Genomic DNA, 121896 nt, shown 5'->3' on the forward strand with positions numbered 1-121896 from the left:
CATTCATTAGAAAAGCCATATCAACGAAAGTGAGAAACAGAAGCTTAAGTAACGGTGAAATTACCAAAGTAATACAGGCACAAAATCATTAGTACTTACTAAAATTACATCATGCAATGGAGAATAATAAAACAATTATGCCAAAGGCGTCGTCAGTAATTAAAACATCATCTCCATTTGTACAACATGTGTAATGGGCACAGGGTCAAAGCGAACAGTTTAGCACCATTACTTCGCCTATGAACTATTGGGACACGAGTGTGAAAGCACTAGGGCAGATGGTTTCGCCGAGAGAGGGCACTTGCATGTGCCAGACTCGCGCATATTAAAATCCATGAATACATACATAAGCGCATCAAAAATTATTAAAGGTTGTGTTAATACAAACAGGGCAAAAAAGTATGAGAGTAATAACTTTATTTCTATTCCATTTTTAGGGAACGTTTCATATAAGATAAGAAGACTTTTACAGAAACAATACGGTTATAGAGTTGCTTTTTCCGTAAATAATAGCCTGAAACGTAGAGTAATTCATAATATTGGAGCACGAGAAGAACTCAGCACTAAGTCCGGGGTATACAAAATTACTTGTAACGACTGCCCAAACTATTACATAGGGCAGACAGGTAGACCCATTAAAGTTAGGTATAAAGAACACATGTTAGGTAAAAATGGGGAAAACGTATATAATTCCACCTTTGCTGAACATCTATGGCTCTTACGGCACACGCCAAGTGAATTGGACGACGTAGAGCTGCTTCATGCAGCTAATAAAGGTTACAAACTAGACTTGCTCGAAGAATTAGAGATTTTCAAGCATCTGTCTCTAAAAGATGGTTTTGTTCTTAATGAACAGGTGCAGCTTCGAAACAAAAATTTTTTAGACAGTTTCAAACCCCTCATTGCCTTAATGTAATATAGTCTGGCTGACTAGTAGTTATTTTCTTGCTTGTTGATGCCGGTGAAATGCGCTTTTCCTGTCTTGTTGGGATTCTATGTATTGTGATGTTTGTTAGTTATGAATTTCAATGTGTATGTGTGGTTAAATGACTACTATGTTTTATTCATAATGACAGATGGTTTCGTTTTATTATAACATTTCGGTTGTTTCGCTAGTATGTATTTCACTGCCTACGTTACGCGAGACTCTCGCGCATTACACTAGTGCCCTCTCTCGTTAGATGTTCCAAGCGCAAGCTTTATCCGTTTGACACTAGGACACAGGTAAATTGATTCTACACTCCTGGAAATTGAAATAAGAACACCGTGAATTCATTGTTCCAGGAAGGGGAAACTTTATTGACACATTCCTGGGGTCAGATACATCACATGATCACACTGACAGAACCACAGGCACATAGACACAGGCAACAGAGCATGCACAATGTCGGCACTAGTACAGTGTATATCCACCTTTCGCAGCAATGCAGGCTGCTATTCTCCCATGGAGACGATCGTAGAGATGCCGGATGTAGTCCTGTGGAACGGCTTGCCATGCCATTTCCACCTGGCGCCTCAGTTGGACCAGCGTTCGTGCTGAACGTGCAGACCGCGTGAGACGACGCTTCATCCAGTCCCAAACATGCTCAATGGGGGACAGATCCGGACATCTTGCTGGCCAGGGTAGTTGACTTACACCTTCTAGAGCACGTTGGGTGGCACGGGATACATGCGGACGTGCATTGTCCTGTTGGAACAGCAAGTTCCCTTGCCGGTCTAGGAACGGTAGAACGATGGGTTCGATGACGGTTTGGATGTACCGTGCACTATTCAGTGTCCCCTCGACGATCACCAGTGGTGTACGGCCAGTGTAGGAGATCGCTCCCCACACCATGATGCCGGGTGTTGGCCCTGTGTGCCTCGGTCGTATGCAGTCCTGATTGTGGCGCTCACCTGCACGGCGCCAAACACGCATACGACCATCATTGGCACCAAGGCAGAAGCGACTCTCATCGCTGAAGACGACACGTCTCCATTCGTCCCTCCATTCACGCCTGTCGCGACACCACTGGAGGCGGGCTGCACGATGTTGGGGCGTGAGCGGAAGACGGCCTAACGGTGTGCGGGACCGTAGCCCAGCTTCATGGAGACGGTTGCGAATGGTCCTCGCCGATACCCCAGGAGCAACAGTGTCCCTAATTTGCTGGGAAGTGGCGGTGCGGTCCCCTACGGCACTGCGTAGGATCCTACGGTCTTGTCGTGCATCCGTGCGTCGCTGCGGTCCAGTCCCAGGTCGACGGGCACGTGCACCTTCCGCCGACCACTGGCGACAACATCGATGTACTGTGGAGACCTCACGCCCCACGTGTTGAGCAATTCGGCGGTACGTCCACCCGGCCTCCCGCATGCCCACTATACGCCCTCGCTCAAAGTCCGTCAACTGCACATACGGTTCACGTCCACGCTGTCGCGGCATGCTACCAGTGTTAAAGACTGCGATGGAGCTCCGTATGCCACGGCAAACTGGCTGACACTGACGGCGGCGGTGCACAAATGCTGCGCAGCTAGCGCCATTCGACGGCCAACACCGCGGTTCCTGGTGTGTCCGCTGTGCCGTGCGTGTGATCATTGCTTGTACAGCCCTCTCGCAGTGTCCGGAGCAAGTATGGTGGGTCTGACACACCGGTGTCAATGTGTTCTTTTTTCAATTTCCAGGAGTGTATGTTTCTATTTTACATAAATGTCTTTAATTGGCCTGATACGTTTTATTTATTAAGACAGAGTTGAATTAACACAACCTTTAATAATTTTTGATGCACTTATGTATGTATTCATGGATTTTAATATGCGCGAGTCTGGCACATGCAAGTGCCCTCTCTCGGCGAAACCATCTGCCCTAGTGCTTTCACACTCGTGTCTCAATAGTTCATAGGCGAAGTAATGGTGCTAAACTGTTCGCTTTGACCCTGTGCCCATTACACATGTTGTACAAATGGAGATGATGTTTTAATTACTGACGACGCCTTTGGCATAGTTGTTTTATTATTCTCCATTGCATGATGTAATTTTAGTAAGTACTAAAGATTTTGTGCCTGTATTACTTTGGTAATTTCACCGTTACTTAAGCTTCTGTTTCTCACTTTCGTTGATATGGCTTTTCTAATGAATGTGTCTTTCTGTTCAGGAAGTTTTATTTCCGATGAAGGTATATTTATATGTACCGAAACCTTGGTCAAGAATTTTAATAAAAAATTTTATCCTGCAACTGTTTTTGGCTGTCATCCTTTATTGTGAAGTTCCTTGCTTACTGTGTAGGAATCAGCTTTCATGTGCAGGGTCAACATGGACTCTGTTGAATCTGTTTTAAGTGCTAATATAAAAGAAAATACCCAGGAAAAGTTAGCCACACAGGAACTAGGGCCTCTGAGGCCGGATCTATTGACTGACAAAGTGATGAAATCAAATAAATGTGACCATAAGCGAACATATAAAAAAGAAGTGTATGATAAAAATATGTTGTTGTGTGGGTGTAACTTAAGAATGTCTGATTGTCATTCTTACGACCCACACAACAAGTTATGCTTATCATACAATTCTTTGTTAAATGTTCTTCCCGGAAGGCAATTTGTTAACTAATACAAGTGTTAGAGATATTTCCCATTTGTCTCAAAAAATTAAAAATCATGAAAGCTCCCATTATGCAAAAATACAAGACAGAAAGTAGTGAAAGTTTAAACACTATTTTATTCTTGCCATAAACTGTATTTAATTATGCACAAAACAACAAAATTCCACAAAACAATTCTTTCTTTTTTCAGACAAGTTACGCATATAATAATAATAATAATAATTATTATTATTACTGTTATTATTATTGTTGCCAGTGACTGTAGTTGTATAAATATATTGGTAAGCATAACTGTTATACAGCAGATGCTATTAATTTCACACTGTCATATTTATTTGAATCTCAAAGTTTGTGAACACCTAGAATCTGCACTCATGAGCCACCACTGATTCTAACAAGTTCCATCCCCAAGCTGAGACACTGCTGGAGATTTCAATAATGAATAATGTATCTCTGCTTATTCCCCAGCATTGTCATCAGTTTTGGAGTGGAGCCTCCTCGTGGAACTAAAGTTCGTGCCATGTAAGAAGTTGGCCCAATTTGCAGCCGTTCTGCGCATCCCCCTCTACTAGTCACTGGCGGCCAATAATTGTCCGAGTGGCTAGCAGAGAGTTACAGCTACAGAGCGAGAATCTCGATCCTACATGCTGAACTGTTGCTGTACTTTGTGACAACCAAATTACTCAACTATCAGTTCCTTTGTTTCCTTTTCTTTGCACCAGTATAGCTGTGAATGTGTATCTTGTAAATGTTTAAGTGCGATTAAAAGAAAACTCAGATGGCAGCAGTAAATTAGAAGTGCTTCACAAGCAGGCGAGACCGATTATTTACCGCATTTATAACTTTTTCAATGGTGAATTTAAAAGCAGGTCTCCTACTGTTGATATTGGAAAACACAAGAACGGACTCCAGAACCATGTGATATCGGCACCAGAACTGTAAAAAGAATTGTAAACGAAAGTGTCAGAGCTGTAGGAATTGTAGAAACAGCTGGTGTCGTGTAGCCTGGAATGTATTGAAATCGCAAGGAACCTGTAACACAATGATATTTTTAGCATGCTTCATATGAATGAAGAATACCCGACATCACAAGAACGTGTTACAGTTATGCAGCATTGTCAATGTAAAGAATTTCAAAAGACTTTGGTTCCAGATGCGTTAAGAAGAAAGCTTTCAGTTCAAAGAAGTGATGTAGATGCAGCACGAACTATATGCCATATAAAGATTCACGATACAAAAGAAGGAGGTAGTTCAGCAGTGTATTACCTTGATGAAACGTGGGTCAATTAGAATCATTCGAAGAAGATCTGCTGGAAAATGAGTGATGGTACTGGCAATTTTAAAGTTCTCATAGGAATAGGTTCTCGGATAATTATTCTGCATGCTGACTCTTCTTCTGGTTTTGTTTTTGAGAGAACATGAACGCTATCATTTTCGTGGTATGATTCACAGTTCTTGTCATACCTTGCTTTGAAGTCAGTCATTGCAATTATAACTCAACTGTTATAGAGAAAACACCAAGTACAAACACAAGAAAAGCGCATATTTTTCCCCAGCTTAAATATAAAAATATTAAGAACTTTATAAACCAGACACGTGCCGATCTCCTGCATCTCGTTAATTTATACAAGTCACGTGCCAGAACATACAAAAATGACTTTGTTGCACGTGAATGGCGTTACATAGTTTTGCATTTACCCCTGTGTCACTGTCATTGTAATACCTCAGAATTAATTGGAGCAAAAGGTTTTAAGGCTATGTGGGAGAAAAAAGAAGATTCAAGATAACATACAGTGAATCACTTGTGCATATGGCAATAAACAATGAGGTAACAGACAACATCCCACCTGTAGCGTGGGCACAGTCTGTGTGGCATGCTGAAAAGCTTCAGAAAGAAGAATTTGACAGGGAAATGATGATGGATATAAGCCTTGAACCTATCATCACAAATTTACAATCAGATTGTTCAGAAACAGACTCAAATAGAAGTGACGATAGTATTACAGTGTAGACTTTGGAACAAAGTAATAATATTTCTTAGTTTTAAAGACTCATGGTTTAAAAAATGTGTTTGTCAACATATCAGTTGTATAAATAATAATGAGAAATTCCTAGCTTTTTGATTAGGACCTAGTATCATTTTAATTATGCAAACTATGATGTTCATCATATTGCTCAAGGAGAAGTTAAGCTTCTTCTCCCACCACGTTGTAAACCTCTGTCATTTTCAAGGCACGAACTGGATAAAGCCCTAAAATGACAGTAATTGTTACTTATCAAGATATCGGGTTTCGATGTTATCGTTTAGAATCCCAGGAGTTATTGGCAGATGATGGTTAATTGTTTGCTTGTTCAATGGATTATAAATGCAGTCTCTCACTGTAATTTCGAACGTGTTAGTTTAGACTCATAATGCCGGTTAACAACGAAGAATATGACAACTTATTGACCATTTTTACGATAGTCTTTTACATTAATCTTACCTATCACTAATTCTTTTTTACATGCATTGATTACACTTAACTACAGTCAAACACACACACACACACACACACACACACACACACACACACTGACAAGCCTTACACATTTTTAAAAATTCTATTGAGCAGAAGCAGTTGTCAAACAAATATGATGATTTCGGTTTGTGCTTGAGGTTAATTTTGTTGTGTATTAAATTTTTACTCATAATACAGTTCAAATCGCAATAAATAGTAATTTTGCAATCAGTTTCAATTACCATGTCGTTATTAATTGTCGTTTTGCTTTACATCTTCACAAAGCTGTGTCAGCTGTTCTCGCCTCCCAATGTCACACAGAGTAAATCTGTGGAGCAGTGGTTGCAACGTCGTAAAGGCGTGAATTATTATTATTATTATTATCGTTAATTCCCCATTTAGGAGAGTGTTAAAACACAATCAATTTGCACAGCTTTTTTTTGTCTCTTTCTTTTCTCTTCCCAAAAACCTCTCATATATTCACTGTGTTTCTTCTTCCTCTCTTCTGTCCACTTGCTTCCTGGTTTCTTCTCTTTTGGTGTTTCCTCGAATTTCTGTTTCCTGATTTTTTCTCTGTATTTTTCTCTGTTTGTTATTTCTTCTGTGGAGATATTGGATCAGTGAACACAGCTATTGGTTAAAAATTTACGGATCAGAAGAAATTTTATTTCCACCCGATTTCATCTCGGTAAATGTAAAATGCCAACTATCTGTAGTGCATCAAAATATTCGAGGGCTTACAAGTAAAATTAATGAGCTACTTATGTGCATTGATGAATTAGAGTCATCGAACCCAGTTGATATAATCTGCCACTCTGAACATCATGTGACCACTTGTATAGATATGTTGAACCTTAAAGAATTAAAGTTAGCCTCTTACTTCTCTAGACAAAATATGGAGAAAGGAGGAGTTGCCACATTTGTTAAAAACAGTTTTAAATTTAAGAATATTGACATTTATAAATTTTGCTTAGAGCACCACTTAGAACCATGTGCAACAGAGATAGAATTTCATAATAGGTCCTTTATAATAGTAGCCATATACAGAGCACCTTCAGAAAATTTCAACCTGTTTATAAACGGTCTTGAAGATTTATTATCTCATCTAAAATTAAAAAAACAAAGAACTAGTGGCTGCTGGTGATTTTAATACAGATGTCCTGAAAAACACTGTCAGTGAACAGTTATTCAAATCAGTTACATTGTCATTCAATTTAATGTCTACTGTAAATTTCCCAACTATGGTATACAAATGTTCTAAGACTGCCATTGATAATATCTTTATAGACAATTGTAGGCAACCAAGCCACATTACAAAACCAGTAGTAAATGGGCTATCTGACCACGACATGCAATATCTAACAATAAATTTTGAAAATTGTCAAAGTAAAACATCTATCAGAACTGAGTACAGAAGGCGAATAAAACAGTCAAAAACTGAGAAATTTAGGAGATTGCTCAAAGAAATTAATTGGATGGATGTTTACAGCATCCAAGACACAAACGGAAAATAAAAAACATTCATTAATAAAGTTAGCACCGTATTTGAAAATTGTTTTCCCCTCATGGTAACTCAAATTAAGCAGAAGTCTAATAAGAAACCATGGATCACACAAGAGATAAAGATTTAATGTGAGACAAAAAGGAAAATCTATCTGATATCTAGGGACACCTTTGATGCTAGCATTATAGCTCATTACAAAAATTACTGCGAAATATTGAAGAGTGTTATCCAGAAATCTAAACACTTGCATTATGAGAAGAAGATAAGTACATCCAGCAATAAAATGAAAACAATATGGGATATAGTTAAGTCAGAGACAGGTATGACCAGAAATGAGGAGGAACAAGTACCTCTAAAAATAATTTAAAACCTGGTAACAAATGCATGTTGTGTTGCAAACCATTTAAACAAGTATTTTGTCTCTGTTACTGATAGCATGGGGTTGTCAGGTTCAGTAAATAATGCAATGGAATATCTGGGACCAGTGCACACAAACAATCTCAGTAAAATGGAATTGACACTTACTTCATCCAAAGAAACAGAATCCATCATAAAGTCCTTGAAATCAAAGCATTCTAGTGGTTATGACAACACATCAACAAAGTTAATAAAAGAGTGATCATGTGAGCTTAGTCATATCTTAAGTTATTTGTGTAATCAATCACTTATCACAGGGACATTGCTGGACTGGCTTAAATGTGCTGAAGTTACATCTCTCCACAAGAAAGGTGACGAAGAAATACCATGAAATTACTGACCGATCTCACTTTTGCAAGCTTTTTCAAAAATCTTTGAAAAGAATATGTTGAAGTGTCTACTTAAGCACCTTAGTGAAAATAACACATTGTCAAAGTCAGAGTTTGGGTTTCTTAAGGGTTCTGATATTGAGAAGGCTATTTACACTTACAGTGAAAAAGTCCTTCATTCATTAGACAACATATTAGGGGCAACTGGCATATTCTGTAACCTATCAAAGGCTTTTGACTGTGTGAATCACAGCATTCTTTTAAGTAAATTATAATATTATGGCATCACTGGTAGCGCTGCGAAGTGGTTTGTCATATCTTACTAATAGAAAACAAAAGGTGTCATTATGTAACACTTCAGCAGTCAACAATCAGACATCATCTGACTGGGAAGAAATTACATGTGGTGTTCCCCAAGGTTCCATACTAGGTCCACTCCTGTTTCTTGTGTATACAAATGACCTGTCATCTATTACATTACCAGATGCCACATTTGTCTTATTTGCAGATGATACAAACATTGCAATAAATAGCAAATCAAATGTAAATTTAGAAATGGCAGCTAATCAAATTTTTACTGATAATAATAAGTGGTTTATAGCCAATTCACTGCCATTAAACTTTGAAAACACCTACTATATGCAGTTCAGAACTTCCAAGAGATTTCCTTCTAGTGTGTGTATAAAATATGATGACATGGAAGTAGGAGAATTTGAGAGTGTAAAATTCTTGGGATTACAACTTGATAATAAATTCAGTTGGTAGCGATATACTAACGAACTGCTAAAGCGCCTAAACAAGTCTGTGTTTACAATGTGAATGATGTCAGACATAGGAGATATAAATATAAAAAACTGACATATTTTGCTTATTTTCACTCCATTATGTCATATGGTATCATATTCTGAGGCAACTCCACAAACTGGGAAAAACATTTTAGAGTACAGGCAGCATATAATAAGAGTAGTGTATAGTGTAAATCCAAGAACATCATGTCGAAACCTATTCAAAGAATTGGATGTACTAACCACAGCTTCTCAGTATATTTATTCCTTAATGAAGTTTGTTGTAAATAATACTTCTCTTTCTCCAACTAACTGCTTAGTACACAGTATCAATACTAGGAATAAGAACAATATACATAAAGATTTAAAATCACTTACTCTCGCCCAGAAAGGAGTCCAGTATTCAACAATGCATATTTTCAATACGTTACCAGCAATCATTAAGAGTTTAGTTACAGACAAGGCACAATTTGAAAGAATTTTTGGTGGCCAACTCCTTCTATTCCATCCATGAGTTTCTCAACAAGTGCAGTAGACCATTTTAATATTTATTATACTTTAATTTTTGACAATACTTGGTTGTAACAGACAAGTAACTACCTACTGCGTGAATGATGGATGTATGGAAAGCAGATGTAAGTCTTATGTCTGTAATCAGTGGAAGTTTAATTTTAAATCTTGTACGTAATTTGACTGTTCTTAACTGAGGATCATTAAAATGAATAATTTATTTCAATTTTTGACAACACTTGGTTGTAATAGCCAAGTAACTGGCTACTGTGCGATTGATGGATTTAATGAAAGCAGATGTAAGTTTTAAACCTGTAAATATTAGAAGTTTAATTTTAATTCATGAACGTAATTTTACTGTTTATTTACTGAGGATCATAAAAAATTATGAAATTCGAGTTTTTCTAATTACATTTTTGTGATGTGTTTATCTGACATGTTCCACACCCAAGAGGATCCCCTATGGAATGAATAATGAATCTAATCTAATCTAATCTCTGAACTGGCCCATAGATCTTTCTCAGAATTTTCCTCTCTTGCTTTTCCATTTCCTTTATTTTCGTTCTTTCCCTGATTACTGTCGTTTCTGAGGCTTACAAGGCTTCTGGTAAGACTACTGTTTTGTAATGTCTTAATTTGGCATTATCGCAAATACTTCTTTTGTTGTAATGGTTCCATGTAAGTCTGTAAGCATTTTGTAGCATTGCAACTCTTTCTTCATTGGCTTTCGAGTTTAGTCCAGTTTTCTGTATAATATCACCCAGGTATTTGAAACTTTCTACTTGCGCTTTCTTTCCATACTTTGTTACCAGTGGGTTTCTGTCTTTGGATTTTGTTTCCATGTACTGGGTTTTTTCGTACGAAATTTGTAGTCCTGTTCTGGCTGCGACTTCATATAGTGTCTCTAGGGCTTCTTTGGCTTCTTTTCTGTTATTTGTTATGATGGCTATATCATTGGCAAAGGCCAGACATTTTATGTTGACAATTCTAGTTTTGTGTCTCCCCATCTTTACCCCATTGACTCCTTTGTCCTATGTCCTGATTATTTTTATCTAGAACTGCGTTAAATAAATTGGGTGACAGGCCACCTCCCTGTCTCACTCCTGCCTTGATTTCCAACGGTTCCGAGATCTCTGCAATGAACTTCGCTTTGGATTTAGTATTTGTTAATGTTTTCTGGATTAGTTCTCTGGTCTTGTTGTCTACCTTCATTTCTTCCAGTGTACTGAAAAGTGTTTCTCTGTCTATGGAATCGTAGGCCTTCTTGAAATCAACAAATGTTATTGTAGTGTTCGCGGACTTTCGCGTTGTTAATATTGTTCTCAGACACCAGATCTGTTCACTGCAAGATCTTCCCTTCCTGAACCCTGCCTGGTACTATCTGATCTGTGGATCTATCCCACGTTCTAGGCGATTTAACAGAGCTTCGGATAGAAGTTTGTATGTCACAGGCAGTAACGAAATTCCTAAATAGTTATTAGGGTCTGTTTTGTCTCCTTTCTCGCAGAGTGGGTGAATTAGGGCTGACTTATGTTCTTCTGGCACCTTTTCCGTTTCTCAGGTGGTTTTGATTGTTCTGTGTATTTTCGGTGTAGTGTTTTCATGGTCTAATTTCCATATTTCTGCAATCAGTCCATCTTCTCCTGGTGCTCTGTTATATATCAATGATTTTATTATTTTCAAAATTTCTTCATATGTTGGGGGTTCAGAGTCCTGGCTAGGTTCCGGTTTTGTAAACTGTAACCTCTGTTTTGGTTCATCACAGCTGAGTAATGTGTCAGCGTATCGAGCTAATATTTCACAGCTTTTCTTCGGTTTTGCCTCCAGTGTTCCGTCTTGTCTTTTGAACCATAAGCTTCGAGGTTGATATCCTGTCACATTTTCTCGGAATATTCTGTAAAAATTCCGTGTGTTGTTTCTGGTGAAGTCCTATTCTATCTCCTTCAACCTGCTGTTTTCGTAACCTCTTTTTTCTCTGCGGATTATTTTTGAAGTGTTTTTCTGTATCCTGTTGAATTCTCCCCATTTTTCTTGTGTTCTATGGCCTTTAAATTTTTTCGAGGACTGTATTCTGTCTTCTATGGCTCTGTCGCATGTCATGTTCCACCATCGCTGTTCCCTTTTTCTCGGTGGTTGCCCCAATTTTATCAGTTCTCTGATTTTTTCTGACAGTTCTGTCCAGTTGTTGCTGTTGATTTTCGTAATTTCTTCTATTATTTCTTTCTTGTTTAGTTGCAGGTACTCTGGATCTGTTCTGAAAGGTCTGTTGGTTCTCTTGATTTGTATGTTGGGTATAAATTTTGCTTTGATTTGGAGAAGGTGATGATCAGACTCAAAGACGTGAAATAATATTCTCTCATGACAACTGATCGAAATTGGTTTTAATACTTGTTATTTCCCTCATAGATTTGAATGTATAATATAACATACTGTAGGCAAATGAGCCTGGCTGTTGTCCGCAGCTATGCAGTTCGGCAACGTGGACTTTGTCTGCCTGCTCCCTGCTGCTGTGCATGCGCAGTTCTCATCTCCCCACACTTCCTTTCTGCTACACCTCTATGCGCGGAAGTGCCGTGCTATGTGATGTGGGATGTAGTTGCTCTGGACACAGCAGTAAATCAGCATACACATCATGCAAACTAACAGGGTATGTGAGTTCTACCTCCACCACCGTTATGGCATCCAGGTATATGATATATCTCGAATCAAGGGATGCATTGAGCCTGTCACCGACCTGTGGGCTATTTGTCTTGGCCTCTCCATGGACATCCCCCGCCCAAATTGGTCAATAATTCAACGCTGCATTTCGTTTTCTTGAGCATTGTGTCCCAAGGCAACCCAGGTGCTGTTTAATAAAAGGAGGAATCCAGAGAATATGTAGTCATCCATAGATTCTGGAATTTCTCGAAAACATCCACAAGCAAGCACACGTCTGTGTCCGTTTAGAGCTGTGCGTACTCTTCTAAATAAGCAGGCACACGTCTGTGTCTGTATTGAGCTGTGCGTACTCTTCTAAATGGGAGATGCTGAATTCCCGCCACACATTAATGGCTTGCTCATACTCGCAACTGTTATGGCATCGCCTGTAAGATTACTGGAGAATGCATCTATCTCGGATAGCCTGGTTTCGTTGAGTTCTGCCACAGTATCCAAACACTCGTATGGGGAAAGAAACTTTTGCCCATCGGGAAATGCAACTCTAGTGATATGTGTATCATACCAAGATAGAGTTTCAACGAGTTTCTGGAGTGATGCCTGCATGAAATGAAGCATGTCAAGGAAGCGGAGCATAAGTCTTTGCATCATTCGTTTGCAGGATGAAATACGAGTATATTTCTCAACGCTCTCAGGCAGAATGCTGATCTGATCTTTCTCCATGCAAAAATCATCCAAGTGCTCAACAAGAAAGTAAGCGTCATACCCACTTAAATTATAAAAGGAAACGGATATGTGCCACGGTAACTAGTCCTTCAAATTGGACATATTGCGAGCTGCACCATGGAACTTCTCTGTAATATGATAGTAGTCCCATGAGGACTTTCCGCTGTTCTATCGGCCGCCCATAAATATGACAGTCAACCGAGTTATTATACAAATATTCAGTCTCCTCCGATTTGGTCATGGGTATGTTGTTGCTGTAAAGTTTATCAACCTCCCATGAAAGTTTTTGGAGCTCAATGAGCAGCCAAACCACGGGACTATCCCTGGCATAAGATTTGTGGCAGTTCAAACTTGAATCATACGACGTTACAATTTGGTACACTGCCACATATAGTATGTGTTTTTCTGCGAAGATGGTGTGTCAGACTTTAGGGTCACCGTCACAGTGGTTCAGAGGAATCGGTGTTCACTACAAATGGGCATCGCTCCTGATGGTGAGCATTTTTAAGCATTGTGAATTTGTCTTCCTCAGTAGGCATAATAACACGTATTGGATCCTTGGAAGTGCCACCTACTAGATGTGCTGCTAATAACTTGTCTCAGGAAAAATATTCAGACTTCTTAAGCAAATATACTCTACATGACAATCTGTTGACAGTTGGGAGGAAAGGAGTTGGGATATGTCTTTGATCCGAACATAATGATAATTACCTTTTCCTTATGTTTCCCGTTTGAGATTCAGAGGGTGTTTACTTGCATATTACACTCACTAGAAAACTTTGAGAAATGGAGGGGGCTGATGATTGTATGTTTATTCTGCTCATCTGACTTGCTTTTCTTATCCAGGCTATAAACATGAACTGATGTTCCGGTATTCTGCACCTCAAATTTAGGTATGTCCTGGTCCTTGACAGGGAACTCAATATCATCAAAGCTCTAACATTTCTGAACGTCAAGGCATCTACTGTATCGAGATGTGCACTCTGGATGTACCTTATAATTTCTCTCGCAAGCCAGGATTGACCATGCAAAACAAGCCTGAAAGTTTTGATTTTGGACATTAATACATCTTTACTTATCACATGTATGTTTAGGAAGCACCTGTGATGTAGGGGGAGTGTCTTTGGTTGGTAATCAAAACGTCCTCGGTCCCGGGTTCGAAGCCCAACATCGCTTAAATTTTGATAAATAGTCAACATTGATGGCCAAAGACTTCAGGCATAAGAAATCACCCTCATTCTACCAACGGCCTTGTCAAAGACACCAGAGGAGGGGACAGAGGTTCAGGGCACTCTCTTGTGCTTGGGTTGGGAAACAGACCCTAAAAGCGGAAGAATCAGCAACTGTCAGCGGTATGAGGACGCAGAAGGTAATGGAAACCACTGCATAAAAGACACGTAACGTGTATCTACAGGACATGTGGCCAGTAACTGAAAAAGTGTCATGATGGTCTCTCCACTGGCAAAAGATTCTTGAGTAGTCCCCCATTCGGACCTCAGGGAGGGGACTGCCAAAGGGGAGGTGACCATGAGAAAAGGATTGAATAACAAACTAAAGGAAGGTTAACTATATATGAGTCAGGGCGTGGAAAGTCAGAAGGTTGAACGTGGTAGGGAAGCTAGAAAATCTGAAGGGGGAATGCAAAGGCTCAATCTAGATACAGGAGAGGTCAGTGTTGTGAAATGAAAAGAAGACAAGGATTTCTTTTGGTGAGTATAGGGTAATATCAACAGCGGCAGAAAATGGTATAATGGGAGAAGTATTCGTTATGAATTGGAGGGTAGGGCAGAGAGTGTGTTGTTGTGTGTCCACAGCTCGTGGTCGTGCGGTAGCGTTCTCGCTTCCCACGCCCGGGTTCCCGGGTTCAATTCCCGGCGGGGTCAGGGATTTTCTCTGCCTCGTGATGACTGGGTGTTGTGTGCAGTCCTTGGGTTAGTTAGGTTTAAGTAGTTCTAGGGGACTGATGACCATAGATGTTTAGTCCCATAGTGCTCAGAGCCATTTTTGTCGTTGTGAACAGTTCACTGAGAGTGTTGTTCTTATCAGAATCGACAGCAAACCAACACCAACAACGATATTACATGCCGATGTCGCAAGCTGAAGCCAAAGAGATAGAGAAAATATATGAGAATCTTGAAAGGGTAATACAGTACATAAAGGGAGGTGCAAATCTTATTGTCATGGGGGAATGGAATGCAACAGTAGGGGAAGGATTAGAGGAAAATGTTACATGAGATTATGGTCTTGGTATAAGGAATAAGAGAGGAGAAAGACTAATTGAGTTGGAAAAGGCTGGGTGATATGGGAAGATTTCAGTTATATTACATCATGGTCAGACAGAGGTTCCGGAACCAGATTCTGGATAGCAAGGCATATCCAGGAGCATATACAGATTCAGATTACAATGTAGTAGTGATGAAGCGTAGGCTGCCATTTAAGAGATTAGTCAGGAAGAATCAATATGCAAATAAGTAGGATATGGCAGGTACTAACGAATAACGAGATACACTTAAATTTTCTAAGGTTGTAGATACAGCAATAAAGAATAGCTTGGTAGGCAGTACGGCATAAGAGGAATGGACATCTCTAAAAAGAAGTCAAAGAAGTTGGAAAGAAAAATGTAGGTACAAAGAAGGCAACTGTAAAGAAACCATGGGTAACAGAAGCAGTATTTCAGTTGATAGATGAAAGAAGGAAGTGAAAAATGTCCAGGGAAATACAGGAGTAAAGAAATACAATTCACTGAGGAACGAAATAAATATGAAGTGCAGGGAAGCTAATGCATGAAAAATGTTGCATGAAAAATGTGAACGAATCGAAAAAGAAATTATGAGCATATAGGAAAGTCAAATAACTTTCGGTGAAATTAAAAGCAAGGGTGGTAACATTAAGAGTACAATGGGAATTCCAATTTTCAATACACAGGAAAGAGCAGATAAATGGAAAGCATACATTGAAGGGGTAAGGTTTGTCTGACGTGATAGAGGAAGAAACTGGAGTTAGTTTAGAAGAGATGGATGATCCAGTATTAGAATCAGATTTTAAGAGAGCTTTGGAGGACCTAAGAACAAACAAGGCAATAGGGAGAGATAACATTCCATCAGAATTTCTAAAGTCATTGGGGGAAGTGACAACAAAACGGCTATTCACGTTGGTGTGCAGGATGTATGAGTTTGGCGACATACGGTTTGACTTTCGGGAAGATATCATCCACACAGTTCCGAAACTACAAGAGCTAAGAAATGCGAAAATTAATGCACAATCAGCTTAAGGGCTCATGCATCCAAGTTGTTGACAAGAATAATTTATAGAAGAATGGAAAATAAAATTGAGGATGTGTTAGAATACGATCAGTTTGGCTTTAGAAAAGGTAAAGGTGCCAGAGAGGCAATTCTGACGTTTCGATTGATAATGGAAACAAGACTAAAGGAAAATCAAGACAAGTTCATAGCATCTATCGACCTGGAAAAAGCGTTCGATAATGTAAAATGCTGCAAGATGTTCAAAATTCTGAGAAAAATGGGGTTAAGCTATAGGGAGGGACGAGTAATATACATTATGTGCAATGCCAAGAGGAAATAATAAGAGTGGGTGACAAAGAACGAAGTACTCGGATTAAAACGGGTGTAAGATGGGTATGTAGTCTTTCACCCCTTCTGTTCAGTCTGTATATCGAAAAAGCAATGATGGAAATAAAAGAAAGGTTCAGAAGTGGAATTATAATTCAAGGTGAGAAAATATCAATGATACGAATCGTTGATGACCTTGCTATCCTGAGTGAAAGTGAAGAAGAATTACGTGATATACTGAATGGAATGAATAGTCTAATGAGTACACGATATGGACTGAGAGTAAATCAAAGAAAGACAAAATTATGAGAAGTAGCAGGAATGACAACAGTGAGAAACTTGACATCAGGATTGATGGTCATGAAGTAGATGAAATTATGGAATTCTACTACCTACGCACCAGAATAACCAATGATGGATGGAGCATGGAGATTAAAAGCAGACTAACACTGGCAAAAAAGGAATTCCTGGCCAAGAGATGTCTACTAGTATCAAACATAGGCCTTAATTTGAGGAATAAATTTCTGAAAATTTATGTTTGGAGCACAGCATTGTATGGTCTTGAAACATGGACTATAGAAAAACTGGGATAGAAGAGAACGAGATTGTCACTCTGCAGTGGAATGTGTGCTGATATGAAACTTCCTGGCAGATTAAAACTGTGTGCCGGACCGAGACTCGAACTCGGGACCTTTGCCCTTCGTGGGCAAGTGTTCTACCATCAAGCACGACTCACGCCCCATTCTCACAACTTTACTTCCGCCAGTACCTCGTCTCCTACTTTCCAAACTTCACAGAAGCTCTCCTGCAAACCTTGCAGAACTAGCACTCCTGGAAGAAAGGATATTGTAGAGACATGGCTTAGCCACAGCCTGGGGGATGCTTCCAGAGTGAGATTTTCACTCTGCAGCGGATAAAAGAGAATTGAAGCATCTGAGATGTGGTGCTACAGATAAATGTTAAAAATTTGGTGGACTGATAAGGTAAGGAAAGAGGAGGTTCTGCACAGAATCAAAGAGGAAAGTAATATGTTAAAATGCTGACAAGGAGAAGGGGCAGGATGATAGAACATCTGTTAAAACATCAGGGAATGACTTCCATGGTACTAGAGGGAGCTGTAGAGGGTTAAACCCATAGAGGAAGACAGAGATTGGAATACATCTAGAAAATAATTGAGGACATAGGTTGCAAGTGCTACTCTAAGATGAAGATGTTGGCATAGGAGAGGAATTTGTGGTGAGCCACATTAAAAAAATTAGGAAGCTCTATATAGCTAGACCCACCATTTACTGGATCATAGACATGTGCATGGATGTCCTTGTGTAGTATTCTGCTGAGTGATTTAGCTGACCCTATAACTTCCATCTTGAAAAACTGGTACAGTATAGCTCTCAAGGTGGATACACGAAACCACTCGGTGATTGATGTGGTTTGCATTATCAAGCTATTATCCCCCCCAAAGATAATGAAGACTCATCTCTTCAATACCAGAAGCAACTTTTTGTGGGTGGGTGGGGAGGGGGGGCAGGGAAGAGTGACAGTTCGATGCACAGCACAGCACCACATTTAATGGTGGGTTACCGTGGATCATTAACGACATTCAGGACAGGTAGTCACACTCTTAGAAACTCAACAGTGTCGGAGTGCCCTCCTACCAGATTCTCGATTCTCGTGAATGAGATTCGCTCCTCATAGATGTCTGCAATCACCGAGTATTCTAACTGTGGTATGGTGATGCTGACCTGATGTCCTTTACTAAAAGGACGGCAGAGTGATATGCCGTTAGGCTCATTAACATTAACCTATCAGTAAAACTGTGTCTAGGAATCGAAGCCGACGACTGCATCCACCTGGTGAATGATGGCTTGGGGAGGAGGTGCCTGCTGGAGGAGGAGTGGTATGTGCTGAGCTCACATACCATTTGTTGCTGGTGAGGACAATCAGTCTGAGCTGGAGTAAGAGGATACTGCAGCAGTGAGGTCCAATGGGAGCACCCAAGTTGATGCTGATGCTGCTGGATGCTGGAGCCTTCATTTCTGTCCACCTGAGGGTTGGGAGATCTTTGCTGTTCCTCTCCCTCTTACTGAACCATCCATGGATGCCAGAAGATATGCAATGGTGCGCAACAGCGCCATCTGGGGCGGTGTTGTGAACTAGGTCAGTTGGTTTCTGGACTTCGAAGTGAACATGCAGAATTTGCTATTCCTGCCAATAAATTTGAATTTCCCACCATTTTGAATTTCCTGTCAGAAATTTAATTTCTTGGCATTTCCAGCGGTGGGGTGGGGGTTGGAGGGGGAAGGGAGGGGCGGGCAGGGAGAAGGGACCCACATGCCAGTTGGGGAAAACCCATGATGTTATTAGAGTGTGGGCATGCCCCTTAATGTATGCAACCCACAGTAACAAATTATCTCAGAACGTAGTTAATTCTACTACTTAGATCGTCAAAATTCCGATAATGACTGGAGGGCCCTGCCAAACGATCTCGATTGGGGAGGGATCTGGTGGCCTGGGGTAGCTTTTGGCAAAAACGAAATCAGACAAAAGAAACTCTTGCCTTGTGTGAGTGAGCATTATATTGCTGAAATGAAAACTCGCGATCGTATGAAGGGCGACAAAACATGACGTAGAATAAAGTCGATGTACATCTGTGCTGTAAGGGTGCCGCAAATGACAAGGGTCCTGTTATGAAAAGAAATGGCATCCCAGACCATCACCTCTCGCTGTCGCGCTGTATAGCAGCCGACAGTCAGGTTTGTATCGCACCGCTGTACATGGAATACCCAGACATGTCTTCAGTCTGAATTCTAAAGGACTGGAGTGGAACTGTCTTCAGGATAAGTCTCGCTTCGGAATGAGCCCTGATTACCAGAATTTCCGACCCATTCATATAATTCCTTCGTGGTGCGTCTTTTCTGACTTAAGCATGTATATTCAATCATGTCATCTTTGGCTATATTTCATAAAACCGATTTTAGGAATTGGTCAGATTTTATGCAACAATTTAAGAACAAATCCTAGTCAGAATGTGAACAGCAGAAGTTTACATTCGAGTTACGAGATCCAAGCCCTTACAATGGGCGATGGAGCAAGAGTAGAGAATACTTCGAATGGCATTTAAATAAGAGTAAATTGATAACGAATACTCTGAGGGGCGTTAACTTCTGCTCACAGAAATATTCTTTGAGAGGGAAGTAACTAACCTTCGAAACATGTTGCAAAAAACTGTAATAGAGAGAAACAGAGTTTAACATAGTCCATAGTTGCTATACAGATACTGTTCAAAGCGTAACAAGCAATCAAAAGACTATTTTGCTCAATTAAAAGTGACCAAAGGAGGTAGTGAAACAACCCTACCGAAAGGCAGTTCGATGAAAGGGTTTGGAGATGGACAAAATGAAAGGTCTATGTTGTGTGGATCGCTTCTCATGTTCTGTGTATTCCATACCAGGAAAGAGAGAGAACTGACACAGAGCATAAACGAGAGTATCATGTGTTTCATGTGCGGAAGTAAGATCAAATACAATGGGTTAATAATTTAGTCACTTATTTAAATGATGAGTGGACCTGGGTTTCGGATCATTTGGGAAATCTAATACTGGTGGGATACGTGATTACCAGAGAATTAAGACTGAATGAACTCACACATTTAAGTACAAGTGGGATTGTGGATCATTTGGGAAATGGAATACTAGAATGATAGGTGATTATTAGTGTATTAAGTCTGAATGAACTCCCACATCTTAGTAAAGGTTCATCCCCTTTAGATATAACGCGTAATAAGAGAACCGTTATTATGGACATCTTCATGGCCTCTGGAGGAAGGAGCGAATTGGCAGGTACAGCCTGAAGTAGTACATAATAACTTAATACAGAATGCTGAGAAGAGACTTGAAGATACAAACAGGAAGCTAGGAAACCAGTCTACCAAGAAGGAGACTTAGTCTTAGCCAAATCACATCCCAGAAACTATAAAAGTGAGAAGGAATGCAAGAAGTTTTTTTACTCTTATGAAGGAATGCTGGTAGTGGAATGAATGTCTCATCCAAAACTCTTGTTGCCAAAAGAGCCAGTATCAGAAGTTATTAAACGTCTATATGGTGTAGAGCAGATTTAACCATTTCTCAACAAGTAAGTGTACAAAGCATACCCCTTGCAGAAGGTGCAATAAAATTATTCATAGATTTATGTCAGCTGACTACTAATAGTTACAAGCAGCCTGCCCAGCTAGCCAAACAGTCTATTGCGCCGCTTCCTGAGCGGGAAGGCGTGCCAGTCCTCAGCATGAATCCACCTGGTGGATTAGTGTCGAGGTCCAGTGTAATGGCCATCCTGAGGATGGTTTTTAAGGCAGTTTTCCATCTGCCTTGGCGAATGTGGGCTGGGACCCCTTATTCCACCTCAGTTTGACTATGTTGGCGATTGCTGCGCAAATGCTGTCTCCTTGTACGCGATGACAAACAACTATGAAATGAAAGAAGAATGATCTGCAAGCCATTAATCACAAATAAGCATTAAGTGATAAACTGAAAAGGTAATAGAATGGAGTAGTGTGATTACAAAGCATACAAAGGTGCGAATTTGTAAGGTAAGGAATGCCTGAGGGGTCTGTTCTAAAAAGTACCTCAATGTGGAATTAGTTATTTTAGCAAAACGAAAAGGTCATCGTTCGACGTCCCCTCATCTGTGCTCCCTCATCGGCTTTGAGAAAATGCGACGTTCATCTCACCATGTCCTCTGCTCGATGCTAACGGCGTCCCGTCTGAATTTGTTTCATGTTCTGTTGCGTTCGCGCTTGGCTCGTCCTTGCAATCCTATGAGTTTACTCGCTTTCGATTCTTCAGCAGCTAATCGTCTTGCAAAACTTGCAACTGTCTTAGCGCTCTCTGCCGTCTTCTTAGCATCATGTGCAATCTTTAAACCTTTCATTGCTTTGGCGTTTACTTTCCGTAGGTTTTCCTGGAGTTTATTTGCCCATGACTTGTGTTCCTCTCGCTTCTGATTTACCTGAGCCCCGATATTTTTTATGTCCATCCTCGTCTCGTTAATTTTCTCCTCCATTCCTTTTACTTCATTAATCTTTTCCTCCATTCCTTTTAGTCCAGCCTCCATTCCCTTTAGTCTATCAAGTTTCTTCTCCATTCCCATTAAAAATGCCACTAGATTGATGTCCTTTTCGTTTGCCTCAGTATCGTAATCGTCCGAACTCATACATGATTTCTGGGGTGTGTCGCTTCATTGCGTTCTGATACCGCCCTGTCTTCTCTGTCCGGATTTCTAATAAGCACCTCTGCATCGATATGTTGTGGTACGCTCACATCTTATGTCACACTCGATCTGACACTGTTTGTCCCCTCAAGAAAAGCCATATCGCTTTCGTCTCCCTGATTTCCTTGTTGTATGACCTCGTTGTTGCTAATACCGTTCAAAGGCAACGCCTCCATACGTTCAAACTGTGCCTCAACCGTTTCATTGCGCTCTTCCTCCATGACGTATGCTTTATTTTCCCGCTCCCGGTCTAATTGTCTAGCCCTATTTCTCGTTATCATTCAAATTATCTATCAACAACAAACTTTAATTATCCGTGCAATACGTGGCAACCGTATTATCTAACTCACAAAATTTACGAAGTACAATACAGTGACAATAGTACATGATATTCAGAATCAAAAACAACCAAATACAAAGAAAATACAATAGTAAACACCACAAAAATAATACAACGCCTTTAGCAACGACGGGCGAACGGTCGACAAATGACACAGAAGTCGATGACACAAATGCACTTTAAATAAAAAAAAATAAACACATAAACAACACAATCAGAGCATTAATTATCTACAGCATACTAATGAACCACATTTTTCTTTTTCTTATGTTTTAATTTCCTCATAATGTGGACCTGTAAGGGAAGTAGTCAAACTAACAGCATCACAGAAGTGCCAAGGACTTGGATCCTGGCAGCAGTTCGCCAACTGAAGGCCTTCAACTTACGTTTCAAATCTAGACTTTAATAGTAAAATGGGATAGTACTGTTAATGAGAACTCAGGAAGAAGTTGTGATCTAAATGACAAAAGATTTATTCATCCTTAACATCACTAGTCAACACAAATGACTAAAGAAACGTCGCACAAACATTTTTATTTGACGAACGATTTCACTAACATGGGGTCTATGGTGGACAAAGTGATCAGCTGGGGATCGACACACGACACTAACCGGAACGCTAATCGCTTTATCTGACTTCATACACGAGAATCCGGGATATGGCACAAAACTACACCACCATCAAGCGCCTATATTCTATCATTCCAAAAATGAAAATATGGTTCGAAAGAACAGGGTGCTGAGGAACATATATTGGAGCCATACACCGTAGCAGCGAATACTTTAGCCTCCTGGTGGTCAGGGCGGCACACCACGATGCGTTCGGCAACTGAAGTCATGGACGGCCGCAATCTGTTATTAATGGCGTGCGCCCGAAAAATACAAATACGCGGTCTCGCATTCGCTTAAATCGGAACACAGGTACTTTCCTATGAGCCTTCTCGGAGCTAATTAGTCTACTTGAACGCGGCTGCCTCCCGACCGGCACCAACTAACTTGCCTGCACAATGAGACTGCGAAACTCGGCCATCCAGAAATGTCTCCCCCACGTTCCACAGAAAAAACGCACTTCCCTCGGCCTACCATCACCGTGCTCTTTTACTGCAGTCGTTCAAGTCGGCACTCTATTCCTTTGAATGCAGGTAAAACTTACCGTTATTCCTTCCATAGAGCACGCAACCAAGAGCATTAACTACTGCCCATCATCATCATGATGTATGAAGTCAAAATTGCAATAAAGATCATATTCCCTAAGAACATGAAGCAGCATAACACTGAATCAGATGAGAGTGCCTTGCAATCTCTCAATCTTTTCATATGAATCACCTGACTACAAATAACAGTTCCACCAACGCACTGCCCTTTTATATCTTGTGTACACGATGCTATCACCATCTGCCTATGTGTGTATCGCTAGAACTAAACTTTGTCACCTCAATGAAATCACTATAGATAAACAAGAGACTGTCATAAGTCTTTTAAAAAAAGCAAAATGGGATAGTATGAGCCTTATTACCTGCCAAACTGGGCCAGCGAGTGGGGAATCTAGTGTAACCAAATACCAAGGTAATTACTCCAAGTCTCCTAACAATTAATCATATGTTGTATGCATTCCACGAACATAACGTCAGATCTTTAATGAGATTATTGTTGACGTCATTTGTGTGTTTATAAAATTGGAACTGTATTTAAATGGTTTGTTTTGTATCTGTTTCCATGGAAGAGCGCAGTAACACAACGATGGCATCGTCTTCAGTGCAGTCGCCAAGCAGAGAGCTTACCGATATTGTTCACCAAGTGAACACTGTTGCACAGTACAAGATCCTGTCAGCGTGTGTTATCACCCTCTGATTTAAATCAAATAAATACATTTCATTTTATGTAACAAACAAAAATTGGACGATCATTGTTGTAAAGGAAAATGTAATGGTAGCTGTTTCAGTTCTTGTTTCGACTGCTTATTTATTTTATTTATCGTATCCAAGGCATCACCATTTCACAAAAAAAATATATTACAATGCAAGAGAAGCAGTTATAATACAATAATACATGGTTATGAGGTAAATTAACTACAATAATATAGAAAAGTATGTAACATATAATGATAAGCGCTAAGGATGCGAAACAGAGCGATTTTCATATCCCACGTGAAGCCCAATACACTGCAGCTTGAATAGCCTTGTCATTTGCTTCAAATAGGTCTTGAGTCAAACACGGGTTGTTTAGTTTCCTGCAGACCAGTAGGTGTTGTGGGTCTTGCTGTTCTCCACACTCGCAGGGCTCGTCTGCACTGATGCAGCTCCATTTTTCCAGGTTTGCTCTGCATCTTGATATGCCTGTTCGTAGTCTATTCAGGGCTTTCCAGGTCGTATATGGGAGTTCAGAGCCAGCTGTGGCTTCTACCCTGGGGCTATTCCCTGGTCTTCCTGGGTCCACATTGTACCACAGCTCTTCGCGTCGTGCTCTAGGCGATAAAAGAGTTGCTTCAGTTGTTCGTAGGAAACTCTTTCTTGATTTAAGTCGGTGAGGTTGAAGATTGTATCCGAACATTGGATGCCTGGGGTCTGTATCCTGTTTATGTTTCTCGATTTCTGCGGCAGTCCTTCTCCTGATGTCTGGCGGGGCTGTGCCCATGAGGTGGTACAGCTGCTTTGTGGGAGTTGGGCGGAGGCATCCTGTCATGATGCGTCCAGTCTCATTCAATGCTATATTTACTTGTTCAGCGTGGGTGGAATTTTGCCAAACGGGTGCCGAGTACTCCGCAGTGGAGAAACATAAAGCTAAAGCTGACGTGCGGAGAACTGTAGGTTGCGCTCCACATCTGCTATTTGTTAGCTTGCGGATGATGTTGTTCCTGGCACTCACTTTCATCTTTGTGGCCAAACAGTGTTCCTTGTAGGTGAGAGCACGGTCAAGTTTAATCCCAAGATATTTTGGTGTGTTGCAGTGAGATAGATGTTGTCCCTTCCAGCTTATGTTGAGTTTCCTCCTTGCTTCCTTATTACATAGGTGAAAAGCACAGACCTGGGTTTTTGCTGTGTTTGGCTTGAGGTGGTTATTATCATAATAGTCACCCAGCTTTTCAATCGCTAAAGTTAATTTACATTCTACCTCTTCAAAGGTTTTTCCCTGGGTGGCAACGACTGTATCGTCTGCATAGATGAAGCAGCGAGCGTCCATGCTGATCGGTTGGTCATTGATATAAATATTATGCAGCAATGGGGCGAGGACGCCACCTTGAGGTAGGCCGTTTTTCTGGGTCCGCAATCGGCTCTTCTTCGACTGCAGCGTGACAAAATACCGTCTATTCTGCAACAGGCACTGGATGTATTGCACCAGTCGGTAGTCTTTTGTGGTGTTATATATTTTTGATATTAACTTACTGTGGTTTATGGTGTCGTAAGCTGCTGTAAGGTCGATAAAGGCTATCCTGTAATTTGTTTCCGCTCGTATCCATCTTCTATGTACTGTGTAAGGTTGAGGATTTGTCCACAGCATGACCTTCCTGGGCGGAATCCTGCTTGCTCTTTAATTATATTCTTGTCTACATGTTCTGAGATGCGGTTAAGGAACATTCTTTCTAAGACTTTATAGAGCTGACAAAGCAGGGAGATAGGCCGAAAATTTTTAGGGTCTGTGGGTTTTTTTCCAGGTTTTGGTATAGCTACTATATTTGCCTTCCGCCAAGTCTTGGGGATTTTCATTTCAAGAACACATTTGTTCATCATATCTAGTAACCACCGTCTGGTAACAGGTCCGAACATTTTTATTTGTTCTGGGCGTAGATCATCTAGGCAAGCGGCTGTATTAATTTTCATTATGGACATGGAATCTTCTAATTCTTTCAGAGTAAAGGGGGTGCCTAGGTGGTCTTTTTCTTGAGTGCCTCTCTGTAGTTTCTTTCTTGTTTTGACTGCTTATGATTAACATCGATGTTATTGTGAAGACTGTGTTCATAAAAATATCTCTGTGGAAGTGAAAAATTGTTTAATTGTCTACCAAGATTTCTAAAGTGAATGTTTATGTGGTAGTGGTAGATGGAATTTACATCTGACTTCCTCAGAATTGAGTTTTGTTGAGAACACTAGAATAATTGATGTTTGAAGTGACTCAGTTATCGATATTTAAAGACAAAAACAGAGATAGTACCTCAACTGTCAACTTTTGAAAAACCATGGAATTTTCATGAAAATGATGTTATGCAAATGATTGAATTTTTGCCTCTCTCTACTTTCAAGCTTGCGGAAGGTTAATCTAACTAATTTTACATAATTAAATTCATAGTGGTGCCTGCTCTGGAAAAGAAGTCAGGAAACATTCAAGCTAAATTCTTATATTATCTGATTTAAAGTTCATCAACTGTTTGTTAGATATGACATTTACTGATGTTATCTGTTTAAATAACAATATCCTAAAAGGGGGTGTGTGGCTCTGTAGAATCTGGGCAGGCTCTCCCATTACAGGAATTTTATTGTTCACAAATCATTGTCTCACAGATGCTGCTTTATATATGGGTCTACAAACTATCCCTTTACTGTACACTGTACACAATGCTGTAAATGTGTTTACTTTCTACCAAATTTGAATTTTGTTAAGCGTCTTAAGGGCATCACTTTCCAATCACGAAAAACTTCCCTATTCTGAAACGCCACCTCTTCTGTACTTCACTGTTGGTACTACACATGATGGCAGGTAATGTGCTCCAGGCATTTACCAAACACAAACACTTCCATCGGGTTACCACAGATTATAGCATGATTCATCACTCCTGATTACTTGCTTCCAGTTATCCACTGTCCAATGGCATCGTTCTTTATGCCAACTCAATCGTGACGTACCACTGACTACCAAAATGCTTATGAGGAGCTGCTTGACCAGTCTATCCCAGTCTTTTTAACTCACAATGAACAGTCACTGTGGTAGCTGGACTTCTTTGGAATTTTAAGTGATTCCTTCTCCTAATTTTATTCGATTTTTCTCACTCACGCTCCATAATTACTGATGCAGCTGTTCATCAGTAAACGAGGTCTGCCTGGTCTTAGTTCATTTGCGTATGTTTTTTCGCGTTTTCACTTCACAATAACATCCCCAACAGTCGACATGAGCAGCTTTGATGAACCTGAATTTATTACACACGTCACATCTGATGACGAGTCCTCATTCGAAGTTTCTGAACTGTCCTGACTGACTAATTCTGCTGTTACTAATTCTCTATTGACAACACTACATTCTGTGCCTCCTTTTAATACTGGCAGGACCATTACATCTAGTCGTCAGTTCCCCATTGACAATAGTGTCTGCATACTTTTCATCAAAGAGCGTAAATGTCGATGTTTGGAATGTTTGGACAATAAATTTACAATTTTTAACAGTTTCCAATGCAAATTTCTTCAAAACCAACTGTTATAAACTTTCCTTTACACATTAAGGATTTTTTATAATTATTAATTCCCTAACTACTATACTATTGTGTAACTTTTTGTATTGATTTATTTCTTCATCATAGGGTCACTGTTTACAGCGATACTGGATATGTCAGTCTGTATTTACAATTCCAGCTACAGTGCAAATAAAAATTTGAGCACATAAATTATTACTTTAAATAGACTTAGACACACACACACACACATACATACATACATAAAATAATTGAAGACATTCATAGAAAAACAGGCTAACCCTCAAATGTAAAACTAAATGATATTTAGGCGTGAGACCAATGTCAATTATGACAGTTCCTGCACCCAGTAACAGATGACAACACTTATCTCTAAGATTTTATATTAGGCAGTCAGCCCATTTTTCAGCACATGTCTTCAATTAATGGAAAAAAGGCAAAACAAAGATTTTTCTGTTAATTTAATTTACTACATATAGCAAACCAGTTTCAGTTTTTGCTGCAATGGATGAGACATAAGAATAATTTTCATGTTCATTTTTCATTTACACAGTGTACATAGCACAGTTCTCAAGTTATTGCATCAGTACTGCAAAATCTTTCTAATTCTTTTGGACTGGTCTCAAAATATTCTTTAACACTGTACCAACATGCTGTTTGTAAGTGCTCTTTCAATTTTGTTGCAAAAACTGTTCGTGCTTTTATATTTTTTTTAAACTGCTTGATAATCTGTTGCACAATAAGTGCTCTGCTTTAATAGGGTGTTTATCAGTCAGTTGTAGTTGGCTACTGTTAATGTGATAGTCATATTTTACTCTTGTGCAGTAATTGTGTAGGTCTCAAACTAGTATCAGTGTACAATTTAATTTGAGATACATGATAGTTTAGTATGTAAACATAGAGGGTAGGGTCATAACTTTATATTCTTTGAATTTGGTTTTATGTGACTCTCTTGATGATTGCCTTCCAATAGATCTGACTGCTTCTTCTTTTGCAGTTTCAGCAGTCTGTTCATATGTATGTTTGCTACCCACCCCATATTATTATACAGTATGATAAATATGGATGAGCTAGTCCATAGTACAATGTATCTACATCAAGTGTGTGGGACATTAACTTTCTTAAAAATACACTGCTACTTATTTTTGAGCTCGTCTTTCCTATACGATTTTTGCAGATCATAAGTCTGTCTATTATAAATCCCATGAACACGCAACTGTCAACTTCTATTAGCAATGTACCTCTATGTGTTATATTTAGTTTTCTTCATTTGTTGTTCTCTTTGCAGGTATTTCTGTTGGGTTGTTTTCTTTTCATTTACAATAGATTTTTTTCTCTTAAATATTCATTTGCCCTTTCTATGCCAATGATAGTTTTTGTTTCTACATCATTTACTGAGCCATTACTTACAATTAGTGATGTATCAGTTATTTTTACTGAAGCTGCCATGTCATTTACATACAATATAAACATTGGTGGACCAAGTATTTAGCCTTGTGCTACCCCATACTTTACCACTTGAAAATCAAAGTAAAAGGTCTCCATCATATTGTTCACATCGTATCGTAATTCTACACTTTGTTCTCTGTTTTTTATAAATGATTTATCATAGCTATGTGGTTTAAATAACAGAGTAGTTTGTCATATGCAGTCAAAGCTTTTGAGAGATCAAAAAATTTGTTACTAAATTTCTTTTGCTCTTTCAAAGCTCTGATTAAATCTACCATGAAACTTGCTACAGCTGTTTTTCTAGACTTTCCTTTCCTAAATCCATGCTGTGCTTCATTCAGGATATTTTTGTTTTTCTTTTTTGAAATTTATAACTCTGTATTTAATAGCTATTTCTAAAATTTTTGTGAAGGTGTATATAATTGTTATAGGTCTGTAGTTTCCAGGCTTACCCTTGTGACTGCCTTTGTAAATTGGCACTACTTTACTCTTTTTTAGACATGTGGGGAACAGTCCCGCCTCCATTACCAAATTTAATAGGAATATCAGAGCCTTAACTAGATACTGTGAGAAGTGTTTGATTAATTTTGCAGATATTCTACACTATGTGATCAAAAGTATCCGGTCACTCCCAAAAACATACGTTTTTCATATTAAATGCAGTGTGCTGCCACCTACTGCCAGGTACTCCATATTAGTGACCTCACTAGTCATTAGACACTGTGATAGAACAGGATGGGGCGCTCCGCAGAATTCACGGACTTCAAATGTGGTCAGGTGATTGGGTGTCACTTGTGTCATACGTCTGTACGCGAGATTTCCACACTCCTAAACATCCCTAGGTCCACTGTTTCCCATGTGATAGTGAAGTGGAAACGTGAAGGGACACATACAGCACAAAAGTGTACATGCCAACCTCGTCTGTTGACTGACAGAGACCGCCGACAGTTGAAGAGGGTCGTTGCTCATCAGTATGGGACCCTTACCAGGTTGGATTAATAGAAGAGATAGACATGATCCAGCGAAAAGCAGCGCGATTCGTCATGGGGACATTTAGTCAGCGCGAGAGCGTTACGGAGATGCTGAACAAGCTCCAGTGGCGGACACTTCAAGAAAGGCGTTACGCAATACGGAGAGGTTTATTATCGAAATTACGAGAGAGCACATTCCGGGAAGAGATGGGCAACATATTACTACCGCCCACATATATCTCGCGTAATGATCACAACGAAAAGATCCGAGAAATTAGAGCAAATACGGAGACTTACAAGCAGTCGTTCTTCCCACGCACAATTCGTGAATGGAACAGGGAAGGGGGGATCAGATAGTGGTACAATAAGTACCCTCCGCCACACACCGTAAGGTGGCTCGCGGAGTATAGATGTAGATGTAGATGTAGATGTAATGTGTAATAGGGAGACGTCTATCCAGACCATCACACAGGAATTCCAAACTGCATCAGGATCCACTGCAAGAACTATGACAGTTAGGCGGGAGGTGAGAAGACTTGGATTCCATAGTCGAGCGGCTACTCATAAGTCACACATCATGCTGATAAATGCCAATCGACGCCTTGCTCGGTGTAAGGAGAGTAAACATTGGACGATTGAACAGTAGCAAAACATTGTGTAGAGTAACGAATCACTGTACACAATGTGGTGATCCGACGGCAGGATGTGGGTACGGCGAATGCCCGGTGAACGTCATCTGCCAGCGTGTGTAGTGCCTACAGTAAACCTCAGAGGTTGTGGTGTTATCGTGTGGTCGTGTTTTTGTTGGAGGAGGCATGCAGACCTTGTTGTTTTGCATGGCACTATCACAGCACAGGCCTACATTGCTGTTTTAAGCACCTTCTTGCTTCCCACTGCTGAAGAGCAATTCGGGGATGGCGATTGCATCTTTCAAGACAATCGAGCACCTGTTCATAATGCACGGCCTATGGAGGAGTGGTTACACGTCAATAACATCCCAGTAATGGACTGGCCTGCACAGAGTCCTGACCTGAATCGTATAGAAGACTATAGAAGACCTTTGGAATGTTTTGGAACGCCAACTTTGTGCCAGGCCTCCTCAGTGCAGCACTCCATTAAGAATGAACTACCATTCAACAAGAAACTTTCAAGCACCAGATTGAATGTATATCTGCGAGAGAGGAAGCTGTCATCAAGGCAAAGGCTGGGCCAACACCACATTGACTTCCAGCATTACCGATGAAGGGCGGCACGAACTTGAAAGTCATTTTCAGCCAGGTGTCCGGATACTTTTGATCACATAGTGTATCTGTCCTCTGTGTCTTTGTTTATTAGTGATCTGATTATAGCCGGCCAGGGTGGCCGAGCGGTTGTTGGCGCTACAGTCTGGAACCGCGCGACTGCTACAGTCGCAGGTTCGAATCCTGCCTCGGGCATGGATGTGTGTGATGTCCTTAGGTTAGTTAGGTTTAAGTAGTTCCAAGTTCTAGGGGACTGATGACTTCAGAGGTTAAGTCCCATAGTGCTCAGAGCCATTTGAACCATTTTTGATCTGATTATATTTGTAATTTCCATTTCATGTGTTCGAAATTGGAACAGACACTCTGTTATTTCTCGTAAAGCTACACTATTTTTAGTCAGTGCTTCATTTTGTTTCATTAGCTTCTGCACTGTATTTACATGATACTGATTTAAAGTGGAACACACTTCATATTGGTCAGTCAGTCCTTTCCCTTGTGCTGTAAGTACTATTTTACCACTTTCTGTTCATATTTGTTTCGTTCCTATTTGTAATTATGTGTGACCAGATTGTCTTAGAAATATTTGATGAAGTTCCTATTTTACATTTATAATAACTCAATTTTGCTTGCCTTACCGTCTTGCTGTATTCTCTCTTCTTTTATCTGTACATTTCGGAGTCCACTTGATTATTAGATTTCCTATATCGTTCATTTGAATGCTTTAAATCATCTCTCCCGCTCTTGATATCTCTGGTGGTCCATTTCTTCGTATGTCTAACATTTATCCTTCTTTTCCCTTTTGGATGAGCTATGTTTACGTGACGGCTTAAAGTTGAAATGAAAGTTTTGCAGCTTTCTTCCACATCACTGCTAATTACAGTCTTCTAGTTTTCTAATCTGAGTACATTTCTAATGTGTTCAGATTCCCAGCATTTGTCATACTACATTCTACAACTATATTTCCAGTTTCAGTTTTCTTATTCTGTAGCTCAATTAACTGACCGTGGTGATCTGAAATGACAGTGTTAATTATGTGTACTTTCAGTTTATTTAAAGGTATATCTGTATATGATCTATTATTGTTTCTGATGATTCAGTGCTGCTTGTTGGATTACAACATCATGCAAACGTTTTATGTAACTATTCTGTACCAATGTATTTGTATTTAGGCCACCAGTTGCTAATAGTATGGAAATTTATTAGTAGCTTTGCTGAGTAGTACTTTTAGTTCTGTTAGGAAATCATTTATGCTGGGATTTCAAGACAGATATATACTTAACACTAGATCTGAAAATTTGTTTGAAATGCTGCTGCAAAACACATTTCTCTACAGTCTGTAACTGGCCATGGAACACATGCTAACCCACCACCTATACGTTGTGTTCTGAAAAAATATGATACTCTACTATAACCCTGTAAATTACACATTTTTATTTCATTTTCAGTTAGTCCATGTTCAGTCATTATGTAGATATTTGGTATCTCTGCAGCACGTAAAATGTCTCTCTCCTCTACTTATTTTGAAGCACACTGAATATTAGTATGTTTCTTTCTATATTCTGCTTTTTCTTTGCCTTTTTTACCTGTGGATATCAGGATTCTTAGTCTTTCAGTTATACAGCTTACTCCCTTTGAACTTAAATACTCTTGGTACCTATTTGTGACAGAAGAGCCTATTTCTCAGAAATGTTTGTCATTCTCCAGAATAAAAAACGCTTTATCAAAATATTTTTTTACCATATAATGTTTCCATTACTTTATCTCTAAGCTCGAAGTCAATAATAACTCTGAAACTGTTATTTAGTCGCTTTGTTTCAAGTTTTTCAGCTGTTAAGCTGTTATGGTAAGAAAAAGTCTTTGCAGGGAGCTAGTGGCATTTTCAGGAATTGTGCCACTTTTGACTCTGCTAAGACGTTGCCACTGTACAGCATTCCTTGTTTGTCTGTTGTGCCAACTAGTGTTTTGATCTTACTTTTAGGTTTGATATTTCCAAATGCAGCAGAATTCCCTTCTCGTAGGCTTCACAATGAAACTCAATTCTCTGTTTTGAGCACGTCACAACACAAGCTCCAATGTTACTAAGGCCTGCACACTCATTGTGGAAGGATTTTCTGCACCACAGTCCTCACACCAAAACATTTTCCATAGTTTTAATGTGTTTTTGCACTTTACTTTTTTAATCACCATCGTCGCTGGCTGTCATCTTACCACTTGTTGCCAGAGAATCAAGGATTGTATCGCATAGCCTTATTTTCAGATGTGCGTCTCGTGGGTCCCAACGAATCGCTTCATGACGTTATCAGAAAGGCCGAAAATATGACAGTGGTGCCTGGTGGCTATACCTTTAAGCAGCTCTATTGACATAAGTGACGTCAGTCGCCTGGTGGACACAGGCTTTATACGGACCTGCCCTCAGCTGTGATTTTGGAATGTCAAGTTAATACAGATTGGTTGAATGAAGCTTCAGTTATGAGAATTAAATGTAGAAATAAGGTTCGAATGCGAATAATCTCGATTACGGTGACATACTGACCTGTAGCGTAGTCAGAGTTACAGATTAGAGTCTTACATGATTGATTGAAGCCGATTGATTACGAATTATTAGTTGAATGGTAGAGAGATTTATAGCATAACACATATTACGCCTTCAGAGCAATGTCTCTAAGTGTTTTTTCTAACATATTAAGTGCAGCTTACTAATGTAACTACCACTCAGACGGATGCAATACTTAACTACGAATTTGTCTTTGCATCCATACCAGCAGAAGCAAATGCGGAGAGATGGATCAAATATGGTAAAAGATACATAGAGGAACGCCCCTTGCCTTTTTGCGGTTTGTATGCGGTATATGTACGTAATACGTATCAAAACGCACATCAGATTCTTGTTCATTGTCTAATATACGTTTTTGGGCATGGCCTAGTAGTTTTTATTATGAAAAATGCGTTAAATATGGGAAAGTGCATTCAAATATGGCGCAAATAAAATATTAGGCAATAGCACACTTATGTCTGTTACCAAACATTTATTTCTCGTACATTGAGTTCCACAACTGTCAACGAAGTTATCACTTTTCGACCTATGGAGGACTCAAACTATGCTACAGATAAACTTGATACTTCATCCAAGGGAAAGGGGGGGGGGCGAAATCCAATACAGTACTCCAGGCCACATGTGCTCTTGCCCAATCTGTGTTACCTTCCCCTAAATTAACCAACCTACCAACCGATATGCATAAATTTTTTATCGTTGTTGTTCTGTAAACAAGCAGCTATCTGCCAATCACTTCTTCCTATATGTAGTTTCTCATAATCTAGTTTATTTTTATGTGATATTTTGATAAAAAGAGCTGAATGAGGGATTATTAATAGATCTAATCAGTAATGAGATCTCCCAATCTGTTACAGATGCAAGTCACTGATTATCAGAGTGTGTCAGTTACAGTTAAATGTGGAACAAAATATCTTAAATAAATCGCGAAGCTTTAGGTTAGTTTCAACTAATATTTTTTAATGTACACTCATGCTCATAAATTAAGGATAATGCTGATACATGGTGAAACAACGCTCTGGTGGGCGGTTTGCAGGTTTAAATCACCTTGGGGTATGACCATGTGATGCATTTGACCTGCGGTCGTCGCATGGTGGCGCCGGCAGCAGTCCACATTCGCAGAGGTGTGTTGGTGCATGTCAGAGGAAGGATCTTCCCAGAGGAAGGATCTAATGGTCCTGAAAGCTATCAACAGTTTTTATTCACATGCTATTTTTCTCTCATACTTCATACAAAGCATTTCGTAATTTTACAGTATAACAGTAACGTTAAAATTCTGCTCAATATTAATCTTAGTGTTAACCAGCAGATGCATCTTTGAGTCGAAGCATTATGCTTAATTATATTTAATTATAGAAGGAGAGGCTAATAAAATACTTTTTTACTTTGTATTCTTTTAATATCTGAAGATTTCCAGTTTTCTGTCTGATATCTAGCAGCAACCTGTTAAAGACTTTTGATCAGAATGTAAAATTCCACTCTGAATCGTAGGCAGGCATGCATAGTCTACATGGACATTATTTTTACTTCCAGTATTTTGCTGGTTCATTTCACTGAACATAGTAAAATTACACTTTTTATTAACAACAAATACTATCAGGAAGTAAATATATTGAAATGTAAGTGTAAGACTCCCAAGGACCCTGAAGAGATTTCTTTAAGATGCAGAGCTCTCGGTTTTAGACAATAATGTTACTCATATGGGTAAAAAGATCTGTTAACTTGCCACATCAAATTTGTTTAATATCCCAAGCTTTTCACATAGCCTCCATCACCAACGGCAGGGATTAGGTCTGACTGTCATAAAACTGCCGAGGCTCACACTTATATGCCCAATGGACAGCACGTGATTGACTTAATTACATCACGATGACATCATCAAGATGGCATATGCTAAGGTAACGTTCTCTGCATTCATAGGCTACATTTGCTTTGCTGTCCAGCATAGCTTGCAGCACCATCACTCATATTGGATGATGAATATCATACAGAAGAGGTACCCAGATTTATGGGCAGTTCGAAGACTTCTTAACTAACAGAACCCAGTATATTGTCCATGAAGGCAAGTATTCATCAGAGTCAGGTGTATCATCGAGAGGGACCAAGGGAAATATGATAGGACTGCTATTTGTCTCTGTATATGCAAATGAACTGGCAAACAGGTTGAACAGCAATCTGCAGCAGTATGGGAAGGTGTCTCCAATGAATGACCTTAGGAGGATACAAGATGACATAGACAAAGTTTCTAGTTGATGGGATGAATGGGAGCTAGCTCTAATGTAGAAAACTGTATGTAATGCAGATGAGCTGGAAAAACCATTGTGTAATGTTCGAAATACAGCATTACAGTTATGTTGTTTAAATACCTGGACATAATACAGCAAAGCGATATGAAGTGGAACAGGAATGTAAGGGTTCTAGTGCATAAGGTATTAGTGGACGTTTATTGGGTGAGTTTTGGAAAAGTGTGGTTCATCTGTAAAAGACTCTGCACATAGGACAATAGTGTGGAACATACTCGAGTACTGTTAGAGTGCTTGGGATCCACATCACGAATAAAGAAAAACATCGAAACAGTTCAGAGGTGGGCTGTTAGATTTGTTACTGATACTTTCGAACAACATGCAAGTATTATGGAGATGCTTTTGGAACTCAAATGGGAATCCCTGAAGGGAAAGTGAGGTTCTTTTTGAGGAACACTGTTGAGAAAAATTAAAGAACCGGCATTTGAAGCTGACTGCAAAACGATTTTACCGCCACTAAAGTACATTTCACGTAAGGACTACAAAGATAAGATGAGAGAAATTAGGGCTCGTATCGAGGCATGTATCTGTAGACGACATTGAAATTCGTGCAAGACATCGTGTAACATATTGACAGATCTACTGAAATTGATTTTTCTTGAGGAAACTGCTTGGACTGTATAGTCTCTGCCTTATATTATATTTGTTAGCTTAGTGTCATATGCTGAACTGTTTACTTCACATAATTTTTTGTGTTCTGAAGTGAAAATGACTTCAACACCAGCAGAATGCACTTTCACTTGAGAGCTATTGGAAGTATATAGTGGTTTGCCAGCCTTATGTAGTCTATAAATGAAACAAGTATAGTAATCAGCAGAAGAAAACACAGTAATATGATCAGTTTTTGTCGAAATATGGATAATATACCCAGAAGCTCGTAAGCAATTGTAAAGAAATTACAGTCATTGCAGACACGTTACTGGAAAGAATTTAAAAGAATTATGAGTGTATTAAAAAGCAGGGGTAGCGGAGATGCTCTAGTGGAGCCAACAGTTCAGTACTATGATGCTATGGCTTTTTGTAAAGCCAAGAAATTCATCTAGGCTTCTCCTTTTCCTTACATGAGTGCAAAGCCAGTCCAAGAGCTGCTGTCGATGTCTGCCATTGTTTGCTTGTCCCAAATTTAACACTAATATTGCACAATAGTAAGTCACTGTCGAGAGACCACCAGTAAAATATTGCACAATATTATGGTCCAATATTATTGATAGTCTAGAGGCCACGTTATGTGAGTACTGTTGAGGCATTCATGTGTAAATTATTCATGCCTGTGGAAACCCCTGCTTAAAGGCGTTTTACACTTGACAAAAATGTCATGTCACATCAAAAAATTCAAAAAGGTTTATCAAATGTTGGCACTTACACAGGTCAACAATGGCACAAAATGTCAAATCATGTTATGGCATGTCACCATAAAGATTTCGCAAGAAGAACGTTTTCATGATGATATTTGTAGGGGTTCTTCAGCCAAAGTTTCTTTGATAATTTTTCTGACATTTCACTAGAAGTGGCTGGCATTGTAGAAGCTTCACCCTCCATTGCTGGTGGTGGACTGAAGTCGAGCTCGCGACCGCGGATTATATGTATATGGCGCGCCAACGTCCAAGGACTTTCCTGTGGTCATATCCGGTGCGGTTCTATTGCTACTTGCAATGGTCGTTTACTGCAGCATGGGAATGCAGGATATGTTCACCTTGAGGCTTTCTTCATTGTAACAGGATAATTGGAGTGGGTGATGTGGTCGGGGTTGTAGGGCTTGGCTGGGTAGAAGAAGGTGGGTGTTTTTAGCAATCTTTCTCTTTATTGTTGGTTCTTCCGATACATTTTCCAGTAGTTCAGCCCCATCGCTCGTATTGTGGTGGAGACGTGCTGATGCACACAGCCCGGGGAACGCGACGCCGCTCTCGGTAAGCGGCTGCGCAGGCGATAGGAGGTTAGTAGCACGAGGCCCGGCCTAGCCCACCTGCTGCAGACGCGACGGCTCGTGACGACGCCGGGAGTCGCCAGTGAAACAGCGGGCAACGCCCTCCACCGGCCGGTCCTCAGGGACTGCGTCACTGATGACGACGACGTAACAGCGACCGAACGCCCAAAGGCCGAACCGAATGCCGACGCCCACCTCTGATGCTCTTAAATAGTGCAGACCGCTGCTGAATCCGCCGGTTACGCGGCGCCGTGTTTATTAGAACGTTCTCGATGAGTTGGCTAACGCAACCGCGCCACACGCGGCCCGCGCCTGCGTAAGTCTGCTAATGCTGCGTTCTGGCTGTTGATCGCTGCCGTGCACGTACACACATACCGACGCTCGTAGCAAAACTCTGTCACCTGCATAACGCGCCAGCCAGCCTTCTTCCGCCGTCTGCCGTGTGGCTGGAGCATCGCGCACTGAAACACACTAAATCACAATTTCGCACCATATTTCCTAAAAATAAACCCTTGTCCTCTACATCTTTCTTATTGACGCTATTCTCATGTTTGTGTATTTCTATAATTTGATAGCTCTTCTCTGCAGACAGAACTTCCAAGTTTGTGAAGTTTACTATGTGATCAGCCTCACATCATGAGTTCTCTGCCACAGTCGATTTCTCCACCTGCCGCATATATTTTGTGATGCTGGTGGTGATTGATTGTTCAGTCATTCCAACATAAAGTTTCCCGTATGTGCATAGTATGCGATATATTCCCAACATTGCAAGTATGTCCCTTTTCTCCTTTTCCTATCTGACACACTCTTTGATCTTCTTTGTCGGATTATAAATAGTCTTTACACTATGTCTGCACAATATATGGCCATTTCTGTCCATCAGTCTGGGAAAGTATGGTAGAAAGGCCGTATGCGAAATTTCTTTTTCCGATATGTCACTTCGCCGAGTGTTTGACTCTGTTACACCCCTTATAAAGCTGGTGGAGTACCCATTGCTCCTCAAAACGGTTTCCAGGTGTTGCATCTTGCGCCTGAGGAGCTGTGGCTCACAAATTAGTCTTGTTTGCATTATGAGTGTATGCCCCTTCTCTGGCTCTGTTACAGGGCATAACAGACCAATCTTGTGCAGACTATTAATACTTCATGCATATACTTCTAGCGAGTATCGCTGATGTTTTATGTTCCAAGAGGAGGTGCTATATCAATACCTATCTTCAATTGGCGTCAGCACCTAGGGGCTGATTACAAATAACAGTGTTCATTATAATAACTCTGATCTGGACTTTTATTTACATGATACTGAAGCACTTTAGCAGAATTTCAACTTCAACGTTTTCCTTTCAACGATTTCTCATCACACATATGTTTACAAGCAGTTTGGATCATAAAAACATAACACATGGTTTTAATACCAAAGAAAACCACTTGTGTGCAATTTCTCATAACAAAACATATACTTCATGCGATGTGACATATACAATTCCTAACTAGGACCTCAGACAAGAGCGATGCAACTCGCATGCAAGTAGATGTATACATAAATTAACACTATTTTCCAAAATGTTCTAGAAGCTATTCCTGCAAACTGGAGTTATCATTAGCGCCTGTTTTATAAGCAGTAAACATCTAGGTAAAAAATGCATCACTTTATGGATACAAAAATCTGAGAAATAAAAAATAACAAATGTTATTTTATTTAGTTAAAAAAAAGAAGTTAAATCATTTCAAAGTATACCATGTCTAAAGGTTTGTATATACTTAGCTTTTACTTCAAGACAAGTTGTTTCTGAAGAATTTAAGAATGTTTTTGAAGTATAAGGATGGTTCTTGATTTGGTGGAGAGATAGGTTTCATTTATCATTATGTAAACTAAATTTTGAAAATAAGTGGCATTATTTGTGAGTTATATAAAACAAATAACAAATGACATTTTTAATAGACACAAATTTTTTCTGCAATGAAATCCAGTGGATCACCAAGTTTTGTACTGTAATTGTTTCATATAATAGTTTGCATAAATGTGTAATAATATCATAGACAAATTTGAAAAAGATGTAACTTCATAAATACTTCAGAGTATTGCATACTTATATGAACAGCATGAATTATGTACTGTATGTCTGAAATAAGAGTAAATCATACCAAAAAACGAGACAGAATCACAACTTTTGGTAAATGCAGTATTGTACTGAAAACTTTGGCTGATATAGAAACCCCATGGCATGAGCGTCTGGACGAAAATTTGGAAACACCAAAAATAAAACACATTACCACGCCTAACAAAGTGGAGGAAACACATTCGTGTTAAAAACAGCTTCCATTCGTCCAAGATGTATAAATACAGAACCTGTATGGTTTTCAAGGGAATACAAAATTGTTAAGGCTTTCGTGGCCACTTGTTGACAAACTGCCTATTGGCTTCTGTCTCGGGTTCTTCGGCCGACGTTCATCTAATGATTTTTCTGACGTTTCGCCAGCACGAGTGGCTGGCATTGTCAAAGCTTCACCCTCCATTGCCGGTGGTGAACTGGAGGCGAGCTCGCGGCCGCAGACTATATGTACCTGGCGCGCCAACGTCCGAGGGCTTCTCCGCGGTCATTTCCGGTGCGGTTCTCCTCTTGCTACCTGCGACGGTCGTTCGCTGCAGTACGGGAAGCCAGGATCCGTTTACCTTAAGGCTTTCCTCTTTCTTGTTGAAACTGTTCGCGTGTTTTTGGATTTCTACAGCTTCTCTGAACAAGCGCGTGTGATAGTGCTTCTCTACAGCCAGAACTTCCGTGTCGGCGAATTCATCATTAGATGAACGTCGGCCGAAGAACCCGAGACAGAAGCCAATAGGCAGTTTTTCAAGGGAATCTTACACCATTCTTCCTGCAAAATGGTGTCAGTTCCAGGTAATGATGAAGCAGGTGGACAGCAATCACGCACTCTCCTCTCTAAAGTAGACCGCAAAATCTCAATAATATTTATAGATCTCGTGACTTTTGTGACTAGGAGAGATGCGACAATTCATCTTCATGCTCAAGAAAATAAAGGAACTAACCTGTGTGAATGGGAGCCCTGTCGTCTTGGAACACAGCATCACCAATGAGAAACAAACATTGTACGATGGGATAGACCTGATTAGCTAAAACTGTTACATAATTATCGACAGCAAGGTGATCTTGCAGAGTAACCATGGGGCCATGGAATACTACGATCAAAGAAACTCTTGGAGCATAAACTACAGCATAAGTTCGATACAGTGTCAAACAAGAATCTTCTGGCCAACTGACTCCCTTAGATTGTTTCATAGTCTAAGTTTTATGGCTATGGCACCAAATTTTGCTACAGCCATTTGAATCACTGATGTGTGGGTTTGGAATTCCAGTTCGCCATTCAGTTCTCAGTTTATGGATCTACCCTTGTGTTGTTTTGGTACTGATGAGATTCGCATGAGCGACATTTAGTTCAGCAGTGACTTTTGCAGCCATTGTCCCATTGTTATTTTTTTGTCAAAATCCTCTTCAGTGACCATTTGTCACGGTCATTAAACACAAACTTTCATCCACGTTGCCACCTAACGTACGACGTTTTACTGCTTTCCCTGTTTGTGGCATAAATCTTCGCTACAGTGCTTCTTGAAACACCCAACACGTCGGCTACCTTTGTTATGGCACCAGCAATTTGCCTGCATTAGAATTCAGCTTACACGAAGACCTCCAGATGTCAGACACTCAGATCGGAACCAAAAGTTGTGTATCGATAGAGTATAAATCATAGTTCGTACTATGTGCTGTTGTCCAGCAAAACGGGCGTAAACGTTAATTAAAAGTAACACTAGAACTAAAGAGTACATCAAAAGCATAACTGTGACTGCTTCCCTGGCCAAATTTGTTGTACTTTAGATTGCCGTGCCAAAGATCTCGAGCTCAAATCCCAAGTCGCCAATTTATTATACTGTATTACACATGGAAATGTTATATGGGACAATGTGTTTATAACATATGAGAGGGCTGTTGGAGTTTGCAGTAATGTTCTATTGGCAGTCTGTTGTCGCTTTGTTTCTTTGAAAGCAGTAAATCTGTAGAGTACAGAGTACATTAGTAGTTACACAGAATACATGGTGATGACAGGAAAATAAAGAAATGCATCACATATCAGGAAATAATAATAATAGTTAATAATAAACAAAATAATTAAATCTATAGTAAATACATAACGTTCAACTAACGAAGCGAACTGCCAATAAAACACTGTTACAAACTCCGAAAAGTTCTTCCACATGTCGGGAAAATGCTCTCCCATATAACAGTTTCACATGTAAACCGTTAAAGTTATTGTTTACGATGGGATTTGAATGTGGGACCTTTAGCAGACGACACACTCGAGTTCCGCAGTTTATTTATTCACAATAAGCTTTTCCTGTGATCTGTAGCTCTGGTCATACTTCTAATTACCGTTTACATATGTTCTACTGGACGACAGCACACAGCACAAACTAAATCGGTGCTTTGGTTCATTCTATATCGACAAACACCGTTTTGTACCGATCTGAGTGTCTGACATCTGGAGGTTTGGGTGTGAGCACAAATATAACACACTCATAAATACACAGAACCATGTTATGACCACGACTGATACTTGCTAAATAGTGGTATATTGCACAGTTGCTGTTTATGATAAAATACATCAGGACAACAAGAATGCTTGACTAGAATCTGCATTTATTCAGTATCTCTTGTGGCGTTTCCATATTTTTGTCCAGTCCCTTAATTCTTTCACATTAGAGAATATATATTTTATTCTGAAAAACTCATTGAGAGTTTTAAGGTGAGATTATTGCATAAAACATAGAAGAAAACAGTGAAAGTGTTTCATCTCCCTCCCAGACTAAATATAGCTGCTAGAGATGATTGCACAAACCAAAATTAATAGGTACATTTCTAGTTCAGTAGTGTAAAAAGTATTATGTCTGGCTATTGTAAATGTTGTCAACTTATATATGCCCCAGATACAATTATTAATAACTATTACACCATAGAAACAGGATTTGTGTGTGCACAAGGACTGCAAAAGTAGATTCACAAATAACTTTCAATAATACAGCAAATCACTTTTTTCGGGGCATCCATTGCTGGTGTAATGAAGTAATCATTGTAAAACACAAATACAAGAAAGATATCCAACTGATCAAGGAGAATTTGCAATTTGCCACTAAAACAAAGCAAACCAGTAAAAGAAAGCTTGAGAAATCACTCAAAACACTAAAACCATTATTATAAAATGAATGAGCTCAGTTATTGGGTGTTGCTACCTAACATAAAACAGAATTCAGAATAATTAAAAAACACAGAATCACCAAACCACATGAGTGTTTGTTTACACAACTACTGGCCACACTTACTAAGGATAAGATGGAGGAAAGGTTTCTGAAATATGTACACAAACTTTAAGGGGACCACATCCTGCCTATCTAACCCATGTTAATTTAGGCAATTATTTGACCCATTTCTGAATAAACTACTTGATGCAGGTCCTTAATATTTTTACTATATGTTACATGATGCTAATAGAGTCAACTGTACTAAAATCTACTTTATCCATTTTATACTTTTAAGAAATACTTTTTTAAATTTATTAACAAAATATATTAAGTTTTTTCTGCAGAAAATATTTTTTGTGAACTTTCTAATGAGGCAATATTAATGAATGTAGTACCAGACATGGCTTTTTATGTTATGGAGAGTCTCTGAAAATTTCATTCAATTATCGTTGATAGTTTCTGATATAATGGGGCATAAGTAATGAAAATTTTAAGTTTGTGGGAAATTGACTTTAAAGAAAAAACTTTTGAAATTTGTTACTCACAATTAATTAAAATTCTCCTGCTGCATATGTTGGCCCTTCTTTGGCCTCTAGCAGGTCTTCAAGCTTCTTTTTCACCTTCCTGGATGTTTGTCTTGCTTTCTTGGCCATATTAGATGCTGACCTGTCTGCATTGGCTATCCTCATTTCATCGCAGTGTTGCAGCCCAGTGATCATATTTTCACCAGGATTAATTCCCAGCTTTTTCAGTACCCAACACTTTCCAATATTACCACAGTTGAATGTAACAACAGCATCATGAACTCCTAGTTTCACTGTATGCTTACCTACAAATACAATTTTGGGAAGGCGGTTCCAAATTATGCTGTTGAAACATTCATTTGGGTACTGTGTCTGCCCATGTAGACATTTCCTTAGAAGGTCAGGATGAGCCAAGTCTCTGAAAATAGTTTTAATTGGTGCAATAATAGCAGCAGGAAGAGAATGCTGGTGAGAATAAGATTCTCCAGTTGCCTGAGCCCTATTGTATTTGCACCACGAATTTTCTCCTGATGGACTCAATCCATGACATGGCTTATTATCAGGAGAGGACTTATGGAAGAATGTTGGCCAAACAACTCTTTTCATTGCCTCCAGATTTTCTTTATTTCTCCTAATTGCCTGCCCATAGTATACCTGTAAGTTTTCTGTTTCAGTTTTAATTAACTGACCCTGTCCGATCAACAATTTTGCATCTTCTAATTTTTTTTCCTCCCATATCAACAATTAGTTTTCTCAGCCATGTTCCCAAACGTTTTTGAACAGGGCCTACACGTTCTATTTTGCTAATAATGGTATCTCCATATGGCTTAGAGTTGACAGTGGGTGGGTTGACAGTGGGTGACAAAAGTGGGCATGGCACATAAACACACATGGTAGGAAAATGCTCTTTAAATGCTGGAAAAATTTTTTTTTCATCAAAATCCTTTTCAGAGTACTTAAATAAAACCTTAATCAATCGAAATATGATGAAAACCGAAAATCGATTTTTTTCGACCTGAACCATGGTGTGGTCCCCTTAAACAACACTTAATTATTATTCAGTAAAAAATCCAGCAATTGCAGTATGTAACAAGTTTGGTAATCTAAGAATCTAGAAGTCTGATAATCGGAATATCTGAGTCTCTGAATATCTGATAACATGAATACCTGATAATAATACGATTGAATCTCCAAATCTCTAAGTGACTGAAACTTGGAGGATAGACTAACATAAAATAAGCAAAATGAATATGGCGACTCTGCCTTAAATAGTCTTTCAAGCAGGTTCTATACCTCACTAACACAAACAATCATTCACCGCTGGTCTGAAAATTTCATGTACTGCGTGAAAGTATTAGTCTTACTATTGTAAAAAAAGGAGATGTCGCACAGCCCCCCACAAGGCTGAAGGCATGTGTTGAAAAACCTTGCCTTCGGGATTCCATATCTAAAACGTTTAGTAAGGTTTTATTTCTGAAAATTAAATAAAGTTTGTTAACTGGTTCAATTTTTTAAAAAATCACATTCAGTTAATACATCATGCTGCCATTTGACAGTCCAAATTTATCTGAATATCAAAATTTATGTTTACCATTACATTTTCACTTAAGTATGTTAAAATTTCAGGTTAAAATCTCTCCCTAAAGCAACACAAGCTAATTATCTTCAGTCACTTTCACTTATGTTCACAATTACTGACAAACTACTTGTGTGACAACTTGTCTACTGTCTTGAGGGAATATGTCAAAAACATCTTAACTTGCAGTCAGGACAACAACATTTAGCCCTTCCATTTGGACAAGGTGTAGGAAAAGTTGAGCTTAAAACCAGGACAGAGCTACAACGTGTTCCCTCACATTTGACGACAATGTTAATTTATATAACATTTATACAAAATTATATTCAGCTGCAGTATTACCTTAATTTTTCATTCAGAAATTAGATTATTAACTATGCAATAATAATTTAGCACAAACGTTAATTTTGATTAACTTTTCAAATATTTGAGTTCAAATTATCAAGTTACTCCTATTCAGTTGGTTACGCAACACTGAAAATTCATGACATTTTAGCTGTATTATAATATGCAATATTCTGGTTGAGGAATGTCTTTCAATGTTCAATCAAAACTTCAAGCATTACAGGAAAATTGGTTTCATATTCATGACTTTATACAAATAAAAGTACATTATCTTCTCCAATGGATAGACATAGAGGTTGTTGACCTAGCAGCTGAGATGGCGATGGGATACACAATGACCTCACTCTGAGATCAGCTGACTTGACAGTCAGCTGGCGCCCCTACAGTTGTTGCCATGTCGTAAGCTGCAAGTTGCTGGTTCCATGAAATCTCTGTGTCTGGCAGCTCACCACCTCTCCCTTTTTTTGACATGAAACCTAAACAGGCGTTGAGCATCCACTTCCTGTACCCATCATTTACACAAGCATTTATGAACTCAAACGACTTTACATAGGAATGATTACTATTTGTCAGTTCAAACAGAGTTTGAAAGACTTTTTGACAGTCACCTCCTTCTACTCTATAAATGGAATATGTTAACTGGGAGTGTTGGACCAACTTAAGTAAAAATGTCTGTTAGATTAGGTATTTTATGTATGATAAATTTATTAAATGTATGTAACTCTGTTTCATGCTAACAGAGAATTAAGTCTGTAAATATTAGCAGTTCCAGTTTATTGTAATGTATTCGCCTATTTTGACAATCACCTGACAAGTGATCAGGAGAGTGAGTATTATATTCAGATGTTTTATGTTTTTTATATTATACTTTCTGTCTTGTTCCACGCCTACGAGAATCATCTCAGTTTTGAGTCTATGGAACGAAAACTGAATCTAACCTAACTTAAAAGTGTAAACTTTTCAGTCAGTATCCCTGTGTGGGGTGTTGATTATTCCAATAATGTAGAGTTACTTTACAGAAGAAAAAAATGATCATTACAATTATGTGTTTGGTGTAGTAAAGTCCATAATACGTAAGCCAAGTTGGTATGTTGCTCAGATTGTGTTACACATGTTTAATTGTGTCCTTGTCACATCAAATCCTTTCTGAATAGTTTATCTTCTTAAGAATTGCAATTGGCTGTGGCATGAAGCACATTGAACAAATTACTGATTGTAGTTTTCATTATTGTGCTGCTACTGCTGAACCCGTTTCGCTCATTGCGCTGATAACTTAACACTCTCAAGTCACTGCCGTTACATGTGGAGTCCACCTGGTTACCTCCAAAGTCATTTATCTCTGTGGAATTCACCATGTGTGCAATGTTTCCGCACTTTTACACAGACAGTGGATTTACACACATTACACTTATATTTGTAATACATTGTCTTTCTGATCCACACAATAGAGTGTCTTTGTATTGATCACTCAATGACTATCTTTAAAACTTCATGCAATCTGAAGCAATAACGTTGATATAACTTTTTATCTATTAGATACTTCGTTTTCCAGTAGAACACACTGTAGTAAGTATACTGTCCTGATTCCAGTACTACTTGTATGAGACATTTTGTCATGAATTTGTATGATTTACACATTTTCAGTGACTGATAAGCATAGCTTGACCCCACACGGATCTACATACAGCTGTTACTTGCAATTGCACCTTTCATGTTTACAAAGTCTGTTAGAAAATACCATAAAGAGATTAACATTAGCTTGACCTCACAGACTAACATAGACAGACTGTTAATTAACTTAGAATGTTAGTGTTGCATTTTTTTATTCATGCTTTGAGGGATTGGAGTTGAGATCTCAGCTATTTAAAAAATATCTTCTGTGACAACCTGTTTATATCGGTATTTAACAAGGCTGAGAAACATTAAGCAGATTCAGGCATTAGCTCTTGTGTAAATCTAGAATTAGCGTTATGCATGCTCGCACAAACTACATCCACATCTACATCTACATCCATACTCCGCAAGCCACCTGACGGTGTGTGGCGGAGGGTACCTTGAGTACCTCTATCGGTTCTCCCCTCTATTCCAGTCTCGTATTGTTCGTGGAAAGAAGGATTGTCGGTATGCTTCTGTGTGGGCTCTAATCTCTCTGATCTTATCCTCATGGTCTCTTCATGAGATATTCATAGGAGGGAGTAATATACTGGTTGACTCTTCGGTCAAGGTATGTTCTCGAAACTTCAACAAAAGCCTGTACCGAGCTACTGAGCGTCTCTCCTGCAGAGTCTTCCACTGGAGTTTATCTATCATCTCCATGACACTTTCGTGATTACTACATGATCCTGTAACGAAGCGCGCTGCTCTCTGTTGGATCTTCTCTATCTCTTCTATCAACCCTATCTGGTACGGATCCCACACTGCTGAGTAGTATTCAAGCAGTGGGAGAACAAGCGTACTGTAACCTACTTCCTTTGTTTCCTCTCTTCAGTAAGGATTTGCTGTGGTATATGATATGTGATTGTAATTAATGTTTAAATTTCATTTGCCTCATGGCAAGTTGTTTAGTCTGACCTATAGTCTACATAAATAATCACACATGAGAAAGCTCTTCCTGCTAGAGCTCATGGTGAACATTACAACATTATAACCACTTATTCATCCCTGGGCACTCTTGACCACAATGTCATATGGCGCTGCACTAAGAAGTAGCCTGTAGGCTACAGTCCATCTATTTGTATCACGTATTCCACACTAACTCTTTGGTTACACTGTCTAGCATGTTATAAACTAATGACTGTAAATTAAAAAGAAGTTTTCCCAATGGTACTTTATTTAGAGACTACAAAGTATTAAAGACATTTAAATATTTTCCTTTACTCTTTCACTATACTTATCCGATATAAAACATACTCTACAAAAGGAACCTGCATTCCATACTATAGTGGCTTTAGGTTTACTTCTGCATGTATTTCTTAATGCCTTTATGGAGATATAAGCCTTTGGCTGCTGCATTCTGGGGTAGACTAGTAAACAGCTCCCCTTATATGGAATACTCATTATTGTACATGGGCCATTACAAATGTTGTCATTTCTTATTCTTTTTCTTGACCAGGAAAGATTTTGGAAATACCCCTAGTAGAATCTTTTCCTCAATTCGGAACTTTCGCACACACTTCACGTATTTATCGTACATTCTTTTCGTAGCCTGAGCTTCACTTCATAGGCATGACAAAGTATCTTATAGCTTTTCGCTGTAACTTACATCTACCGCTGGGACTTTAGGGATGAGTCTCACCCATTCATTGTCTTCTTTCATTTTTAATTACGGCTCAGTGTGTGTGTTGTTTTCAGATAGATGTGGCAAATTGTTGATTATTTCTTCAAATAGCTGTATTAATGTGGTCCACAGAGTCGGTCTTGCAGTAGCATATGTTTGTACGAATCAGTTACACTCTCAGAACACCATGTCTGCACAATTGTGTCGTGGATGCCATCTAGAAATCAGAACCTAGTTGGTCTGCTGATCCTTTAAGGAATCTCGCCACTTGTAGCTGGTAAAATTACTCATGTTATCTTACAATATGCTCTCTGGTTTAGCCACGCCCGGGTTCCCGGGTTCGATTCCCGGCGGGGTCAGGGATTTTCTCTGCCTCGTGATGGCTGGGTGTTGTGTGATGTCCTTAGGTTAGTTAGGTTTAAGTAGTTCTAAGTTCTAGGGGACTGATGACCATAGATGTTAAGTCCCATAGTGCTCAGAGCCATTTAGCAAACTTTGATATATTGTCAGTAGCAATTCTATCAATTATGAGTCCATCCGAGGTCGCTTTTGCTGCATACAATTTTACATATTTAGAAAGTACATCATAGATTGCAGTCATATACTTCATATCCCCTCTGCCATGGGTGGAAGTTGTGATACGCCGATGCAAGTTAATTGAAGAGGTTCGGTAGGCACTGTTGGCTGTAATTCAAGTTTACTGCTGCCATTGATCTGTTAATTCTCTTGACACAACACACAAGATCTTGTAATTTTTAATACCTTTCTTTTCAAATTTGGGAATCTACAATGCTTTCCTATCTCCCTCGTGCATTTTGAGGAGCCGAAGTTCTCCCAAATATTATGGGTAGAAGTTATAAAATTTTTGACTGGTGTACCCAGAATACATACTTTCCACTGTTCAGATGTGAGAGTACTTTGAAAGAATAACATAACTTTATACAGTTTATAATGTTCTGACAGTTTACTTAATTGATTTGGAACTATTTCATGCTTAATCTTAGACATGTTGGGTCGTTCTCTTGTAATATCTTCGCATTTTTGCACATCCAAAGAAGTGTTCATCTACACAATTGGTCTTTCATAAGCAAAATTTTAAATTGGGCAGTCTTTTCTACGAACTTATTATACTCAGTTAACCTCACTGGTAATCCTGACAAGCCATTGGCAGTGACATTGTCCTTGCCTTGAATGTTCACGATAATCATAATGCAGGTTTGTGAAGTAATTTGCGTGTATTCAGAAAACAATTCCTTATGATCACAGAAAATATTAATATGCTTGCCCTAGATATAACAATGAAATTTTTTCAGCACCCACACTACAGTTCAGGGCTCTAACTCTGTTGTGTAGTATGCACGATCGTATTGTGACAAGACATGACTCATAAAGCTAATCACTCTAATTCTCAAAACATCATCCACATGTTTCATCTGGAAGAGACAAAAACCTAATCCATATGAAGAAGAGTCTGTCGCCAGACAGAAATCCTTAGACATGTCAGGATGATGCAAGATATTAGCATCAACCAATGCTTGTTTGATTTTATCAAACGCTTTCTCACATTCTGGTGTCCAAATACATAGAACATTTTTCCTCAATACATTTAACAGTGGTTCACTGTTTAATATCTGGTTCATCACTAACATACAGAAAAAAGATACTAGGCTTAAAAAAGCTTTTAGTTGTTTCTTTGTTCTAGGGTAAGGACGGGTCCTGATGGCTTGTATGTTGTCTGGTTCAGGCACAATGTCCTGTTCAGGTATAATATTCACAAGGAATTTAATAGATTTGAAATCCAATCTTCGACTTCGTTAGATTGGCAGTGACTCCTTCTTCAGCGAATCTTTTTGAAACTCTTGATGACTGGGTGTTGTGTGATGTCCTTAGGTTAGTTAGGTTTAAGTAGTTCTAAGTTCTAGGTGACTGATGACCGTAGATGTTAACTCCCATAGTGCTCAGAGCCATTTGAACCATTTTCTTTTTGAAACTCCTTCCATAAACTCTAAATATTCATCCCAAGTCAGGGTAGCAATCAGCAAGTTGTCAACATGCACAATTACTTTTTCTCTCAGATCAACCCCAATGCAGTTATAAATACTCCCGTGCTAACATTTAATCCAAATGGCAAAATGTGGAAGTGACAGCTCTTGCCCGCAAAAATAAACGCAGTATATATTCTTGATTCAACATTGATCACAACTTGCCAGTATGACATCTCAAGTCCAGGCTTGTTAAATATTTAACATCATGGAATCTGAATCTGCTCATCAAGATTCTCCAGACAAGTAATCAGTGGTACAATTATTTGATTTATTTCTCATGGATCTATTACTAGTCGCACGCTACCATCTTCCTTCTCAACAGCAAGCAAAGGACTGCTGTATGGAGGTAAAAATGACTCAGTTATCAAACAATCTAACATCCTTTGTACTTTTTTTGCCAACTACTGTCCTCCATCACCATGCAACAACATAGGTTGCGTGGCAGTATGCTTTGTGAGAAACCACATCCATTTCGTATACATAGCTGCTTACCTTACCTGATTTCTTTGAAAATAATGGAACATATCGTGCGAAAAGATGATATAACCTACCAGTTGATCGCGTTCAAACATTCTGTCTGTCTTAATAGCTCTTGAATGTCATTGACATTCGTCTCTGAGTTAGCATTCGATACATAATCCCCAACAGCCACTACTTCTGCATGCAATCCTTCATGTGCAAAACCTTACACTTTACAGGTTTAATCCTTATTTCATTACAATATTTACCATGAACAGTTTTTGTTTTAATTAAGTCACCAACAATTTTTTCCATTTTCCCTCAATAGACATTTACCATCTCTAAAGCCAAGTTTGGCACCTTTTTCTCTTAGGAATTCCAGCCTGAGCATGCAGATAACAGAGAGATTATTTACTAGCTGTCCGCAGCTCGTGGTCTTGCGGTAGCGTTCTCGCTTCCCGCGCATGGAGTACTGGGTTCGATTCCCGGTGGGGTCGGGCATTTTCTCTGCCTCGAGATGACTGGGTGTTGTGTGTCTTTCATCTTCATTTCATCATCATTGTCTCGCAAAAGTGGCATCAGCTCAAAAGGACTTGCAATTTCGGCGGCCGAACTCCCCGCATGGGGTCTCCTGGCCAACAATGCCATACGATTATTTCATTTACTAGCTGGAACGTGCAACTGTAGGCTCCATTTCCTAGATCAACAACGACCGGTATCTGCTACTTTACAGTTCCTGCTTTTGCACCAATCACTCCTGCTACTTTACAGTTGTGTATTGACAGGGTAGGAATGCAGTATGTGGCTTTCATCTTCATAACAAATGCTTCATTAATAACATTTGTACTAGCTCGATCCAAAATGGCTGTTATTTGAAAATTGCAAATGCTCTCCTTTACGGCAGCTTGCACTATCTCTCTAATTGCAGTTTTACATGTCTCTGATTCAACACAGAGTTCGTCTTTCATTTCTCTATCATCGTTTTATCTTATACATAGTTTCAAGTCTTCTTCATAAGAACCTGATCCTGTTCTGTAATTATTTCTATATCCCAACTATAAGTGTAGAGACTGTTAGTGTTCTTTTGCGAACTTGTAACGTGGTTCTGCAGGTTATATTCATGGTTGTGGCCCCCTTTTAGTTCTGTAACCCACACTCGAGCATGCAGTGTGGTCGCTCTTAGTTTGTCAGATTTGAGGTAGATGGAAGTGGCTCAGGTTGTACGTCCACTACCCTTATTTCATGAGATTGTTGTTGTTGCCACTGATTTGGTGTATTCTGGGATACACAGTTATTCCATATGCAGTTTCAGTTATACATTCCACCAGGAGATGATCCATTATTTGTTGGCCATCTGCCTGGTTGCTGGTTCAGACTCCAGGTATTCCCCTGGAAATATCTTTGTCATTTTGACCTTGATTATAATTCTTGCTATAATTACATAGACGATTTTCTTTCCTATACCTCTTGTTGTTCTGGTAGGAATGTTTCAGGTTATTACTATTTGCAAGTGGAAAGTATCCATTTCCATTTCCTCTATTATTTGGAGACAGATACTGATTAATGTAAGGGTATTGTCTATCTTGTGTCTGTCCACCACCATTGAAAGTACCACAGTTCCACTTACCATTCTCATTATGGGAGTTACCAATGGCACAATTCGGACCATGTGTGTTCTGATTACATTGAGTCACCTTCATTCCTTCCTGCATAAGGTCTATGGAATTGATGATGGACAGGAACTTTTCATGTCATTGTCCAGTGTAGTTAACAGTTTCTCTTGATCAGATGTCGGTAACCTGGACTTAAATATCTAGATTACATTTTTCGGTAACATAGGAACATCCGAGTACTTTGTCTGATTAATATATCTCTCCAAAGTATTTTCACAAAGAACCTTTATTTTGTGAGTGCATCTCTGAGTTGTATAGTTTCTTGAATAAATGTTCCTGCATCACAGTGGTCGAAAATTTGTCAAAAAATGCACATTTGAATTGTTTGAATGTATCACACCACTCTGCTGTCTCCGTAGCCCACAATGCGGCACCGTCATGTATAAAGGGCATTACGAATGGTATCTTTTGACCTTCACTCCACAATCTAGAGATGACATCGGTAACGACGTAATGAAAACCACTAAATGTATTGATTTCATATTTTGAATAAATACTGAGAATTACCTATGCTTTATGAGGCTTTCCTCATCAAAGAGGTTCGCCTGTTGACCTGCTCTATAATTTGCTGCTAGCGAATAACCATTTGATGCATTGGATTGTGACACATATTCCTGGGTCAGTAAAATAATTTGATTATTCCGAAAACACTCTTCTCTATCATAATCCACTGATGGCTGATCCATGTTAACATGTCTCATGCTAAGCATTTCTTTTTTAAGTTTCTTAGTTTGTTAAGTAATCTGTTGAAACACTAAAGCTAGAGTTTCAACCCTTCCTGTTGTATCTGATGTGATTTGTGCACCAGTGTGCTGCACTGCCACTGGTAATTCCTGATTAAATTTGGCTACAATTTGCTCATCTTTTTGTGTCAGCCACTGGTTAAATTGAGAGATGACTTTTTGTTTGCAATTCTCAAATTCTGATTCAATCTGCCATCTAGGTTGCAGTGATAAATTTTGTACTTTCTCTGAAGTATTTCTTAGAGCTAACTTAAGACTCGATTGTGTCATCTGCACTCAACACAAATCTTCACTGATCTTGTTAATGTTCTGTGGTACCTTATCATAATCGCGTTTCTATCAAGTCAATACATTATATAGCTTAGTTTCGAACTGTGCTGCAAACTGACTTAGCGTCTGCTGTGTTCTCTCAGCTTGCTGTTCCATGAACAACTTCAATGTATCATCTATTCGCAAAGCTTGCGCAACTGAAAGGGTGGCTAATGCATGGTTAATTTTCTCATGCTTTTGTTGCAACTAAGACTGTAAGGTTTTTTCTATCTTTTCTACTTGCTGCTTTGCAGAAGAGTGTAATGTAGATTTCATGTCATTGTCCTGAATTTTCGCATGTTCTCGAATTCTCCAGAACAACTTTCGAAAGGATCTGTAGACAAGGTAGTCTCTTGCTTAGCCTGTACCTGCATTTCGGAATCAGGTGGAGGCGTATTTGGTACAAATCCAACCTGATCTAAACTTTCTTGTTCAGAATCACTTAAATTCTGATCATCACTAACATTCTCTTGGCTGGTTTGTGCATCTGGATCCATCTTCGGATGTGTGCCGACTTTTTTCATAACCCAAGCAAAGTAATATCTCTTAATATCTTCATGTGCACTCTTTCTCAAATTTAACACTCGACAAAACTCTTAAAGCTAAGAGATAAAAATTATGATAATACTTCATGCAGTCAGATTCTTTATTCTTCCCTAACCATTTCCGAAAACAAACTACAGTTGCATAGTGCCATCTTGCAACACATCGTATTTCACTGCTAAAACCCTGTACTTTACACACTCTTTCAGCAAAACCCCTATGAAAAAAGGATCGTGAGTCACTATAGTTTCTGGAATACGATATCTTGTGCTAGAACTTAAGGACAATCTCCTTGCCTTAAGTCGAATTCTGCAAGTTCGGTCGTTTTTGTGTTCGATCTTACTCTGGGCTACACTTTATATTCTCTCATTCCAGAAGTTTGTACGAAAAGAATCAAACAATCATTAACAATTTCCATAAATATAGATTTTCCATACAAACATATATACAAACCCTAATTTCTTCACTCCTGTCACGCTCGCCACTTATAATGCATTGGATGTTCGATTATACACTGGGACTGAGAAAGATGTAAATGAGTGACCTGAAGTCTAATAATGTTCATCAAAACCAGCATTTTAGCTTCATAAAATCCAACTATTACTATGCAAATGCAATTGATACCTTATTTACAATAATGTAAAAGTGCTCCAATTATTTTGACCGTAAAGAGCAAAGATACGTTTCAAACTTCACAACACTGAAAACTGAATGCTTCCTATTTCGTGCTGAAATTAATTTCAGATATATCATGATGTGAATTTAGATTAAAAATTTATGACTTTACATTCAGGGTTGCTCAAGCCAATGTTAACCCGAGCTGCAGCTAATGTGATCCGAATTTAATTTGTAAAACAATGATAAAATTTGAACGTGAATTACTTTTACTCCTCGCAAGCTCAGTGATTAGGGGTTGTCATTCAACCTAAAATGGAATTATGAATAAGCAATCACCCACAAACTACTGGCCACATTTACTAAGGATAAGGTAGCGGAAAGGTTCCTGAAATACGTACCGGTACACAGACTTTAAATAACAATTATGATTTAATAAAAAACGTGAACACTTACACTACATTGTCTTACAATTTGCTGCTGGCCGCGGTGGCCGTGCGGTTCTAGGCGCTCTAGTCCGGAGCCACGCTGCTGCTACGGTTGCAGGTTCGAATCCTGCCTCGGGCATGGGTGTGTGTGTTGTCCTTAGGTTAGTTAGGTTTAAGTAGTTCTAAGTTCTAGGGGACTGATGACCACAGCAGTTGAGTCCCATAGTGCTCAGAGCCATTTGAACCATTTTCTTACAATTTGCAGTACGTAACAAATCTGATAATCCAATAATCTAGAAGTCTGATAATTGGCATATCTGAGTTTCTGAATATCTGATAACATGAATACCTGATAATACAAATCAATCTCGAAATATCTAAGTGACTGAAACTCGGAGAACAGACTAGAATAGAACAGACACCATGAATAAGACTACTGGGCCTTAAACAGTCTGTTGAGGAGGTTCAATTCCTCACTGATAATAGACAATCACTCATCACTGGGCCATAGTTTTCACATATGCTACGTGAAAGAGTTTGCCTTATTATTGAGTATTACTAAAAAAAAGAGGTGTCACTGACGCTATTAGTTACGTAAGGAAAAAAAATTATCGTTAAGTAAAACAGACTGTCTGTTCCCTCGTAAATATTGTTTGATATGTCAGTCAGTAGGGCCTATATATTTTCGCCAGCAGGCAGATATCGATGTTTTAACGTGCTGTTTCACCCTCAGCACTGTGCCACACAAAACTGATTAAGAGCGTGCGTTATTATGTTTACTTTGTCCATTAAAGAACTTTATCATTGGTATTCCCTCAGTTCCGATAATATACTCCAACTCTTTATATCATAGATGATATTTCGTAACCTCATTTTAACCGTTCGAAGCTAGGCTTCAGCGAACTGACGTGATGTGAGGCGACGTCCAATGTAAATGCTCACTGGCGTGGTGGTGACGTGATGGTGGTGGTTGTTAGTGATTAACGTACCGTCGACAACGAGGTCATTAGAGACGGAGCGCAAGCTCGGGTTAGGGAAGGATTGGCAAGGAAATCGGCCGTGCCCTTTCAAAGGAACCATCCCGGCATTTGCCTGAAACGATTTAGGGAAATCACGGGAAACCTAAATCAGGATGGCCGGAGACGGGAGTGAACCGTCGTCCTCCCGAATGCGAGTCCAGTGTGCTAACCACTGCGCCACCTCGCTCGGTGGTGGTGACGTGATGTGAGGTGCCGTGACAGTACGTTGACGTCTCGTGTGACTCCCCCTTTACCAATTTTTAGTATCAATTACTACAGTTCTTTTGTTTAACTTTCCTTCTTATGTATTTTAATGGCAGGATGCACTTATTTTTCATTTTGGCTGTGCAGTTCATTTTTAATTCATTTTTTCGTAGCAGTGTCTAACGCTTGAATTAAAGATCACTTTATTTTCTCCTGTTGTTGATTAATAGGTTGCAATTTTTAACTATTGATGAATAATCTTTTAAGAGACTATGTCTTTTATCTTGAAATTACTCTCTTGTAGGATGATAGCCGTTGGATTTGCTACCATATATTGTTTTCGTTTCGCTCAGATGCTAAACAGTTGATGTGTCACATTTGTATTAGAATCTGAGGCAAAGAACAATCGATTCATATATTATAGATATAGCTATTCGCGAAACACACTGACGTCTGTAGCCATGCGATGCAAATCGCACGCTTTAAATGTGATGATGCAAATTTTTTAATTACTGTCATCCCTTAATTAACCTAGAGAACTGTCGATCACTTTGTACAATAATATCTCCATCTCTTCAGGCTATAAGTCCTTGGTAACAACGAGGCAGATCTCCGCGTCGATAACATGTGGCGCTAGGATGACATGTGACTATAGTTCCGTTCAAGATTTTTCAGTGTTCTTTGCTTTGTTTATGTTATATTCGTGCAGCCCAAGTAGTGACACCTGTTGACGTAGTATTGATTCAAAATGAACAATTATAGACGTGTGTTATTTAAATTAGTTATCACTGTCATATTTGTTTTGGTTTTCTTCGGTTTACCTTTGGGTTGTTCGGCACATGATGGCCATAGCCATGACTTATCGCAAGAATACTTCGAAGAAAGGCCATCTTACAAATATTCGAGAGAGGCCAACTTGCAAGCAGAAGAATTTGATCCCGAGGAACGTTTCCATAGAACAAAGTTATTGCAGGACATGTATACACTATGGGTGCAAGCTCTATGTTCAACGTTACTGATAAGTGCTGCACCATTTCTGATACTATTATTTGTCCCGTTAGACAACAGTAAGGAAAGGGAACCTATGCTTAAGATACTGCTGAGCTTCGCGTCCGGTAGTTTGTTAGGTGATGCATTCCTGCATCTCATCCCCCATGCCCTTTCGCCTCACTCTCACGGCGAAAGCGATGGTGACGATCACGAGCCACACAGTCATTCTCATGATCATTCCCATAGCCATAGTCATGCGGAGGGGGGAGGAGAATCTCACGTACATGACACCAGTGTCGGTTTGTGGGTTTTGCTAGGCATAATTACTTTCTTAATTGTCGAAAAATTTGTACGTTTAGTTAAAGGCGGGCATGGGCACACGCACCACGTAGCACACAAAGAAAAACCAAAAATCCAGAAAAAGACAGAGTCAGATAATCAGAAGGTAGCCAAGAATGAAGGCGCTGGAGACAGAAGTAAAGAGAATGATAAGAAAATAAAAAAGGACAAACATGATGTCAACGAGAAACGAGTAATAGATCAACATTCATCAGACGGTAAGTTTAATTGTTCCTTCCTGTATAAGTGCCGTCCGCTGTGGTCGAGCGGTTGTAGGCGCTTCAGTCCGGAATCGCGCTGCTGCTAAGGTCGCAGGTTCGACTCGGGCATGTGTGTGATTAGGTTTAAGTAGTTCTAAGTCTAGGGGACTGATGATCTCAGATGTTAAATCCCATAGTGCTTAGAGCCATTTGAATCATTTTTGCTGGTACAAGTGAAACGCGCCCCCCTGACGCATGCTATCCTTCCATTAATTTACCTGGTTAAACTGGGTAGCAGTATTTGTAAATGGTAAATAATGGTGACGACATGAGTTGCACATTGATGATAAAGTAGAATTTCTAATCTTAAGTAACGTCACCAATATGGGTGCTGCTGTCATTGAGTTATTTTCATGGATTCCTGTTAGCTATATATGCATTCCATTCAGTTTGCTGACACATTAGACATTTACACACACAGGTTGTTGTTATTTTGCAATTGGGTTTTGCTGTAGGTGTTAGCAGTTACTTGTACCCAGTACTGCTACTGAAATCATATGCTGCTGATTTCAGTATGTATATCATTAAAATGAGCAGCTATTTGAGTTTTTTGATTAAGTAACAGACTTGGAAACATGTAAAATGATAGTTTACAGACCTCCAGCAGGAAGTACATCAGATATACTTCATTAGGCAGTTAGAAAGAGTACTGGTAAGGCTTAGTCAAGGTCATTGTGTATGGAGATTTCAATGTTGATTTCATCTCGGATAACACAGATATTACAGATAGCCTAGTTTGCTTTGATTTGTTTTCCATAGTAACATTCTCAACAAGAATAGGAGGCTGTATTGCAACACTGCTTATAATTTAGTTCTAAATTCAGCTGTCTTTGATGAAAAAGATGTGAACCCCATAGCAGTTACATTGCTAATTCACAGTCAAATATGTGAATGAGAAAAGCTTGATTTCACAGAATTATAAATGATGTAACTATTCAGAGAGTGTGAAAGATGAAAGTAGGGAATAAGAAGGAATGACATGTGGTACATGAGAATTCTGATTTCTTGCTGAAAGTATTCTTACAAGACTGTGTGTCTAGTTTACCTTTGTAACAGGTTAAGGACCTTTACAATGGAAGCCAAGAGAAAGGAAAGCTAATACTGTGGAATGCGTTGGTTAGTTTCATTTCCATGGATAATTTTGCACAATAAATTGTATTGATGTGGAATGAGTCAATTTTACATTCAAATTAATTGCATTAATTTGTAAATATGGCTACATGCTGAACATTTATAAGTTTTTTTTAAATTTTATTTTACATTTTAAAATGTGCAGATGTGAGTTATTAATTCCTACCCACCGCCCTTTACACATTACAATAATAGGAATTCTTCTACAGAATAGGAGGAAAATGTTTCTCAGTTTGTTTCAAAATTTTACTTTGTCAGAAAAACTTTTTGTATCACCAGGTAAGTGTTCAGAATTTTGTTGTAGCATTGTGTGCCCCATTTTGTTCTAAAGGCAACCTTAAAAATGATTAATGAATGTCATTTTTCTTTCTGTTATCCTTATGTACATCATTGTTCCTATTGAACTGTAATTGAGTATTTACAACAAAGTTCGTGAGGGAATAAACATAATATGAAGCAGTAGTCAGAATGTCAAACTCCTTTAGCAGATGTCTACAAGGTAATTGTGGGTGAGCACATTTTTGTGTAATGAAGACTTACTTTCTTAAAGATGACTTACCCAAGAACATTATTCTGTATGCCATTACAAAATGAAAATATATAGAATTTGTCAACTTTCTGATTTGTCTCTCCCCCAAGATACGCCATGATTCTAAGTGCAAACGTGGTTGAACTAAGTTGTTTTATTAATTTCAAAATATGCTGCTTCCAGTTCAAATACTCTTTAATGTGAACACATGAAAATTTTGAAGTTTCCACACTATTTATTATTTCTTTACCATGTGTCATGCTTACCACTGATGTAATAACACTTGATGTGCAGAAATTAATAGTTACTTCTTTAAAACTGAGGGTGAGACCATTCACAGAAAACTAGTCAGTGATACTTCTAAGAGCATTGGGACAATTTCTTCTGTTTCTGTATGTATGCTTGGATATTAGATGGAAGATTGTTTACACGTTTGAGGAAAAATAGTGGACCCAAGATTGAGCCTTGGGGAACCCCATACGTAATTTCTCCCCAGTCAGAATTGCGTCCCTGGTCTATACTGGTTGAATTACTAAGTACAGCTTTCTGCTTTTGTTTTGTTATATATGGCATTATCCATTAGCTGTTTATACCATCAAATCCTTGAAATTTCAATTTATCTAGGAGAATACTGTGATCCACACAGTCAAATTCCTTAGTCTGGCCACAGAAAATCCCAACCAGTGCTATTTTATTATTTAATGTTCATGAAATTTGGTGAATTGACAAGTAAATGGCATTCTCCTACAAGAACTCTTCTGAAGCCCAAACTGTGATTTGCTGATTATGTTGTTGTTGGTTTGGTGAGATACTATTGTAGAATATGCCACCTTCTCAAAGATTTTGGAAATTGGTGTCAGCAGTGAAACAGGTGGGTCATTATTAACACCTCTCTGGAAAAACACCTTGAATTAGTGATGTGTTATACAGGGTGAACATCAATAAAACTGACAAACCACAGGGATGGATTCCGGACTGGAACTGGAGGAAAAAAGGCCCTGTGATCATGTGCATTGTTGCCATGGTAGTTAGTGCTGACGAGTGACAGTTCCTTTGACCACATAGTGTGTGTTCCTGCGTACTGTAAGCAGCAGAATGACCCAGTATTCATATCTGGAACTAGGTAAGATGGTATTTGTTTAGGACCAAGCAGATGGGGATGGTCAGGTGGCAGCACAGCTATACCAAAACAAGTATCTGCACAGACACTAAGCACACCACACAACATTTCAAGCCCTTTTTGGGCATTTGTGTGATCACGGGTCCTTTCAGATGGCTGCATGTGCAGGGAGGTGGTGGGATGTGCATACACCAGATTCAGAGGACCAGGTCCTACATAATATTGAGACAAACCATAGTACTAGCTCGAGGCAAGTAGCTTGCCAACATGGTCTAAGCCAAAATAAGATTATGTGTATGTTGCATGACAACCACTACTATCCCTATCACCTGCAGTCCCATGGAGTCCACTTTGAATGTCAGATGTGATGTGGATGCAGTGCAACTCTGTACTGTGTTCTGGAACAATTTGTTGTGATTGCACGCGCACCATCCATTTCAGGCCACAATTTCGTATGACATTTTTTCCTCCATTTCCCTTCAGGAATCAGTCCCTGTGGTTTGTTGGTTTTATTAATGTTTAATTTTGGACAAGGCCAGGCGTATTATTTGGAAACAAATCTTGAGTATTCTATTGGAAACACCGTCAAAACCAGATGAGCTTTTATTTATGAGAGAAAGTATAATTTTATATCAGAAGGAAAAGTTGGTGATACATTCATATGATGGAATTTTATGAGAATTACGTTTTCCACATACAGCTGTGATTTTTCTCTTTTAACTGTTTGTCCTAGTGCTTTCTACAGTATTTAAGAAATAATTATTAAATTTATTGGCTACCTGTGACTCATCACTTATGGCCCTTCTATTCATTTCAGTATTGATGTTATCTCGTTATGTCGCTGCTTGTGCTGTCTTTCATTTCATTACATTACATATAGCCTTTAAGTCTGTTGTCAGAATTATGGATTTCTGACATTATGTGCATGTTCCTGGATTTTTTTTAATAACCTTGCTTAGTAATTTTGAGTAGTTTTTGTAGTGTGCAGCTACTGCATGATCTGTTTGTTTCTGCCAACAGATAAATTTCCCTTCCTTTCACAAGATACTTAATCCATCTAGCGATCAATGGTTTTTTTGTGGCTATTTAATATTCTTTCTTATTGGCTTAAGCAAAAGGCTATTTTCAAAAATGAGATGAATTTATCATGGAATAGATTAGATTTCATGTTAGTATTTGGTTCATTATAAATTTCGTGCTAGGTAACTATTCTTAAAAACGTTTGTCCTGGAGTCATTCATTATTGTAACTGATTTCCACTGAGGAGTATCCATACTGCAAAGCACTGTCTTATCCATCCTTACTAATGGTACATATTGATTAGAGAGAGCATTTGTCATTTATCTATTCATGTTTGAAAGCCCCCCTATGAACCATGGAGCTGCCGTTGGTGGGGAGGCTTGCGTGCCTCAACGATACAGATAGCTGTACCATAGGTGCAACCACAATGGAGGGGGATCTGTTGAGAGGCCAGACAAACGTGTGGTTCCTGAAGAGGGGCAGCAGCCTTTTCAGTAATTGCAGGGACAACAGTCTGGATGATTGATTGAACTGGCCCTGAACACTAACCAAAACGGCCTTGCTGTGCTGGTACTGCGAACGGCTGAAAGCAAGGGGAAACTACAGCCGTAATTTTTCCTGAGGGCATGCAGCTTTACTGTATGATTAAATGATGATGGCGTCCTCTTGGGTAAAATATTCCGGAGGTAAAATAGTCCCCCATTCGGATCTCCAGGCAGGGACTACTCAAGAGGACGTCGTTATCAGGAGAAAGAAAACTGGCGTTCTACGGATCGGAGCGTGGAATGTCAGATCCCTTAATCCAGCAGGTAGGTTAGAAAATTTGAAAAGGGAAATGGCTAGGTTAAAGTTAGATATAGCTACTACAAACAGCATAGTGAACACATTATTGTGGCCAGGAGAGACACGAAGCCCACGCCTACTACAGTAGCACACGTTTATATGCCAACTAGCTCTGCAGATGATGAAGAAATTGAAGAAATGTATGATGAAATAAAAGAAATTATTCAGATAGTGAAGGGAGACGAAAATTTAAGAGTCATGGGTGACTGGAATTCAGTAGTAGGAAAAGGGAGAGAAGGAAACGTAGTAGGTGAATATGGATTGGGGGTAAGAAATGAAAGAGGAAGCCGCCTGGTAGAATTTTGCACAGAGCATAACTTAATCATAGCTAACACTTGGTTCAAGAATCATGAAAGAAGGTTGTATACATGGAAGAAGCCTGGAGATACTAAAAGGTATCAGATAGATTATATAATGGTAAGACAGAGATTTAGGAACCAGGTTTTAAATTGTAAGACATTTCCAGGGGCAGATGTGGATTCTGACCACAATCTATTGGTTATGAGCTGTAGATTAAAACTGAAGAAACTGCAAAAAGGTGGGAATTTAAGGAGATGGAACCTGGATAAACTGACTAAACCAGAGGTTGTACAGAGTTTCAGGGAGAGCGTAAGGGAACAAATGGCAGGAATGGGGGAAAGAAATACAGTAGAAGAAGAATGGGTAGCTTTGAGGGATGAAGTAGTGAAGGAAGCAGATGATCAAGTAGGTAAAAAGACGAGGGCTAGTAGAAATCCTTGGGTAACAGCAGAAATATTGAATTTAATTGATGAAAGGAGAAAATATAAAACTGCCGTAAATGAAGCAGGCATAAAGGAATACAAACATCTCAAAAATGATATCGACAGGAAGTGCGTAATGGCTAAGCAGGGATGGCTACAGGATAAATGTAAGGATGTAGAGGCTTATCTCACTAGGAGTAAGATAGATACTGCCTACAGGAAAATTAGAGAGACCTTTGGAGAAAAGAGAACCACTTGTATGAATATCAAGAGCTCAGATGGAAACCCAGTTCTAAGCAAAGAAGGAAAAGCAGAAAGGTGGAAGGAGTATATAGAGGGTCTATACAAGGGCGATGTACTTGAGGACAATATTATGGAAATGGAAGAGGATGTAGATGAAGATGAAATTGGAGATACGATACTGCGTGAAGAGTTTGACAGAGCACTGAAAGACCTGAGTCGAAACAAGGCCCCGGGAGTAGACAACATTCCATTAGAACTACTGATGGCCATGGGAGAGCCAGTCCTGACAAAACTCTACCATCTGTTGAGCAAGATGTATGAGACAGGCGAAATACCCCCAGACTTCAAGAAGAATATAATAATTCCAATCCCAAAGAAAGCAGGTGTTGACAGATGTGCAAATTACCGAAGTATCAGTTTAATAAGTCACTGCTGTAAAATACTAATGCGAATTCTTTACAGGCGAATGGAAAACTGGTAGAAGCCGACCTCGGGGAAGATCAGATTGGATTCCATAGAAATGTTGGAACACGTGAGGCAATACTGACCCTACGACTTATCTTAGAAGAAAGATTAAGGAAAGGCAAACCTACATTTCTAGCATTTGTAGACTTAGAGAATTCTTTTGACAATGTTGACTGGAATACTCTCTTTCAATTTATGAAGGTGGCAGGGGTAAAATACAGGGAGCGAAAGGCTATTTAGAATTTGTACAGAAACCAGATGGCAGTTAAAAGAGTCGAGGGACATGATAGGGAAGCAGTGGTTGGGAAAGGTGTGAGACAGGGTTGTAGCCTCTCCCCAATGCCATTCACTCTGTATATTGAGCAAGCAGTAAAGGAAACAAAAGAAAAGTTCGGAGTAAGTATTAAAATACATGGAGAAGAAATAAAAACTTTGAGGTTCGCTGATGAAATTGTAATTCTGTCAGAGACAGCAAAGGACTTGGAAGAGCAGTTGAACGGAATGGGCAGTGTCTTGAAAGGAGGGTATAGGATGAACATCAACAAAGCAAAACGAGGATAATGGAATGTAGTCAAATTAAGTTGGGTGATGCTGAGGGAATTACATTAGGAAATGAGACACTTAAAAGTAGGAAAGGAGTTTTGCTATTTGGGGAGCAAAATAACCGATGATGGTCGAAGTAGAGACGATATAAAATGTAAGACTGGCAATGTCAAGGAAAGCGTTTCTGAAGAGGAGAAATTTGTTAACATCGAGTGTAGATTTAACTGTCAGGAAGTCGTTTCTGAAAGTATTTGTATGGAGTGTAGCCATGTATGGAAGTGAAACATGGACGGTAAATAGTTTAGACAAGAAGAGAGTAGAAGCTTTCGAAATGTGGTGCTACAGAAGAATGCTGAAGATTAAATGGGTAGATCACATAACTAATGAGGAGGTATTGAATAGAATTGGGGAGAAGAGGAGTTTGTGGCACAACTTGACTAGAAGAAGGGATCGGTTGGTAGGACATGTTCTGAGGCATCAAGGGATCACCAATTTAGTACTGGAGGGCAGCGTGGAGGGTAAAAATCGTAGAGGGAGACGAAGAGATGAATACACTAAGCGGATTCAGAAGGATGTAGGCTGCAATAGGTACTGAAAGATGAAGAAGCTTGCACAGGATAGAGTAGCATGGAGAGCTGCATAAAAACCAGTCTCAGGACTGAAGACCGCAACAACAACAACAACAACATGTTTGAAAGTTAATTACTGGGATTAAATTCTAGGATCCAAATAAGATTTCCAGATCATTTTTCATATCAGATTTCTTTAGAAAATCTGCACTGGGGTCATCACACTGTTAACCATTGGCTGCTGTCTGGCAGCACAGTAAGGAATCCAGACTCCTGATAATCAAAATTTCTCAGTGGAGGTCTATATACAGTTAAAATTAAAAGTGAGCTATTTTTCAGTATTAATTTACAAGCACACACTTCTGTGTGCTGATCACTACAAAAGCTACTTGTCTCAATATTTCTGAACATGTGTTCCATTGAAATATATGTAACAACTGCTTTTCCCATACTAGTTCTGCATGAATTAGCTACTTGAATGTAATATTTTATATGTAAATTAGGAGAGTATCTTGCACCAGGAGGAAAATACTTTATTTCACACAGAAGAGAGGCTATAATTATGACTTAAAAGTTGTACTACAGACAGTATTGAAAAATCCCACACCACGTCATCAAGCAGGGAAGAAACATACAAAGCGCAAAAAATTCCTAAAGTCCACGCACAAAGCAAATCCACTGTGGAGTATTATTAGATATGAAACAAATGAACACAGTAAGGTAAATAACATTCAGCTTTTCTAATACAAGTAATAGCTTGGCTTGATGTTAATTTGAATTAAGGTTCACTAAATTTAACAAATTGTACCTAACAGTAACTGGAAACACAGGTTGAAAAATGGGCTATCAAAAATAGATCCATTGGACGGGCACTTCATTCTCCACTACCAGAAAACAGTTTTCCAATATCAATTATTTATTGAATTCTAGAAATCATTAGATCACTGAATACAACACTCTCTTCTGGTTATGATGCTATTCCGAACAACGTACTGAAGTCATATACTGACTTTGTTGTGTACCCTTTATGTTTCCTTTGTAACCAGTCAATGAGTCAAGGTGCTTTTCCGGAAAAATGGATGTTTGCAGTGAAACACCAATTTATAAACATAGAGTTAATTATGTTACATATTTCCCTCCTCCCCTTGTTTTCAGAAGTTTCTTTAAAATTAGATTACAACAGTATATCGAACCACTATTCTTAGAATAACCTCTCAGTTTGGTTTTCGTAAATGCCTGTCTCCTGAGAAATCAAATGGTAGAAGCACTGTGTTGTTGATAGGTACACAAACAAAAGGTACAGAGCTCTGCTAGCTTTCAGAATGAACTTCCTTTTCCAAGCTGGAAGGAAAACACACACACACACACACACACACACACACACACACACACTCTCTCTCTCTTCCTACATTGTGCTTAGTTGACTCCTTGCTGGCTCATGATGAGTGTACTGAGTTGAGGTGGATGTGGTGTGATATGTGGGGTGTGGTGTGAAGGATGGAGAGAGGTGGAAAGCAGGGAGGGGGTTGGGGGCAAGTGTGTAGTGGCTTGTGGGAGAGTGGGGAGCCGCCTGTGGGCTGTGTAGGGGTGCAGGTAGAGGGGGCAGGTGGCAGACGGCTGGGCACGTGGTTTCATGCAGTAGGGTGTGAGATAACAACAAACAAACAACTAGCTGACACAAATTGGGCAGGGGATGGTGAGCGCGCACGCGCGCGCACACACACTCCCTCTCTCTCTCTCTCTCTCTCTCTCTCTCTCTCTCTCTCTCTCTCTCTCTGTAATTGGGTGGGGGACAGTAAGTTACCTTGGCTTAGGGCAGGAAGGTTACAGGAGCAAAGGATGTGCTGTAAGGATAGCTCCCATGTAAGCAACCCAGAAAAGCTGATGGTGGTGGGGAGGATCCAGATGGCATGGGTTGTGAAGTGCTATTGAAACCTCACATGTTGTGCCCTGCTGCACGATGTCCCACAGGCTGGTCCACCTTGTTTTTGGCAACATTTTGGTGGTGGCCATTCATTGCAGTTTGACAATTGGTTGGTTGTCAAACCAATGTAAAACACTGTGCAGTGGTTGCAGCAGGGCCAGTATATAACATGACTGGTTTCATAGGTGGCACTGCCTCTGATGAGATAGAATTACCCTGTGACGGGACTGGAGTAGATGGTGCTGGGTGGTTGGTTTGGGGAGATCTGGGGGTCTTCCACCAGCATCTGATCCCTGTGGCAGGGTATTGGTGGTGTGAGTGGCATAGCGATGGACTAGGATGTTGCGGAGGTTGGGTGGGTTGCGGAACTCATTCCAGTCCTGGTGGTGTTGGGTGACAAGGGGGTCGCTCCTTTGTGGATGGTTCTTGGAATGGATGTGAGGATCAGGTGTGTGTGTGTGTGTGTGTGTGTGTGTGTGTGTGTGTGTGTGTGAGGATGTGGCACAGGAAATCTATTTGTGAATTAGGTCTGGAGGGTATTTACCTGTCTGCCAAGGCTTTTTGTGAGGCCTTCAGCATACTGGGTGAGGGAGTTGTCATCACTGCAGAAGCATCTACTACAGGTGTCCAGGCTTTAGGGCAGGGATTTTTTGGTGTTGAAGGGGTGACACAGCTGTCAAAGTGCAGTTACTATTAGTGATTGGTGGATTTAATGTGGACCGAGGTGTGGATAGAGCCATCTGAGAGGAGGAGATCGACATTTAGGAAGGTGGTACGATGGGTGGAAGAGGACCACACCTGGCTCCATCCACACCTCGGTCCACATCAAACCCACCAATCACCAACAGTAACTGGACTTTGACGGCTACCATCCCTTCAACACCAAAAAATCCCTCCCACACAGCCTGGCCACACATGTGTGTTTTTGTAGTTAATAGAGGTAATTAGTATAAATTAACGCTCTGCATCCCCTGCCCAGTTTGTGTCAGCTAGTTGTTTGCTGTTATCTCACACCCTACTGTATGAAATCATGTGCCCAGCTGTCTGCCACCTGCCCCTCTACCTGCACCCATAGATGGCTCCCCACTCTCCCACAAGCTGCTCAATACTTGTCCCCCAACCTGCTCCCTGCTTCTCGCCTCTCTCCGTTCCTCACCCCACCCTGTCCCACACCCCCAGTCACCCCAGTACACTCACCATAGTGCAGGAAAGAGCTGGCAGTCGACTGAGCACAATGTAGGGAGTTTGTGTGTGTGTGTGTGTGTGTGTGTGTGTGTGTGTGTGTGTGTGTGTTTTCCTACAAGCTTGAGAAAAGAAGTTCATACTGAAAGTGAGCAAAGCTCTGTACCTTCTGTTTGTGTACCTATTGACGACGCAGCACTTTGGCCTTTTGGTGAGTCGCCTCCTTTATGCCTAAATAATTCATAATTCTCAACCAGAACATTGTGTACATTATCATCTCTCGTAGGAAAGACATATATGGTCTCACAAAAAAGTTTGTTACAAAATTACCCTGTTCATATTTTCTGTAGTCATGCCAATGCGTGTGGTAGTATAGGTCATAAAATCCAAATAAATTGGTAAGGCTTTAAAGTCATTCTCTTTCATCGATGAAGACATGTATTAACAATAAAAAACGGAGGATCACTTTAACAAATGTTACAGTAGGAGTAAGACTGAATTTTAGAGTGGGAATACATTAAATACATTGTCTTGCAAGATCTTGTATTTGACCTAGTCCTGTGTCTACATGTAATATGCTGACTCAAATGCATCCATACCAGAAACACCAAGGATAATAGAATGAGCTTGCAACTGATTCACAGCAATCAGTTTAACTCTTTAATACTACAGAGACTTATACTGTGCATTTCCATACAAAGAAAACCTTACAGGTACCAGTAGTAGAGATCAAAGAGCACACTGGATAAGGTGTCATGTTTGAGTTTCCTTGATATCCAGGTGGATAATAAATTGAGATGGCACTGACATGTAGATAAGTTCATCTAAATGCTCTGCTCAGCCTGCTGTACATCTACATCTATTCTCTGCAAACCACCTCGATGTGCATGGCAGAACATACGTCCCATTGTACTAGTTACTAGGGTTTCATTGTGTTCCATTCACTTATGGAGTGTGTGGGAGGGATTATTGTTTGAATGCCTCTGTGCATGCAGTAATTATTCTAATCATCTTCTCACAATCCCTGAGTAAGCTGTACATAGGGTGTTTCAGTATATCTCTTGAGTAATCATTAAAAGCTGGTTCTTGAAACTTTGTTAATAGACTTTCTTGGAATAGTTTATGTATGTCTTCAAGAGTTTGCCATTTTGGTTCCTTTAGTGTCGCTGTGACGCTCCCATGGATTACCCAAACCTGTGACCATTCGTGTTGCCCTTCCCTCTATACGGTCAATATTCCCTGTTAGTCCTATCTGGTATGGGTCCCGCACACTTGAGCAATATTCTAAGATGGATTGTGCAAGTGATTTGTAAGTAATGTCTTTTGTAGACTGATTGCACTTCCCCAGTGTTCTACCAATAAACCGAAGTTGACCACCTGCTTTACCCACGACTGAACCCTTGTGATCATTCTATTTCACATCCTGACAAAGTGTTACATCCAGGTGCTTGTATGAGGTGGCTGATTCCAACGGTGACTTGAATTTATAGTCATAGGACATCACGCCTTTTTATTTTGTGAACTTTTAGAGCGAGTTGCCAATCTGTGCATCATGTTGAAATCTTATCAAGATCTGACAGAATATTTATGTGGCTTCTCTCAGATAGCACTTCACTATAGATAATTGCATCATCTGCAAGGTCATTAATATACAACATGAACACAAAGGGTACCCACACACTTACCTGGGGCATACCAGAAGTTACTTCTACATCTGACGATGACTAGCCCGGCATTGATGAGGTCATTCTGTTCAAGATACATCAATATATTTGAGCTCAGAATTATTCTAAGATTCTACAACTAATTGATGTTAAGGATATTGGACAGTAATTTTGTGGATCACTTCTACTACCCTTCTTCTTAGACGGGCGTGACCTGTGCCTCTTTCCAAGAACTGAGCATGGTTTTTTGTTCAAGGGATCTATGATAAATTATAGTGAGAAGAGGGGCTAACTCAGCCACAAATTTAGTATAGAATCTGACAGGGATTCCATTGGGGCCTGGAGCTTTGTTCATTTCTATTGATTTCAGCTGTTTCTCAACACCACTGACAGTAATACTTACTTCATTCATCTTTTCAATGGTTGAGTTTTATATTGGGCAATTTCTCCAGAGTTTTCCTTTGTAAAGGAATATTTAAAAATGGAGTTAAAACATTTCAGCTTTTGCTTTGCTACTCTCAGTTTCAATTCCTGTCTCATTCACTAGGGACTGGGCTCTAACTTTGGTGCCACTTATAGCTTTTACATAAAACCAGAATTTCTTTGCCTACAAAATCTCTCTTCTTATGTTTACCTGAGCGTTAGATTGCTAGTGTGCTTGCATTGTTTCATTCAGTACTGTCCTGTGGCTTAATCCTTAAGGGCACAGTAGCTAAAGCTCACACAGTATTTATTCTACAGAAGGATGCAGTACAAATACTTTGTAAATTCAATAACTGGACATCTTGCACAATCTTCTTCAGAGGCCAAGGGATTCTTGCACCTACATGCCAAACAAATTCTCCCTAATGTTTTTGGTTAATAACAAGATTGAATTTAGAATGAAGCGCCCTTTTGACAATGACAATACTAATTTCCATATAGATTATTCATCTCTATGTAGTGATGGGAACACTGGTTTCCCATGCAAAAATCTAACATGTTGCTAGCAGACATCAGACTGGAAACTGCAAACGATCAGACATACAAGAATGAAAAAGGATACCTAGGCAGCCACTTCACCAACAGTTTATAAGAATAGAACTAGGGATGTAAATTCTGTTAACTCTAATGATTGTACTAAACAGAACTTTACTTTTCCATTAAATGTATATAGGCAGTTGGAAGTGTTCTTCTCAAAGTTACATAAATGATTTGTGTGAAATACTAAATAAAAAAAAGCAACTAAGTTGAGAGGAAGAGTGGTTGTTGTTTTTCACTAAATGTACATGTAGGCCTACATATATAAATTTATTTAATTTTTATTTGCTGTCATATGTAAGATTTACTGTCTAGTGACTATAACAAAGCTATTACACAAAAAGAAACTTGCAGTACTTTTATTGGAGTGTGAGAGCAGAGAAGCTATCTGTTCATCCACATCTCTGTCAGTTCATCCACATCTCTGTCATACCTCAATAGATTTCTGTTAACCATACAAACTGTTCAGTAAATTAAAAGCATTTTTTGCCTTGTATGGTACTCAGTTGACTAATCAATAACCACTTTTACAGGAAGTAGTTTTTCATCTGTTCTGTATACACCCACAGAATCATTTGATATTCTTTTATAAGTTTTCTTGTCATCTCATATGTTTCCTCCTCATTTCCTTGATCTTCAACTGTAGTGGTAACCCTTCGTATTGATCCCTATCTTCTTTCTCTTATCTATCTCCGTGCAATGATCTCTGGGTTTCCATATCTTAAATTTCCATCTCTCGCCGAGTGATGAAATTCTAACTCGCATGATCCTGTCTTACTTGTTCAACATAACACACAATTATGCCTCCGACTGTGTCATATTGGCTTTTGTCTCTCAACGTGCACCGTCCTTCAGTTGTCAGGTATCAGTGCATCACACCCTCCATGATAATAGCTCTGGCGTTCCAAGCCATTCGGTCACATACATCACTAATGTGTTGTAATCCATTACAGGTTCATTGGGTATGATCTGCGACTGGAGTGGTTTAGCCTCCGGGCTGGATGGATATCATCCATCAGTAGTCTTTCCTCAGTGTTAGGAAATATTTCATAAACATTTCTTTCGGTATTGCTGGTATTCCAAGCTTCCTGCCACTCTTTTATTAACTTGTGCTTTATTTGTAATTTGCTATAAGTGTAATCACCCACAATGTCACAGAAATTTTCTCTGTGACATCTCTGGAGATAGTATGCCACTCCTCTATATACAGGCTGACAATTATTGAATTATGTGAAATGAAATCAGCATAACTTCTGAACAGTTTGTGTTAGGACTTTCAGACTGCACGGTTGGCGGTGGGGCATGATAGGAATTAGTATGCTCGATATGGTTTGGTTTAGTAATGAAGCCCATTTCATTTGGACGGGTTCATCAATAAGCAAAGTTGGTGGGTTTGGGGAACTGAGAATTCGATTTTCACAATCGAGAAGTCTCCTCACCCTTAACAGGTGGCTGTGTGGTGTGTAATGTCCAGTCATGGAATAATCAATGTGATATTCCTTGATGGCACAGTGACTACCGATCAATACATGAAGGTTTTGGAAGCTAATTTCATATACGTTATCCAAAGTGACCCTGATTTCGACAAGATTTGGTTCATGCAAGATGGAGCTTGACCCTATTGAAGCAAGAGAGTGTTTGATGTCCTGGAGGAGCTCTTTGGGGATCACATTCTGGCTCTGGAGGACCCAGAGACACGGACGTGGGCCTCAATTGCCCCTCATAGTCTTCTGATCTGAATGCATGGGACTCCTTTTTCTGGGATTATATTACAGAAAAGATGTACAGCAAAAACCCCAAAACCATTGCCGAGCTGAAAATAGCCATTCAGGAGGTTATTGACAGCATCGATGTTCCTACACTTTAGCAGGTCATGCAGAATTTCGCTATTTGGCTGCGCTACATCATTGCCAATGATGGCAGGCATATCAAACGTGTCATAACCTAAATACGGATATCTGTAGTGACGTTTTCATGTTGAATAAAGTGTGTGCACGCTGTAGTGCTTGACTAATTTACAGTGTTTTCCTGTAGTTCAGTAATTGTCACCCTGTATTATGATATATTCAGTTGACTTTATTCCTAAAATCACAATGAGAGGCATTTCCTGGTGTTGTATGCTTTGGTAAGCCATAACAAGACCCCTCTCTGTACCTGCCATAAGACCTTTACCAGCATTGCCACCATCTGTCTATGAGCGAAAACACTACATCCTTATGCCACGATGCCAGTGAGAATGTACTCTTAATCTATTTGGATTAACTGTAAAGGCAGTCTAAATTTATTTTGGGCTATATGTATGACTTTTTGCATAATGGCTGAGGCTCTGGTGCTTACATTTTTAAGCTGAGCCAGGAAGCCTTTGCTTTTCGTCTAATGTGATGCCTTAATAATTACATTTTTCTACTCTTCAGAGGCTTCTTGTTCAATCCTAATTGTAGGGTTTCTCATTGTAGATAATTTCCCTTTTATTAATTAATTAATACAAATAACCGTTTCGGAGGGTATCATAAATCAACTTTGGTTTTGCTTCTTTTCATTTAACTACAATTGTCCTGGACTTCCTTCATCCTTTGAGAGTGTCATTCCTTTTCTTCCTGTATCCACTTTCTTCCTTGTACAGACCTCTATCCTGTCTTTTGTGTTGCTTCTCTATAAAGTAGTGTATTGGTTATGCCCAATGTAATTTTAGTGTTCCACACATCTTTGTCAATTTCAATGAACCATGTGGTTTGGACTTGCAGCTGTTCAGTAACTTGGTCAGCTTGCTTAGTCTGTATATGTGTCTTTTAAACTGTAGTCTTCTTTTTCTTATTACATCAGTTATCTTTTCCGTTTTCAAACAGAACTTTCTGATTGATCTTAATTTATATTCAACATTAATATTACTTCTAGGCCCCAATATTTTTGTTAGAATTATTCTTTTAACTTTTTCCAGTTTTTCAAGATCCCCAAACCTTGTTACAGTGTTTCAGACCTTACCACTTGTTGATAGTGTCTTAATTTTATGTTCTAGGACAAAGTTTTTTTGTCATATATGTTTCTGTCATATGGAATGCACTTTCCATTTTATGTGCTCTTCTGTGGCTATCCTTTCTTTTGTATTGCTTGTTAACCTTTCTCCTAGATCTTTAAAACAGTTTGTTTTAGGTGTTGTGTTTTGAATTCTAAGATTTGAGCTGAAATTATGATATTTGACATGAAGTATTTTTCAAATTGTATTTTTAGTCCTATATTATCTGCTTGTTTCTGTAGTTCTGTGATTTGTTTTATGGCACTATCCAGTGAATCCGTAATTATTGCCAAGCCATATGCAAAAGCTATAAAAAATTTTCTTGGTTTCTTCCTAACTGATCACTCGTAGTATTGATGGATTTCTTCCTTTCTCTCACTTGCTTCTGCAATGTGCAGTTGAAAAGTAGAGATGATAAACCATCTCCCTGTTGTAATATTGATTTTATTTCAAAGGGTTTTGACAGTTTTCCAGAAATTTTACTCTCGATTTTGTGTTTGTTAAAGTTCTTTTGATTACTTCTGTTGTTTTATTGTTGAGTCCAAATTCCTTTATAATGTTGTTTAATGCTTTTCTACCAGTTGAGTTAGCCGTGCGCGATTAGTCGAGCGGTCTAAGGCACTGCAGTCATGGACTTTGCGGCTGATCCCGGCGGAGGTTCGAGTTCTCCCTAGGGCATGGGTGTGTGTGTTAGTCCTTAGGATGATTTAGGTTAAGTAGTTTGTAAGCTTAGGGACTGATGACATGAGCAGTTAAGTCCCATAAGATTTCACACACAATTTTTTTTTACCAATTGAGTTATATTGTCGCAGAAGAAGCTGAGTAGCACCATCACTGTGGTGTAGCTGTTATGATACTAGACCTGTTGCGTGGAGGGTTCTGAGTTCAAAACTCACCTGAGCTGTAAAATATTAATTTCTATATTCGGTTCGAGGACATTCTAGAAGTATCCACAAATATCAAGAATCATTGTACTGGAATGTTCTGTAACTGTATATATACCGTATGTGTTCTCGCCGGAGGCAGTTCGCTCTGCGCTCTTGTATGTGCAAGTGCTGAATAAACCTTCGTTAAGTAAAGTTAGTATTTGTCATTCATATAATTACACCTTCTTCCACGTGACATTATTCTGGTGGAGATGCTGGGTATGCACCACTTCAAGGAACTCTGCAAATGACATCTTTCCACCTTTTTCTTTCATATACTTTTTAAGTTCCTGAATTGTTGGGCTCATACCCAGTGATCTCATTATAATAGTTAACTCATCCAAAGTACAAATCTGTCCACCTCGTGCGAACAGGTAGAAGCATCCACGAAATTCATTTATATCCTGCTGCCGGAAATATTGAGCCAAATCACTATTAACAGCTGTTTCAAACAATACGCCAACAAATGGCAAATGGCGACTATTCAGATAAACGGATCTTGTCTAGCTTATAAACTTTCCACAAGTAACATTGTAAGTGTTCTAAAACAGTGGTGAATAAAACATGTCCATGGTTGAGAAAAAACTTAGCCCCCTTCAGACAATCTAGTGTATTGTCGATTCGTAGAAGAGGGTAAACATCCTTTTTGGTTATCTTATTAAGCTTCCTCTAATCAACACAAAAGCACGAACTGCCATCCTTCTTCCTGACGAGAACCACTGGTGACGACCATGAGCTCTGCAAAGCTGAATATGTCATTCTTCATCATTCGCGAATTATTCGACATTCCTTTGCTGACACACGGTATGCTCTCTGACTTATTGGTTGATGGTCTCCAGTGCTAATCTGGTGCTTCATCGTCAATTTGTCTAATTTGCTCTTCATCTGTGGATTGAAGCATTCAGAGAACTCTTGAAGAATGGCAAGTAGCTTCTTCTGTTGTTCCTTAGTGAGATCTGTGATGGTCGAGCTAGAAGATCTTGTCTCGTAGTGATAGTGCTAATTTCGCACACAGACTCGGCAGGGGAAGTTTCTATGATGCTCAGCTGCTCTGCAATTAATGGCTCAGCATTTGCTATGCACATGTGTCTTGGAAGGATCTTTGGTTCTCGGCGACAGTTAACTATCCATAATTCACTGAATCAGTTTTTAAATGAGACGACAGAGGCTGGGATGACCAAGTTATTCTTCAATGTTATGCCTCTCTTACTTTCCACTACAAGATCCTTGGGTTGATGCATGGCATGACACATGACAGTTACCTTTCTAGCGCTGACTGCAGGGATGATCACTTCATCCAGCACACAGTCTCCACACACTCAGATGCGCATCTTCCTGTCCACAGTATCTCATCTTGTCTAGCATAATTTTTGAGCGACTACAATCTATAATTGCCTGAGAAGCTTTCAAAAAGACCCATCTGAGAATCACTTCATGACTACACTCTTGTAAGATGATGAATTCTAAGGGCTGTGTGTGGCCACTTATACCCTCACGGATGGTACATCTTCCTGTAGGTGTTACATATTTCCCATTAGCTCCCTTCAGCAGAGATGTTTTATTGTCAACGAATATGGTTTTCTGCAACTGGCGACGGTACTTCTCCGAAATGGCTGAATATGATGCTCCAGAGACCACAAGAGCTTGGACTGGTCAGTCATCTATGAGGATATCGACGTAGTTTCCGATCTTTTTTGTAGTGATCGACGGCAGAGGATTTTTCTCTTCAGCAGCCTCAACTCCAAGGAAGGTCGCACCCTTTAGTTTTCCAGATTGCGGTGGCTAGGTGATTGGCTGGAGCTTCTAAACGGCAATGGAGACCTTGATCGGCATCTTGGGAAGCGTCCTCTCCAGCGGCTAGCTTGCGGCGTTGTGACCTTCATTGTTCTACACCCACATCTTTTTCATCTTCGTTGTCCCAGAGTTGGCGTCGGCTGAGATCGGTCTGCTGTCTCCTGGTGCTGGCGTCATCAAATATCCGCCACCTTTCTCGACAATAGCGCACCACATGTCACGGTCATCCACAGTGGAAATGTATGGTTGGTTATACTGAATCCTCCAGACATCAGTCTTCCTTGGTGCCCAAACAAGTTCCTCATGCAGCAATGTAGGAATGTAATTTCACCTGGGTCTCAACTTTTTCACCGTTTGAAAGGGAAATGAAGGATGAGAGATTGGGTTCAATGTCTGTTCCATTTCCTTCCTTATGACCTCTTGAAGCGTCTCAGTTTTCCGCTCAACGTGCAATCCAAGTGCCTTCTGAACTTCCTCTCTCACTATCTGACGAACATTTGATGAATCAGTTTATTTCTCCATCACAGACATCAATACAACACTTGGAACCCGTTCAAACTTCTTGCGTGTAATTCTTTTTTGATGCATTGTCTTGACATACTGGCACCATTTTGTGGAGTTGTCTGCTGTTGAAATCTCCTTCAGGAGTAGTGCTTGATACATGTCCTCAGCACCACCCTTCATGAGATGTGCAAGCTTATCTTCCTCGTCCATTCTAGGATCCACTATTTTACACAGCTCCAAGACATCTTGAATGTAGGATGCTGTGCCCTGCACTTTAATTTATCTTCAGCCTTGCACTTCTGTTGTTGTGTCACCGAAATACTTGCGCAGTTCCGCCTGGAATACTTCCCAGCTTGTGAACTTCTCCTCGTTGTTCTCATACCATTGCTTGGCAGTGCCCTCCAAGTAGAAAAATACATTAGCCAAACACACCGTGTCATCTCACTTGTTAAATTTGGCTATACATTCATATGCCTTCAGCCACTTGTTTTGATCTTGGCCATCGTCACCAGAGAACCCGGAAGGTCTTATTAAGGCATTCAGTAAGTCGGTTAGTTTGCGGATGGTAGGCAGTGGGTATGGGATTGGTGCTGTTGTGGTGCGGATTTTGGATGGAAAAGAGAAGGTTATAGCCTATGCTTCTAGGACACTTACAAAAGCAGAGAGAATCTACTCAACTACAGAAAGAGAATGTCTTGCTGTAATCTGGGCCATATGCAAATTTCGACAGTATCTCTATGGAAGGCCATTCACAGTTCTTACAGATTATCATTCACGTTGTTGATTGACAGGCCTTAAGGACCCAACAGAACAACTTGCCAGGTGGGCACTACGTCTTCAAGAGTATGACGTTACTATAGTGTACAAAAGTGGAAGAAAACATCAAGATCCCGACTGTCTCTCAAGAAACCCTGTGCAAGACTATCAAGGCTTTGATGAAGATAGTGACTGTCTCGCTGCACTCCAGGATCAGAGTTCTGAGCACAAGAAGGATGCCAAGATATGTCAAATTATGCTTGCCTTAAATCGGTCAGAGGATGTGAAAGGACAATTTAAGGTAGTTAATGGATTACTTTGCAAGAAAAACTTTGATCCGTTTGGATAGAGGTGGCTACCAGTGATTCCTAAACACATGCGCTTAGATGTTCTATAGAAATTCCATAAAGACACCACATGATTTACGCCATTTTTCCTGGTGCTTGGGCGTGAAGCTACTACGATGATGGACACTGTGTTTCTGTTACATCCTGATGATGTGGACGATGACTACATTGGCCAGGTGTTAACCAGAGCTGAGGAAGCTCAGCGGTTAGCTCGACTCCGCCCACTGCAGCTCAAGAAAACGATCGCCGAAGGTATGACGCAAGCCACTGCCCTGTTGTCTACCAGCTTGGTGACAGTGTCTGGATCCTCACTCCTGTTTGGAAGGTTGGTCTCTCTGAGAAGCTCCTCAGGCACTACTTTGGACCTTATAAGGTTGTAAGACAGTTGTCTGATGTTACTTACGAAGTTGAAGCTTTCGACCCCGACACAAGACGACGAAAAATCAGATATACGGTCCACGTCCTTCGAATGAAGCCCTATAAGGATCCTACAAACCAGGGTAAACTCGAAGCTCCAGCCACAGGCAACAAGCGGAAAGGTGACGAAGAGCGTAGCGGCAAAGGAAGTTCTAAGGAGGTCACCGCCAGGGTGAACATCAGTCATCAGGAGTTGGAGTATGCAGGACCGATGACTCGTTCCCGGACTAGGAGGACATAACAATGAGACACTGTTCTCTTAAGGAGAGAGCAATGTCGCAGAAGAAGCTGAGTAGCACCATCACTGTGGTGTATCGGTTGTGATACTAGACTGTTGCATGGAGGGTCGTGAGTTCAAAACTCACCTGAACTGTAAAATTTTAATTTGAGTTCGAGGACATTCTAGAAGTATCCACAAATATCAAGAATCATTGTACTGGAATGTTCTGTAGCTGTATATATACCGTATGTGTTCTGGCCGGATGCAGTTTGCTCCGTGCTCTTGTATGTGCAAGTGCTGAATAAACCTTCGTTAAGTGAAGTTAGTGTTCATCATTCATCTAATTACTCTGTCTTCTATGTGGCAATATGCCTTTGTAAAATCTTTGAGATTTACTACATATTTCAAGTTTCTGATTTTCTTCATTTCTATTGTGTTCTTTAGATTTAGCATTTGTTCTGCACAAGACCTTCCCTTCGTAAATCCTGCCAAATATTCTCCTAGTTGTAGGTCGTGTATTCCTTCAAGTGCCACGGACAAGATCTTACATGTCACTTGCAAGAGAGGCATTCTTCAATAATTTGTAGGATCAGTTTTCTTTCCTATTTTATGCAGTGGATGTATTAATGCTGATATCTATACCGATGGTGACCGGTTTGTTGTCCAAATTTCATTAATGATTTCTGTTAAATGTAGAAAGTGTTTCCAGAATTCAGCAACTATGTCTTCTGACGCTTCATTATTTTTAAATTTCTTTATGATATATCTGATTTTTTTTTCTATTGTTGGTGGTTTTGAGTCTGGCTGTTTTTGGATTACATTATCAAAATGAAGTTAATATTCTGTGGATCGCCGCTGTGTAGTTCTGTGAAGTAATCTGCGTGTATTCTGGAGTTCTTGGTGTTATTATATGCAATCTCTGTGTTTTTGAATCTATAAATAGTAAACTTGGCAATGTGTCGTTGTTTAAACTATTATTGAATGTTTTAAAAAATCCTTCTCTTGTTTTGCTTAAAATATGACTCAGTTGATATTATTTGATCTTTTCTTTGTCGTGCTCTGATCTTTTTGAGATTGAGAAATTATCTAGAGAAAATGATTACAAAATGCAGTTGGAAAATAAGAATTTCCCTTTCAGTAGCATATGCACTGTCTTATGAGCAACAACTGTTAATTTATTTTGTAAACATCATGTGTGCAGTATTTCCATTGCAATCTGTATCTTGTCTTCTATCTGTGCACTAGATTGTGCACTCATGAATGGGAGCAAGTTGTCTGTACAAGCTGCACAGCCAGTTACTTCTGGTATTGCTGTCATTTTCTGTAGCAGGGGCTTCATGCCTAGATCCCTAAATATTTGTTGTAAAACTTACGACAGTTGTGGCTAGCAATAAGCAGAGACGTGACATTGGTGTGCGTCTGTGTACTCTGAATGTTTGCCACTAGAGCTATCAGTTGACAACTTGATGTAATGTTCAGCCCCCAACCAGAAACTGAATAATCTCAGCTAGCAGTAATCTTGAACTGGAAGACTGGTGCCCAGGTGCCCTTCGTTTATCACACCGTGGCTGGGAGGTTCTTCATTGGTGGCGATGTTCAAAGTGCTGCTTGCAGCACCTGCAGAAATGTTTGAGGTGCCAGCTCTGGCAGTATCAATAAGTTACGGCACTACTAACCTCCTCGCCATAATTGTGTAGTGATGATTGCTGCAGTGATGATGGGGGGGGGGGGGGCGTCGTGGATGCAGGAAGTGATGAGGAGATAGAAGCCAGAGCTGTGGCTAGTGCTGAGCTCCTGCCCACACCCCAACATTTGCCTTGAGGCTGTCCTGGAATGCCAGCTGAGAAACAATATGGTGGGTGCACTCTCTGCATCCAGTTACAGTGCAAGGTTCTCTGGTGGTCAAACCGCAATTGCATCTTGAAGTGGTGCAGTGGCCCTCTGGCTGACTGTGGAGGGGGGAGGGGGGGTGGTAATGGGACGAACACCTGTGGGTGTCAGCCACCTGCTTTAGGGTCAAGGTCCATTGTTTCAGGGTCAGGTATTGGCTACACAGAACCCGAGCTACCTGGAGGAGATGCAGGATGCATCATGCAGGCAGGCAATGAATCTGTGAACAAAGTGTCATTGGCAGGATCACATAGAGTGAGATTTCCACTCTTCAGCAGAGTGTGTGCTGATATGAAACTTCCTGGCAGATTAAAACTGTGTGCCAGCCGACTAGCACTTCTGAAAGAAAGATGGTAGAGCACTTGCCCGTGAAAGGTAAAGGTCCCGAGTTCGAGTCTCGGTCCGGCACACAGTTTTAATCTGCCAGGAAGTTTCAGGATCACATAATTTACAGGTGTGAAGTTGATTCAGATGCTGTCACTGCAATTTGCCTGGGCTCTGTATCAAAAACATGCAATTGCTAAACAAATTTATGATGATGCCAGGTTCCCGGTGCCTCTGGCCTCTTTATGATATAAAAATAACTAGGTCATTAATGTGATACATTACCTGAGGGGCCAGAATAGGCGCCATCCACCATTGTGAGCACAGAAACTGGAGCAAGATGCAGTGCGTCGTTCATGAAGCAACTCCAATGGCGCTGCACTGTTGCAAGGCTGGGAATGGTAGGACAACAAGAATAGTGGAAAAGCTTGGTCTCACATGTGATGCGTGCTTAATTTATCCATCTGCTGCTTAATAGTGTGAACAAAGTGTTCTGTATTTGTATTAGACTGTGGATAGTAAGGCACACTGGTGCTGTGACAAATTCCTTTGGCTGTACAGAAGTCATCAAATTCTGCGGACACAAATTGAGGTCCGTTGTCTGTCACAAGCAACTCTGGTAGGCCCTCAAGACAAAATATGGATTACAAGGCTTTGAAGGGTGCAACATGTCATTGTAGAGTGCACGGGAACCGCAAAAGGAGACTTGCTATGTGCGTTGGTGGGAATCTGCCAACGAGTTTTCCTATAGGGTCCAGCAGAATCCAAATGCAAGAGCTGCCAATGCTTCAGCCAGTCAAAGAACTGTTGAGAAGAGGCTGCATGGTATTACTCTCAAGCATGGTGCTGATCTATCATATACTCTAGTGAGAGTCCATGTCAAACCATGTGCAATGTCGGCGAGCTAATGGTTTGGTGTGAACCATGCCTCAGTGACACTGATGAAGCAAACTAATTGCAAAACAAGATTGTTCAGATTCAGTGCATGGCAATAGGACACCATGTAACATAGACAAATCATGTCAATGTGCAAAATATCGGCAATCCTCTGGACTAACAATTTGTTTCACAGTATGAGGCCAGTCAGTGCAGACATAGTGCAACAGGATCTGCAGATCCAGACCCGCTGCTGTGGCCTGGTTGATCATCTAATGACCTAATGGAAATTCGTCCAGCACATCTTGAGTCCTCTGCAGCAGTGTGGTAACAAGATGCTTCTGAAAAGTCGAAGTCTGCATCCAATCTCAATGGAAGATGCGAAAACATGTCTGCATTGGTGTGCTTAGTCAAAGAAAAGCAATTTCACATTCCTGGGACCGTGCAAAAAGTACCCTTTTGTGGCAAAGGCAGTGCATTGGTGCCACAATCTGAGCTGCATTTCGAATGAAGCAGGTACATTATATCAGCTTCCCTAACACTGACCGTAATTCAGTAACATTTTTTAGAGGTTTGTCGTTATCCCAAATATTCAATTGCAGTTTGAAAGAACACACACTTGTCCCTGTTGCATTTAATGTGTGCGAAGATTACTAAGGTACTCATCTAATGTGTGACCTGATACCACTGTATCATAAAAATAATTTGTACATGAAGCACAGATGCAGTTAATTGTTCCAAATAATGCTGGAAAATTGCTGATGTGAATGCACTACCGAAAGGCAAACTAACAATTTTGGAGTCCCCTGTGTGTATTAACAATAAATACTTGCTGTGATTGGTCATCTAAAGGGATGTAGAGGTAGGCATGGTCCATAAGTTTATCAGGTTGAGGTAAAGAAAATGAATCAGTCACAGTTTAGGGGTACACTGTTGCCTTAAAGTCTGCACAAATACATGATTTGCCTGAAGGCTCCCTGACAGGTACTGATGGAGATGTCCACTGACTGGCTGCGATGAGTGCAATGAAACCACTGTCCTGCCACTGTGCAAGTTCCTGAGCAACCTGTTCATGGATTACCTGCCCTGAAGAAGCAAGAAAATTAGAAGCTTTGTGTAAGCCATCAGCATACAAGCCTTTGAATTCAGCACACAGCTGAGCAACACTCTCCTTCAAATCAAACGGAGTAACTGAACCCATTGTCTACCACTAGCAACCCAAACAAATCAAGGCCAGATATATTTCCATGGTTCTGTAAATGCAAAATCTGGAATGTCATATTCTTTTGAAAATTCTGGTATATGGCAGGAAGACTGCGCGAACTGAGTGCTGGAATGTCTTGTCCATTCAATGCTGTAAGCATACTGTGTGATTTCTGCTGCTCAGTGTTGGCAAGATGATCATAAGTACTGCGATGGAACAAGGAAACTAAGGCACCCGTTTCTAATTGCAACTTAATGGTTTGATGAGCTATCACAAGGTCCACAAAGAGCTTGTTAGAATGGCGTTTCACCAAAGAAGAAGCTACTAATTTCTTGAATTAAGAACTACCAGACTTCTGCTCCACACTAGAAGATCTCTTTGGTTCAGAATGCACAACATGTAGAGTAAAGTTTGGTTCCTGTGGGTGTATTTTAGGAGAGAGAGCCTTCTTTTCCGGTAAGCATACCACTTGAAGATGTCCGTTTCTGCCAATGAAAAAGAAGTTGCATTTCATGATATGAGTAAGTAACTCTTATGCACTGAGAAGCAGTGTGGGCAAGACTTCATGCTGGTACTTTACTGGTCTAGCTGAGCTCTGGTGGGCCAGTGTGCACTCGACTTGGAAACAGACTGCTTGTGCAGCTGCGCAATGATATTGCTAGACGCTACATCACAACTGTTTACTGACTGTGACTGTCTATGGCACTGTCACAAGAATCTTAATAGTTAATATTTTGTGTGACTTGCTGCAAAGGAGGGCTGGGATACTTAATAATCTGTTCCCTTATTCGATTATCAGCCACATTCTGAGTAATGGCGTCACATATCATGAAGCCACTGCAATACTTGCCATAGTCACAATAAACTTACACTGCCTAGTAAGCCCTTGTAAGACTGTTCTGTCACCTACTGTCTATGACATTGTCCTGACTGCTTCTTTAGTCTGAAACATTTAAACCTGGCAGCCTCCCCACATGGACTTTCGTGTCACAGTATCTATTCAAAGTGTGGATTAATTCTTCACAGTCCACAAGGTATAGCTGTAAAGCAGGGAACAGTTTGCAGAATGTCATATACACTAACACACCCACCGTTGATAAGAAAAAATTATTTAACAGTACCTAATACTAATCAAGAGCTCAGATGGAAACCCAGTTCTAAGCAAAGAAGGGAAAGCAGAAAGGTGGAAGGAGTATATAGAGGGTCTATACAAGGGCGATGTACTTGAGGACAATATTATGGAAATGGAAGAGGATGTAGATGAAGATGAAATGGGAGATAAGATACGAAGAGTTTGACAGAGCACTGAAAGACCTGAGTCGAAACAAGGCCCCAGGAGTAGACAGCATTCCATTAGAACTACTGATGGCCTTGGGAGAGCCAGTCCTGACAAAACTCTACCATCTGGTGAGCAAGATGTACGAGACAGACGAAATACCCTCAGACTTCAAGAAGAATATAATAATTCCAATCCCAAAGAAAGCAGGTGTTGACAGATGTGAAAATTACCGAACTATCAGTTTAATAAGTCACAGCTGCAAAATACTAACCCGAATTCTTTACAGACAAATGGAAAAACTGGTAGAAGCTGACCTCGGGGAAGATCAGTTTGGATTCCGCAGAAATGTGGGAACATGTGAGGCAATACTGACCCTACAACTTATCTTAGAAGAAAGATTGAGAAAAGGCAAACCTACGTTTCTAGCATTTGTAGGCTTAGAGAAAGCTTTTGACAATGTTGATTGGAATACTCTCTTTCAAATTCTGAAGGTGGCTGGGGTAAAATACAGGGAGCGAAAGGCTATTTACAATTTGTACAGAAATCAGATGGCAGTTATAAGAGTCGAGGGACATGAAAGGGAAGCAGTGGTTGGCAAGGGTTGTAGCCTATCCCCGATGTTATTAAATCTGTATATTGAGCAAGCAATAAAGGAAACAAAAGAAAAGTTCGGAGTAGGTATTAAAATCCATTGAGAAGAAATAAAACTTTGAGGTTCGCCGATGAAATTGTAATTCTGTCAGAGACAGCAAAGGACTTGGAAGAGCAGTTGAACGGAATGGACAGTGTCTTGAAAGGAGGGTATAAGATGAACATCAACAAAAGCAAAATGAGGATAATGGAATGTAGTCGAATTAAGTCGGGTGATGCTGAGGGAATTAGATTAGGAAATGAGACACTTAAAGTAGTAAAAGAGTTTTGCTATTTGGGGAGCAAAATAATTGATGATGGTCGAAGTAGAGAGGCAATGGCAAGGAAAGCGTTTCTGAAGAAGAGAAATTTGTTAACATCAAGTATAGATTTAAATGTCAGGAAGTCGGTTCTGAAAGTATTTGTATGGAGTGTAGCCATGTATGGAAGTGAAAAATGGACGATAAATAGTTTGGACAAGAAGAGAATAGAAGCTTTTAAAATGTGGTGCTACAGAAGAATGCTGAAGATTAGATGGGTAGATCACATAACTAATGAGGAGGTATTGAATAGAATTGGGGAGAAGAGGAGCTTGTGGCACAACTTGACTAGAAGAAGGGATCAGTTGGTAGGACATGTTCTGAGGCATCGAGGGATCACCAATTTAGTATTGGAGGGCAGCGTGGAGGGTAAAAGTCATAGAGGGAGACCAAGAGATGAATACACTAAGCAGATTCAGAAGGATGTAGGCTGCAGTAGGTACTGGGAGATGAAGAAGCTTGCACAGGATAGAGTAGCATGGAGAGCTGCATCAAACCAGTCTCAGGACTGAAGATCACAACAACAACAACAACAACAACCTACTACTTGGTGTGTAGATAGATGAGCTTCAAACTGGAGCAATTATTCAATTCAGTCGTCTTTGTCCTCCTTAAATGAGCAAAACAGAGGCGCTAATGATGGCTGCATTAAGCTTTGGTGCTGCAGTAGCTGGTGGCACCTGATTGTGATTCTCATTGGTTGCCATCTGAATTTGACTGAAGCCCTTCATCATCTCAATAAGTTGCGTCATTTGTTGCACCTGTAACTGAAAAGCTGTGTTAGATTGAACTTTGATGCCAAAGGCATTTGCAATTGTGGCACTCCTAAGTGTGAGGCAGGCATGCATGGGCCGTGGGGTGGTGGGGTAGACGTAGCCCAGCAAAAAATACTAAAGTTAAATCAGTATTTGATAGCACAAACAAGTAAACTGAACAAAAATGGCAAGCATCGATCTGAAACAGAAATAATCCCAACCACATATGGTAAAAGTACAACAAAAAGTCTAGCAAGTGATAAAAAAAATGGCAACAAAGGAAGTAAAATGATGTGGTGCCATAGATTCAATAAGGTTTGTCACCAGGTGTTACATTGCAAGTCGGTAACCGTTAAGTTACGAGGAGCCAAATGTTACAGCCTTACTGCTAATGATAAGTGGGTGGAAGGTCGCTAAAAGGAACTGGGCAGACAAGAAAAATGTTAGTTGACACAAGTGGTTTTTTAAATAAGTATATTGCATTCAACTTGTGGGTGAAGAAGTGCTACACTGTTGACAACTTAAGGCAGCAGACAACCAACATATATCCACACTGAATGTTAGCTGGTAATGCTTACTATCAACAATTTGGTTTAACATTTGGAACTGACTAGCAACTGAAGTAATGTTGGAGTAGAAGACTGGTGCTCAGGTGCCCGCCTCTTATAACACCATCCTGGCTGGCTTTGTTGGTCGGCAGCCTGGAGATTCCTCATTGGCGGAATATGCAAAGCAGTGCTTGCGAAACCTGCAGGAATATTCGAGGTGCCACCTCCGGCAGTATTGATAAGCTACAATACTATAAAAGGTTCTCCTCCATTATGGCTTTTATGGAATATGATGTGTGAATGGATTAATCGATGATTAAATGAATAAAAAATGAAAGTAATTCTGTTTCAGCACTGAGATTGACTCTGTGAACATGACAGAACTACAGGAAAACCTCTGCCAGATTTGAAAGAAGTTGGGAGATGACATTAATACATTGACGTTTTGACTCAGTCTGTATAGCAAGTCTGACTCCCATGTGCGGAGGAGCTGGGTTTGATTCCTGGTACTGCAAGGGATTTGTGGGCAGATTGGAGTGGGGCTGCTCACAGACCTCTGAGGCCATTTGATAAGGTATCTGAATGAGAAGCTTATCCGCATAGGACACAGTTTTCATTTGGCATGTTGTTGTATTTAGTAAATGTTTTCTCCCTCACACTACCCTCGGTTGTCAAATTGACAGTTCTTTGGTGCCCCATGATACCTCCTATCAACCAATCCCTTCTTTTAGTTAGGTTGTCATAAATTTCTTTCTTCCGCTAATTAGACGTAGTACCTCATCATTAGTTTCAGCCGACCCATTAAACTTCAGCATTCTTCTGTAGCACCACATTTCAAAAGTTTCTATTCTCTTCTGCTCTGGACTTTTCAGTAACTATGTTTCATTTCTGTACAAAGCTAAGCTCTAGAGAAATACCTTCTTCCTAATATTTAAATTTGTATCTGATGTTGATAAATTTCTCTTCTTCAGTAATGCTTTTCTTGCTATTGCCAGTCTTACATTTTGTATACTCTCTACATTGGTCCTCAGTGATTACCTTGCTGCACAAATAGCCAAACTTATCTACTACTTTTAGTATCTCATTTCCTGATTTGATTCAAATCACTGGATTTAATTTAAGTACATTCCGTTACCGCCGTTTTATTTCTGTGATGTTTATCTTATAATCTCTTTTCAAAATAGTATTCATTCCATTCACCTATCCTTCCAAGTCCTTTGCCACCTCTGACTGAATTACAAAGTCATCAGAAAACCACAAAGGTTTTATTGACTCTCTCTGAAGTTGTATTTCCTGTCAATATTTCTCTTTGTTTTCTTTTACTGCTTGGTCAATGTACAGATTGAATAAGATTGGGTAAAGGCTATAACCCTCTATAACCTTTTTCAACTGCTGCTTCCCCTACATGTCCTTCATCTCTTTAACTGCATTCCAATTACTGTACAAGTTGTAGATACTCTTTTACTCCTTGTATTTTATCCCTACTGTAATCAGAATTTCAGAATGTAATCCAGTCAACATTTTTGAAAACTTTCTCTAAATCAAGAAATGCTTCAAATGTAGTTGTCTTTCCTTAGCCTATATTTTAGGATTATTAGGAAAATTAGAGACCTTGGAGAAAAAAGAACCACCTGTATGAATATCAAGACCTCGGATGGAAAACCTGTACTAAGCAAAGAAGGGAAGGCAGAAAGGTGGAAGGAATACATAGAGGACCTATACAACAGAGATGTACTTGAGAGTGATATTGTGGAAATGGAAGAGGACGTAGATGAAGATGAGTAGGGAGATATGGTACCGCATGAAGGATTTGACAAAGCACTGAAAGATTTAAGTCAAAGCAAGGCCCTGGGAGTAGACAACATTCCGTTAGAGCTACTGATAGCCTTGGGAGAGCCAGCGATGACAAATATCTTCTATCTGGTGAGCAAGATGTATGAGACAAGTGAAGTACCCTCAGACTTCAAGAAGAATATAATAATTCCAGTTCCAAAGGAAGTAGGTGCTGACGGTGTGAAAATTACCGAACTATCAGTTTAATAAGTCACAATTTGCAAAAAACTAATTCAAATCCATTACAGAAGAATGTAAAAACTGATAGAAGCTGACCTTGGGGAAGATCAGTTTGGATTCCGGAGAAATGTAGGAACATGTGAGGCAATACTGATCCTACGACTTCTCATAGAACATAAGTTAAAGAAAGACAAACCTACATTAATAGCATTTGTAGACTTAGAGAAAGCTTTTGACAATGTTGATTGGAATACTCCCTTTCAAATTCCAAAGCTGCTGGGGTAACATACAGGGAGCAAAAGGCTATTTACAATTTTTACAGAAACCAGATGGCAGTTATAAGAATCAAGGGGCACAAAAGGAATGGAGTGGTTGAGAAGGGAGTGAGATAGGGTTGTAGCCTGTTGCCACGGTTATTCAATCTGTATATTGAGCGAGCAGTAAAGGAAACAAAAGAAAAATTTGGAGTGGGAATTAAAGTCCAGGGAGAAGAAATAAAAACTTTGAGGTTCTCCGATGACACTGTAATTCTATCAGAGACAGCAAAAGACTTGAAAGAGCAGTTGAACAGAATAGACTGTGTCTTGAAAGGAGGATATACGATGAACATCTACAAAAGCAGAACAAGGATAATGGAATGTAGTTGAATTAAACTAGGTGTGGTGAGGGAATTACATTAGGAAATGAGACACTTAAAGTAGTAGATGAGTTTTGCTATCTAGGAAGCAAAATAACTGATGATGGTTGCGTTTCTGAAGAAGAGAAATTTATTAACATAGAGTATAGATTTAAGTGTCAGGTAGTCCTTCATGAAAGTATTTGTATGGAGTGTAGCCATGTATGGAAGTGAAACATGGACGATAAACAGTTTAGACAAGAAGAGACCAAATAGAAGCTTTTGAAATGTGGTGCTACAGAAGAATGCTGAAGTTTAGATGGGTAGATCATGTAACTAATGAGGAGGTACTGAATAGAATTGGGGAGAAGAGAAATTTGTGGTACAACCTGACTAGAAGAATGGATTGGTTTGTAGGACACATTCTGAGGCATCAAGGGATCACCAGTTAGTACAGGAGGAAAGTGTGGGGAGTAAAAATCACAGAGGCAGACCAAGAGATGAATACAGTAAGCGGATTCAGGGGGCTGTAGGTTGCAGTAGTTACTTGGAGATGAAGAAGTTTGCACAGGATAGAGTAGCATGGAGAGCTGCATCAAACCAGTCTTTAGACTGAAGACCACAACAGCAACATCTTCTAGGATAAGTCATACAGCAAATATTGCCTTGTGTGTTCTACATTTCAACAGAAGCCAATCAGATCTTTCTAATGGTTGGTATCTCATCAGTTTTCTAGTCTTCTTGTAAACAATTTGTGTCACCATCTTGCAGCTATGACATAAAGTGAAAGTTTGCTAATCTTTGAATTTTGGAATTATTACATCCTTCTAGAAGTATGAGGGTATTTTGCTGTTATCATAAATCCTGCACTCCAAGTGGATTAGTTTTTCTGTGATTGGCTCTCAGTAATTCTGAGGGAACATCACCTACTCCTTATTTCAGCTTAGATCCCTTTGATCTCTGTCAAATTCTTCTCACTGTATCATATATCCCTTGTATAGTTCTTTTGTATATTCCTGCTCCCTTTTAGCTTCCCCTTTTTTCTTAATAATGACATGCCATCTGATATCCATACAGCTGCTTCTGTTTTCTGCAAAGGTCTCTTCAGATTTCCCACAGGTTATGTCCATCTTTACTGTGGTCATGCATGCTTTTTGCAGCATTGTTACATCAACCCATTCCTACTTTTCCCATGTTTTACTTTAAGTCAGTCTCATTTTTAGATATTAATATTCCTTTGGCATTCTTCACATGTTTTGCTTTTATATTTTTTTCTTTCGTTGATTAAATTCATTATCTTATGTGTTATCCAAGGATTTCTACAATACCTTGTGTTTTTACCTATTTGATCCTTTGCCAGTTTCACTGGTTCATCTCTCAGAGCTACTCTTTTGTCTTCTAAAGTATTTCTTTTCCTTGTTTCCATCTATTTCTACCTAATGCTCTCTATGAAACTTCCAGTTCCTTTGCCTTATCCAGGTCATATCTCCTTAATTTCTGAAGTATCTCCAGTGTTAATCTCCAGTTCATAATCAATAAATTATGGCCAGATCCCATATCTATGCCCTGGAAATAATCTGCAGTTTAAAATCTGGTTTTGAAATCCCTGTCTTACCATTATATAATCTATCTGAAACCTTCCAGTGTCCCCAGTTATCTTCCATATACAGAACTTTCTTTCATAATTCTTAAATAAAGTGTTTGCAATGATTAAATAATGCTTTGTCTAAAATTCTACCAGGTTGCTTCCCCTTTCATTCCTTTCCCCCAGTGCTTGTTCTCCTGCTATTTTTTCTTCTCATTCTTCTACTGATGAATTCAAGTAATCCCATTATAATTAAATTTTCATCTGCCTCAACTATTCTGATAATTTCCTTTATCTCATCATATATTCTGTCAGTCACTTCATCATCTGCGATACTAGTAGGTGTATAAACTTTTTCTACTGTGGTGGGTGTTTGCAATGTGTCCACATTGGCTGACTGCAAGTCCCAATCTTTCCGCCATTGCACTTCACTAATTCCCAATATATTTATGTTCAACATAACCATTTCACTTTTTAAATTCTCTGACTGACCTACCTGATTAAGGGATGGTGATGTTTCATGATGCAACCCATAGAATGCCTATTTCTTTCTGTGTAGTTCCCACCAGACAATCCAAATGAAATCTCTGGAATATTTTACCCAAGAGGATGCTATCATCATTAAACCATACAGTAACACTATTGCACTTAGGAAAAATTATGGCTTCAGTTCCCCCCTGCTTTCAGCCATTCACATTATCAGTACATTTGGATTCAACAAATACTGGGTAGATTTTGACTGCAACACAGGTCCAATGGATGGTCTGGAATATGTACTCCAAAAGTAATACTGCCCTCAGCTGTCTTTGTTTTTCAGGTGGTGCGTGTTTCCAGCAGCCGACCACCTGGATGACAGTGTATCTGGACTGGACAGTCAATCTAATGTAACAACAAAAGTGATCCATTGGACCAGGCAATATGTTCCTATTACCCCACAGTCTAATCTCTATGACCCTGTGCCAACTGCAGTCATAATTGATGGTGTCACTGGGTCAACATGTGAAAACAGAGAGATCATCTACTGTGAAGCCTCATGTTCAACAATGTGCACAGAACAGTGTGTTGCAAAACACTTGTAGCTACACCAGCATTATACTCTGTCATCAGATCTACCATGGATTGCCACCCATACTGTTTTACATTGTGTGCAAGTCTCTGATCTCCACTTTCTATAATAAGATGTAGATGCCCAGCACCTTGTCACTTTCTAAGTTTCGTCATTCTTCAACTACTTTTCAAAAATACTGGAGACAGCAGTGTGCAAACAGCCAACCAGCTTTGCCATTTTCTGAGTGCTTGTTCTCATGTGCAGCCCAAAACAATCTGCCCTTTGTCAGAGTTGCGTTTGTTAGTGGATTTCCTCATTTGTGACCCACATTGTCACTAGAATGATTCCCCATTCATCTCTGCTCTGCTTATATACTTTTCTTACCACATCACATGCCCACAGTGCCTGCACGACTGTCCTGATGGACGGTAGTTACACTCCTGGAAATTGAAATAAGAACACCGTGAATTCATTGTCCCAGGAAGGGGAAACTTTATTGACACATTCCTGGGGTCAGATACATCACATGATCACACTGACAGAACCACAGGCACATAGACACAGGCAACAGAGCATGCACAATGTCGGCACTAGTACAGTGTATATCCACCTTTCGCAGCAATGCAGGCTGCTATTCTCCCATGGAGACGATCGTAGAGATGCTGGATGTAGTCCTGTGGAATGGCTTGCCATGCCATTTCCACCTGGCGCCTCAGTTGGACCAGCGTTCGTGCTGGACGTGCAGACCGCGTGAGACGACGCTTCATCCAGTCCCAAACATGCTCAATGGGGGACAGATCCGGAGATCTTGCTGGCCAGGGTAGTTGACTTACACCTTCTAGAGCACGTTGGGTGGCACGGGATACATGCAGACGTGCATTGTCCTGTTGGAACAGCAAGTTCCCTTGCCAGTCTAGGAATGGTAGAACGATGGGTTCGATGACGGTTTGGATGTACCGTGCACTATTCAGTGTCCCCTCGACGATCACCAGTGGTGTACGGCCAGTGTAGGAGATCGCTCCCCACACCATGATGCCGGGTGTTGGCCCTGTGTGCCTCGGTCGTATGCAGTCCTGATTGTGGCGCTCACCTGCACGGCGCCAAACACGCATATGACCATCATTGGCACCAAGGCAGAAGCGACTCTCATCGCTGAAGACGACACGTCTCCATTCGTCCCTCCATTCACGCCTGTCGCGACACCACTGGAGGCGGGCTGCACGATGTTGGGTCGTGAGCGGAAGACGGCCTAATGGTGTGCGGGACCGTAGCCCAGCTTCATGGAGACGGTTGCGAATGGTCCTCGCCGATACCCCAGGAGCAACAGTGTCCCTAATTTGCTGGGAAGTGGCGGTGCGGTCCCCTACGGCACTGCGTAGGATCCTACGGTCTTGGCGTGCATCCGTGCGTTGCTGCGGTCCGGTCCCAGGTCGACGGGCACGTGCACCTTCCGCCGACCACTGGCGACAACATCGATGTACTGTGGAGACCTCACACCCCACGTGTTGAGCAATTCGCCGGTACGTCCACCCGGCCTCCCGCATGCCCACTATACGCCCTCGCTCAAAGTCCGTCAACTGCACATACGGTTCACGTCCACGCTGTCGCGGCATGCTACCAGCGATGGAGCTCCGTATGCCATGGCAAACTGGCTGACACTGACGGCGGCGGTGCACAAATGCTGCGCAGCTAGCGCCATTCGACGGCCAACACCGCGGTTCCTGGTGTGTCCGCTGTGCCGTGCGTGTGATCATTGCTTGTACAGCCCTCTCGCAGTGTCCGGAGCAAGTATGGTGGGTCTGACATACCGGTGTCAATGTGTTCTTTTTTCCATTTCCAGGAGTGTATAATGTATTGGCTTATCAGTGCAAGTGTTCAGTTTTAAGTAACCCGCCCCTCTTCAGTCCCTATAGATGATGTGAGGGAAGGATAACTATCTGTTTCCACTATATGATTCTGAATTTCCATAATTTATTGCTTTGATCAGTTTGTGTGTAGTACTAGCAGTTACAAGAAACTAGGTGCTCCCATTTCTAAGGAAGTATATGCCCTAGTGTGTTAGTGCAAAACTATTTTTAGACTTTGAACAGTGTCTGTATTTTCAACATATTGGCATTGAATGAGCAGTCTGTTACAGATGTGATCATGCCCTCTGCCAGAAGACAAAATCATTGGAACTCATTGTTGCCTTAAGGAAAATTACATGCAGAAATGTTTGGAACAATCTAAGTAATGGATGCAGGCCTATGTGAACTCATTGGTCTTTGAAGGTGATTGCCACTGATAGAACATATAGTATTACAAGCAGGTCCCCCCTTCCCAGTATACGCAGTCTTCTTCCTCAGTAAGTAGATTATTGACATTTTAAAAGTAACACTTTTTGTTATGCACAAAACATAGTATCTGCCACACACATTTTGCTGAGCTTATTAGGGATACTGCTGTGGCTAAGTTTGATCAAACTAAATACCAAAATGTAAGTAATTGAACAGATAAAAAAACTACTCATGAAGCGGCAACAGGAGAACACACATATAAAAAGTATTACAATTTGCTAGCTTTTGGAGCCAGTGACTCCTTCTTCTGGCAGAAGGGTTGAAAGGGAAGGAAGAGGGCTGAAGGAAAAGGGCTGGTGAGTTTTAGGAAAAGAGGTAGAATTCAGTAAAGTTGCCCAGAACCCAGGATCAGGGGAGATGGACCAGACAGGATGAAAAGGAAAGAAAGTTTTTCAGCAATACTTTTTACCAAATTACACAAGCCATTTGGTGCAAAACTGTTGGACAATTTTGTTATGTTTAAGTCTACGTCCCATCTGCCCTGATTTCAATCCCCTGGATTACTATATATGGAACGTGATTCAAAGGGTAACAATGAATCAAGTGCCCCAGTGTGACACCATTAAGGATTCACCAACATGGACTCCAATAAAGTACATCTTGCTTTTATGCCTTTCAGATCAACCCTGAAGGTTTATATTCGAACTAAAGGGGATATGTAGAATGAGTGTGCTGTATAGGGGTCTCACAAGCACCGTAGTATTTAGTACTTCACTAATGAAATTTCTCCTGGTGATTTTGGTGATTGTTTGTGTGAGACAAGAGATACTCTGTGACATTCTGCACCAGATAAATTTAATGAGGCACTTTTTTGATCATAGAGTGGGAGTAGAAAGGAAAAATGTAAAAAAGAACAGTCTCTTGTGAAGTAAGGAAAGAGCAGAGAAAACTGAAAGATTTATAACTAAGTTGTTTATTTCACACATTTCCAATTCCCCCCGTCTCATAAGACAGTCATTCTTCTCTCATAATCATTGCTTTGTGGTAAGGTAACTACTTTTTCTGCTGCAGCTAATCAATATAATCTGTTACTTGTACCTATTTTTATTCATGCTGGTGCCACTTTGGTTCAGGGTTCTGATCAACTTTTTTGTCACTTGTTTCAGCAACCCATCATTTTTCCCCCTGCTGTAGAGAAATCAGTGCCTGGTTTCAGTTTGCTCAGGATTCATGATTGTGGATTACTTATAGTTATGTATAAGGGAAGGAATAAAGGTACAATCCCATCGCAGTACTGAGTGGTTGATAGACATATGAATGGTAATGAAAGTGTTCTTGCTTAGGTGCCTGTTAAATTCACAACAATTCAGTGTATATACTGAGTTTTATCTTCACTCCTTCTGTGACTTATATTTCATCAAGGACTTTCTGTTACCTTATTTATTTGTAATTATCTTTGTTATCTCTGACACTGCTTACATATATGATAAATTTATAGTTCCTGCGTGATTCTGTGACAAAGTGAATCTGTGTTGCGAATAGTTATGTTTTTTCCCCTTCATGTGCTTAAAAATCCAATTTAACTTCTACACTAATGAAAGTGGTAGTTTAGTTTTCACTAGTTTTCATTATCTTCAAAATATATTCTACAACTTGTCATTTTTATTGTACAAATAGGTGAAATTAAGGTGGCTGGATATCTGAATCTTGCTGCAGATTTTACACACAATTTTACTGATGGTTTAGCTATTGGAGCTTCATATATAGCTGGAGAACAAATTGGTGTTGTCACGACTTTTACCATTCTGTTGCATGAAGTTCCACATGAAATTGGTGACTTTGCAATATTAATACAATCAGGATGTGATCGGAAGAAGGTAAGATAGTGTTGCTGTAACTGCTGATGTAAAATGAATTGATAATTTGATAGCATTTCTGGTTTCTTTATGGATTTTGCTGAACATAATGTTTCTTAAATATTCTTGCAGGCTATGTTATTGCAGTTGCTGACAGCTCTTGGTGCTCTGAGTGGAACTGTTGTCTCTCTCTTAGCTGAAGGTGTGGGTAAGTATCAAAGAGAATTCTGAAAGTGATTTGAAGAGTTCCAGAAAGCAAATCTATATTTTGTCATTTATGAAATTCGTTAGAAATAAACATACAGAACAAAATATAAAACATTTACATTAACATTATGCTAGAAAACAATATACTGTCAGACAAAAATGTTCTACATTAATACTGGAATGCCATTAATTGAAAAGTGGAGAAATTACCATGAAAAACAGTCTACAGTCTGTAGTTTAACAGAGAAAATAAGTTACTGAAGTCATAAAGTAAAAGTATTTCACCCAGCTGTAAAAACATTGATGAAAAGTAGGAGAGGTGGAGGGAGGATGAGAAAGGGGTGGGGATTGAAAGATTATATAAGGTGGCTTATTTTTTATTGATCACAATAAGCACATATTTAAGTTCCAGTACAATGGTTTTTTAGTCACGTAAACTGGCGCATATCTAAATAATGGACATGTGAGTGCCTTTGTACAGCACAGGCTTTAGGTTTTCTTCCTTTCTTTTCCTGTAACATTGTCCAAAATACCACCAATGAAGTTATTGATCAGTTTTGCTTATTCGCTCACCATGGACGAAAGACTTAAAAGCAGCAAATCTGTATTCACCAAAAGAGGTATCTTGGTTGATATTTGTCAGTTATTTGCAGTATACCTTCTGTTGCACATTGCAATTGTATGCACTCATTATAAAATGAAGTATAATGCTTAACAAGCTGCAACACATTACTTTCATTGCCAATATGGTTCATTTTAAATTCTTGATCCTTATAACTAAGATACTTGGGTGGATGGGACTTACCACATAACAATTCTGTGCTTTCAGTTGAGTCTGAGCACTACACCAATAAGGTTTTACAGCTCTTCATGAGGTATTAATTTTAAACATAATTATCAGAATGTACCACTATAGTGGTTTGAAGTTATAAAGAAATGATTTGTTATTAACACCTCTGTAATATCTTTATCTTCAGTTTACATGTGCTGTTGTGTCTGACAGTGTTCTAACAATGTAGTGTGTCTGCTGTGAATTCTTCATGAGCTGATTGTTAGTTTTATGCCTTATCCAAAGAAAAATATTTAATTTTATCAAAAAATGAAGTACATAAAATTTTGGGCTAGAAGATAGGTAGAGAGGGTCTTCAGAAGCAACATTAATTTGAATTTATTTACAGATCCTTTTATTCCTCAGTTGTGTTTGTGTGGATGAATGTTGGTATGCCTTGACCACCTAACTGGTATCCTCCAGGCTGGAAGCACAGAAATTGGATTGCAAAAACATGTTGAATAACATTTCGCCACAAGACCTATTTTATGGAGTGGGCAAGTGTCCATTGAACAGTCCTTTTGCGTGAGAAACTACCATATTTTCACCAGGGATTCAAACAAACTTAATAACAGCACAAAAACAGCTTAGCATGATACCTGCTTTTGGAAATAAACATATGTAGGTCTCAACATATTTAGCATATTTCCACTAATTACTGTCTTAGGAGTGTGTAGCATGAGAAGACTCAATAAAAATGTAAAAATTTTGCAAACAATAAGGGTGTGAAAAAGATGTAACATTTAAGACAGCGCAGCAACCAATAAGACAGAAGACTTCTTTAAATGTGTGTATAATTTATGATGAATCTACAACACAGACAGTAAAAATAAAAACAATGATGTTCTGAAAATAATATCAGGGGCAGTGTATAAAGCCATTTGAGATATGAAGGAAGGAACTGTACGTGTTCATGTAGAAATGGGTAAGACTGGGGGCTAAGTAGTATAAAAGGAATATGAAAAATAGTTTACAGAATGTCTGTAGAGGAAGACAATTGTTCAAAACTGGAACAATGCTATCAACCAAGATAACTTTCTAGGTGCCTACAGGCTTGCTGCTTTTAAGTCTTTCATCCATGGTGAACGAATAACCAAAACTGATCACTAAGTTCTTTGGTGGTGTTTTGGACAATGACTGTAGAACATAATACAACAGTTTAGTCTGTGTTACAGGAAAAGAAAGAAAGAAAACCTAAAGTCTGTGCTGGACAAAGGCACTCACGTGTCCATTATTTAGCTTCACAAAAACAGATAGCAGGCAAAAAATGCTATAAACATGTCAGCCTCCTCCTCCGTAATGTACAAGATGTTTACCAAAAGTATCACAGCTACGTGGGAGGAGGGACTTCAGATTTTAATCATGCAAAGGAACAATCTACGGCTTCAGAAGTGGACATAATATACAGAACCATTTGCAATTTTGGAACAAAATTGTATAACAGAACAGTAAATGTGAATTACTACTTTAGAAAAATGTTTGCACACTTACTGATGTCAGGTAAGCCTTTGGTACCTGTAATACTGACACCGTGTAGGTAAGAAATTGGCCACAATCAAGTAGGATCACATTCTCAGGGTTCCGTTCTAACTTAATTGTGTATATAGACATTCATCCATTCCATGGATTAAGAATATTGACAATTTTGGCCTGCTGTCGACATTTAACACTGGCAAGATATCAGTCCTGGTGGTTCCAAGACTTTGGAGAATGTTTTAATTTCAAGTTTGAAATTGGATAACAAATGACAAAATAATATTTTTTTTCAATGTTGTGACATTAAGTTGCAGACAGAAATGTACAAACAAACCTTCAGCCACAGCCTTTATCAGAAAAAGAAACGTACACAAGCAAGCACATTTCATGCACACAGTATTGCCATCTCCGGCATCTTGGACCAGACTGCAGATATTGATAAGAGTGGAAGCATCAATCTTTTCCGTACATTGTTGGTATTCCAACCTGAAGTTTTCATGTGATATAATTACAAATTAACAATTTTTCTGATTTTTGTCCTTTACTTGTAGTCTGAAACCTACCTTCTTGCCAAATGCCACGAGTCTAGGCCAGCAGGAAGTATGATATAGGTTTTGATGGGCGATAATGTGAATACCAAAATATTTGACACAAGTGGCCATGTCTTTTGATTGCATTGACTTAGAGGCTTAAGTTTTTTACACTGTAAAGGGACCGTAGACCTTAGTATATGACGTAATTTAGACTTAATACATCTACCCGTTCCAGAGAGAAAGGGGTAGACAGACCAACAGTCAGTCAGTCAGTCAGATAACAAATGACAAAAAATATGGTTCTCTTGTGATATAGTTAGAAATTAACACTTTGTAGATTTTCCCCTTTACTTGGACAGCAAAATATCACTTCCTTGCATAATTTCATGATTCTAGGTCGACAGGAATCACCCTATTGGTTTTGATGAGATAGTTTGTAAGTATCAAAATGTATGACATGGACTCAATTTGTGCACCACCAAGGGACTGTGGACCTTAGTATTTGACATTAATTTCAACTTTCAGACAGACAGACAACAAAATGATCCTATAAAGGTTCCGTTTTTATTGATTGAGGTAGAGAACTATAAAAATTGTGAGATGCAATATTATTAGTTTCTCACATCAAAGCCAATCTGTTTACTAATCTTGCATTGCCAGACACCAGCAAAAGATCTGAATAGCGATCATGTCTCATGATACTTACAGCTAGCAAGGATGTTGGTACTGATAGGGGACAAAAGATGTATACATTCATTTAACTGACATAATCAAATAGATGTTCCTGGACTGTAAAGTTGTTGTGGTCTACATGTTTGACATTTTAAGTGCAGTTCTGTATTGGAGACATTGTAGTGGGCTGTGGGTTGTCAATTACAAGTACAAAGTGCTTGGATTTTGTGTTTTGAACTACCAGTATTAAATGCTTGTGTAATCATGGTCCTAAAAGTGTGTATTCTGTCATCAAGCCATTGCCATGCAGATTAAGAAGGAGGTTCCATCAGGAAAAATCACAGGAAACTTTAACTTTGGCCAGCATGCTCCCACATAATAAGCTCTAACGACTTGTTACTAAGTTACTGTTGACAGCATGAACTGTAAGGAACTCAAGTGCAAAAGCACTGACAGCAGAGCAGAATACAGTGACACAAGCAGCTCCCTCTATTGACCATAAGGTTTGTTCTGTCATCTTGGTTTATGAGCTTTTATAGCCTCCTTGGGCCTTTATTGAGTTCACAAGCATGTCTACACTGCATTTTTCCTAAATATAATAACATGCTCTAAATATGTGAAATTTTACAGTTGAAGCAGTACTTCATTACTTATGATGATCATTTAGCAATAAAGAGAAATTCATAGCACTATTTATGGATGTGACATGGCCTCATTCTTCCCAGGGAATGTAGTTTGTATCCCTCCATCTAGGGGCTATAGAAAAGACACCAGGACACTAAACTCTCCTTTCAATTGCCACTTTATTTTTTTGTTCATTCAGCCTGTTCTGCCGTACTGGACAACAAAATTAGTCAATATGTGCATAAACAGTCTCCACTTTGCGCACTAAAATGACTGTCTATACAAGGATACCAGCTAAAATTTGGGGACTTGTACTGTAACAGTTTATTTAAAATTTGAAGATATTCACTGTGTGAGTAAACGTGGGTGATAAACTAGTGAATAACGATATAACTACATATAGCCGTGCGTGGGATTCATAGACTTTGAGAAAGCTTCGGACTCGCTTTCAGCAAAATCTACACTAATAGCCCTTGAGAAATGAGGCATTGATTTAGTCTGTGTTTTACTGAAGAACATATTTGTTAATGCTACAGTTTCCATTAGACTCAGAAATGAAATACAAATTGTGGAAAGATGTGATGCATCACTAAAATCATTCTCAATGACCCTATAGATGAAAGGGTTTAAAATCCTTAAACTTAGAAAATAAAGATTTAATACATGTTAGTGTAACATATCTAAATGAGCTTTGTTTTGCTGGTGGCTCTATACACCTTGTCTCTAGTGCAAATAAAGTTCAAGAACTGTGGAAGACTGGGATAAAGCAAATAGGAAAGTAGGCCTAAAAATAAATTTCAATTCAAATACAAAAAGACTAAAATAATGTATAACCAATATAGTGAAAGGAATATAGTACAAAGTAACAATAAAATTGAAGAACCACTGATTGAGTTATTGTATTTGAACCACAAGAAGACAATGTATGGATGGAGGGAGAGAAAAAAATCAGAAACTGAGGGTTGCTCAGTGAGAAATGGAAAGACATGTGTCGTGAGTTATTAGTAGAGACATGAAATCAAACAAATGAAGCAGGGAACAGATTGGAATGGAAGATATAATTGTGACTGTAATGAAAATGAAATGAAGGTGGATGGGATGTGCATTTCTGTGAATGGTTGGTAGGCAGGTCAGGAAATTCTTCACTGGATCCTAAGAGGTAAAAAAAGACAGGACTTGACAACACGGTGGGAGGTGAGGTTGTGGTATAATTCTATTGAACGTGTTGCACTTTTCATAAATTTAAGTTCAGTTGTTGCCACTTTGTCTATTCCAAGTTGACTGCTTTTTAAATGAAAACCACAAGTTTTACATAATAGAGATTGATTCTGGTGTAACATAAGACACTTTGGGCCACTACATGAAATTGCTTGAAATTTTCTGCCCCTTTCCATGTCAGTCTTCTTACTCGTGTTTACTTACCCAGCTTTCCTCATGTAGCCAAATTTTTTGTATCAAATGTGTCATTTAGAAATTAGCCCCAGCTTTACTAAAATGTATTTGGAGACAAAACCACTTCTTATTTGCAGTGACGTAGTAAGTTCTGTGGGTGATAGCTTCCATAAACTAATCCTGCCAAGGCTCATACAACAAAAATGCGCATCTTAATCTTTCACTTTTTTAGAAAAGCCTTTTGAAGCAATTGATGTATTTCATTCAAGGGCAAGATTAAAATACCTCCATTTGATAACTACTTTCACTTAAAGATGATGTTTTAATTGCTATTAGTGATTAAAACCATCAGCTTTCGTAATACCAGTTGTTTGCAGTTAAAGTTCATCTTCTCATGCAGGTCCCATAAGGGCTATAATTATTGTAGTAACAAACTGTGGTAGATACACTAATGCGGTAATGCAGAACTGCTTTGCACTGAGAAAAAAAGTAGTTCCAATTATGGCCACTTGGTGCAAACCTGGCACTGTGAATGCAAGAAAGATGTCTAAAAATGTTTCCATATGTAATGGATTATGAACGGGATGTAGGCAGAGGAGGTCAAACAAGTGAGAAAGGCATATTATTGATTTTATTATTAACTGCCATGTAAACAATTTGTTAAATATGAACACTGGAACGTCAGTGAGGTGATGTGTCTGTAAAATGGTGCGATCAACAGTTGCTCACAGCAGTTTAGATGGAATCTGAGCAATCTGTTCCCTTATACTAGCCTTCAGATCAGGTGGAGACTGAACGTGTCCCTGGTAAACACATTCTTTTAGATATCCCCGGAGCCAGAAGTATCTTTCAGGCCATACTGCTTGAAACCTCAGGAGATAACACTTTTGTGAAGGTTGCATTAAGCATAGATTTCACTGTGTGGGTGACGTGTTGTCCCAACTTGCATGAAAATGGTGATTTCCACACAGTTGCGTTCTACCAACACAGGGATCACATGCTGCACAAGGATGTCTCAATAACGTGCAGACATCACGTTACATGACAGGTCCTCTAGGTGCATTCTCGTCAAAGAAGAACAGACCGAGAATAAAGTTGCTCATGAAGCGACATCACAGAGTCACATATGGGTAGTGTAGTGGCCCTTTGTGCACAACACACTGCTTAAGAGAACCGCAAATTCAGCAGTGTTGTGTTTTCATTGCACCCTCTAGTGTAAAATGTGCATCATCACTCTATAGAATATTGCCCTACCACATGTCGTCAACTTTGATCCACACCATGAAATTAAGAGGAAATTCAGAACATTGCTGTGCATCATGAGGTATCAGTTGATGCATCCTCTGTATCTTGTATAGGTGCAAGTGTAATATAGACCACAAGATTTTCCATTGTGTTGACAATGGCATAGACAATTCTCGTGATACTGCTCAAGCACTAGCACTATTTGGGACATGTGCTACATGGTCAGTTACAGCAACGGCAACCTCATCAATAACTTCCACTTGGATAGGATGCCTTCCTCTTCTGGTTGCCACACCCAGCTCATCCATGTTTCTGAGTTTCATTTTCTTCTTCTTTAAACCATTTAATGAATCGGGCCTCTCGACAGACCTTTCAATCGATGATACTCTCTCAATGCAGCGCTATAATTGTTGCTGTTCATATAAAACAGTTTCACTAAAAGCATACGGTATCTCTTCTCGATGGCTATACTATTCACTCATGTTATGGCTCTTCAAATGACTATGGAAGCCAATCATCATACAAACAGTGTATGAGGCCAGATTTTCACTTGATGGCCACAGTTGGAACTAATTTGTTTTCCAACATAAATCAGTTCCATATTAGCATATCAACCAAGTTGTGCTCCCACATGATAATTACAGCCCACACAGGACCTCAATGAGTAGCTGCACTTTAATTATAACCACCCAGTACTTTTCCTAGACAAAATCCAATTTCAATTTTGTAATCCTGTGATCAGACAGAATCATTTGAAATAAGTCACAATGACATTGTTTGATTTTTATTTTGCCATATTTTATGATTCTTGTTTTGTATGCTTTTAGCCCTTCCACCCCCTTCAACCCAGTTCATTCAATATATAATTAAATACGATTTGCATGTGAACGTAAGCGGCAGTTTGTGAGACACTCCCAGTGTGCACAGAATTAACTTTACAATTAGCTGTCAACATAGCTTAAAATTACGTGAAACTCAATAATAACTCTGATGTAGCACTTGTTTGATGCCATGGGATTAGTGTCACAAGTTAATGAAATAAAAGCAGCAGCATCAGCTCCCTCCATTGGATATGCTGGAGGCCACCAGCGTTTTCCTCCAAACATCGATGGCCATCATTCCATTTATTGCAGTCTACAAGCCATCGTCTAGTCCTCAGGAGACCGTTGATCTTGACTCTTTGCTTTTCTAGCATAGCAAGATCTCCATTGCTGGCATTCAAAGACATCAGCTACTAGTAGATGATGATCTGAGGATGGCCTGAAATCTGTTGATATTGTGGCATCATTGATATTTTTGTCATGAAGGTTGTTCTGCAGCGTCAATGTGCACTGCACTACCTTCAGAGCACTTCCCCATCATTTTTGACGTAGATATGAATATCTCTGTATTGTCGATGTGGAGTCTCACTTACGGGCATCAGTATGGACCTCTTACATACCAAAATCACAGAAAAACTTGTCACCAGCAGAAACTGGAAACAGTGCAACGCTATTACAATTAACCATTGCTAAATTTGTTGTTGTTCAGGAAGTGACATCACCTGCACTGCTCACCATAAGGGAAAACTCATGGCACCTGATACCAGACACACTTGTGACCAAAACTGAGAGAATAGGGTATACCAGGAACGGCAATGTACAAGGAACACTGCCACTATATGACTGCTCAACTGACTGTGTCAAGACGTCTAGGTGGCATAGAAGAGTACTGAAATTGAGATTAGCAAACAAGATTTCTATAATCTGACTTGATGACAGTCAGCAAACTGAATGCACAGGCCGTAGTCAAAGCCTTTCAGGTGAATTCCACTCCCATTGACGATCAACTGGCTGCAGCCCACAGTGCTTTGACAGGTGAATGGCTCCCACACTACCTTACAAAGAGAGACACAAGGACATCATTGTAAAACTTTGGCAGAAGAATTTACACCAGCACTTCATGCTCTCAACACCACGAAGGCCACAGGATGTGATGAAATATACAGTACCTTTTTTTTAGGTAGATGCCACCAGCTACCATCACTCATCTGGTTGAAGTCATTAATGAGTTATTCCAGACCGACAACATATCACCTTGTGTGGAAACTGTGCCTATTTTTAAGACTGGGAAACATCCTCACCAGGTGCAGAGTTATTGCACGTCAAGTTTATTGACTGCCATCTCTAAAGTTTTGAGAGGGTGTATGTCAAGAGCCTGTAGCATCACATCACCACTGAAGCAGTGCTACCCAAGGAGCAGATTGCTGCAGCCATTCGATGCTGCATCAGCTCTTGTGACTAGTAGAAGATCCATTTGAGATGATGGAGCATCATGAGTAATTCGGTACAATGCTTCTGGGTGTATTGTGTGAGGATTTGATAATGTGCTGCACAGCTGCCGCTTGTTCAAGTTACTTGAACCAGGAGTGCTGGTTTCGCAGAGCTGCCTTGTCCATTCTTAGCTTGACAGGAGGATCTTTTGTGAGGAGACTACGACTAGGATGTCCACAGTACCTTGCATCTGTACTGGCGTGCCAGAGGTCTAGGTTTTCAAATCAGTCCTGTACTTGCTGTATGCAGCTGATACATCAAAGACAGACCATATGCAGCTCGTGGTGTATGCTGCTGATACAGCAATTTTCAACCAAAGCGTGAATGGCAACATTAGGTTGTTAACAGTATGTTGCCAAAGGTGTTGGTTTTAGGACCGATCCCATACCCGCTGTACGCAGCTGACACATCAAGATAGACCATTTGCAGCTGATGCTGTATGCTGCTGAAACAGCAATTCTCAACCGAAGCATGAATGCCAACATCCTACAATGTCGATTGCAGCTTGCCTTCGACTGTCTCAACATCTGAGCTGTCAATTGGTGCCTGACCTTCAACAATACCAAAATGCCGTTCCGGACAGTTACTCGCCTTATCGTCTCTGCAGCACTGGCACTTATCACTATGGAAGGCAGCTCTGTCATATGGACAGCTGCAGCACAATATCTTGGCGTAACTCTGTACCAACAATTTATGTAATATCAACATACCCATGATGTGAAGAGCAAATCCAAGAGCCACCTTAGCAAGTTGTACCCCTTGCTGAACTGGCGTCACACTATACAAGGCACTGCTCTGCCCTGTCATCGAATATGCTGCTGTCATCAGGGCCAGGCTGCTGAAATGCATCTGAAGTCACTCCAAACTGTGGAGAACTGTATACTCTGCTTGGCTGTATGCTTACCAACACTTTCCTATAGCTCCACTGCATGAAATGGCAGAGGTCCCACATCTCCGGGACCATCTTTGGGTGACTGCCCCCACCTTCCATGAGAAGCTACGGCATTCACAGGACAGTGAAATCCAGAAAGTAGGTCGTAAAATACAGTGCAGCATCACCACAAGAAGGCCACGACAGTTTTGGTATATATATTCATAAACATTCCACGTGGGAAAAATATATCTAAAAACAAAGATGATGTGACTTACCGAACGAAAGTGCTGGCAGGTCGATAGACACACAAACAAACACAAACATACACACAAAATTCAAGCTTTCGCAACAAACTGTTGCCTCATCAGGAAAGAGGGAAGGAGAGGGAAAGACGAAAGGATGTGGGTTTTAAGGGAGAGGGTAAGGAGTCATTCCAATCCCGGGAGCGGAAAGACTTACCTTGGGGGGAAAAAAGGATAGGTATACACTCGCGCGCACACACACACACCCATCCGCACATACACAGACACAAGCAGACATTGGGGGAAAAAAGGACAGGTATACACTCGCGCACACACACACACACACACACACACACACACACACACACACACACACACACACAAGCAGACAAAATGTCTGCTTGTGTCTGTGTATGTGTGGATGGATATGTGTGTGTGTGCGAGTGTATACCTGTCCTTTTTTCCCCCAAGGTAAGTCTTTCCGCTCCCAGGATTGGAATGACTCCTTACCCTCTCCCTTAAAACCCACATCCTTTCGTCTTTCCCTCTCCTGCAGCGTAGTGGTGGTAAAGTCTGCTCATGACGAGGGTAAATTTTGTCGACTCGACCATAATTCCTGCATAGCTAAAGCTGGTTTTGACTTGAGAAAACCTAGGATCACATTGTTCAGACGAAATGGAGGTAAAGAGACCACTAGTCTAGACACTGTTGACGCATCTGTATCTTGCTTGATACTTAAATTCCCTAGTAATCACTCAACCTCCTTCTTCACCCCAGATCATGTCGAGATTACCCGTTGTCAGGATCAGCACGATTTGGGCTGGCTCACATTTGCTTAGCATGAACAAAACTGGGTCTGGAGGATTCTTCCAAACCAAAATTCTCTATTGTGGTAACTGATTAGACAAGTGGTTACTCCTTGAGCCGAATATGAATCCGAACATTTAACTTGCAGGTGAAACGTTCTGAATGTGTATATAACTAAGGAAGAAGCGAGTCGGAAAAAATGTTTGTTGACAGTATATCCCAGAGTGATAGACATAATCACACAAAAAGATGGAACATACAAAAGTCATGTAAAAATTCACAAACCAAGAAATAAAGAGTACAAGAGAACATAAAGACATATCCTGAAACAGAGCACCCTTGGCAGTTGGTGCGGAAGCTGTCTGACAGCTGTGACTCTTTTGTTATCACGGACCCCACACACGACACTGCACCACTGAACACAATAACATTGCTGTTTGGCACAAACTTTGTAACAGACACTACACTTACTTGCGTTAACCAAATTTCCTACATAACAATGACCACAGACCCAAAAACCTAGTAAAAGGATCATTTCTGGTAACAAGCCCACAATACAGTGAAACTAGAAAGCAATTGTGATCATCAGATTCAACAAGAAGATAACTAACACTCAAATAAATCAGTGTAGTTATTTGAAACTGGAACTGTTTTTCAGAAGTAAGTCATGAAGTCTTGGAACTGTTTATAGAAGTTTTCTAAATTACATGTATGCACTTACATATGATAACAAAACATCTGTTTTTCAACCATTAGATTTGTGATTTTTTTCTAAATCACTAACATTTTGAATAGCTTTCATGTGCAACTCACATAACCCCATCTAACTGTTTAATTCATTGTTATACAATAGGTACAGCACAAATCGCGTAAGAAAGTAAGTGATATTGACTTGAGATATTCTATTTGTCTGAGAGTAATTACCTTTGAATACTGGGAGCTGTAAAACAAATGTGGCAAATATTTTTTTTAAAAAACACAGTTTCTTAATTAATGTAACTAACAACATACCAGTGAAATAATGGCTCTGTTATAACTCTGCTTGAATTAATTTCCCTTCAGGCTAGAAAAGAGATAATTCATGTTCATGGACCAACTCACACACTGTCAGATATTTATAATCAATTTTCCTATGTATTGTCTATTTACTAATAAACACTTTGTGTCCCTAAGATGAGGTTTGTACTAAAATATTAACTTTGTTTTCAGATAATGCTGCTTCATCTTGGATTCTGCCATTCACTGCTGGGGGCTTCATTTACATTGCAACAGTGTCTGTGATACCTGAACTGTTAGCTGATACAAAGTTCTGGCAGTCTGTAAAGGAAATTATTGCACTTTTGTTTGGTGTTTACATGATGGTTATTATTGCACATTATGAATGAATGTTGCATAGAAGTCTGTTACATTCTTTAACAGGTGATCATGTTTGGAATGTGAAACGTTAACTGTATAGAAATCCCCCATTGCTAAAAGAAAAATGAGATCTCTCTGCAAGATAAACACAGTTATTTGGAAGGGGTGTATCCATTAATTTTACAAGTAAAGCCCAGTTAATGGACACAACATACTCAATGAGGCAGTTGTCTCATTAACGTATCATACCTCTCAGTTCCTTAACTATGTGATAGTGGCAGAACACATTGTTCATTTCTTTCCAGTCATCACACTGCTTGATGTGCGAAAGAGAAATTATTTCTGTTATCACCTTTGCTGGTTTTTTATTCTTCTTTCCCACAAATTGTGGGCATAAAAATTCACAAATCTGATTTCAGTATGAAGCATGTTCTATAAATATTATTTCATCTCACATTCTTAAAAGACAACTTCTTGCTCTTACTGTTTTTGGCAGTGAAGCTTTCAATTTAACATTTTTCATGTATGTAGTGATGTTTCAGATTGGGTGTCACGTGCTTAACCTCTGCAGATGCAGTATGTACTTAACCCTCAGTTAAATCCAATGTTTTTATTTAATTATTCCTACACCTTGCATCATTAATCTTTCTATTAGATAAAGTGCAACTTAATGTTATACACTTTTCTTGATGCAGTGATGGTTAAAAGTTATTGAAATTCAAGATGTATTATGGATGTATTAGGTGTATTGATGTATAGATTGTTGCAGATAATTTATTTTGCTAAAATGCTATTAGTTTAAAAGATCCCAGTACTGACACCCTGTTGTTGGGCTTACAGTATTCCTCTGAATATGTATTTCCTTTTCATGTACAAGAACTTACTGCTTAATTAGGTGCTAGTGCTTGGAAAGCTATCAGTGTCAATTAACTAATGAAACAAGCTTATGAATGTGGAAATATTTAGGTCAGAGATGGAGAGAAACTATATTCGTAATATACTTGTGCCGAAGTGGTAATGGACAATGGATTCATAAACAGCTTGCCCACTTGAGATGATTGTCGCAGTAACAATGAACAGTGTTTCGCATAAGAGACAGTATCAGACTTTTCATTTTCCATTACAGTCAGTCAATCCCCCCCCCCCTCTCTCTCTCTCTCTTCTCTCTCTCTCTCTCTCTCTCTCTCTCTCTCTCTCCTCTCTCTCTCTCTGTGTGTGTGTGTGTGTGTGTGTGTGTGTGTGTGTGTGTGTGTGTGTGTGTGTGCGCGCGCGCGTGTGTGTGCACTTGGGGGGGGGGGCTTTGCGTGTGCGTTGGGGGGGGGGGGGGGGGGCGGGGTGCATGCTGCTATTTGTGTCAGTGTTTCCTCCAATCTTTGTTGTAGGGCAAATTTTAGTTCATGTGTGTAGTGGTCCGTACCTGTAATAATTGTGCTTGACCTCTTGTTAAAGCATAAGGTTTATTACCAAACTAGTTGTTTTTCTAGCATAACATTCCATTTCTTCTGAAACAGATGTATTGCTGTAATTTTGTATGTATCATTTGACTGTTGAACAGACATCACATACCAATAAACCAGCAAAACTACGGCTGTAGAAATAATTAATTTTTCAACTGTGTCATTAAGTGGGAGTAAAACAAAGGACTTACATTCTCAGTTAATGGAAAAAGTCTTAACAAATCTAAAAGTTGAACTCCAGAGTGCTAAGTAGAAAGTAACACATCTGTTTTACTGACATTAAATACCTTGCTGGGAATTGAGAGAAGTCTTGTATTTATTCGGATTTTTTTCTCTCTCTAGTATAATAAATAAAATGGTGATTGAACATGAGGAAATGAAAAGTCGAAGTAAAGTGGCCGTTGTGATGGAAGTTAATCATTAGCACACCATTGCAAGGTGTAGTAAAAAGTATTAGCAGAAGATAAGTCTCCATTACTGTTTACAGGGACTAATTATAACCAAAACTTATGAAATTTTCATTGCCGGAGTATCTTTTGTGTGAAATTTTTTTGTTGATGCCCACATACATAGGGAAGATGATGATCATAATTTAAATACAAGATTAAAGTGGTAGTTTTCCCCGCATGGTGTTATAGAATGGAACAATGGAGAAACGGCTTGAAGGTGGTTTGGCAAACCCTATGCCAAGCACTTAAGTGTGAATTGCAGAGTAATGCAGTAGATGTAGATGCTTTCAAAAATCTAGCTTTATTTGGATTTTACTATACATGCCTAAAAAAATTTTTTGTCAGTGTTTGGAAGAGAGCATAGGTGACACCAGTCTACAAGAAGGGCACTGCAACAGAAGTGATGTACAAAAATAACGTCTATGTTTCATAAATTATGACTGTATTCTGAGCTCAATGGGGATATTGTCCATATACAAAGAAGGGCAGCATGTATGTCTCAAAGAATGCATAGATAACATAAATGAGCCCCTAAGAAACATTATTTAGTCGCTCAGTTCAGGTATCTTTCATGAGTACTTAATGTAAGCCATAATTTTACCAGCACACAAAAGGGTGATACTGAAAATACGGAAAACTATTGTGTAGCATCTCTGTTATCTTCATTCTCAAAGATAATAGAAGTAGTTATGGGAGATATTCCTATCCACTATCTTAATTAATGTAACTTTCTAATGAAATCACAAATTATTTTCAGATAAGATCGTAGTACAGAAGCACCTATGTCAGAATTTGCTAAAATCATAATGGAGGATATGGAGAAAGGCAATTGTGAAACAGGAATAATTTTAGGTTTTTCCAAGGCATTGGACACAGTACATCATAAAACGCTCCACAAACAAAAGGCTGTAGGAGTAAAATCAATAGTAAAAAGGTAGTTTGAATGATATGTCATGATTAGAATACACAGAGTTGAAATTTCAGAGACCTATACAGATCTCAATTGCATAGACGAACATCTATTACATATTAACATAGAAGTCCCACTGGGGAGTATATTGTGCCCAGCTCTAGTTTTGATCTAATCAATGGTGTCCCAAAAAGTGTCATGCAGGAAGACAAAATTCGGTTTGCCAACAACATCAACATAAAAATTATGGATAAGATACCAAAGCTACTGCTGTTCAAAGCTGACGACTTCCTCTCTTACTACAACCTTCTGCTTGACATTATAAATATGTGACTAGTCTACAACAACACCTGACTGACAATATCAGGATTCCAATGTAATACAGCCATTCACTCCTCCAAGCTTACTGAAGTTACAGACGGTGAGTATGCCATACTACTCCATGATTTTCCAACTATGATGAGGTCTCTCAGTGCACCTAAGGAAGTGAAGCACAGCACCACACACTACATCAAGACCACCGAAGGACCACCATATCTTATAGACCGTGATTGTTAGCTCTGGATCAGCTAGTGATAGCCAAGGCAGAATTCGACTCCATGATATATGAAGGCCTCATGTGGACATTTACCCATTCCTGGGCTTCACCATTGCATTTGGTTACAAAGAAGTGCGGTACATAGTAGCCATTCGGTATCTACAGATCACTCAATGCTCATACAGTTCCAGACCTAACTGCCATTACTCCACAACTAAAACTGCCCATTGCCAAGGCATACAAGCAAATACCAGTCTCTGAAGAAGATATGCCAAAGACAGCCATAATAGCCCTCTTCGGCCTGTGTGAGAGCAAGTTCATGTTGTTTGGCCTCTGGAATGCCACGCAAACTAGGCATATGTTCCCAGAATGAGATGGCATATGTTAATCGATTCTGTATTACAAGGCCTGTCCTTCTGTTTCACCTGTTTAGATGATTTACTGGTATTTTCAGCCTTGCTGGAACAGCTTCGCCAGATCTTGTGGAAGTACTCAGATGACTAGATCAATATTGTGTGGTACTGAACACGGCAAATTGTATCTTCTGTCAACCACAAGTGGACTTCCTTGGCCACTGCATTTCCCCATGAGGCTGTTTACTGTTACCTCACAAAGTGGAAGCAATCCTCCAGATCTCTCGGCAGACCACAATAAAAGAATTATGGGATTTTATTGGTATGCTGAACTTTTACTGCTGCAACCTGCAATGTGTGGCAGAAATACAAGAATCCTTAACAGGTCTAAATGCAAAAGAAACACAAAAAATTTGTGGACAGTCTGCATGACAAAGGAATAGAAGGTGCTGCATTAATAGCACACATGGAGCCGAACGCACTGCTAGCATTGGTGGTGGACATGAGCCAGACAGTGGTGGGTGCAGTGTTCCAGCAATACAACAATAGTATGTGGCAACCTCTGGCCATTTTCTCGTACAAACTGTTGGTGTTACAACAAAAATGGAGTATGTAAAACTGCGGATTTACTGGTGATATGTGAGGTGGTTAAGTGCTTCCGCCCTATGCTAGTGAATTGAGGTGGCACAGTGGTTAGTACATTGGACTCACATTCAGGAGGATGATGGTTCAATCCACATCTGGCAATCCTAATTTAGGTTTCCCGCAACTTCCCTAAGGCCGTGTCCTATGTGAGTGACAGAAGTGAGCGTCAGTGAGCAGCTTCTGGATACGTGACACTCCAGCGACAAGCAGCAACATCGGGCAAAAACCTAGGATGTCCTGCATGCGAGCGACCATGTCGCGCCACAAGATGGCTGCTTAGAGCCATCCAGCTGTTATAAAATGGCGTCCTTAAGCTGTAGAATACTTTAGCTGGAGAATAAGGATACAGAATTAGTTTTACTTAAGAAAATAAAGTGAAAAGGAATGCTGTGCATGAAATTTGCAAAGGGAGGAATCTCCATGGAGAATTTCATAAGTATTGTCAACTATGAAGATCACCAGACAAATTCTTTGAATACATATAAATGAGCAGAGGAGCATTTGACTATCTCATCAATAAATTAAATATGAATGTTTTTTTACATGATCAAGAACTTTTAACAGGCAATGAATGTGGAGGAATGACTATTACATGACTAAAATGATTAATGGAAAATCTCATATAAAGATGTGAAACAAATACTAACAAAGAGATAGAGGGGCTGGCCAGTACTTACCTCAGCTCAGTACAGCCGATAGATACACATAAAACAGAACCGAAAATTTACGTTCCTAGCATTCGGAACAAATGTTCCTTCATTGGGGAGGAGAGAGGGGAAAGAAAGGGAAGAAGGGAAAGGAGATTCAGTTACTCACAACCCAGGTTATGAAGCAACAGGGAAAGGAAAATAGGGAGGGTAGCAAGGATGAAGGCATGGTTGTCAGAGGGAAGCCAAAGATATTCTACTGTAAGTACTGTGCCAGCTTCAGACCAGAGGATGCATACAGAAGTAAAGAGGTATATAGTATAAAGATAAACACAACTATGTAGGATGAAAAGATGCGTGAATGGCTAAAGAGGAAAGGGAAAGAGGAGAAGACTGAAGAGTAAATGGGAGTGAGGTTGTTTAACGTAGGTTCAGTCCAGGGGGATGGCGGGATGAAAGGATGTGTTGGAGTGCAAGTTCCCATCTCCGCAGTTCAGAGGGACTGGTGTTGGGTGGGAGAAGCCAAATGGCACATACGGTGTAGCAGGTTCCTAGGTCCCTAGAATTATGCTGGAGGGCATGCTCCGCTACTGGGTATTGGGCATCTCCTAGGCGGACAGTTCGTCTGTGTCCGTTCATGCGCTCAGCCAGTTTAGTTGTTGTCATGCCGATGTAAAAGGCTGTGCAGTGCAGGCATGTCAGTTGATAAATGACGTGTAGTTTCACATGTGGCCCTGCCTTGAATTGTGTATGTTTTACCAGTAGCGGGGCTGGAGTAGGTGGTTGTGGGGGGATGCATGGGACAGGTTTTGCAGCGGGGTCGGTTACAGGGGTAGGAACCGCTGGGTAGAGAAGTTAGTCTGGGAATATTGTAGGGTTTAACAAGGATGTTACGGAGGTTAGGGGGGGTGACGAAAGACAACTCTGGGTGGTGTGGGGAGAATTTTGTCAAGGGATGTTCTCATTTCAGGGGTTGACTTGAGAAGGTCATATCCCTGGCGGAGTAATTTGTTGATGTTTTCAAGGCCAGGATAATATTGTGTGACTAGGGGATGCTTCTGTGTGGTCTGGGGGTAGGAACATTGTTGTTGGACGGGGAGGAATGTATTGCTCGGGAAATCTGTTTGTGGACAAGGTCTGCAGGATAGTTGCGGGAGAGGAAAGCACTGGTCAGGTTATTGGTGTAATTGTTGAGGGATTCGTCACTGGAGCAGATACGTTTGCCACGAATACCTAGGCTGTAGCGAAGGGAGTGTTTGATGTGGAAAGGATGGCAGCTATCAAAGTGAAGGTACTGTTGTTTGTGGGTTTGATATGGACAGAGGTGTGGATGTGAGCTTCAACAAGATGAAGGTCAACATCCAGGAAGGTGGCTTGGGTTTTGGAGAAGGACCAGGTGAAATTCAGATTCGAGAAGGAGTTGAGGTTATGGAGGAAATTAAGGAGTGTTTCTTCACCATGAGTCCAGACCACAAATATGTCATCTATAAACCTATACCAGGCCAGGGGAAGCAGCTGTTGGGTCTTCAGGAAAGCCTCCTCCATGCGGCCCATGAAGAGGTTGGCATAGGACGGAGCCATCCTGGTTCCCATGGCCGTTCCCCTGATTTGTTTGTAGGTCTGGCCTTCAAAAGTGAAGTAATTATGGGTGAGGATGAAGTTGGTAAGTGTGATAAGGAACGAGGTTTTTGGAAGATCTTCGGGTGGGCGTTGGGAGAGGTAGTGCTCAAGGGCAGAGAGACCATGGGTATGTGGGACGTTTGTGTAAAGGGATGTAGCATCTATGGTGACAAGAAAGGTTTCAGGTGGGAGAGGAGTGGGAATGGATTTGAGGTGTTCTAGGAAGTGGTTTGTGTCTTTGATGTAGGATGGGAGTCTGCGGGTGATAGGTTGGAGGTGCTGGTCTACCAGAGCTGAGATACGTTCGGTTGGGGCTTTGAAGTCTGCTACAATGGGACGGCCAGGATGGTTCTCTTTGTGGATTTTGGGTAATAGGTAGAAGGTAGGGGTACGTGGCGCAGGTGGAGTGAGTAAGTCTATGGAAGCCATTGTGAGGCCTTGTGAGGGACCTTGGATTTTTAGGATTTTTTGCAGCTCAGTCTGGATGGAGGAATGGGATCCTGGGTAACAGCTTTGTAGGTTGAGGTGTCGGAGAGTTGACGCAGTCCTTCTGCCACATACTCCACAGTCAAGTACGACAGTTGTGGAGTCTTTATCCGCCGGGAGGATGACAATAGAGCGGTCTATTTTCAGCTCCTTAGTGGCACGGGATTCAGCTGGGGAATTGTTGGGGGTTGTCGGGATGTTCTTCAAGGAGGACTGGGAGGCAACACTGGATGTGAGGAATTCCTGAAATGTCTGCAAGGGATGGTTTTGGGGGAGGGGAGGAGGATCCCTTTGAGAAGGCAGTCGGAACTGTTCTAGACAAGGTTCAACACTGGGGGCTGTGTTTGTGTAGTGAAGTGATATTTCCAGTTGAGGTTCCGGGTGAATGAGAGGAGATCTTTAACCAGGGCAGTGTGGTTGAATTTAGGCGTGGGGCTAAAGGTTAAGCCTTTTGATAGAACAGATGTCTCTGGAGGAGAGAGGGATCTGGATAAGAGGTTTAGGACTGAATTGGGACTGGTGATATGTGGCATTTGCCTGTGGTTATAGTTGAGATTTGGTCTGTGTGGGGTGTGTGCTGGGATGGGGAGATTGAGTAGGGTGGCTAGGCTAGGTTTGTTGGCTATGAGGGGGGTTTGTTGAAGGTTCTGTTGTGGTTGGTGTTTGTGAAGGATAGGGAGAGGGACCCCACTTCTTAGGTGCTGCACTAGCACTGTGGATAGTTTTTTCAGGTGGTGTGTGGCATGGAACTCAAGTTTGCAGCTGGCTTCTAGGATGATGTTCCTGAGTGTGTTCTCCAAGCAAGGGTTCGAGAGGTGGAGGACTTTGAAGAGAGATAGGAGCTGTTGGGAGTGGTGGTTACATGAAGTAGTGTAGAGATTCAGGACAAGTTGGGTAAGGGCTAAGGATTGAAGGTTCTGGAAGTCCAGGAGAGACTGGTGGAAGGAGGAATTGCACCCAGAGATGGTAACTTTTAAGGTAAGCCCTTTAGGGATAATTCCAAAGGTTAAGCAGGACCGGAGGAAAAGTATGTGGGATTGCAGTTTGGCTACGGTGAATGCATGTTTCCGGAATGAATGTAAATAATGTGGTATAGGATTAGGGTACATAGTGGGTAACTGGTGGGTAGGGAAATTAAATAACTAAAGTTGAAATAGTAATCATAAGAAGGAATAAAACGCGGGGGGAAGGACGAGAAAGAAAGAAATTGTGTTGGTAATGTTCAATACCAAAGGAAGACCACTAAATATGAAAAATACTGAAAAAGTTGACCAGACCAAGCAAGTATGTCCAGATCAGGGGAGAAGAACACATGTTGCTCAGAAACAGAGATAGCGAGTGGAGAAAAAAAAAAGATCGCACGTGCCGCAAAAAAGATCGTGCGTGGTGCAGAAATGTCCCTTTTCCTTTTTTTTGTGTGGCTGAGAAAGATAGCCAATGGCACAAAAATATCGCCAGCAACAAGAAATCGACGGAAATCGATGATACTGGTAGGTGTGGAAGAGATTGTTGGCAGTGATTGTTGGCTGGAAAACAGCGAATAACGAACGTTAAAACTATGGAATGTTGAATAAATAAATCAATAAATAAAAAAGAGAAGAGGACTATAAACGGAACAAGATAATAGGAGGAAGATGAAGCTAGCACAGTTGGTGACGAAAATATTTATTTATGTATATATAAAACACTGAAGAAGAGAAAGTGTTAAGATGACAGACGTAAGTGATAGCTAACAAAAGGGACAAAACAATGAAGGATGTGGACCATATAGGTGATCAAAATGATTAATGGAAAATCTCATATAAAGATGTGAAACAAATACTAACAAAGAGATAGAGGGGCTGGCCAGTACTTACCTCAGCTCAGTACAGCCGATAGATACACATAAAACAGAACCGAAAATTTACGTTCCTAGCATTCGGAACAAATGTTCCTTCATTGGGGAGGAGAGAGGGGAAAGAAAGGGAAGAAGGGAAAGGAGATTCAGTTACTCACAACCCAGGTTATGAAGCAACAGGGAAAGGAAAATAGGGAGGGTAGCAAGGATGAAGGCATGGTTGTCAGAGGGAAGCCAAAGATATTCTACTGTAAGTACTGTGCCAGCTTCAGACCAGAGAGGATGCATACAGAAGTAAAGAGGTATATAGTATAAAGATAAACACAACTATGTAGGATGAAAAGATGCGTGAATGGCTAAAGAGGAAAGAAGAGGAGAAGACTGAAGAGTAAATGGGAGTGAGGTTGTTTAACGTAGGTTCAGTCCAGGGGGATGGCGGGATGAAAGGATGTGTTGGAGTGCAAGTTCCCATCTCCGCAGTTCAGAGGGACTGGTGTTGGGTGGGAGAAGCCAAATGGCACATACGGTGTAGCAGGTTCCTAGGTCCCTAGAATTATGCTGGAGGGCATGCTCCGCTACTGGGTATTGGGCATCTCCTAGGCGGACAGTTTGTCTGTGTCCGTTCATGCGCTCAGCCAGTTTAGTTGTTGTCATGCCGATGTAAAAGGCTGTGCAGTGCAGGCATGTCAGTTGATAAATGACGTGTAGTTTCACATGTGGCCCTGCCTTGAATTGTGTATGTTTTACCAGTAGCGGGGCTGGAGTAGGTGGTTGTGGGGGGATGCATGGGACAGGTTTTGCAGCGGGGTCGGTTACAGGGGTAGGAACCGCTGGGTAGAGAAGTTAGTCTGGGAATATTGTAGGGTTTAACAAGGATGTTACGGAGGTTAGGGGGGCGACGAAAGACAACTCTGGGTGGTGTGGGGAGAATTTTGTCAAGGGATGTTCTCATTTCAGGGGTTGACTTGAGAAGGTCATATCCCTGGCGGAGTAATTTGTTGATGTTTTCGAGGCCAGGATAATATTGGGTGACAAGGGGGATGCTTCTGTGTGGTCTGGGGGTAGGAACATTGTTGTTGGACGGGGAGGAATGTATTGCTCGGGAAATCTGTTTGTGGACAAGGTCTGCAGGATAGTTGCGGTAGAGGAAAGCACTGGTCAGGTTATTGGTGTAATTGTTGAGGGATTCGTCACTGGAGCAGATACGTTTGCCACGAATACCTAGGCTGTAGGGAATGGAGCGTTTGATGTGGAAAGGATGGCAGCTTTGGTACCCCATTTACCTGTTTCTCTCCCTTTGTTTGACTATGAAAATTTGGACAAAACCGCATGGTGTAAGTTATAGGGAGTCTTGTTTTTGCTCTGCTCATTCGTTTACAAAAATGTATCGAGTGTTAATCACATGATAAAATAGTCCTTTCTGCGTGCTGTCATTTCCAAAATTCGTTGTTTCGATATCTTGAACCTTTTATGAGACACGTTGGTTCCCGAAGTGCAGGAAAGGTTCGGACGCACCGCGAGTGACCCGTCTGCGGATATAAAAACCAATATCTCAAGAATGAAAAGAGATATCATCCTGGTCTCAACTTTAAATACAATTTAGATATATTGGTTACGGTTCATATGCAATAATGTATGGCCTTAACTGAACTATACGGACAGTCTACATACACAATGTGATTTTACCTCTGCAAATTATTAAAAATTTCATGCAGCCATGTACTCAATTGTGTGCAGCACCGTAACTATGACGAATAAAGAAAATAAATTCTGACCTTTATCATTTAAGGATATCAAGCTATAGGTTGCAGAAGAATCAAATTTTTTAACCGAATAGTTTTCTTAAAATCAGATGTTGAGTAATTCATAGCTGCCGTCGCATCCGCTCCACTGCTTTGCCAAGAAGACACGTGGCTGTCGCTTTGTGTCTTCCGTGCGACACAGGTGTTGCTCACATAGGACACTTCCATAACTACACCTACGGTTCTGTTTTGTCGCCTGAAGCTGTTGCTCGCTTCTGTCGCTCACACAGGACACGGCCTAAATCACTTCAGGCACATGCTGGGACGATTTCTTTGAAAGGGCATGACCAATTTCCTTCCCCAATCTGATGGGACTGATGACCTTGCTGTTTGCACCCCCCCCCCCCCCCCCCCCAACCAACCAACCAACCAATCAATCCAATGCTACAAGCTCGAGATGGACCACAAGCTGTTAATGTATGCTTTCCACCAAAACAACTTCAATTGCTCATCCAGACAACCTAACCAATTGATATACATCACGCAGTTCAGCAGCAGTAGTTGACATATATCTGAGATTGAGCACATAGTCGCATACTGCCTCTCCTGTGCTGGCAGTGTTTCTACCACATACTACGACAAGCTCAGCAAAGCATAACTAACAGACTGAGACTCTCAAATTCTGTTGTGGGAAGCAACATATTCGTTGTACCTACAATTAATAATGTTCAGGGACTGACAACACTATACTGTGACATGTCCAATGCAAAACCGTGTATGTATCTACAGTCCACCTTTAGAAAAAGTATTTTTGAGTCCTTGCAAACCTGTGCCACACTTGCATGTGCCTAACAATTTGTTTCACATAAACGTCATGGGACCTTTGCCTCCTTAAAACCGTCTGTTATCTGCATCATTTCACACAATGGCCAGAAGCAGCACCTGTGGACAACATCTTGAAAGAAACTTGGGAATACTACTTCGTGCTTAGCTGGGTATAACGATTTGATTGCCTGCTTCACACCACAATGGAGTCCAGAAAACAGTTGAGGTTGGATCTATTCACCGAGCTCATGACATTCTACTGCACATGCCATCATAAAATAAAGAGCAGCCACCCAGCCAGCAATGGGACGACTGGGCATTGCTGACATGCTACGAAACTGGGTGGAGAGACATTCTTCCAATTGTTTTACTTGGACTGTGAAATACCTACAAAACCAATCTGGACACCACCTCCACTTAACTGATGTATAGAGAAGCATTGTGACTACCTGGTGAATTTGTAGATGTGACTACTCTGCTTCATCGATACACATCAACCTTTGTCAGACACCTGAGAGGTCACATGTCAAGAATCTGACCTCAGCAAATGTCCAGACAAGGAAGAGCTTTTATGTTCATCCATAGTAATCTGAGTACATGTGAAAATGTCATGTTGCATACTGACAACGTCAGACTGACTTTCAATCACCATACACCAGATTACGCCAAGTCGTCAATAGGAAGAAGTGTACACTACAGATTCCAGTTAATAGAAAGCATGCTACAGTCTGTATCAACATAATCAAATCGGAGTGTCTTCAGTGGGCTGCACTGTGCTGAGACTCTATGCATGCTGGCTTGCCCAACACCCACTCCAACAAAAGCAGCTCTCTTACACCACACCAGCCTCCATGTCATCATTAGGAGACAAACACACAATGAGGTCTGGTCGATGCATCCATTTCCTGGTCATTATCTGGATGGTGCTCTGCTTCAGCCGAGTGGGCTGTTGTAGCAACCACGGCTGTCAGCACTGTTTGTACAGT

The 121896-nt window shown here is 40.0% G+C and overlaps 1 protein-coding gene across 1 annotated transcript; it reads left to right on the forward strand.

Moving 5' to 3' along the window:
* Positions 1–57494: 57494 nt before the first annotated feature.
* LOC126262504 (protein catecholamines up) lies at positions 57495–109563 on the forward strand. Its single transcript, XM_049959175.1, has 4 exons — positions 57495–58618; positions 96654–96853; positions 96965–97040; positions 109255–109563. The coding sequence occupies exons 1-4, from the start codon at positions 57820–57822 to the stop codon at positions 109428–109430; spliced, it is 1251 nt and encodes a 416-aa protein (XP_049815132.1). The 5' UTR covers positions 57495–57819; the 3' UTR covers positions 109431–109563.
* Positions 109564–121896: the final 12333 nt, after the last annotated feature.

This window comes from Schistocerca nitens, chromosome 6, assembly GCF_023898315.1.
Source record: "Schistocerca nitens isolate TAMUIC-IGC-003100 chromosome 6, iqSchNite1.1, whole genome shotgun sequence".
NCBI lineage: Eukaryota > Metazoa > Arthropoda > Insecta > Orthoptera > Acrididae > Schistocerca > Schistocerca nitens.

Bases quoted from the DNA above. Each gene is read 5' to 3' on its own strand.
- LOC126262504 (XM_049959175.1), top strand. From the start codon at position 57,820: ATGAACAATTATAGACGTGTGTTATTTAAATTAGTTATCACTGTCATA. The intron at 58,619-96,653 runs GTAAGTTTAATT...TTGTACAAATAG, and splicing joins AGATCAACATTCATCAGACG to GTGAAATTAAGGTGGCTGGA. The intron at 96,854-96,964 runs GTAAGATAGTGT...ATATTCTTGCAG, and splicing joins CAGGATGTGATCGGAAGAAG to GCTATGTTATTGCAGTTGCT.